Source organism: Perna viridis, chromosome 8, assembly GCF_037379345.1.
Source record: "Perna viridis isolate PV_CMFRI_1.1 ecotype Kerala chromosome 8, ASM3737934v1, whole genome shotgun sequence".
Taxonomy (NCBI): Eukaryota; Metazoa; Mollusca; class Bivalvia; order Mytilida; family Mytilidae; genus Perna; species Perna viridis.
Genome location: NC_142452.1, coordinates 6502065 through 6608744, shown reverse-complemented (window position 1 = coordinate 6608744; position 106680 = coordinate 6502065). Strand labels below are relative to the sequence as shown.

At 33.0% G+C, this 106680-nt stretch overlaps 4 protein-coding genes and 3 long non-coding RNA genes across 17 annotated transcripts; 6 read left to right on the top strand and 1 right to left on the bottom strand.

Moving 5' to 3' along the window:
* Positions 1–4123: 4123 nt before the first annotated feature.
* LOC148609119 (uncharacterized) lies at positions 4124–5973 on the top strand. Its single transcript, XR_015914478.1, has 3 exons — positions 4124–4259; positions 4886–4989; positions 5576–5973. It is a non-coding gene; the product is annotated as an uncharacterized LOC148609119 (long non-coding RNA).
* Positions 5974–12419: 6446 nt separating this feature from the next.
* Positions 12420–14324, top strand: LOC148609118 (uncharacterized). Its single transcript, XM_088542750.1, has 2 exons — positions 12420–12626; positions 14071–14324. The coding sequence occupies exons 1-2, from the start codon at positions 12560–12562 to the stop codon at positions 14322–14324; spliced, it is 321 nt and encodes a 106-aa protein (XP_088398876.1). The 5' UTR covers positions 12420–12559.
* A 13679-nt stretch (positions 14325–28003) lies between these two features.
* LOC148609116 (uncharacterized) lies at positions 28004–39629 on the top strand. 6 transcript variants are annotated; one of them, XR_015914466.1, is made up of 5 exons: positions 32455–32821; positions 34829–35017; positions 35619–35968; positions 37168–37237; positions 38850–39629. It is a non-coding gene; the product is annotated as an uncharacterized LOC148609116 (long non-coding RNA). The 6 variants fall into 6 exon arrangements; XR_015914464.1 differs by lacking the exons at positions 32455–32821; positions 34829–35017; positions 35619–35968 and adding an exon at positions 28004–28134; XR_015914463.1 differs by lacking the exons at positions 34829–35017; positions 35619–35968 and having other exon boundaries at positions 32699–32821.
* On the bottom strand, positions 28132–33097 carry LOC148609117 (uncharacterized). The gene is made up of 3 exons (XR_015914467.1): positions 32885–33097; positions 30606–30801; positions 28132–28434 (listed from the first exon to the last, which is right to left on the bottom strand). It is a non-coding gene; the product is annotated as an uncharacterized LOC148609117 (long non-coding RNA).
* Positions 39630–44595: 4966 nt separating the features above from the next.
* Positions 44596–70334, top strand: LOC148609115 (hemocyanin A-type, units Ode to Odg-like). 4 transcript variants are annotated; one of them, XM_088541137.1, is made up of 6 exons: positions 44596–44744; positions 49456–49507; positions 50337–50407; positions 63689–64012; positions 68371–68483; positions 69050–70334. In XM_088541137.1, the coding sequence occupies exons 4-6, from the start codon at positions 63695–63697 to the stop codon at positions 70305–70307; spliced, it is 1689 nt and encodes a 562-aa protein (XP_088397263.1). In that variant the 5' UTR covers positions 44596–44744; positions 49456–49507; positions 50337–50407; positions 63689–63694; the 3' UTR covers positions 70308–70334. The 4 variants fall into 4 exon arrangements, with proteins under 4 accessions (XP_088397263.1, XP_088397262.1, XP_088397261.1 ...); XM_088541136.1 differs by lacking the exon at positions 50337–50407 and adding an exon at positions 50120–50230; XM_088541138.1 differs by lacking the exons at positions 49456–49507; positions 50337–50407 and adding an exon at positions 63113–63184 and having other exon boundaries at positions 44726–44744.
* A 4569-nt stretch (positions 70335–74903) lies between these two features.
* LOC148609114 (lewis-type alpha-(1,3)-fucosyltransferase-like) lies at positions 74904–83086 on the top strand. 3 transcript variants are annotated; one of them, XM_088542045.1, is made up of 2 exons: positions 74904–74976; positions 81977–83086. In XM_088542045.1, the coding sequence occupies exons 1-2, from the start codon at positions 74943–74945 to the stop codon at positions 83044–83046; spliced, it is 1104 nt and encodes a 367-aa protein (XP_088398171.1). In that variant the 5' UTR covers positions 74904–74942; the 3' UTR covers positions 83047–83086. The 3 variants fall into 3 exon arrangements, with proteins under 3 accessions (XP_088398171.1, XP_088398172.1, XP_088398170.1); XM_088542046.1 differs by having other exon boundaries at positions 74912–75088; XM_088542044.1 differs by lacking the exon at positions 74904–74976 and adding an exon at positions 75516–75745.
* Positions 83087–94504: 11418 nt separating this feature from the next.
* On the top strand, positions 94505–99769 carry LOC148609113 (tyrosinase-like protein). Its single transcript, XM_088541771.1, has 4 exons — positions 94505–94587; positions 95213–95514; positions 95758–95870; positions 98493–99769. Exons 2-4 carry the CDS (start codon positions 95230–95232, stop codon positions 99739–99741), a joined length of 1647 nt encoding a protein of 548 aa, XP_088397897.1. The 5' UTR covers positions 94505–94587; positions 95213–95229; the 3' UTR covers positions 99742–99769.
* The last annotated feature ends 6911 nt before the right edge of the window (positions 99770–106680 follow it).

Here is a 106680-nt window from a genome sequence, read left to right as displayed (position 1 = left end):
TTAAATTCGATGTTAAGACGTCTTTTTTCATATGTATATTTATATGTACATCCAAAAAAAAGAGGAGGGTTGCAGGGTCAGAAGAAATTTGGACCAGATATACCATCTTCGAATTATAAAGGAGAAGGGTTTCAGATTCAGAGTAAGTTCTGACTACATAAAGTTGAATTTGACCATTCAATGCCTCTGTTGTTGTATTGAATAATTGTTGTTCAAGATAATTCTTTTACAATGGAAATAATAATTTCTATTTCTGCTCTTTGTCTTCCCTTCATTATCTATACTTATTGTTTTATGATCGTGTATTAAAATTTTGTAGGTACTGTCAAGTGTTAATTCTTTTATTATTCTGGAACATCAGTATTGATTTCTAATCTCTGAAAGCCTATCAACACATGATAAACATACATTTATCAATAACATTATATTATAAATTACTATTGTTACAATATAATTATTAAGACGGTGTAAAACACATTATTATTTTTTTATTTCCCCAAAACCGACAGGTATTGAAACATTTAATAAAGTACATGTAATAGTACAATTATTAATACATAATAGAATTTTAACGCACTCCTATGTTACAAAGACGAATTTGATTTCATGAATATTTGATTATTTATCACCAAAAAGGATTAATCCAAGGATTGCAAGAACTTGTAAAAATTGTAGGTAATTCCTCTCTTGGTATAATGAATAAAATGATATTATATAAAAAATGCAGCTGGTAATAATTTCAGGACCAAATTACATGACAAAATAAAAAGTTCGAAATCTTGTGTGTAATATTGGCATCATTATTACTTTAAGTGGCTCTCTAATCGAAAGTAGATATCATGAATTAAATACTTAAACAATGAAAATGAAGGGCCTTAAATGAAATACATGGTTGAAAAAAAAATATTGATAGATTGATGTCTACAGTCAACTGATATTAGTTATTAATGCGTCTTTGTGTCGTTATTTCATTTTTAAAAATCAATTTGAAGAAGTGTCATTGATTTTCATTACTTTTGTTGATGGGGCCCTTCAGAGCTTAATCAAACTGTGTTCTCGTTAAGGATTACAAGGCATATGATTGCACTTTACTTTAGCTATTTTTTTTATTACACAACTATAAAATCAATTTCAAGATCATCTTCAATTTATAAATCAATATTATCGGTATTTTATGAAAGAAGGTGGACTGAGGTTTCCATGATAACATTGCCTTTATAATGATACAAACAGATGGTAACATACAAAGAATGTTTTGATTTGTGTATTCATTAGTATTGCGAAAAGTAGTTTAAGTTTGATTGGAGTTTTGGATTCAGAAGAACTCAGTTAAAAAATATAAATAAAACTCTCTGTTTATGTCTATACATCAATTAATTATCCACCATGGTAATTGACCCATTGGGTCCCTTATTGATGGGTAGACCATGATGGAGTAGTATTTTATAAATGTGTCTGTGTAGATGTGTACTATTGTCTTGTATATCTCAATTAAACCAAAAACCGGAAATCAAAAGAATGTAACCAAGACCATACATAGAAAACAGACACACTACAAAGAACATAGAAGAACAAAAATAATACGTACAAATCAACAAAAGCTCTTCAAACTGGGAACATGGACAAGGTGCACCGGTAAGGTAAGCGTCCTCTGATTTTATAGATTACCCGCCGAGCTGCTCATAAAAAGTCAAGTCCGGGGTCAACGGAAGAGAAAAGGAAACCTATGACACTTTGATCGGTTCTCATAGTGCAGATGAATACACTGTGACGATCCATGAGTTCAGTTTGCCAAACAAAAAACTTCGCTTACACTACCGGTGCACCTAGTCCATGCTCCCAGTTTATAGTGAAGTCCGAGTTGCTCATTTGCTTTTGTTACTTTGTATGTATGATTTTAGTTACTTTATGGTCTTTGTTGTATATGTCTGTTTTCCATGTCTGGTCTTTGTCCCTGGATTACATTCTTTTGAATACCGCTATAACCTTGGTTCCCTTGATTACTCTTACATTATTTTCCCTGTATCAATTTGATCCGATGGTGCAGTGTAGCGAATAGAGTCGTCACATTCTGAGACTTTTGTATAATACTGATTTGTTGTGACATGCATCATTAATTTGATCCTCTATTCTACATAGCAACACCTGGATGAGCTGTCCCGTACTACCATGCATCATGTTACACTCCTAGATTAATCATACGAGGAGGAATGACCCTGTCAGCGAAAGATATATTTTTATAGCCTAGCTGGCCGAGTGATCTAGGGCGTTGGACTTTGTGCAGGCGGTGTTGCTATAAGAGTCATCAGGAGGGAAAGACATAAATGTGCACACAAATACATATTATGAAAGTCTTTACAATAAATGTTTCATCCTAGGCAACCTAGTACGCTTATATGTCTAATTGGATTTCCCCATTCGGTTTAAATGGCACGTTTGAGTTGCCACAATCAATTGCCAAGCTATCTTAGCTAAACAGTTAACAATTTGATGGCTTGTATATGACCCTTAAGTTATCTACTGTATAAGGGTTCTACACAGTGACACGTGGTTTCAGAAGAGTTGGTATTTGAAAATTTAGATAACCGCGGGTGGCCATTTCATTTATTTCGTCTTCCTCAGACGTGACATTTTTAGAGCAACTCGGCGGTTGTTTCTATAAAAGAAGAATCTGACCATTACTGCACCTAGTCCATACTCCCAAGTTTTTGTGGAGTACGGGTTGCTCAATTACTTTAGTTTCTTTGTTCGTCTTATTTTCGTTATTTCACGTCCTTTGTTGTGTGTGTCCGTTTTCCAAGTCTATGTTTTATATATATATTTTTAATTTATGTTCGAATCTTGTTTCCCTTTATTACTATGTCAAGGGAAAAGAAAATTAAAACCATGAAAAATGTATAAATTGGTTTTCAGTTTGATTTGTCCATGTGTATTACTGATCGCATGGCACTGAACCAAAACATTTTAAAGCTTGATTGGTTGACCCATCATGTTTTTCGGTCATTGGAACAGCTAAATATATACTATTATTCCTTTAGGAGTCATCATTTTACGATCTTGTATAAGTGAGTACAAATGTTAATTTAGAAATATTATGATGTTTTATCATTTCGAGAAATGCGACTGATTACAATATTAAAAAGTAGCATTATTAAATATTTAACCGAATTGATGATACGTTTTTCTACATATTGATTTGTTCAGCCTTCATTGATGTTATCGCTACAGACGATTTTTGGACGTCATCACAATTTGACTGACCGATATGATGGTTGAGTTGTTATTGCCAAGGCTTTAGTTCTTTATGTGATGTCATGTTTTTCTTATCTACATTTGTATATGCTATTCTGTTTCACTCTGTTCTTAATTTTTTTTATGTAAATCGTCCTAGTTTCTTTTCTGTGTTTTGACCATATCTTTAGGTTGTCATATCCTCTGAATTATCCTTCTGTTTTGATCCTTCGGGTACTTTGTCGATATAAAGCTGAAGGTTGAAGTGATTCATTTAAGTCAGAAACTAGATTTCCTACAAAAAGAAGCTACAGTAATAAATATGTGCAGATAGATACAGTCCTTTCTGTAATTAATAAAAGTACTTACCGACTATATGATGTTGTGATATATCTATGATAGTTCATATTATTGATTTTTGTACAAGAATTATTTCGTTTAAGATTAAGATGGCATAAGTATCAAGGCTGCAGAAATATAATATAAAATTTATATAAATTGACATAATGGTAAAAAACTTCCTTTATTCCTTTACTTTGAAAATGTAAAAGCAAACAACAATCAAAGTAAAAGAATGCAATCCTCGCACTCCTGCAAAGTGAAAGCATGGTCATTGATCTTCAACCAATGAAGCATAAAATGAGCAGATCAAAAGCAGAAAATGTCTTATTAATTGAATCAAATATACATTTACCAATAATTTTCAATTCCCGAATGTCCGAAAAATTTTCACTTGAATGCGTACATAGAACATAAGACAGTTTTTACACATACACCTGTTTCTAATTACATGTGTAGAAAGGACAGGCTTTAATAGTCAAACATATTTAAAAAAACAGCCTTTTTTATACGAAAGTAAGTCTGTCGAAATATCAAAATAGACTTTTTTAATACAACAGATGAACACATTATTTGCACCAGTTCGTTTCGCTTGAAGATCACGTATGTGATGTGTTTTATAAATAAGAGGACCCAAGCCAATGAGGGAATTAGTTTTCCTTAATATACACACCAGAAACACCATAAAGGTAAGAATAATAACCATAATTATATGTGGGTGAGTTAATAAATAAAATCCAAATTAGATCTCGTCACCAAAGGTTCAAAAGTTACAATACAACGGTAAAAGGTATACATATAACCATTACAATCTTAACCTTTTTGAGATGAAATTTAGGAAAATAGTTGATTTAACATTAATTTTTCAAATATTTTTCCATGTTACATTAAACTGATCTATTCCTAATCAGTGTGAAAGAACATCGTTAATGTTTTACATATTACAAATATTTTTCGCTTAACGTTAAAACGTGTCATTACTGCAAATACATATTGAGTACAATGTTTTTAGTGCTTTATTTTATAAAATAAATATTTCATCTTATATTGATGGTTATATTGTTATAGCTAGAGTGTAAAACATTGACTGATATTTCATATTTATCCTTAGCTAAGCGAAAGTAAATTCACTGTTAAAAATCTGTTTGGAATTTAGGGAAAATCATACATGGCAGAGATTAAAATACCCAAGATTTTCTTTGTCAATATTCAGTTACATGTACATCAAACCTACACCCTCCCAAAAAAACCAAAATAAAAAGAAAAACATAAAACAAAAACAGTTTTATCATATCTGTATCCATGTCTATTGCAGAATGTTTGTGTTTATGATAGTAAGCAGTTTTCTGCTATCTCATCACATTGCGATGAGAAAACGTACCTATGATGGCCTTGTTATTGGTTTACTTGTTGGACTAGGCAAGTATTTGGAACATAAATGTGGAATTCAACTGGCCATAATTTATGTTTTAATGGTATATAATCATGAGGTATATTATGATGACTTCGTTATATATTTCGTACTTACTTGTAGTTTCATCGAAGGAAATGAGAACTAAGCTATATTTCACGGGGGTTATACTGAATGTGTAATCAAGGGAACCAAGATTCTAGCGGAAATCAAAAGAATGTTATCCGCGGACATAGTCAGAACATGGAAAACAGACACACACAACAACAAAAAAAAAAAACATAAAAAAGCAAAATAATACTTACAATGTAACAAAAATAAATGAGCAACTCGGACTCAGCTATGCGATACAGGTCTAATTATTCGATACAGGTTTAGCTATGCAATATGAAGTATGCGATACAGGATTAATGATATGGGTCGTGATACAGACAAACGAAAAGAACCTATATTGGGATACACAAAATACTTGTATTTAGTACTAGATATGTAATTATATTTATGAAATGTTTAATAAAGTTGTTTCGTTTTTGATGAAATAATTATAAAAATTCTTAACGGTTTCTTTTTTCAATACTTCTACAATAATTATAGGTTCTGGATTACCTGCCTGTTCTACGTCAACATGCCCACCATGTCCTCTAGATCTTCAATCGCAAGTTAATTTGGTCAGACATCAATTGAACGAATGTACAACTCTTGCAGAAACGTTACAAGAACAACTTAACTTATGTAGCAATGTTACCTGTTCCACCTGTCAAAGTTGTGTGCCATGTGAAACAAAGGTTACTACCTATACAAAAGAAGTAACAAACTTAATTCGTTGTGTAAGACAGGAGTGCTTTTCATGCTTAAACACATGTCTAAAAGAGTCATTTGTGAACTTCATTTTGAAAAATAGTAAAAGGTGGTGATCCACCTCTTTCCATCCAAACTATAATTATTATAACACAAAGCAAAAACATTAAAAGACATGTTGTCGTTGCATTGTATTTGTTTATGACATTTTATTGTTTTAATCTAGTTCCTAACCTGAGTAGTTCCACATCTTAGCCTTTTGATACCGTGAAAGAACCCTACTGTAGTATTCTCCCGGAGTAGGAACCATAGGGCTCCGCCACAGGAGGCTAAATTACCCGACCCTACCCACCTCTCCCTATTTCCAGTGGCAATCAAAATTTGTCGACCCCATTGTCTTTGTGTCCTATCCCTTTTTCATCGTCATTTCATGTTCATTTAATCATCAATTTCATGTTCATTGTCTGAATATAGCTGAAATATTGCTGCTCGGACGTTAAACCCCAACAAACAAACAAACATAAAGAATTTAAACCATGTTTTGTTTTCAATAATAATCATGATACAAAAACGATACATGTCATCATTGAACTTCTTGGTAAAGACATAAGAAACAGTCACTGCGAAAACAAACATCACAGAAGTGAAATACGATGAAGTTCGGCGTCTCATGTTCGTTTATTGCCTTAAAATGACTTATTATGTCTGTTCCATTGTCGATGTTATTAAATAAATGTCGTAATCACCTTTTATTTTCTTCCATTATATTTTTTTCAATTTAATTAAATTTATTTTTTTTCGTTGTATCTGTGTTTTTTACTCGATATAGACTGTTTTTGGTAATTTCATAGTTTTTGGAGGAACCAGTAATTTTCCGTCAAAAATTTCAATAAATCAGAGCGTGGCATGCTTATGGCCACTACAATTAAGGCAAACCAAATTCTCATGTTCACTATATAACCTGTATGAACTAGGTTATGAATTATAGCTATAACTAGGTTATAAAACGTGACAAAAATATACCTTAGTTTTCTCGTTTGAAATTTATGTAAGATTATTTAGGACTTAATTATCATTGGGAAACACAACCTTTCTGATCGGGTGTAAAAATCGTTATAAAATCCAATTATTGACCAATTCTGTAAAAGATGTACAATGATATGGACGTTTTTCAGAAGACAATTTTTATATTAGTCCGAATATGAAATAGTAATTTTAATCATATTTACTAATATTTTATAATATCTTTAGAATACTTATCTGTGAGCTAAGAAGTTTGAATGTAAATATCTCAGTCGAGGCTAGTTCGGGGTTCTCAGGGATTAAAGTTTTTTGTCATTTGTGCTCAGAAAAAAAATAGTAAAAACTTATCTTTGTTTTCTCATTAAAGAGACAAGATTATTCCTATTTTTGCCGTGTGAGATTTAACACGTGGGGTTTGTGATGTCACCATAAAATGTTTCATGACTTCTTGTAAATTCGATAGAATTTATGCATTTAGGGCTTATGAAATGTGATACTAATCACATTATCAGTTTTAATGTTGCATTATACAGATGCGAATGAGGTGCATTGTTTCGTACACAAAGTTATGCCTCCATAAATGGTCTACTTCCTTTTATCTAAAAACCTCATCACATTCGAACTAAACCCTATTCTATACCTTTCACTCTTTTACAAAACAAGTCTTGAAACTTCTGTTCCTGAATCTACCTCATTATTATAAAGATTTTTTGCCATCATTTGGAATACTGGTTTCCACAGAATCTTTAAACCAGTTTGCCTAAAAGGTCAAGATGAAGGAAAACGATTACTTCTTCCACTACCGTTTGTCAATAAAGGTATAGATGCATTTCATTTGGCTAACATCCTCCATCACAAACAGAATTCCCCCATATTTTAAATACAAATCAATACCAATTATTTCCTATTCTTCATCTATTGCATCCAAAATTTCAATTATAAAAGCCTATTGCAGAACCTCGAGATTGAGGACTTCAAGGCTAAACCACTTGACTCTTTTTCAAAAACTCTCCATTCAAATATGATCCTTTACGGTCACGTCATTACGGGAGATTTAAGCATCATCGAATCTCCTTTTTAAATGTCCCAAGTACCATGAACAGCGCTCCATAAATTGGAGTTATAACTTTTAAGTTCTTATGGATGCTGTGGAGGACTAGGCAAGAGTAATCAAGGGAATCAAGGTTATAGCGGTAATCAACAGAATGTAATCCAGGGACAAAGAGCAGACATGGAAAACAGACATACACAACAAAGAACATAAAGTAACTAAAACCATACATACAAAATAACAAAAGCAAATGAGCAACTCGCACTCCACTAAAAACTGGGAGCATTGACAAGGTGCACCGGTAGTGTAAGCGTCCTCTGCTTTTCAAGAATATGGATAAAACGAGAACAAGAAGACATTGATTCTCTGTGAGAGTGGATAAAGGACGTAGTTTTGACACAAATGAAAGTTTTATATAGATCAATGAATGTCAATGCTACATCAGTTTTCAAAGACCCCGATGTAGCAAAAACAAGTGTTTTTGTCTGCAAACGTATTGCATCGAATGCTTAATATCAGAGGTAGACGTAGAAAATAATAGCAGTGGTAAGACCTATACTGCCACTACACTCTCAAAAGAGGAGATAATGGATAACCATAAATCTGTGCTATCCTCTTTTGGTCTGTCTACCAAAGACGATTTACTATCTATGTACAGGGTTCCTAAACTCCACAAGAATCAATACAAACAACGCTACATAGCTGGGTCTACAAAATATACCACCAAACCTCTTTCAAAACTTTCAACTTATATACTCACACCTGTCAAAGAGGGTCTCTAGTCTTACCACAACCCTTTTTACTCCCGTTGCTGTATTCATTCAATGTGTATCATGAAAAATTCGAAAGATCTTTTGGAGACTATCTATTCAATATTATCAAAATATAATAGCATTAAAACCTATGATTTCAACACTGTCTTCATCTATTCCTCATACTCAGTTAAAATCCCCACTCAAAAGCATTTTACATCGTTCTTCTCCAAACAAAGATGGTAAACCTAGATACAAATATACAGTTCTTGGTAGAGATTCCTCATACTTTGTAAAAAAAATTCATAAACATCTTCCAAATATACTGAAGGTGTTTTCAAGATGCCAGATGTGGTGGACGCCTTTTTTTTCTCAACAAATGGTCGGCATTCCAATGGGAGCATTGCTGACCTATTCCTTCACTCTTGAAGCTGACTGAGGCTGACTTTATAGCAAATCTGATCCAAAAGAAAGAACATCGTTTAACTAGATCATTAATGCCAGTTTCCACTATATAGGTGACGTATTATCGTTAAACAATCCTAGTTTCGAGGATACATCGCTTCTACCCCGAGGTACATGAGATAAAGGATACTACAGACATTGCGAAGTCAGCCTCATATCTGGATCTTCACTTAGAGATCGATAGTAAAGGAAAATTATTGACAAACGTGATGACTTTTCATTCAGAATTGTCAACATGGCTTTCTTCTGTGGCAATATCCCTTCAGCCCCTGCGTATGCAGTTTTCATATAAAAACTCATACATTATGTTACGTTGTATATATTATTTTAATTGTCGTGTTTGTCTGTTTTCCATGTCTTGTATTTGTCCCTGGATTACATTCTTTTAATTTCCCCTAAAATCTTAGTTCCCCTGATTACTCTTTAAGCTATCCGGAAAGAATATGGTCATCCCCGAATCCTCTGCACCAAAATTTCACCGAATTTTAAAAATTAAAATCATGAACAAATTAGAGTAAAAGTACAGTAATTGTTTTTTTTTTAACAATAATGAAATACCTGCTCACTTTTTCTGGAGTTTTAAAGAGTCCGATATTTTAGAAAATCTGTTTTTGATAGTTAATTTGTGGAAGGCACCTACATTTGTTATGAAAACCGATACATTTTTATAATATGTTACTCTGGTACAGATTTTCATGACAACATATAAAATAATATCTATCTTTTTTCACGGATCTCCATAATGTAAGATTTTGAAAAAATATATGTTTCCCCAAAGTAAAAATGGGTTTGCTTGTTTTAGTGTCTCAATATCGTTTTTTTCTTTATATTATTATAAAGTTATCTGTCATGACCTATCTGCAGAGTGGAACCTTATGGCAGATTTTAAGCACACTACAGTAAGCACTGGATATCATTTTTAACAAAGGAACCAAAGTTTTTTAAGAATTTTATAGTAAAACTTGTGTTTATATGTTTCTTTAATCAGTGTGAGGAAGTCAATAGCAGCCAAATATGCTACGATTTGATCACGTAAAATGCAACGTCATGAAAAATGTCTTAGTGTGAACTGGTATTTTAGCTGCACATGTAGTGTCAAATTAAAAAAGTCACCAGTTTACCTTCACTTATACATAATTAAGACAACCGAATAACCTTTCAATGTACAATTTAGAAATATTAAACCGCAAGGAAAACAGAATCAGCCTTTTAAGGATGAAGACTTTGGCTTATGATAAAATCCAGCATTTTTCTAATTTTAGCCTTAATTTTTTTTTCAGGTACTAGCTGTTAGGCTACAATTCAACATAAATAATAATTTTCAGTGTTCATATAATGCCACTTTCATGTTTTGGAATGGTCTTTTTATTATTATTTGTTATTTTTAATTAAAACAGTCTAATTTCATGAAATACATGCATACAGCTAAGTGTAAGGTAGAAATGCACTGAATCTGATGGAGGTGGGCTAGTATTAGATTGTCTCTAGAATCAATATCTGTTCTCCAATTAAGAGTGCAAACTATTTTAAATCTAAAAACAAATCCTTTTGCTTAAGGTTGCACAATACAGATGCGACTGAGGTGCATTGTTTCGTACACAAAATTGACCCGGTCTAATTGTGTAAAACTTCAAAATAAAAGGTGGAATTTGATGGAAGTATTGATTGTTGGTAGTGCAGCATTCGTACATAAATAGATACTACAATACTTGTAGAGGTAGGGGAGATGTAACATGCATGCTTTAATCTATATGGAAAGATTCTGGTCATCTCCGCACCAACATGCTATTTTCCAAAAATGCTAAATTTTGTACGAAAGTGCAATCATGAACATATGAGCAGAAAAAGGGTACATTTATTTATTTTTATTACAATAATATCATGCCTGCTTACTTTTAAAAACCTTTTAGAAAGCCTGTTTTTGAAAAAGAATATATTTTTTCACGAATGTTCATGATATAAGGTTTTGAAAAATATATACTTTATGCAGAAAACAATTGTTGGATTTATATTATCTGTTATATCCACTATAAACGACTTCTCATATTTACTTCAATTCAATAAAATTTGCATCTTGCTGCACTATTTAAAAAAGTGAGTTGGATAAAAAATATATGGACAAACATAACGAATGTTTGAACTGCTTGTAAGGCCAACAAATTACGTGCTCCCTAAGTTAAGCAAAATATATTCCCTATGATAAACATATCATTAAGAGTCATATCTTCCGATCAATACAAAAACAATGGTTTCGTCATCTAATGAACAAAAATGACAAGTATTAGTTTAATTTACTTGACTTACACTTTATATCACATATACAAAAGTAATTAAATATGATTAAGACAACATGATGTTACTTTACAAAGTAGATTTTCAGTATAACTAACTCAAGAAAATATGAAATGATGTTAAACTTACAAAACCATATTATATTTTACAAATAGGAAAGAATAAGATTGTTTCACATTGTATACATTTAAATCATGTTGATAATGTCTTCATTTTGTGCCATTTCTGATTTGCTAGAAACAAACACATGTTTTTAATTTTATTGTATATTTATATAAACATTCAAGTTTTAAAAAAGTCTAAAATCGAAATTCAACACACAGGGTATATAGATAAGTCTCAGCAAAAAGAAGCCGAATATTGCGTTTATTTTTATCAAAACCTTTAATTTGGACTTCGGGGATAATAAATTTGAAAATTGGGTTCAAATTAAAAAAAAAATTAACAAAATTAACACTCATTTTCGATTTATAAATATAATCCGAATACGTACCCATGGCTCACACACAATCATGATCAGTGAAAAAAAAGTTATAAATTACTACGCTTTCATATAAAAGGGTATTTTAAAGCACCTTTTATTACATTAACAAGATAATCTTTAATAAAAGGACATTAAAAGCAACCCCATACAAAATAGTTTAGCAAGTAAGAAGTTGTCTAACAAAAATGACAATGAATACGACATCGCCAAAAGCTTTTGCGCCGGTAAATAATCTGTGTTCGTTGTTAAAATGTCTGTTTTACTAATGATATTGGCATTTGAGGACTTAATCAAACTATCTTCATAAATTGATAATGATGCAAAATGATACATTACAAACTGGATGATGATAGTATCTCTACATGTGCTGCATCGTATATATTGTTGTTACAGCTTGACACTAATGGTTTATGATGATACTATCAAGTAGGTTCTTTGAAGTTTGATTATTGCTTCATGTTCAGGTAAAACTTTATTTGAAGAAATGTCAAAAAAGTAAATATATTTAAGATATATACTCCAGAAACAGAATTTTGTCGACGTACTCAACACAGACTTGAAAAGATAGGATAATTGAACATATTGAAATAGTTTTTGAATTTGAAATTTGTTGTCTTATGTACCATTATACCACAACTTTGTAGTGTTAAAGCAGCAATTGAAAAGATAGAATTCTAACTTAATCGTTTTCTTTAATCAGAACCCATTGCAAGATGAACTTAGGATATGTCTTGTGTGTTGTCATCACCAGAGCTATTCTTCTACATGTTACAGCAGAAGGTGAGTTTTTATAATAAAGGTAGATACACATAGTACTATTGCTTTCGCTCTTTTGTTGAATATTTGAAAGTTTATTTGTATGACATATACTTTCAATTTTTTCCCTCACCTATTCCATGTTAATCGTTTTGTTGAACACAGGTTTTAGTTCCACAGGACGTAAGTTCGTGTTACACAGAAATCATACTCTCAGTTTTCCAAAGCTATTTCGCATCGAATACCGTTATGAGGACTTCGTCATATATTATTAGGGTACAAATGTAGATAATACGCAATACATAGAACAACTTTTTCTGTATCATATTGGAAAATCATACAGAAATCAAGTATGTATTTTAATGAACAGATATACAGATATCGTTTTAAATGTTGTGAGAATTCTAACAAATAGGCTTCTGGAACAGGGTTATGATGCTACAAGATTGAAGTCATCACTACAGAAGTTTTATGCTTGTCATCATGAACTCGTGGATCGCTACGGTGTATCCATCTGCGCCATGAAAATTGATTTGTTCAACGTGTCATAGTTTTCCTTTCCTCTTTCGTCTACCCCGGTTATGACGTTTGTGAGCAACTCGGCGGGAGTTTTCAGAAAGGCACAGGACGCCTACCCTACCGGTGCACCTGGTCCATGCTCCCAGTTTTTACTGGAGTCCGAGTTGCTCATTTGCTTTTGTTACTTTTTGTATGTATGATTTTAGTTACTTTATGTTCTTTGTTGTGTATGTCTGTTTTCCATGTCTGGTCTTTGTCCCTGGATTACATTCTTTTGATTACCGCTATATTCAGCACCTATGGATTTTTCATATCACTCATGTTATGTCAGAACATATCGGAACTACGAGGACCTTTTTGTACCGCGCTACATCCTTTGTAATTAGGATTCTGCAACAAAATTATGCTGCCACAAGGTTAAAGTCAACACTACTCAAATTGTATGATCTAGGATCGTTATGGTTATTCAATATGCACCATGAAAACCAATTTGTTTTTTGTTTCACAGTTACTTTTTTCCTGCTTCGCCTATCCCGGACGTGACATTTTATGGGTCACTCGGTTTTTTTAAGAAAAGCAGAGGACGCTTACCCTACCGGTGCACCTGGCCCATGCTTCCTGCTTTTAAGTTTTTAGTGGAATCCGGGTCGCTCATTTACTTTTTCTATGCACGTGTAACTTTCATGATATCGGTGGTGTGTGTCTTTTTTACCCTTATCTTGTTGTTATCCTTGGATTATTTTCCTTTTTATTACGTATCAAATTATGGTTCTACTAATTTCCTTCTTACATCCTTGTCAAATTAATTAGGTAGCTTAATCTTCTTCAATCAAATATGTGTCAATTTTTAAATAAAAACACTGTATTTTGTATCTTTCATTCAATAACTATAGTTGTCTACCGTGATTACGTTAAGATAAGTTTGATTGTATTGATGTTTAATTTTTAGGTGCTGAAAATACTGCTCATCCTAAGGAGATGTGTCTACCGTGTCAATCAGAGGTTGATATGCTTCGAAATCAGTTAGATGCCTGTAATACCCATATTGAGTCCTCCAAGAAGCAGCTGGAAACATTTACAACACAAAACATTAAAATGATTCAGTGTCTGCGACCTACATGTTCAAAATGGTTGAATGAATGTCTCCCTGAATGGTTTGTCAAATTTATCATGAAGGTAAACACATATATTAAAGATTCATAAAATGAGTAGAAAAAATACAAGTCTGTGTCGTCTTGATTATTGTTACTCGCGTCTTTTTTTCAAAACGCACAAAAGTACAATATAACCAAATATATCTACAGAAACTTCATTATGAAACTTCATTATAAATGAACAGAAACTTCATTATAAATGTATATAAAAATGATAAACATTTACAGTGCAACATATTAATGTACAGAGTAACCAATGGAACCATGATTCGAGCGGAAACCAAAAGAATATAATCCAAGGTTAAAATCTGGGCAGGGAAAACAGTTAATTGGTTTTAATGCTATTGAAAAGAAATTACTCATTGAAACACGTTTACAGCATACCACAGAATTGATATTAATATTAATGGTATTCTTGTATTTCATCATCTTTTCATCTTTTTTCTACAATGTTTAATAAAAAGCATATGCATACCTTGAATAAAAATATTAAATTTCTAGAATAATACCTAGACCTTAACATGTTCATAAGAGATACAGGACGTTTGAAATCGAAATTTTATGACAACGTGATAGCTTTCTAATTGTAAGCATCCCTCCCTTTGTAACAATTTACCAACATCTCTAGCCACTAAAGTATTAATTTTACAGTCGATTCATTACTGTCGTGTATGTGATGTATACATTGACTTCTGCGTAGAGTGAAAAGGCTGTAAAATAAGCGTCTAAGGCAGGTATATGTCCTGTCATTGTTGCAATCATCACTTCGGAAGCTTAATTCAAATAATCGGTATGAGGTTTCCCACTTACTAATAAGACAAGGCACCTTCAATTAAGTTTTACGTGACACTTATAGAATTTTACTCACCCCCTAAGGAAGCAAGAGTAATCAAGGGAACCAAGATTCTAGCGGTAATCAAAATAATGTAATCTATGGGAAATACCAGACATGGAAAACAGATACACACATCAAAGAACATAAAATAACCAAAATAATACAAAGTAACATAAGAGCTGGGAGTGTGGACCAGGTGCACCGATGGGGTAAGTGTCCTCTGCTTTTCTAAAAACACATGAGTTGCTCATAAAAAGTCAAGTGAAGGGTAGACAAATCATTTTCATTGTGCAGATGGATACACCAAAACTTTATGACAACGTCATGATGGATACATCATAACATGCTCACCCTTTCGCAGCACCTGATGTTACCACCAGGGATGGGGTAATGATGATTTGTAATTGTAATTGAGTGTTATTTCTTACAAATTTTGATATTTTTAATTGTCAAAACGTTGAATTACATCTAATTTTGATTTTAATATTTCCAAAAAAAGCATGGAATTAAATTTCATTCTAACATATAATGGTAGACAAGTCTACAAGCTGCATTCTTCAATTAACTACTCATAAGAGGAGGGGGTAATAATTCTAGAAGACTAGTTGAAGGGGAGACAACAAGCTAATAGGAATACAAAGGCGTCTGACATGTATATATCTGTATTACACAATATATTATTGGTACTTCTCGATAATGTGACGTTACACAGATGGCAGCCGCGGGAACGTCGCGTACAGGTACATGCATCGCTTCCAACATACTGGGGGTCGAGAATAAATCAAATAGCAATAAAATGAAAGTTATCGTAAAATGAATAAAATATTCTCGAAAATAAGATTAAACTTCGCACATATCAATATTCAACAGTCCATGATCGAAAATGATTGAATGTCCATGAGATACTATCGCGCATTGTGAAATCTGAATATTGACCAATTAAATTAACATTTAACATGCGTCAGTCTATGTCTTTATTTACTTCCTTGCTGCTCCGGTGTCGACTGCATCTAGGGAAATGACTTCTATGGTATTTAGCTGCAGATTGGCCCAGATATCACTAAATTGTTCAATCGAATAATGACTGATCTTACGAGCCCATCTAGATCTTTACCGTACACTAATTAATCAATTAGTCCAATTTGCTCGAGAAACATTGTTGTGGATTTGGACGACATCTCCGACATTTATATTTTGTTTGTTTTGTCCTGCGTATCGGTAATGTTTTCTTAGTGATGTGAGACATCCCTGCCTCCACCGTTGAACTACATACTTCAAAATTTGTGATACAAATTTCGACTGTCTTATCACAGATTAACGTGTTATGTCACTGGTTCCATGTTGTTGATCAGTATTTTCGTATCCGGTGTACAGTATTGTCCGAATTCTTCTCTAATACAGTAAATGTGACGTGTGATGGGTTCGTCTTCTTTCAGATCTGAGGAAACGTACGTTAGTGGACGGTCATTGAGTATGCTTTTGACTTCCGTAACGATTGTGGTGAGTTGCTCGTTGTTTATTAGTGCTCGTCCAAGTACTTTACTAATACAATATTTGGTTAATCTAACTAATCTCGACTACCACCCACCGAACCTGGGTGCCCTCTCTGGAAAAGCCATATAGTCATACAAGAGTTGACCTTTTCTGTCTAATGTTCGGAATGCGTATAATATTCTATCTCCTTTGCTCTTGCAAAAAATGTTGAGGCGTTGTCCGAGATCATTATTTTCGGAAGAGATTTTCTGCTGGTGAAACGCCGCAACGCTAAAATGAATGATTCCTGTGATTAGTCCTGTAAGATTTCCAGATGGACGGACCTTGTACAAGCACAGGTAAACAGACATATATAGACTTTTCGGTTTTGTCCCACTTTTGTTCGAATTTGTAGGGGTCCCGCAAAATCTACTTCTGTGACGGTAAATGGGTTATCTCGAAGTCTATCGGCTGGGAGGGTTGATGGGTCCGGATGTGGATATGGTGTACCTGTAACTTTACGCCAAGTTATACAATTGCGTAGTAATGCTTTTTGAATGCTTTCTAATGGTTGGAATCCAATAATGTTGCCGTAGAACTGTAACAGTGCTTTCTAAACCACAATTATAACAGAATAAAAAGTCTGTTATAGCTATCTTTCATGGCCGTGATCAATAAGCAGACATATGACAGGTAATTTTATTATTAAGGGATCACAATGCAAACAATAAGAGAGAAAGAGCCAGAAGACTCCCATCTTGAGGGCGAACCCTCTTGAACTTGAATCTCTATCTCCGTCTTAGTTCTGCGTTCTTCGTCTAAGTTCTTTTTAAACAAAGCCCTATCTCCCTATATAGACTAACGATTATGTAAAACAACTATGTATTGATCAAACCCCCTGTTCATGTCTATGTTATGATTAATTTATTGTATTTATTTCCCCCTTTTAATTTGTCGTTTATTATAAGTAGTACCCTCTTAATTGTATAATTTCTTCATGTACCCTTGTCATCGTAATGGATATATACTTGTTTATGCATACAGGTATCTCACATGTACATTTAACACCATTTTGATTTTGTGGTTATAATTTGTTTTATTATCTGTTGTCCACATAGGAATTTGATTATGTATTGGTGGTTATTTTATACCTGTTCTGATGTTTTTTATAGTTGTTTTACCCCTTATATATATTAATGTAATCAATAGTTCACATGATATATCACTTATAAAGTCTCAATGTCCCTACACCTTCCTCCCTTTCTGAAAGACTAACATTATTTAATCAAAAATGTCAAACCACCGTCCTATCACAAAATGAAGGTGGTTTCTGATGTGTGCATCCAGTATTATAAGATCGGTCAACTTGTCCCATGCGGATTTTAGCGTGTTTGCGCTGTTAATTCTTCATCCATCACAACCATTTTGGTCATCATGATCAATGTATAAATTTAACGTTTTCACAAGACTGTGTTTGTTCATCCCGCATTTCTCTGTCAATTCTCAATTATGCATTATGGATCTATTCCTTTGAATTTCGGACACGGTTAACGGTCCAGTTTGCTTGTCCATTCTACAATATCGTATAAATTTGGAAACGTTGGCGCTCACTATAAGTATTTGACTGTTGCCTCGCGCGCCTCGTTTTCCGTGTCGTCTGTATTGACGGTAAATAACTGTTGATTTGTAGTAGTCCATGTTGGCAAATTTTCTGAGTCGATAATCTATGCTTGGCCATTCATCCACAAGACACTGTTCCAGACTTTTCCCGGCTAATATTCCTTTCGATAGTAAGTCGGTCGGATTTGAATTTATTTGACAGTAGCGTCATTCAAACTTACTCCTGATATCCTTTATTTCCCCAATTCTATTTCTTACAAAGGCTGGTAGTTGTTTTTTTTTCTGATTTCGACCAATTTAGCACGATTTTACTATCGCTCCATAGTGTGGCTTGTTCTACGTATACATTCCATTCACTATTTTAAAAGCCTCTCTCCTTTTACGAATGCCATAAGTTCAAGCTTCGGAATTGTTGAAATCTTCAGTGGCGCTACCTTGTTCTTTGCCATTATCAACTTACTTTATTTTGTCTCCTCGTCTACGATGTATCCAAATGAGCCATAGGCTTTCAATCTAGCATCAAAGAATATGTGAACGTGTAAATTGTGTCCATCGAATGTTCCATTCAAGTAATATCGCGGAATTTCAAGTTTTATACATTCATCCGTGTCGTGTTGATTGTATCTCGACTGCGATATCACCTCTCCAGTTAAAGGCTCGTCCCATTCAACTTTCAACTCCCAAATGTGTTGCATCAACATTTAACTCCTAACGGTTACGTAGCTAATACTTCTTAGCGGATGACAGACCTTTGATGACTAACGGAGCATCTCACATTTTGTAATTAAGATATCCTTGACTAAAGTAGGTTCTCCGTGTGCAAAAAGAAGTGTGTCATTCTCCGTGTTCCAACGTAAATTGAGTATCTTTATTAGCTTGTCTTCGTCGAATACGTTCTCGATTGCTGCTAGATTTCTTAATTCTTCGTCGTTTGAGACCCATCAAATTTAAACCTGCCTTCTTGAATGAGCGTGATGTGTTAAATAGTCAATCAAATCGCTCTGTTTAGTGAAGCTGAAGTTTATGTTGTCCACATATAAGTTTCGTTTGAATACTGACGTCCATTTATTTGGTACTCGGTCAAGTGTGTAATACGGCATTCAGAATGAGAGACGAACAAATCGCTCCAAATAATACGGCTTTAAAGCTGTATGTGATGAACAGACTATTGGGATCGCGAGGGTTACTTAGCCAGAAAACCTTGTTACATCTCCATCCTCCATATCAAGACCAATATTGAGAAGAGAAAAGCCTTTTCAATATCCGTCGCTACAGTGTATCTATGCATTCTAAATCTGAGAAGAATTCCCGTCTATTCGATCAAGTTATGGACAAATCAATCAGACACTCCTTTGTAGGTTTAGGTTCCACTATATAGATAGGTCACTGTAGATAACTTTATGACAATTTGTTGAAAAAAAGAAATATTGAGACACTTGAACAAGCAAATCCAACATTTTTTTCTTGTAAAAAGTATATATTTTTCAAAACCTTATATTATAGAGATCTATGAAAAAGAGATATTCTTTTTTATTTTGTCATAAAAATCTGTAACCATGGTGACATAATAAAAATATATAGCATTTTCATAACAAATCAAATTTTGGGTGCCTTCCCACAATTAATTGTCAAAAAACAGGTTTTCTAAAATATCAGGCAAGTTAAAACTGACAAAAATACTAAGCGGGCATGGTATTATTGTAAAAAAAAACAAATGAAAAGTTGTACCTTTTCCTGCTCATTTGTTCACGATTTTAATTCTAAAAGTTATTGCTAAATTTTGCATTTTAAAAAACAGCCAGTTGGTGCAGGGAAGATAACCCAATCCGGTGAGGACCTGAATCTTTCTGGCGTACTAATTCGTTCATCATAGACGTGCGTGCTTTTGGGTTGTACATCCCTCGACTAGACCTGACAAAAGATACCCGATTTTGGGCTTGACTGCTTTCTCCTCCGACTACTTTATCGTCCACAATGGACCAATAGTAATTTGCTACGACTAACAGTGAGTGCGAATGTCGGGTCATGATTGACTGGGTGCGCTAAATTCAAGCCAGATACTTGATAATAGATAGATAGATAATTGTTTGGTCGTGGGCACATATGTTCAATGGAGTTCAATCTCCGGTACAATAAGAACGTTCATGTGTAGTTCTCCGTCATCTGTGAATAAGTTTTATCTTTCCGGTGCTTAGATTTCGTACTTTTGTGCTCTCCTGTGTGTCTTCAAATCCTGACAATTTGACGGTTTCATTTCCGCTGACGGATAAGTTAAGTTCTATGGCTAGTTTCTCCATGATAAGAGACCTCTGTGTGCCTGCTTCAAATAGTATGTTTGCGTCAGTTTGTTGGAATCCTGAACTTACTTGCGATACGACAGTTGTCAGCAATACGTTAGTGGGTATGTGTAAGTGTAGAACTGTGCTTGTGTCCTTCGCGTTGTGCTGAACGTTCTGAATTTACATTAGAATTGTTTCATTTTCATCTCCTGGCACGATGTCCTTGCATACCATTGCTTGGTGTCGCTTCTTACACTTCCTGCAAATTTGACATGATTTACACTCGGCTATGTTCCAAGATAGTTAAAACAAGGACGATCACGTTTTACGATTGTCATACTAGCCTTATGATCTGTTATTTTCGTGTAGTAAATGGGAAATTAGGAACTTGTGACGGAAATTTGGATAATCTCTTCATTTAATGTCATCATAAAATCCTGTTTCCGTTTCAAAGTGTCAATAATGTTTGATGGTTTTGCGGTGTTTACATCGTCTATTCCGTTCTCCCGAATTTCGTCAAATTTCCAAAGAAATCTGGAAAGATACTACACTTCTATGTCCCTGCGCATTGCGATTTCAGGTTCGTAGTCATCCTTAAAGACACTGGTCACGGCGCCAATCTAGAAGACTAGGTGGAGCGAACGATTACAGGCTAATAGAAATACGAAGTCGTCTGACTCGCATAGATCTCTATTCAAGATTCCAGATTCAAGATGCAAAAAAAAAAAAAAAATAATAATAAATAAATCAATAGATTTAAATATTTATATACATAGCAGTTATCGAAACAAAATAGCAACTTTCTTAATAAAAATTGCAAGTCCTTTATAAACCTCCACATTGCAAACTGACAAGTGACCTTGCATTTTAAACAAACCTGGATATTTTATATAAGAATTTGATAATACCTTATTTCGATAATTTACGACGACTTCATGCTGACAAACAAATAGCAAATGAAATTCGTCACCAATACCGTTTCCACAAAAGGGACAGATAATTTCCACCTTCCTTTTTTCATAGGTATACGTAAATTGGAAATTCTAAATTTGGTTAACCATATCATATTATTAAAATTTGATTAGAGTAAATATTTTTCCACACCGAATTCCGTTTTAAATGTTCCATAAAATTGTCCCCTAGAGGAATCAGATATAGAGCTGTTCCAATTTGAAATAAACTGATCTGATAAATGATAAAACTCGTTTCAAATATCTTTCTTATGGATCATATATGTTTGGTTAAAAAAATAAGTACTTAAGACCAGTATTGTTCAATAAAGATTTGATACTGTTGAGCCATTCAAACTTGAATCGATCATTTAACATAAACATAAGTCTATACAATAAGGTAGTGACTTTTGGATCATCATTCAAGAGTCTATTCCAATATGACATCATTAACATTTTCATTTGAATTTCGAGAAGAACTCTACCAAGCTCCCCGTAAACAATAAAATTAGATGTGGTATTCCTTACATTCAATATTCTCTTATAAAATTTCATATGAACTTGGTCAATTAATTTTAAATATTTTTCATATCCCCATACTTCATATCCATATAATAAAATGGGTTCTGCCATTGAATCAAAAAGCTTAAGTTGTATTTCTATTCGGATTTCTTCATTTTTTATACATTTATAAATGAAATGCAACGATTTTTGTGATTGATTAGTAATCTTTTTCGGTGAATCAACAAATGTATTTGATAATAACACCTGAACATGAAAATAAATCAAAATTATCCAAGGTTTTACCTGTATCATTAAAACAAAGTTGTCTTTACATGTTCTCTTACTAAAAAGAATGACCTTTGTTTTTTTCTACGTTGACTGTTTACTTCTATTGGTCACAATATAACTGAAAAATAAGACTTTGCATGTCATCTTTAGACTCTGATATAATGACAGTGTCTTCAGCATACAACAAAACAAATAACTCAAAATAGATATAAAGTCTACCGTGAAATATGCTTTGAATCGTCTCTAAACATTTCCCACCTAAATGTTTGATAAAGTTCTCCAATCATAAAAAAATATTGTAAAAAGAAAAGGTGACAGATTTTCACCGCGTTCCACACCTGTTAAACATGGAAAATTTTTTAGATGCACCACCATTATATCTTTCGCATGATTTTATACCTTGGTACAAATAATATATAACTTTGAGGCATTTTTTTTTCTCATAGACAAGATCTTGATACAGAATCAAAAGTCTTCTTGAAATCAATAAAAATACCAACAAACGTTTCTTCTTAAATGAAGACTATTATAATTCAACTAACGAATGGAATGTAATACAAAAATATTATCAACTTTAGAATACTCCTTTCGAAAGTTTGATTTTCTTATATCGGTGTCATTAAAAACTCTGTTGGAGTACGTCAAGCTAATGTGACGTTACATAGATAGTAGCCAACAATAATAGTTCGAAAAACATTTTCTTATGACTGATGTGTCAAATGTGAAATAAATTACAGTTTTCTTTTTCATATCAATGTATCATGAATAATGATATCTGTTTTTGATTAAAAACAATTTAAAACATAATTTATTCAATAAATTGTTACAGAAAGCAGAAATATTATTAATGGATATGCATGAAGCCATGTTTATATTATCTTTTTTTCCCATGTTCACAACTTGCATTTATGTTTGATTGTATGCCATTATTCTACTTTTGTTCTGTACCTCAAAATTATTAAATAAAATCTATCTAGAATACACATTATTTTAACAAAAACTATATAAAAAATCCACAAAAAAATAATAATTTGAAGACAAGAAATCAAGAAATAAGTATCGTGGTAAGACTAAACACACTCATTATTCAACGGATCAAAGTTTTCCTTTCCTCGTTTGTCTCCTCCGGGCTTGACTTTTTATGAGCAACTCGGCGAGTGTTTCTAGAAAAGCAGAGGACGCTTACCCAACCGGTGCACCTGGTCCATGCTCCCAGTTTTTAGTGGAGTCCGAGTTGGTCATTTGCTTTTGTTACTTTGTATGTATGATTTTAGTTACTTTATGTTCTTTGTTGTGTATGTCTGTTTTCCATGTCTGGTCTTTGTCCCTGAATTACATTCTTTTGATTACCGCTATAACCTTGGTTCCCTTGATTAGTTCCGAAAGAGGCTCGGTAGTACATTTTGCATAACCAGCCATAGAAAAACCAAAAGGAGGATAGAACAGAATTATGGTTCTCAACTATCTCTTCTTTGGAGAAGAATAAGTCTTTATACTAGTATCTATGTCAACTTCTGATTATAAACATTGGTTGTGATGTATCTTGCAAAAATGATAATAATAATAATAATAATAATTAAAAAAAAAGAAAAAAAACAAAGTTGTTCTGGACTTTGTCTGCTGGTACAAAAACATACTTGTCATGTAAAGATGAAAATACTTTTGCAATATCGGGATCTTTACAAAAAAAACCTGATGTTGCTACGATACTCATGGACATACTTGGAACTATAAAACGTTTTAAGATTAAAGACATATTATAATATGAGGCCCTTAACAGGCTTTGAAACCACAACTGTGGTCGATTTTCGATTGCTATATGAGCAGCATTCGACTTATTAGGCCAGGCTTGTGTGTGTGTAAATTACTGCCTACCTTAATCATGTAAACAGACACTCATAACATTCCGATGTGTATCATCTGTTTTCATTGTTCTACTTATTTAATTCGCCTGGATTCCTTCATTGTAATAAAACACAAAGCAAGTTTCACTAGTGACTATTTCAACTGACAATTCTAGCGTAAAGTGTACAGCCAAAAATGGCGGTCTAAGGTTATCTCGATATCGGGGCAAAATAACGCGGCATAAATGGTCAGCCCGTGGTAAAACAATGATAAAAAGGAGTTTCCGTGATTTATTTCTTAAACATTTTTTATCTACTTTGAAAGCGAATCAAGGTCTTGTTCTCTTTAATTTTCTAGCATAGTACTCCACGGCATCCACGAGAGTTTAATGATAAAAATGAAAATAATATCCTTAATTAAAACAGGATGACATGTTTAGTTACATAACTAGTTTACAATATCAAGATGGTCCTGCGATATATACATATTTACAACATTTATTTTAAAACTGACATTAAACAAAATAAAATTACATGATAATGTTACTAAAAATGATACAGGTGATATGCACTTCAATCAAACAAGGTGCTCTTCTAAATAGGACTTTTTAAAAGATTCTACAGTTGTACAGTTTTTGAAATGTTCACTCAGCTCGTTCCAGAGATAGCTATCAGATATAATGAAAGAGTGTTTACTATTACATTTTGAACATACAATAAATTTTGATTGCTCTGTCTCACACTAAAATCTACTGTAAATACATTTAAATATTCTAGAACCAATATATTTATAAAAATTGCCTTTCTATATATATAATAATCAGGTATAGCGTCCATTTAAGTTTGTTGAAGAGTACAATAGATGGAGTCATAACATTTTGCTCATTTAAAATTATCCGAGCTGCTCTCTTTGGATGTTAAATAATCTTATCAATGTAAGCAACATTTTTGCACCAAACATTACAATAGTAATCAAAATGAGGAAAAACTACAGGGTTGTAAACCTTAGCATTGCTAGACATAAAACTACAGGGTTGTAAACCTTAGCATTGCTAGACATAAAACGTTTTAATTTACATAACACACCAAGTTTTCGATATCATCTTAGTTAAAACACGTATATGATAAGACCATGTCAAAGTACATTCTATATTAACTCCTAGGAGTTAATCAACAGTTTCAAGAATAAAATCATGAATTTCAATACGTATTTTTCTCCATTTTAACAACGTTTGTTTAATTCTAAATAACAAACATTGTGTTTTCTCTAAATTCATTGTTGATTTATTTCTTTTCATTCATTTCGTAGAATTAACCAGATCTGCTTTAAATTTGTATTCAATGATATCAATTGTAGCATGTGAATATTTCAAACATTTTGGATAATTATTTACATATGACATAAAAGTAAAGGTCCAAGTTTAAAACCTTGTGGGACACATATATGTATATTTTTATGGTGTATCAAAATACCATTCAAAGCAACACAATGCTGTCTATTACAAAGATAGGATTTGAACCATAAAAGTGATTTATCACAAATACAAATGTACCAACAGATTTCAACTTATATAATAATTTTATCATTTTAAAGCTACAATTCCAATTCATGGAGCGCAGTTCACGGTATTTTGGAACCTTAGGAAGGATTTTACGAAAGGGTTCGTTTTCCTTCGAAGCCCGTAATGACGTGAACGTAGAATCCATATTTGAATGGAGTGTTTTTACATATTTGTCATGTATAGGTCGTTTTGGTCGTTTAAAAAAAATCCCTGAAGTCCTCAATATCGAGGTCCTACAATACTTTATATTGTAGTTGAAAAGTTATTGTGAATTGTTTACTATAAATGATATGGGAACCCTCTCCCCCCGCCTGATAAAGTGTTGTTGATGTGAAATGTAATTGATAATTTGATTAATTACTGTCATATTATCAAGCGTAATGTATGGTTGCGAGTTGTGGAACAATTTCAAGTCCGTGGACATATCATCTCTGAACTGTTTCCAGCATTTTATAGTTAAAAGCATATATGACTGAAAAACTGCCACCAGATCAGATATGTGTGAAAGTATTTCACCAATAGTGAGTTACATACATAAAAAACTATTTTTCACCAGAAAGTGTGTTCTCTTAACAGTACGTACTTGACAAAACAAATTTTCCTATTGAGATTTTTTCCTGTCTTATGGATAACAACAGAAACCTATACAATTTTATTCCAGATATTGTGAGTATCTTGTGTGCCTACGAACTAACTGAATATCTCTCAGAATATGTCAGTGAAGGAGTTACTACCTCAAATTCACGATGGAAATCAATTGTACACAAAGCAAAAGATGACATGCAACTCAATGACTGGAGAAACCGCATTTCAGGCGATCCCAATTTCAATCATTTTGCGAGCATGCATAAAACTGTGTCAATTGCGAGTTTCTGGAAAAAATACAAAGTCATTTAAAGGCATTAGAAATGCATCCATTAATATCAAACTCATAACTGAAATTCCTTATTCAATTGGTCATATAGTCTGCAATGTTTTTACAGCAATTATACCGATGCCAAGGTTCACACGTGCTGTGCTTGCTCTTCCACAAAGAAATAGCATGAAATATGGAATGAGGTTATGGTAGAGAATTTTGATTTGCCACTGTGTCTTTAACTATTTTCTTATACGACAACGAAATATTAGTTCAAATTCTTCTCGGACGTGAACCTTCATTTAGTTTCAAAAGCGATGATTATTCATACTTTGTTCAACTGATTCTTTGGTAATGCACGACATGTCATTAGCAAATCATTTATTTGATTAAATTTTATAACTTCTTTTTGAGATCGCATTTTATATAGTATGTGTGATATATACATATATATTTAGTCATTGATTGTGTTATGTTCTTCTCTCCTTTAGTTTACTGTTGCTTTAATTTAATGTATCATTGTATAATCTCATTTATAAGGAAACAAATATATAAATGAATGAATAAATGCTTAATTGAAATTATTTGTCATGTAATTGTACTTCAATAATTACTTTTCAAAAGTAATTGACACAACTCTGGACTCACGGAGTACAAATAATCGTGTACAGTATACATAGTTTAATATCCAAAACTAGAATCATACTTACCACTGGCATCCCGGCATTACGTTTTCTTTAAGTACCACGGTACACAAGCGGCAGGTGTAACACTTGCAATGTCAACTTTTTTATGTATTTTTGGTTGTTTTATAGTTTCCAAATTAATTATCAAAATTTTCAAAACGTCCAACCTCCCAAAAAATGAAGTAAATTTTACTTGTACTCTTTCAGTATACGAACAAACCTATTTTAAATGGTTAATGCTACGCGTGCAAGTGGTCCATGCACTCAGTTTTAGTGGAGTCCGAGTGGCTCATTCAGTGTGTTACTTTATATATATTGTTTTGGTTATTTTATGTTCTTTGTTGTTTGTGTGTCTGTTTGCCATGTCTGGTCTTTGTCCCTGGATTCCATTCTTATGATTTACGCTAGAATCTTGGTGGCCTTGATTTCTCTTTGATAACCACACAGTCACAATTGTCAGTTAATGGCCTCTCTTTTCGTAATGTAAAAAACGCGCATGGAAATATCATCGATTTATAAACTCTAATTTATAGGCACGGTAATATTTTCTGATCATTTCACTATTAAAGTCATATTTGGAAACTTTTCATTGTGTAAAAAACTCGCATGGAAATATCATCGATTTATAAACTCTAATTTATAGGCACGGTGATATTTTCTGATCATTTCACTATTAAAGACATATTTGGAAAATGTCAAAACTATGTTATCAAATACATATTACTAAAATACTTATTTTGTTCCCATTGTACTTTTATCCAGAAAATCTATTATTGGACCTCTTATATACGTATAGTTAACATATGATCATTTGTAAAATTTTCTACATCTGTTGCTAAGATGTATATATAATTGGTGAATATAGTGAATGAAATATAAAATGAATAGAGGCAATGTCTTAAAAACGAAATGAAAATAATCATAATGGCGATACGGTAAAGAAGAACCAAACATATTCAAAAGTAAGTTAAATTCTATTGATTTAGCAGTTTGTTGTTTGTTAATATTTCATCCGTGTAATTAGTTAATGGAATATGCCAGTTTTTTTTAAGAACCTGCAGAGTTTCGTCTGTTCCTCCTACATGCGTGTTCTTTTTGTAATGGTACATGTATATGTATATATAAGTAGTGCAGTACATATGTGTTTGGAATGCCAATAAGGCAACCCCTTTACTTGAATAAGACTTGTATACCGATAAAACAAACAACAAGAGTATACCTTCTTATCTTCATGGAATACTACTCCATATCATCAGTAACATCTGGTCGGAAGTTGTAAAAAGAAGTGAAAAACGACTAACAATGCATGAGTATCTTCACACGAAGTTTACTTTTCTATAAAGCGATGGTAAGATTATTTTAACACGGTCAAGATCAGTTTTATATATTGCTAATCTTTGCTTGTCCGTCCAATCGTCCAACAACTTTTCGCACGATAGCTTTTACCAGTTAGTAATACTTACTTCGATTAGTTGATAAATTCCAATTTAAAGTTTTCGGGTTACGGAAAGTTATTCATAAGAAAGGGGTTCGTATTTTGCACAATATTTTCTTGCAACAATAAAAATGAAACCTTTGAAAGTGTATAAATCCATTATGGTACATGTAATCTTACTTTAATTCTTTAAAATTTTCATTTTTCGTTTGAAAATACTTAATATGTTAGAGATTTTGTAGATCTATCTAGCAGCCGTTAGCAAATCAGTGAAAAATTGCTTATTTATCAATTATGGTCTTTTAACGAAGTCAATATGTTATATGTGGACCTGTTCATATCAAATTGACCAAGAGGAAGTCCGAGGTCAATATAATCTAACAGATCCATATATAAAGTATTGACTGAATGAAAATCCTTAATTTATATATAACATATATTATAGATAATGTATTTTCTTTTTTTTTTTTTTTTGTCTACTTCATCTGCAGTGCTTCTGCCATGATTGTCTGAGAGTAATTACGGAACGGAACGGTTTATATCCGGATCTAAATGTAGAAGTACAGCGTCAATATACATATAATTAGAAACATAGCGTCAGTATATTTAAGGTTCTGCTAAAGTCAATATCTAGCACATTCCTTAATGAAATGTTTTCATTCATAGTTTTGATAATACATTAAATTAAAAACTGAAACATTGCTAAATGGATCTTTATATGTATATAACACAGAAGCACAAGTCAAACTTAGGAACAAAGGTTTTATAACTTCTATATAACATTAACAACAAAAATATAAACAACATATTTTAGAATAAATCTACAGCTGTCAAAAACAAGATTTGAAGTCTGAAATTCATATATTTTTGTTCCTCAATGTATAATGCAGTGCAAGCTAGCATTAATTTGCTTGAAAAAAATTCAATTTCTTTAAATTTAGATGAATTGAGATATTTTATACCATGATACAGCTAAATACCAATACCAATAAACATGAAATATTAAAGTTTTCGTCCAGATTTGTCACAAATAATTGCTAGCTTGCACTGCATTATTCATTTAGGAATAGAACTATATGAATTTCAGATGTCAAATCCTGGTTTTTGACAGCTGTAGATTTATTCTAAAGTATGTTGTTTACATTTTTGTTGTCAATGTTATATAGAAGTTATAAAACATTTGTTTCTAAGTTTGACTTGTGCGTGTGTGTCATATACATATAAAGATGCATTAAGCAATGTTTCAGTGCTAAATTTAATGCATTATTAAAACTATGAATGAAAACATTTCATTAAGGAATGTCCTAAATATTGACTTTAGCTGAACCTTAATAATAGAAACAAGGCTTCATGGACGTGAAATATCCTTTGCATCACGTGATCATAATAACCAATGAACAAAGAAGACTTATACACAATATGTATTATTATTCAATGTACATTGTGTTGTTAAAGTGTCAATAGGCAATTCTTTCATTTGCGGGGGCATTATCTGTGTCTCCTGAACACAGAGATGTATGTAGGGCAGTCCTACTTTGAGTGTTTTCGCTAACTACTTGTATCAAAATGGAGTGCGAGGACATCACTTTGTCTACGTGTAAAATTGAGTGTCAAAATTTCAAAAAGTTCTGAGACCCACTGAAAATCGGAGGTTTTACGGACTTTCCAAAAAGCTGTCAAAACTCTCTTCTACAAATAAAAACAATTAGGGTTTAAGTAATTAAAAAATGACTATTTTCTTCACCCCAGTTGACCCTGCTGTTGAACTTGCAAAACCTAAATTAACAAGTACAAGACAACATCTTCTCTACTGGTACCTTTGAAAGAGAGTTTATCTTGATTTCTGGGGGAGAGGTGAAGTTGTTTGAAACTACAGTGTAGCTTCTAACTTGTCTTTTTTTTATGTTTTGTCTAGTACTGGTATTTTGCACGTAACTATACATTTGTATTTCGGATTAAAGTAATGTTTATTTGCATAAGTTACTATTTAGCCTATACCTTCGCATCAGGTATTGTCATCCTCGTCACGTCATGTATTGTTATCTTCGTCACATCAGGCGTTGTAATCTACGTCACATCATGTCGTGTTATCTCCGTCAGATCATGTTCTGTCATCTCTGTCACATCAGGTATTGTCGTCTTCGTTACATCATGTATTGTCATCTCCGTCTCAAAGACTTGGGATTTGTCCTACCTTTTAGATAAGTACTGATATATCGAACTGTGTCTTCACACCACTGGGGCTCCACGATTAATGTAACAAATATTTCAGTAAAAATAGCAAGAGGCTCCCAGGGGTCTGAATCGCTCATCTGGTTAAATGTTTACCTTTCAAGGGCATAAACTCTAACATGGAGTCGTTCGAAAACTTTGATCCCACAAGCGTTTGTAGGCTTATCATGAGGATCATTTTAGCAACAGAAAGTTTCATTCTATCTATAATATTTTTCAAGATAAAGGCTGAAAACTGTAAGTTTTAAACACCATGCTTCACTTTTCAAGGGCAATAACTCTTACATGGAGTCGTCAGACAACTTTGATCCCTTGGAGACTTTTGGGGCCTTATAATAGTAGTTTTTAAGATATTGACTGAAAACTGCTAAAGACATATTTTATTTCCTTTCAAGGGCAATAACTCTTACAAGGAGCCTTCCGAAAATTTTGATCCCCATAAGCGTTTGTAGGCCTTATCATATGGATCGTTTCAGCATCAGAAAGTTTCGTTCTATCTATCATAGTGGCTGAAAACTAAATAAGCATCATTTTTCACCTTTCAAGGACAATAATTCTTACATTGAGTCGTCAGACAATTTTGGTTCCTTGAAAACATTTTGGGCCTTATAATAAAGATCATTTCAGCAATTGAAAGAATTTGGCTCAGCCTAAAGGTTTGTTTTGAAGATATATGCAAAACAAAAATAAAGTCTGACATCTATGCTCTGTTTTAGTGACAGCGGCTATGTTTTATAATGGATCAAAAATCCCCACATCAGTTATATGCAGGATACCCCAAGGAAAATCCTTACCAAGTTTGGTTTCAATTGGTCAAGTAGTGTCAAAGGAGAAGATTTTTGAAAGAAATAATATTAAAAAATAACAAAAAAAGCATAGAAAAAGGCAATAACTCCAACTCAGCTTCACAGATTAATACGAAAATTCGCCACAGGGATATCTCATTACGCTGAACACTTTTACCTAGTGAGAATTTGGCTAAACCTAAAGGTTTTGGAGGCATATGCGAAAGAGTACTGTCTGACCCCTTTGTTAAATTTTAGTGATGACGGCCATTTTTTTGACTAATCAAAAATCCCCATATCAGTTCTATGTAGGATACCCCAAGGAATATTCATAGCAAGATTGGTTCTAATTTGTCAAGTAGTGTCAGAGGAGAAGAGTCTTAAAAGCTGTATGCCTTGTTTCCATGCCCGGTTTAAAGTTCAAAGTTAAAATACTATTAAATCGACTTATTTTTCTGTTATTCATATTTGACTGACATAAATGTACATGTACTATTCCACTGTCTCACCGATTTTACCTACAACATTAATGTGTGATGCAGAAACATTTATTCTAATTCAAAGTTATTTTGATGTTTGGTGAGGAAAAAAAGGAGTGCAATCTCAATAAAATGATTGTGGCTGTATTCGCGGATTTCAAACGTATTGGAATTGATGGTTATATTTTGTTGGAGATTGCAGTTAATTCCATCGGGGTACCAGATAGTACATGTACGCGTATTTGTATGATATAATTACGTTCCTGATGACCTACGATCTACAAGGCGACCTTGGACAAGTGACGAGACATGTAAACATGGTAAACACATCCCATTTATCATTCAACATAAAAACTTAAAACACTCGTTTGTTAATAGATCTAGTAAATTTCGGAATTGTCTGAACATTTTTGTTCATATTTATTCGGATTGTTCATAATATCCTTAACGATTTTATCTACTCCATTTGTGACAACACACATTCTTTTCACACAGCAACATATAGAGGTCCACCAAAAGTTTATTATAACCAGTATATATATATGTACTTAGAATCCGGGTCGCTTCTGAGAATTTTTTGTTGTCTCCAACAAAAATACCGGAATTAATGGTGCGTGATATTGTTTTACGTTGTAAATAATGAATCTTAACACAGTTTATGTAAAGGAATATATTTTTACATTCTTATGATTTTATAATGACAAAATGTACTGTTAAGGTAGGTGTAACTTCTAATTTTTCAAACGTATTTTGCATTTTAAATGTTTAATAGTTTACTTACTGAAGGTACTTTATCAAATAAAATGATAGAGCTGATTTTGTTAATCACACTGATGTTCCAGGATTAACTATCCAGAAATTGGTACAACAAACTGTTTCACCTATACATGTATACAAAAGGTGAAAACGAAACAAGACATACAGAGGCCAGAAATTCCTGGTTAGGGATAGGCGCAAAAAATGCGGCGGGGATAAAGAACTTTGGTGTGATCACAACCACCCCCCCCCCCCGTTTTAAAATCTTGTCACTGTGGAAAAGTACTACACAATTAAATACACGTCAAATCAGTTCAAAAAGGTCGGAGTCCCTTGTTACAACGGAAATAAAGAAACTGAATATAAATTACACCAATGCACTAAGAAGTAAAGTCCCCATCTTATGTAAAATCAATCCCAGTTCTTCCATTGCAGGGTTGAGAACCACGGTACATCATGAAGCATTAAAATAGGACACAACTCATGTCATGCCAAAGACTGATTTTCAAAATATTGTGTTAATTTCTATGGAAAGACTCTATGTACCCAAAAAATGTTATCATGTCACTAACTAATGGATCTATTCAGCGGTTTAGTTAACTTACTATTATCGAACTTTCCGTGCATTGTGTAGAATATTAACATAAAACATGGGTGAGAGATACCCACACATATTATTCATGTACTGAAGAGTGAGTTCCTTGTATCGGTTAAAAAAATTTGTGAAAGTTTTTACGATATCGAAAACCTTGATGTAGTAATTTCTCGGTTAAACACATGTATAAAGATTCTTTTCTTTAAAATCCGAAACATTGATACAAATAAGAAACTACATGTATATCGAAAATGTTGATCGACCGAATCTGTTCTTGAGATGTTTCCAATTTCCATAAAATTGTTGTTGTGACCGAAAGGGTAAACTGTTGGTAACTGCCTTATCTTTATCGATAGAAGTATACCGACGACTTTTGTTACTGCAAGTATTTGCAACAGTAGTGTTTTCGAATATTGAGTCTTCAGGGTACATTATATGAAAGATTAGTAAATTGAATTTTCAACTGTTACTTAATTTTATTTTTGTTACACGTTAAAGCAAAACACGGCGGCTAGAAAATTGGTCTTGAAGCGAAAACTGATTGACTGTACTGTGTTAAATATAGAGCGCTATCATCACGAATTTCCCGACTGAATACATAAAGTAAAAAACAACAATGGACAAAGCAAAAAGACAGGGTATATCCGGTTAGCACTCTATTCTATATTTGACTATATAATAGTATGGGGCTCAAAGATGGAATGGAAAATCAGTAAGGTCTAAAAAACGGAACATAAGGAAGTTCTCCCTCGGACTTGCACTCCAAGAACTGAAATGATATAAGAGCATAAGGGAATATTGTATACCCTTGTCCCTTGTTTGTGTACAAGTATTGACATGTTTGTCCGTCAGTAGGTACACTGTCAGAGAAACTATATAACTACATATAAATGTCGGAGTTCATGTTTTCACGAAATAAGATGATATTGTTATCTGCCTGTTAACGGAAATAAATAGGTTTTTCTGAATGAAGCTGGCGTATGTATCTCCCTTCGATTGCATGGTAACAAACATTCTAAATGATCATGGTTTGTTCGGTCGAACATTCCCCCTAGATATGCACCTCTATAAAGACATGAATAAAGTAATAGATTAAATTTCTGTTTATCAAATGTTGTGTTCTTCATACATGTACTTGTAATAGTGGTTAACCACAGTATAGTGCAATCTTTGTCATGGACACTTTCTAAGTTTAATCAACTCTCACTTTACATTTATTTCAATGTTAAAAAATCTAGGATTTTGGGTTAAACTTAGGGGGGGACATTACTAACAACAGTGTGTCAAAGAACCTTTCCTAAATAATACTACACTTATTGTGATTCTATGAGAAGAAATATTTCAATAAATAACCTAATTATTTGTTTCTCGTAGATTGTAGGAATACGAATAGCCACGGTTGGTACAAATGTTGGAACCGGACACCTTTCTACAGGAAATCTGTTTGGAATATTGTTAATTAGATTTCTGATTCGTTGGTCTATTTGGGTTATTTGATATTAACCAATTTGGAACTGTAAACTGTAACGTCATAGACTTTAACTCAGATATTCTATTAATAAGGTCTGTAACCGACATGAAGTAAAATTATAAAGACTTACTGATTAATTCATGTGTGCTTTGCGTAAACTGCATCAACTGCAAATACTCGTTTTTATATCGAAACATTTGTCACTATGTAACATACTGAAGACGATTTTCTGGTAACAAAAGTCCGAGAGCATTTACCCCTTAATCATATCTCTACTTTTGAACATTGATGAAAAAAAAACATATTTATTTAACAAGTAAAATGAACTTTTTTAATACAAAAAATTAGTGCGTAAAACACTTGTTTGGGTGGCATAAGAACTTCGGTTGGATATTAAATACAGAATTTTACTATGAATATCAATACAAATATTGACAGTTATGAGAAAAAGACAGATACATGTATACATTGGATCATAATTATTCATATATTTTTAAACGGACAATTACAAATGTGTACACTTACACTTTTTTGAACATTCTGCATTTTCCGTACCTCTGTATGATTAACACAAGTTGTAGGTTAATGTCACTATATCTGTAAGTTGTCATTCAGTTGTCCATTTACTTTTATTTTTTTGTGTGCATTATTTTAGTTACTTTATGTTCTTTGTTGTGTGTGTCTGTTTTTCAGGTCTCGTCTTTGTCCCTGGATTACATTTTTTTGATTTCCGCTAGAATCTTGGTTCCCTTGATTTCTTTTTTGCAATACAGTATACCGAAGAGAGATGAATATCTCAATATTATGAGGCCATGAACAACAAACAATCCTGATTATCTCGCCATTGTATCGTGACAAAGTTTGGACAGGTTTTTAGGTTTTACTGAATTATAGATATACTTTACCAGAGATAAAAGGTCACAGAATGAACTACCAAAACACTCTACAGTTATCTATGACAATAATAAGTTTGACGTTGTAGAATTATCAGTTGGATTGCAATGGAAGGTTCCTTTGACATTGGCGTTGGTGGTCCATTAGAAGTAAGCGTATTTTGATGGTATCACAAAGTTGTACATTGTATTATGTAATAATGAATTGATTATAAATGAGGTATATTCATTATAAAAGTATTTACTATTTCGTTATGGTGTATAGAACTACTATCTAATGAATTTAGAAAACAACTTCACCATGCTGTTATTATTACCTTGTCTTATAATCGTCGTTTTTCAATGCAATAATTACGTTGGACAATGTCTATTGAATGTATTTTTGCGATGTCGTTATTATGTTGAACTTTTTCTGATGAACCTAGGTTTTATGTCATTACTATGAGTTGGATTCCATTTTCTAATTTTTTTTTCATATTCCGCCAAGATTTATCATGCAAGGGCAAAAATGGAACTTACTGTCCTACACGTTAAAAAAAATTCTGTATACAGAATCTCGATCTGTAGTCAATATCATGTCGAAAAGATTCTATTTGTCGTTGTGTACGAACTGTTCATTCATTGCATATTCGCTTGATAAAAGGGAGATAATCAGGATATAGCTTTTAGATTGATTCTTGTGCACCAAGACTTAATTTATTCCCAACCCAGTACCATGGCTCGGAAGCTACATGTAACGTATAGTTATTTTATATATGTTGTTAAGAATGTTTCAGAGTTTTTCATATAGAGTATCGTTAGTGACAGGAATAGTTCATTACTTTGTTTTAGGGAGTAATATTGATCTTGTACACTTATTCTATTTTAACTTTCACTTACAATATCTTTGGTTTGAAAAAAAAATACAAATAAAATACCATTTATCTACCTTACATTAAAGATAAAAATGTAATATTTTGTGCAAAAGAATCATTTAACGTTAATCTTAGGCAGACACTTAATGGAATATTATCAGCCGGACAGCTACTGGAATATTCTGAGGTGGACAGCTTATGGATTTTTCTCAAGTTGTCCATTATTTCAATTTATATAGGCACGAGGGCTGTCGAGCACATGTTTTTGTTTAGCGTATTATTTGAAACCTAATTTACATAAACAGTTATAAACGAACGTCATTGGAAATAATACTTATACTTTTACAACTATATTTATTCAGATTGACGACCAACCTGTTGCCCTTTTTATCAATCATTACAAAAAATTTCTCTAAACGAACATGATTTAAGTAAATCAATTGTATAAGTAAACAGGTGCATCTGATACTGTAACGGCTTGTGTTATTTATTCAGTTAATAAAGATACAGAAAATAATAAATGGAAACTGAACATATAGAGCTCACAGAATTTAAAGAAGTCGAGGTACCGTACTTTTTTAAATTTATTACCCCAGAAAGTGCTTTGTAACCCCTGTTTATATGCTTTAGCTAAATTATTTTGCTTTTTTTCTAATCCCCATATTAATGCATGATCATGAGCGATAGACCTATCCCAAGTGACCCATATAAGTATTTCTGAGAAGGAATAAATGGGTGGTGTACGTTTCTGATGTGGTTCATAAAAGCCACAAGTAAAAGTGTAATTTGTTCTCTGCATTATTGTACTGCGTTTATTTGAGAACAGGTGTAAAATATCTACCAATACATAATAAATTCCAATGGGGACAACAGATAGTAAAACAAATTATAACCACACACTTGTAAAAAAAATCAAAAAAGCTGTTACATGTACAAATGAGATACATGTACCTATGTACATAAACAAGAATACAACCATTAAGATGACAAGTGTACATGAAGAAAATGTTAGTTGTACAGGTTCATATACAATTAAGAAGGTACTACATGTATAAAAAAATAAATGACAAATTAAAAGGGGGAAATAAACATAATTAATCAATAATACACATGTAACACACATTGTAGACTTGAATATGGGGTTTGACTAATATTTATTTGTTTTACAGAAAAAAAATAGTATATATAGGGATATATGGCATTGTTTAAAAAGAATTTAGACGAAGAACCCAGTTCAAGAGAGTTCGCCCTCAAGAAGGGAGTCTTCTGACTCTTTCTTCTTATTGTTTGTACGTTGCTATTGTATTGCGATTGCTGAATAATAAAAGTACCAGTCGTACGTCTGCTAGCAGTAACAGATGCTTTCTGATATATACTTCTGTGTGTTTGCAGACTTCTTTTGATTCTGGTACAATTACCTTAATTTCCCACAAGAAGTTAGGGTGGACAACTACAGAATTGATGTCATATTAAACGTTGATAAAATATCGAAAAAAAAAAATCAGCAAAATGCAATTCCTTAATGACTTTTAAATTTCCGACTTAAATGAGAAGCCTCATACAGTGAGAAGTGTGATGATTGGATGAACATGGAGTAAGGGAAATTGAAGTGATAAACTAAACTCCTAATAGTCTATTTAAAGACTGCACATCTGTTTAGTGCAGACTTCCTTGTCTATGTATGGGAAGATGCAATGTTTTATACTTTCTCAAACATGTATGAAAATCAATCTCTGTATTATTATGCTGTTGAAAGAGAAAATTAATCATTACTACATTATTATGTTATTATAATCTTACGAAATTACTTTAAGAAATCAATGTGATTCAATAACTACATCTAGGTCACATAAAATATAACAATAAATATTATACCCCCCGCCATATGAGGAGTTGGTTGGTTGGTTTGTTTGTTTGTTTGTTTGTTTGTTTTTTTTTGTCCGTTTTTTTATTTTTATTCTTCCCTGCCCTTTTTTAATATCTGCAAGCTTTTTTTCAATTATTGAATTGCTGAAGAGCGTCGACATTTGATTGGTTTACATTACACTGAACCAAGATCCACGTTACCCTATAATTATGCTAGTTTTTAAATTAAGACATAACTTAAACGAACCTCCGTCCCGGGGTAAAAAATGATTTTCATAAATCCTGCATGCATTATTGACTTTATGTTTCAGGTACAAGAAGAGGATATTTTCGCAACAGAGAAACATGAACCGTCCAAAAGGAAGATGAGTTTACTATGGAGGGCGGCGGAGGTGATCACGATCACTGCAGTTGTCCTCCTTATCAGCTTTATCATTAGAAAAGCCATAGGCAGCAAATACCTTCAACCAGATCATCACTGAAATCACCGGAAGTCGTCACTTGGAGTCATTTTCTTCGACGTAGTCTTACCTCCATGATCAAGTCGTGTTGAAATATGTAATAAAATTATTTCATGAATTGGAAAGATTCCAATAGAAGATACTTTAGGCAAATTTCTGACCATTTGCGGATATGAGGAATTCGGCCAGTTTGGAAGTTTGTCATGTACTTTACCAGTACTTCTGGTTAACACTTCCAGATCTTAGTCTTTTGGCCCGCAATTTATGTTGTCACTATTTCTTCTACACTTGATTCGATTTTATTTTTAATGTTCTTTTTTCGTTTTTCGTTATAAATAGAAATGCTTACATTTAACGAACGACCATAAGTTTTATTCAGAAACTAATTCGATAATTATATTCATGAGCAAATCAGGATTTACAACATCGACATAAAAAGGACGTCGTAGACGCTCCGCTTCTACATTTAGCAGCTGTATAGCAGCTGTAGGACTTTTTAGTGAAGTGGTTGACAATTTTTAAATGGTTTATACGTATACATGTATGTTATTCTTTAACCAATATTAATTCGGCATAATATTTTTATTTTTTCTTGTTTAAAATTAATCGCAATAAAATTTACATTTATTATATAGTGTTTGGTTCCATCTGCATAGATTAATGATATGGCCAGGACTGTTAATGGATTCATGATATATTTGGTGTTGTCACTTCGAAGATTTATTGACCTTAATTCAACAAAATTAGTAATGAACATTCAGAAAAATGTATACACACTTAGGATATGGATTCAGTAGAATTTCTTTGATTAACTTTCTTTTTCCCCATATTTGTTTTTTTTTCTTCTTCTGTGTGGTAGAAACTGAATTGTCAATTTGTGGGTCTAGCAATAGGTTTGGTCTACAAACACCACAAACACAAACAAAAACCAGCTGAAAAAAATGGAACATAGATTCTAGGGGTAAACAAAAGAATTCAATCCAGGGACAAAGCCAAGATAGGGAAAATAGACACACACAATAAAGAGTAATTAAGGGATCCAAGATTAAAGAGGTAATCAAAAGAAAGTAGGCCAGGAAGAAAGACCAGACAGGAAAAACAAACACAGACAACAAAGACCACGTAATAACTAATATAACACGTATAAAGAAATAAAAGGAAATGAGCAACTCGGACTTAACTAGAATCCGAGACCATTGATCCGATGCACCGGTAGGTTAAGCGTCCTCTGATTTTCTAGGGACACCTGCCGTGTTGCCCTTAAAAGGCAAAGTCAGGGGTAGAAGAAAGAGGAAAGGAAAACTATGACACGGTGAACAAATCGGTTCTCATGGTTCAGATAATACACGGTAACAATCTACGAGTTCATGATGACGAACATAAAACTTCTGTAGTGATGACTTCAATCTTGTAGCAACATAACCCTGTTCCAGAAGCCTAACTGTAAGTTTTGCGTGGTTAAAAATATCTGTGTAGTTACGGCAAGCTCTGGTACAGCATAAGATTTGAGATATGAAAACTCCATACGCAGGTGCTAAAGGTGTGCTGTCACAAATGAAAAGAGAGTTGACAATATTGAATGAAAAGTCATCGCGTTTATCGTATAGTTTAATCATCAGCAGTTTTCCTTTTCCATCGATCTCTAAGTGTAGGCGGAGAATATGAAGTGATGAAAATATCACGTACAAAGAAACAGAAGTAAATGAGGAAATTGGACTCAACCAAAAACATTGAGCATAGCCCAGGTGATCCGGTAGGGTAATTATCCTCTGCTTTTTAAGAAACAAGTGACTAATTAAATGTCAAGTACGGGGTAGACGAAAGAGGTAATTAAAGTATGATAAATCAGTTCTCATGGTGCAGATGGAAAATTTGCACTAAATGTCAAAATGAAATACCAGGTCTCTGAAAACACAAACAAAAGTAAAATAAAAAAAATAAAAAAAACAAGAAAAAAAAAAAACAAACAAAACAAAACAAAACAAAACAAAACAAAAAACAAACAAAAAAAGAACAACAACAAAAAAAGAACAACAAAAAAAAAAAAAAAAACAATAAAAAAAAACAGTCAAGTACCTTCTTAAACCTCCAAACCTTTCATGTACATGTTTTATTTACAGAAAAGTTAATGAAGAATACAACATGAACATTTCAGTAAAAATAACTATGAAAATATGAAATGAAACCTTCTCTAAAACAAAGTAACAAATCCAAACGGATAACGATTTACCCATAACACAAAGGATTGTAAAAGTATGTTAAGAAATGTTAAGGAATGGGCAATACGAAATAATTTTTTGAATCGTTTGAATTACAACAGAGAAACCCATGAGCTGCTTATATGTTTTGTTTGTTTGTTGGGGTTTAACGTCCGAGCAGCAATATTTCAGCTATATTCAGACGATGATCATGAAGTGGATGATAAAATGAACATGAAATGAAAAAGGGATGGGACACAAGGACAATGGGGTCAAAAAATTTTGATTGCCACTGGAAATAGGGAGAGGTGGGTAGGGTCGGGCAATCTAGCCTCCTGTGGCGGAGCCCCATGGTTCCCACTCTGGGAGAATACCACAGCAGGGTTCTTTAACGTGCGAGGAACGTGGCATCTTTCCCAACACGGTGTACCACGGTTCTGGTCGCTATAGATTTGAAATGTTCGCGCTCACACGATTTCTAAACGTAAATCATTTTGGAAAATTTATACTGAGATAATATTGTGTCGGAGACACTCGTTTGATTTTTATATTGACAAATTAAACACATTGAGCAAGAATAACAAGATCATTTAAAAAATAAAATGCTGATTTCTTTTTAATTGGCAGAAATATTTCATTCGTCGCAACCTAGAAAAAGGATAATAATACTGCCATTTTTTAAAATATTTCATATACAAGAATTTTAGACCATTATTGAAATTAAAACTATTCGCATCCTTAGAATCTGCACAAATATATCATTTTTGAGTAATTGAACTGAAATCAATACGTCACAGCCAAACATAAGATACTTTTTTGACAATTTTAATATTTTAAACAATAATATTAGACCATTAATGATATTTTGAGTATTCGCACACATTTAATTTGCAAACAATATCTCATTTTCAAGAATTTGGTCTGAAATATATGCATCACAGCCATCAACATAATAATGATATAGACAATTTTAACATTTTTACAACAATTTTAGACCAAATAGGTATATTAAAAGTATTTGAACACATACACTTTGCAAAAATATGTCATTTTGAAGAATCTTGACTGAAATATGAGTGTCGCAACCACCAACGGGATACAAATACTGCCAGTTTTAATACTTTTAACAATACTTTGGTGGGTATGTCAAGTGATCGTTGAAACGAAAGTATCATGGTGGGTCTGCAAAGTGTTCTTTGAAACAGAGGTATCGTGATGGGTCTGCTAGGTTTCTTTGAAACAGAGGTACTATGATCGATCCGCCAAGTGTTCTTTGAAACCGAGATAAAATGTTGATTCTGCCAAGTGATCTTTGAAACAGAACTATAATGGTAGGTCTGCAAAGTGTTCTTTGAAACAGAGGCACCATGATGGATCTGCCAATTGTTCTTTGAAACAGAGGTAAAATGATCGGTCTGCCAAGTGTTCTTTGAAACAGAGGTAAAATGATGGGTTTACCAGAGTTCTTTGAAACAGAGGAACCATTGATCAGTCTGCCAAGTGTTCTTTGAAACAGAGGTAAAATGATGGGTCTGCCAAGTGTTTTTTGGAACAGAGGTAAAAAGATCCGTCTGCCAATTGTTCTTAGAAATAGAGGTAAAATGATTGCTCTGTCAAGTGTTCGTAGAAATAGAGGTAAAATGATCGCTCTGTCAATTGTTCTTAGAAATAGGGGTAAAATGATCGCTCTGTCAATTGTTCTTAGAAATAGAGGTAAAATGATCGTTCTGTCAATTGTTCTTAGAAATAGAGGTAAAATGATCGCTCTGTCAATTGTTCGTAGAAACAGAGGTAAAATGATAGGTCTTCCAAGTGCTCTTTGAAACAAGTTTTCATGGTGGGTCTGCAAAGTGTTCTTTGAAACAAGGTATTATGGTGGGTCTGCAAAGTGTTCTTTGAAATAGAGGTAAAATGATCGGTTTGCCAACCCTGTCAAAATATCATGTTTAATTACTCACACCCATAATTATGGACGCCAACGATATACTGTCAAAGGTTTACTCTACAACTGACGAGAACCACATGTTCAAGACCCACATGGGTGTTTCTTATTTGGTTATACTCTTATCTATTGTAATAGTTGATTTTGGTACAATGTACACCAAACGTCCACATGACAAGCAAAAAAAAAAAAAAATCGTGCGTGACCCTCTTCACTACAATTATGTCTATAGTAATGTATACGGACGGGGTATACTTTAACAAGATGTACAAACAATACCGACCGACTATTTTATGATGGCAACATTAAAAGAGTAACCAAGAACATAAAGTAACTAAAATCATACATACAAAGTAACAAAAGCAAATGAGCAACTCGAACTCCATTAAAAACTGGGAGCATGGAAAAAATGTGCGACATTGCCGTTCTGTTTGCTGACCATAGGCTTTAAAAAAATGGACGCTATAAATGATTGAAACCATCAAACGCCTGGGAAATCTGACTGTAAAGAGTAATAACAACATTAGATAACGTATAGGCAAAATCTATGCAACAGGCAAAAAGGAATAGTTTAGTTAAAAAAATGGAAAGTTCATATATCAAATAGCACTAACAAGACAAAGTTCAAAAAGTAGAAAATAACTAAAATTATAATTTTTGGTACAATTATTTCCGAAAGAAATATTGGGTTAAACCAGGATTTAGCGTTAAGCCTCCAGCTTCCATTACGGATTTATGTTTCAGGTATATTATAGTAGTAACTGACAGCACAAAATTGCCATCAGGCAAAAATTGTAGTATAGCCAAAACAGTACAAATATATTTATTTTGATGATGTGAATATCCATGGTCTAGTCTACAGCGTAAACGCACACCCTGTATCTATTTATGGTCTAACAAATAGACTTCCCCTGGTCGATGTGAATATGTTTTTTCAACAAGTTCTTCAACGTATATCTTCTTTAATATACACACATATTATTTTGAAAAAAAAATGAGAAAAAAGATTATGCAGGAGAATAAATCAAATCAACTTCCTCTAATTTTCATTTAATTATTGTTCATAATTTCTGTACTATTTTGACTACTGATTTTACCGATTTTGACTAGTGACAATTTTATGCTGTTCATATGTGCTTTAATATACTGGAAATAATGAACCGTAATGATAGTGGGAGGTTTAGTGGGCCTCCAGACCAGGGTTAACTCACCTTTTATTTGATTAATTGCACGCGTGTGTGGTTCAAAAGACAATATACAACATTAATCCATTGAAAGCAAAAAGATTTAAAAAATCGACGTGTTCCCATAAAAACACACGGAAGAAGGGGAAGAAGGAGGAATGTCACTTTCTTGATAAGCATCCCACATAAATTCCAACAGTCACGTACTACACGTTAAGCAAATTGATTTTCCAGTATTTCTTTCCAACAAATGTTGGATTACATTAAATCAGTTGTAATGTGAAAAATACCTTGTATACTTTTATTGCAGCGATTAAGTCCTTTCTTCTTAGATCAAAGACTTTCACATTTAACGCCATAAACAGAAGTCTTAACTATAATAACACAATTAGACACTATGGTAGAGTTTTCAGCCTTTATGGTAAGTACAGTTATGTTTTCCTAAGTACCGCTCATCGAATTTCTTTCAAGAATAACATGTTTTCCAGAGAATGTTGAAAGTTTGAAAAGGTCTTTTGTTTGTGCAATAAAATTCAAGATTCTGGTTTATTACACAACACAATGATATGTACAATGACAACATAGCAACATTCGTGAGTTCTTTAGATTTTGTTAACCAAGGTTTAAATGTAAGGCGGCAAAACACCAATGAATCATAATATTGTGTTTGGCCATAATTTTATTGAATGTGTAATTAAACTGAAACCTTTGCTTAAGATTACATTTTATATCGCAAACGCAAATTGGTTCGTGTTCTTCGTAACAAACGCGAATTTAACATTTATTTATCTTGAGTGAAGTTGTACATAGTTTAATTGACGTAAACAGATGACATGAGCAACATTTGTTTTTGTAAAAGAATTTCCATCATGTACCACGTTGTAAGACTTACATTGCGAGCAAAAATAAATAAATAAATAAATAAAAAATAAAAAATAAAAAAGGCCCAAGACTAAAGACACAAATGAAAACAAAAATACATATTATTCATTGTTTCCATTTTACGACACATCTTTTGTACTGGCTCATTAGAAAACTCATACTGTTAAACTTATCGAAACATTGAAATGGCTGTTATGAAATCGAAAATGCAAGAATGATATTTTAAGGAGAAAAACGACTGACTGAGAATCTGATTCAAAACACTGATATAAAGTTGTGTTAAAAATGAGACACCTTGAGGTAGTCTTTGAAATAATGGATAATCACATAAAATCCATATAACATTTTGTTATATCAAGGGAAAAAGCTTCAATGGTTCAGACTGTGTTCAGGTATTCCGATGAAAATTGTGGATCACACAAGGTGTTTTTTTTTTTTTTATAGTATCCTTAACTTCCATCACAGTTGACTGTTTCCGGTATATTGCAATTCAAACAGTCAGCACAAAAACACCACCAGGAAAAATCAGTAGTCAAAACAGTACAGAAGATTTATTGATGATATGTCTATTAAAATAGTCTTTTTTGTCAAAACCAGAATATTTCTCAACCAGATGTAATGTAAGATGACTACTGTTATCAAATTACAGATAAAGATATAGAAATGGCACAGAAGAAGCTGTGCCGGTAGTCGATTCATTTCTTGTTCAGGTGGCCATTTGCAAAATTTAGAATTTTTAATCACGATGTCTCATTAATATGTCGATATTTGAAATTAAAGGACCTAGGTTATATTACATACTTTTTATTCACAAGATTTTGAAGTAATTCCATTTATCTTATTTTCTTCCAGAGAACACTAGGTTTTATCAAACATAGCAATAAAATAGAATTTATAAGTTACTCATCATCGTTTCATCTTTTCTTATAATTTGTTTAAAATTTATGTAGATTCCAACGAAGGGCAACAATTGAATGCTTGATTCGCCAATTACATTTCGATTTGTGAATATTCATGACATTGCATAGCTTGATACCTAGAAAAGAAAAACAATGTCAAATACGTTACAAAGGAAGTTTTGCATTTAATATAACATTTTATGTTTCTGTTGTTTGATGTTGTCAAATTAGCCATTACATACACGGAATGCTTCTCTGGTCATAAACCTGCTCACTTTACATTCGAAATATCTTACTTATAACTTTTAAATCAATTATATTGGTTAAGATAAAAATAAAACTACTTTGATGTTCCTGTAAATGTATTACTTATATTGATATTTAAACAGCCGTTGCATATTTCAACCCTTAATCTTTAAAAATATGTACAATATTTTACGATATATTTTTGATAGGTATAATATATTTCTGTTACGGGAAAAAGTCGAGAGTGGTATTTTTGTAACACAAAAATACAATATTGACACAAATAATCAATATTCTTTAATTGTTTTTGAAGTATGCATTGCATAGGTAAAGATTCAGTCGAAATATTCATAAGCTACTATCACCTTCAAGGTGTAGGGGCATTAAGCTGTAAATATTGTCTAAAAATATCAACTTTTTTGTAGTAACACGAAAAACATAACATAATATATAAATATAAGGAAAAATACAAATTTGTGACCTTAGTTCATTGTCATAATGGTGCCTTATTTTTTAAGTCATTTAGCAAAACCTGCTGAGAATTGTAAATTTTCGGACATATTTTCATCCGGAAAACTATGTACACACCAAAGAAACAACTTAATATTGTCACATATGATTAACAATGTAACAATGAATGCATTTACTAAGTAAAAAGTTGTTTCTTTTGTGTAGACATCATTTCCTTGACAAAAATATGAGCAGAAAGTGACCAAAAAGTACAAAATTTGACCAGAATATCTGAATATTGGCAAACTTCGAGCATTTTTTATGTCCTTTCAATGCAAGAAATATCAGAAATATTTTTGTTTCTCATTTGCGATGGATTCAAGTCTCCAAATTCACAATTCAATTATTTCACACATTAATTTTCAGTTGAATTTTAGGTCAATAAGACCAATTATCACCCCTTCACCATTGATTTTCTTACAATGTCAACAACAACTATGTCAATTGTACATGTAAACAATGTATTTATCTATCATATTAGAACAGATGTAGCCCCAAGTTGTTATAACTATTACCATTATCATTATTCATAAGCAGTTAAGTAATTTATCATTCAATGCAGTCATGACATAGGGTTAGTGTATGGTTTTTTGATACAGGAAATAGTATCTCAATTCATCCTGAAACTTAAATATCGACTTACCAGGCTGATTGAAATAAAACGATTTGAAAGAAGAGAGAGAAAAAAGCGTTTACGACTTACGATAAAGAGAAATCTGTCAAAATCACATATGGCACTCTTACAATATATATTGTTTAAAGTTTATTTAGGTATCAGCAGGTTTAAGAAAAGTTGTCTTGCCATTTGTATGTTCTGTCAAAATTCACTTCTAATGAACACTGTATAGACAGATTCATAGGTCTGCTTAACCCTTTCTTGGACGGAAATGCACTTACCACTTCTGTATATTTCACATTTGTGTTCCATTGGACATACGCAAATATTACATATATGACAAGTCTACTGCATTACCGTCATATAAGATAATGAGGAATTATATAATGAAGATATCTATTGAAATTGTTAATTAAACTTTCAACTTGTCTATTCCAGACACTTTTTGAAGTCCCTTCGTATCAATTTAAATGAAATTTTAAACTGGATATCCTGAATACCTGTTTAAACCAATCCATTTTAAAGTCCAAAAGGTGTTCGGTTTAGACAGGTTTCACTGTATATTACATTAACAAAGACAGCGTATCTTAAATAATGAATGTAAGTAAAGATGAACATTAACTCTCAATACACTGCTGTCATATTTAAAAAAAATGAACCTTTTTTCTGCAGCTTAATTCAGCCATCTTCAAATCCTTACAATCAGCCGTCGGGTGTAGTCATTTTATTAAAATGTTACAGCGTGTGGAATATTTTGTGGTTGTTGGCGAACTATATGTATTTGAAATAATAACCAAATATCAGAAACTTCGTTGAAAGTTTGACCCATGTACCCAGAATGATTGTAAATTGATTTTCGTTCGGGCGGATAAAATAATAAAAATGTCCTCTTTCTTATATTTTTGACACTGTGAAGTCAGTCTCATATCTATATCTTGACCTACACTTAGAGATCGATGGTAAAGGAAAACTATTGACCATACTTTACGTCAAACTTGATGACTTTTCATTCAAAATTGTCAACTTTCCTTCCATCTGTGGCAACATTCCTTCAGCACCTGCGTATGGAGTTTTCATATCACAGCTCATACGTTATGCCAGGGCTTGCCGTAACTAAACAGACTTTTTTTTATCACGCTAGACTTCTTACAATTAGGCTACTTGAACCGGGTTATCTTGCTACAAATTTGAAGTCGTCACTACAGAAGTTTTATGGTCGCACCATGAACTCGTGGATCGTTACGGTCTATCCATCTGCACCATGAAAACTGATTTGTTCATTGTGTCATAGTTTTCCTTTCCTCTTTCGTCTACCCCGGACTTGACGTTTTATGAGCAACTCGGCGGGTGTTTCTAGAAAAGCAGAGGACGCTTACCCTACCGGTGCAACAGGTCCATGCTCCCAGTTTTTAGTGGAGTCCGAGCTGCTCATTTGCTTTTGTGACTTTGTATGCATTATTTTATTTACTTAATGTTCTTTGTTGTGTGTGTCTGTTTTCCATGTCTGGTCTTCGTCCCTGAATTACATTCTTTTGATTTCCGCTAGAACCTTCGTTCCTTTGATTACTCTTTGACTATTTGTTTAACCGGTGTAGAAATTATTCTACCTACAAGGATATTTATCATTTTTATCATATTTTGGATTTCTTGTTGCCCATAGATAGCTGTCCCATTTTAGGATACAGGGCTCTGTACATGTTGTAAACTTGCTCGTAGCAGATGTTTATTTACAAGATATAAAGATTGTCTGCATATATATATATATATATATATATATATATATATATACACACGTATGTATTTATGCAAATGAGTATTTATATAGAAATGAACAAATCATTAAAAAAACGAATTTTTTAATTGAATAAAAAAACAAAAGCTATACAACAAATAAATGAGAACAAACAATAAAAATAAAGAAATAAACAGTAAAGATGAGTAAGAAGAAAACTGTCAACATCAATTTATCAATTTTATAGACAGAGGCGCAGATGTTTAGCAAAAACTTATACAGAAGATGTTAAATACAATGTGAGTATTTACGTCTTTCTAAATTTACTTTGCACGTATGACGTTACTGTGTCTGTATGGCCATTTATATATTTATATAAACCTATATAAATCGTCAAATATCGATATGAAATATCAGAATACCGAGGCGTGAAAAAACCAAATATAACGAGAATAGATATGGTGTATATGTCAAAGAGACAACAAACGCCACTGGGATGAGAATGTCGGCCTAATTCCACCCATTGGTCTTCAATGAATGAAGCCTCAATACATCAAGATACACATGAACAGCGAATTGTATACAATGTACATGACCTGAGCGTGAAGCAAAGGAACAAATAAGATCTACATACATGATAAAGTGAACCGAATAAAATACATTACAAATACAAAACTGAATATGAATATGGGAAAACATGACGTAACACAATAAATTAAAGAAATTGTAATAGAAGATTTAGTTCATATTGTTTTTGAGTCATTTATTCAAGGAATGCTTAATCAAAGATTACACATTTTAGGTAGGTGTAGTTCTTGAATACGGTATGAACATGTATGGAAAAATATGTTAAAGCAACCAAAAATACGTATTTGTATGTTTTCTGCTAGAATAAATTTAACTTTACATAGGGCATAGAGTAGAAACAAGACGTAACATCTGATATGTATCGATCCTTTTTCCACATCATACAGATTGTAATGAAACGTATTAAACACACATAAAGCACCTGATTTACAGTTGTAAGTACCTGTTATTTATCCTTTAAAATGTAATTTGGTGGATTAAAGGAAAAATATAATCAAATGATACAATTCAATTTTGTCTATTTAAACGTTTGAATTTTAGAATAACTACCAATGTCAAACCTGATGTGATCAGAGAGTTATAAAGGACTTATCAAGTACTAAAATATCTAAGTAATGTATCATTTAGTAACTTAAAGAGACAGTGTGTATAATATGAATGTATTACTCTTAATGGGACAAGAACATTTATTTCTGTTTAAAACAGTGCTTTAGCTTCTTTTTTATTGTGTTATGTCTTGTTTTCTGAATCTTTAATATTTACATGTAATTTTTTGTATTCCGTTTTCAAATTGTTTAAGTAGATCGTCTTTGTTTTCTCGTTCAGGCCATATACTTTTGTTTTTTGGTGTATCTGAAAGGCACCATTTTTCACACTTAGGTATTTCTTTGCCTATATTCCTGATGGTTTGTGTTTTAACTCGTCCTCAATTTGCTGAAGTGTTTTAGATTTCATAAATCTAAATCGCCCTTTTTACTTTGAAGATAATTTTTAATTTTTACACAAAACTAGTTACTAAGTAGCTCATCTAATTAAAGCTTTCTTATTCAATCTTATTGTTCTAAGTCTTGTACAGAATGCAATTTTAATATAACGCGATACTTTGAAACTCATAACTAATTTCTATCACAAATATCAAAATAAAGACTTGTTGACCCAAATTTTACTATTTATCCTATTGTAAATATTTAGCCCATTGTTTGTGAATCCACTATTCCACTATTCGTAAGATAACAAAAGGGAATAATATCCGCAGCAGTCCATAGTTTTGGTCGCATGACACAAATTATTCCACATTATTCTTTCTGAATACCAATAAATTAATTATCATCCTATTAAAATAAAAGATTATCTAAACAATGACAGTAAAAAGGAAATTAGGCGATACACACACTTGAAACATGAGTTCATAAATCTATTTAACAAATATTCAGTGATCACTATTCAAAAGAATATAAGGGAAAACAGAACTAAATCACTGGCAGCGTAATATTGGACAATTAACATATGGCAAAGTCTTCATGTTACAGTTAAGAAATAAATAATCGGAGATTTCATAAATGTAGATTGCACTTACTTGTTCTTCTTATTTCGATTTTACCTCTTCACAACTAATTGTGAGTAAAGTTTCATATCATATGTCATAACCATTACTTCATTTTTCATTATATGGTAGTAATCACCCAAAAGAAATATAAATATATTCTCTAATCACTATACTATTACATGTTTTTTTTTTATTGCTTTTCATGCTAAAATTTCAGTCATTACACTTATATTTCTAAGTAATATTTTATATCAAATTTAAGAGATACTGACACGTTGATTCAATACAGATGTCATATTAGTTGCGTATGGCTTACATTTGAAACATATGAACATGTATATTATGTGTTTAAACTCTTTCTTATTAAAATTTGCAATTCAAATTTTTGCAAATCCCCAAAATTGCCATTTTTAGAGTTAACATATTATATTATACACCAAACTATGCGGATTTAAAGTGGAAAAACAAATATAATTCCGGGTGTTCAAAGAATAGGCATGCAGCAGCGCTAAGCTTGTCGTAAAAAGCTACTAAATAGTGCTCAGAAACCTAGCCGGGGGCTAGGCGCTCTGCCCACAGAGCAACCGGGATGTGTGACCCAGGTGGTGGAATGGGGTACCCCTGGCATGTTACATGCTGGGGTTGTCAGGCTATTATACGGAAAACCTGACCGCAAACCATAGTGATGCACCGTGTTGGGAAAAATGCCACGTTCCTCGCACGTTTAAGAACCCTGCTGTGGTATTCGATAGGAGTAGGGACCTTTGCGCTCCGCCGCAGGAGGCTAAATTGCCCGACCTTACCCATCCCCCCTTTTTCCAGTGGCAATCAAAGTTTGTCGACCCTATTGTCCTTGTGTCCCATCCTTTTTTTTTAAAGTTCATTTTATCATCCATTTCATTTTCATCGTCTGAATATAGCTGAAATATTGCTGCTCGGACGTTAAACCCCAACAAACAAACAAACAAACAAACAAATATAATAATTTCATTGTGAAGATAGTAAACATATTCTTTAAATTTTGAAAAAAAGAAAAATGGGAAAATTTATTCCGTGATTCATTGATTGATTGTTGGGGTTTAACGCCCGAGCAGCAAAATTTCACTATATTTAACCGATGAACATGAAATGATGACGATGGTGATTAAATGAAAAGAATGGGACACAGGGATAATAGGGAGGACAAATTTGGATTGCCACTAAAAAAGGGAAGGATGGGTAGAGTCGGGCAATTTAGCCTACTGTGGCGGATCGCAAAGGTTCCTACTCCTATCGAATACCACAGCAGGGTTCTTTAATGAGCGAGGTACGTGGCATCTTTCCCAACACGGTGCACCACTATGGTTTGCGGTCAGGTTTTCCATATTATAGCCTGACAACCCCAGCATGTAACACGCCAGGGGTACACCATTCCACCACCTGGGGCACACATCCCAATTGCCCTGTGGGCAGAGCACCTAGCCCCCGGCTAGGTTTCTGAGCACTATTTAGTCGCCTTTTACGACAAGCTTAGTGCTGCTGCAGGCCTATTCTTTTGAGACCCGAACCTGCACGGGGCAGAAAATTTATTCCAATAGGAAAACTTGATTTCCAATTGGAATATTGACTTTCCAATGAGAAAACCAGTTTTCCTGTTGGAAATTCACTTTTTCCAATTGGAAAACAAATTTCCAGTTGGAAAGTTTCGTTCCATTGGAGCGATAAAATTATTATATTTGTTTTTCCAATTTAATTCCGCACAGTTTGGTGTATAATATAATACGTTAACTCTAACAATGGCGATTTGGGGATTTGCAAAAGTTAAATTAGAAAGTGTTTGGACTTCAACATTGCCAAATTTGTTGCGTTTGTCTATGTCCGTCCTTTGTTTGTTATTCATTAATTATAAATGTTTATAAAAGGTTAACAAAGCATATGTTTAAAAAGATTGCATTATAGAACACATTGAGAAATTACTGCAATCATAGTCATATCTGTTACATACTATGTATTTAAAATTTAAAATAAAACAAAATAAAGAAGTTATATATGGGCTAAAAACCTGTCAAAAAAGAAGTCCTTGTCCTGTCCCTCTTCGTGGTGTTTTTTGTAACATAAACTCTATTATGCCCATACAAATATTGATACTTAAAAATTAGATTTTTACAGAAAATGTTCGTGTCGGTAGCTCACGTAAGTAAATGTTAAGAAAAATGTAATTGATTTGGCGAGAAATTGTTAACGAAAGAAATACTATGGAAAGCTGTCATGCATAAAAAATATAAAAAAAATAATACCTATGAAGTTGAGAATATGATATATGTGTCTTGGCAAAGATCAATACATAGGTAATCATTAATAAAACACAACACATACAGGAAACTGTCTGTTGATTACTGAATTTACCAGTTTTGACTGATGGCAATTTATGCTGCCCATTTGTGTTGAAATATACCGGAAATAATGAACTTTAACAGAAGCGGGAGGTTAAGCTCAATACAATACTTAGTATAACCCACTTTTCATATCTGAAATACCTGTACTTACTCATGACCATGAGGTGGTTTCTGACCTTTCTGGTTTTTACCCATATATTGCCATCTGTTATACGGATGTTCCTTTTGACTACTCCTTTTGTCTATCGACAAGATTTTATCAGTTCTGTAAATTTATTGTTGAGTTTGCTTATGCATGGTTTTAAAACATGAAGACAATGAAATAATTACCGAATCCATAATATAAAATCGGAGGGACATTAAATAATACATGAACTGGCAGAGCCATGAAACTTTCCCAGTTTTTAGTGGAGTCCCAGTTGCTCATTTGGTTTTGTTACTTTGTATGTTTGACTTTATTTACTTTATATTCTTTGTTATATATGTCTGTTTTCCATGTCCTGTTTTTGTCCCTGGATTACATTCTTTTGATTACCGCTATAACCTTGGTTCCCTTGATTACTCTCTAAAATGTAAACACAACATATTGGATCTTAATCATTTTTGCCAATTTGTTTGAAACAAAAACATTCAGCACAAACAATCTAGGATAATATACATGTACTTTTTGTTTTAATAAATGTCCATTTTAAATATCAATTGGTACAAAAAAAAAACACACATTTACATTCAAATAAAATAATTGTCCATTCGGAAATCGAAAATTGCAGTGGAATTAATCTATCAGGTGACGCACTTGAAGCGATCATACTTTGAAGGTGACCTCATTTCCCCCTAATATTTCAATAATATCGTAGATCATACTATATTATAATGAGCATGAGCAACGACATATTGTATGTGTGTCTTTGGTAAATCAGAATTATTTAGAACAGTGGCGTATGCAATAAATTAACCATTAAATTATGTTGTTTGTTCATTGAATAAGAAATGAACTTTTATTCCCCTATGGATGAATATATAATTTTTATGTTTATAAATATAAATGTCCATTTTAAGGATATCATATATAAAATCTTCTTCCTTACTTACCATTCATCTCTAATCAATTGATTCGTTTATCAATTGAAATCTAAATGATGGATTTTAGGAAATGGTCCCAAAAAGTATCTTACCTAATTCTTTTCAGATATCAGTCCTTGGTTGAAAAAAATACTCAATTTCTTAATATGAGTAATAAAAGCTTTTTGTGAATTACTCTTTGAACTGATATGACCACTAACTTACCAATTATGACACTAAAGCATGCAAATGCTATTTAATCACCACCGGCATATTTACGCCGCAATGGAAGAGACAGGTTTGGCGCGCTGCGAAACCTCGATTTAACCCACCCTTTCGTTTGAAACGCCTGTACTAAGTCATGACCATTGCGGTACCAGCTATTCCGGTTATGTAATATCCAGTTTGTCGGATTTGTTTTTGACCTGACTTGATGATGGATCAGATTACTGTTTGGTAATTTTATTGCTACCCTTATTCTCAGCAGAACTTAGGAGCGAAAAATAAAACTACACATAAACGATTCCTTTCAATTTGCAACGTTCCCTAATGCTGAAAACAATCATGCAATATCAAATGGTATTTAAATAAAGCAAATTCAAGATTGTGTGCATCTTCTTCTAATATTTTGAATCTTAGTATCTTTGAGAATGAAGGATGATGGTCGAACATGAAATTGCAAAACTTAACAATCAATTTAAAAAAAGGTCCTGAGTACACAAAAAAGGTTACACGAGGGCAAAATTGTGTGGGTATTTACTTGGTAATCCCTTATTCAAAGTTTAATTGTTAATATTTAACAAGGTAAATAAATTAACCTTGTTTTTAATAAAAGTATATGTAATGTTTATTTGAAAGGCATCAACAGCTTGTTTAGATGTGGTATATCGGGTTGACACAAAGTTACCGGTATTATTGTTTTGTATTCCTAGCGTTTAGGTAAACATTGTACTTACAGTTGCCAGGTTTAAGCTTTATTATTTTGTTGCAGTATCTAGCTCTTTAATTCTTATCTTTCTATAATCAGTTCTTTACCTTTATTATATTGTTTGTATAAAAATGATAATTCTATGTTTATTCTTAGATCGGGATGCAAGATTTGCATTACGCAATGAATACCCTCTGTACTATTACGAAACTATTGATAGGACGTAGTAGTATTTTTGTTCTTTATTTAAGTTAATTTTGTTTCTACATAATACAACAAAAAGGCTGCACAATATCTATAGTCCTGTTTTAGTTCCAATAAGTGGTTTGTAAAGTACAGCGATGACTAGAAAAGTAAAACAGACAAATTGAAACTTGCTCATGTACCGTCATAAAAATTTGCACTGTTTTGTGGGTGTTTAATACCGTATTTCAGGAAAAAACGGTTCAATACATGCATATCACAGTACAAAAGAACTGTTTTAGCAAGATTATATTTTACATATTTAACGTTAAATTGTCCATAATCATATTTGTGCATTGTGCAGTTGTCTATTAACTATGTAATATTGTTGCTTAATCCAGTCCTGCATACGTGCTCCACTCGTCCAAATGATATCATTATTGTAGGTATTACTTTGTCTCGACCAGATGATTTACCTATAAAATGTCATGCGTAAAGAATATAAAGGAAATCTGATTGCGTAATAAAGATATTTATAAAATATTTATTCAAGATCAAAATGAAAACTATTCAGAGTTAAAACAAAATCGGAAACAATAACGATAGACGCGAAAGACGAGGTTTATTTAGCTAAGCGAATATTAATTCCCAACATACTGTAACAGCAACGAAAAAAAAAAGACCCAAACAATTCTACCTTATTTCTGTTTTCAAAATTAAGCATTGAACAATTAACCCTTTCATCCCAAAAATATATATTGGATCTTTTCGTAAAGTGAAGATAAGAGTTATTAGTTATTGGGAAAACTACACATAGACTGCACTGAATTACAATAAAGACTTTTGTTTAAAACGAACAACCAGTTGTACGACTGATTACTTTTAGCATGAAGATTTAAAAAAAATGACATTTTTAAATTATTATATATATAAAAACAAGCAATGAGATTTTACAAAAATCTCGAAAACCGAGACATTTGTTTTAAATTGTTTTAGCAAAATTCAATTTTACTTATCATCATGCCTATATCAGTTCTCTCATGATGGAAATCCTAGCTTTCCAACATGTCGACATGCATATTTATAGGTTTCCATACATGGAATCTGAAATTAACTTATTATTAATGCATGACCAACTCGATGCAGCCTGTTTTTTTGTTTATTTTAATGTACATTTCCCGAAACCTATGCTGAAAATTTATTGTTAAGAATTTTATCATGAAGTTATCGTACACAGTGATTATATTAAAGAGTTAAGTTCGACTTATATACTGACCTGTTATGCGAGTATTATATCAACTCATTTGAAAAATATAGCTCTTTAAGCTTAATAATTTGTATGTTCATTTCGGTTATTTTATATTCTTTGGTGTGTGTGTGTGTGTGTGTGTGTGTGTGTGTGTGTTCCATGTCTGTTTTTGTCCTTGGATTACATTATTTGATTTCCGCCAGAATCTTGGTTTCCTTGACTACTCTTTTAATCTATTATAACACATAGTCCTAACTACAGGATCTTGTAGGTTTGTAGTTTACTAGTTCGTACCTTTTCATTATATTCAATCGTTTTTTTTCTAAATTTATCAGTGGAACCGGATTAAACGAAAATATTGTCATTGTATCCTAAAAATCAACTTTTAATAGTCATTTAAGTCACTTACAATGTAAGTGCGTTTAAAACTATTTGGTACAACTTAAACTTTTTAATTGAAGAATCATAAAATAGGATAATCGGCCCTGTAAAACAGAATTTATTTAAACGGTTAGTTATGTTAGTGGTTACTAAATACAAAATTTCAAATCATACATATAATGCAAATGTCGGCCGGTTTTACACGTGTAAACTTATATTAGCACCATGAAAATACTTTCCGTTCTTTTTTTGTTTTTATTTCAAGCATTCAATATGATTAAGTAATTTTGTCACTGACGATGTTAAATATTTGGAAGCATTCGCTCACATAAAAGTATTTATGAGTATAAGTTGCAGGTATTACATGTAATTGTCTAATAAGCTGCATGTAACTTATTCAACTATGGAACTGTCCCTTTATAATTATTTCGAACTTGATCATGAAGTTTTCAATTAACTGCAGAACACCCTATTGAATCTATGGGACACTATTGAGTCGATAAACAATAAAACCAAATGTATGTGCGATCTAGTATTTAATTAACAAAAATAAATTATTCTATTTAAGTTTTCTTATTACATGACTTCCCGTGTAAGGTAAAATGCAAATTTTATCACAAAGCAAAAATGTTTCTAAAGTCTTGTTTTACTTACTGCGAAAATAATGTCTTTTCCTAGAATATAATAATTTATATCAAATTATATTCTAAATGATCCAGAAACAAAATAAATTCCTCTAAATGTTTACATTTTACAGTAGAATACACAGTCAGTAACCATCCGTGAAGACAGGAGACATTGCAATTATATGTTCATTTGTTTCGATAAACACCTAAAACATATTCGTCATATACTTTTATATGTTATATTACCATAAAAAAAATAAAAACATATGCAAATGACTTAAGAATGAACATTTCAATAAAATACAATTTGGTACTTACAATTCATGTTTTAATCAGTATGCGAGAATTTTACTTGACAATATATGTAACTTTTGCAGAGACACATTTACAACAGATAATCGGCATTCCTATGGGCACTCGTAGTGCCATCTCCAAGCCGATCGATCTATTTTTTTATTCATATGAATCGGAATACCCTTGAAAGCAAGTCAAAGACAAGAAGGTTGAAGACGCACGATCCTTAAATTTTACATATTGACCACACTCCGTTCTTCAATAATCATAATTTTAAAAACTGGCTTCCGTTTTTTATACACCAGAACTAGAAATTAAAGACATGAATGATTTCTCAGCGTCATTTTCGGACCTTCACCTCGAATTTGACGACAGTAGTGTTCTCAGTGCAAACATATGACAATCGAGTTGATTATTTATTTCAAATTATATTAAATTACCATTTAATTTGCCGTAATATACCCTGCACATGATTTTTTTTTATAAAAAAAACATCCTTTGTTAAGGAATGTCAAATCTGGTAGCTACTATTCCGACTTTCAATGCATCATCATTACTTGAGAGACAGGCTTTTCATCTCATATGCTGCGTAGAAAGTTTTTTTCCACATCTAATTCTAATTGAGAACTACTATTTCTGACAAACATATTTTATGTGACTGTTCTCCATAAATTAAAAAAAAGTAGTAAAATTTCCTTTAATGTTAACATGTAAATGTTATTATTTTTATCTTAAATTTGACTCGACTTCCCCATATAGTTTAAAACTGATTTTAGTCTAAATATATATATGTAAATAGGTACAACATAACAATGACATTCATAATCTGTAAATGACAAGGATTTGGTAACAAATTTGGTCGAGTTTGCCAAAAAATACTAACGATTACGTTACAGTTCGATTATGAAAAGTGACAAAAAATTAAGAATAAGAGTATCGTGAATGCAAATGAATTTTAAAAGCGTGTACTTTTCAAAATGCATTGTTCGACAATCAAAAAACAATAATAATTTTCTTGCAGTTGTCACTGGAAGAGAATTTTTTTTTAATCCTTTTTTTCGTCGTTCAAAGAACGTGTCAAAATGTTACAAAATGAAGTTATGTGTTTTAGGTTCAGTAGGTAAGAATAGATATCCAACCAAGTCTTCAATGAAAAATTGTCCAAGTCGGGACACTGTATAATGATAAACTGGACATTCATTATTTTGGGTTCTTATTTTTTTTACGCGCTTAAGGAACTGGAGTTCTTATTTTGAAGTCCTTGTCTTCTTTGATTGACTTTACATCAATTATACTATTTAAAGTTTCTTGTTTTTTCATCTTTTATTATTGATGTTTTCTGTACATTTTTACTAGATTTTATCGATTGCGATCGCTGTTAATGTTATGCTGCCCGTTTCCATTGAAATATATCTGTAATAATTAAATAACAACCAAGTCATGACCAATGTGGTAGTATCCAATGTTCCAGTTTATATCTTGATATTGCCATTTGGTACATGGACTTTCCTATTTGACTTTTCATTTCTACTTTTGATTAGCTTGAGTGAATGAGTTCGCTAATTTTGTTCTTACCCTTCATTGTTTATAGAACTTCATATATGAAAAGATTATGGCATTTATAACAGTTTTGTAATTATATGATTTAATGTGTTCTTATATAAAAAACCGTATATTTGCAGAATGATCTTGAACTTATATTTCAATATGTTCAAAATATGAAAATATATGTTGCAGCTTTTCTTGCGTAATAATAAAATGTTTTTAAGCATTATGTTTTGTTTTAATAAGATTTGAAAAAAAAAGTACGTTAGAGAGGTTTCAAATCATCTTTTGGCATTCTGATGTTGTTTCCTTGTATTTGTATATATATAATAAAGTTAATTGATTGAAGTTTCATTAAGTTTTAACACTAACAAACAATACTTTAATGATTAGATACAGAACAACCTTTGTCAAAAATTATGGTATTCATACAAACAATCTTTGTAAAAGATTATGGTATTGATACAAAACAACCTTTGTAAAAATATGATATTCGTTTCAAATGAATTAACACAATGAAACAGAAGACAGATTGAGGACGCGACATATGGACAGTAATCTGTTTCATTTATGATTAGTGGTCGTTTTAATAATTGAATATTCTCACTTATGTTCATAACTTTAACAGTTAATGGTGATGTTTTGTTATTTATCACTTTAGTTCTTTTTAATAACAAAGGTTTAAACCCCTTTTAATTGTTTCTTTGCCACACTTTCTAATGGTAACAATATGTTACTAAATGAGTTTATCGTCTATTCATGTTGGTTATATATGACATGATAACTGAACTGGAATAATACTTTAATATGGTTCTATAAATTAGTGGTTTTTCGATAAAATGTGTCAGACAACAAGGAAACTTGTTTAGGAATGCCACTACAGGGTAAACAATTCAGAAAGTTTTTTTTAAGACAGATAATATATGTACCTATTACAAAGACCATTTTTTCTGCCATATTGCAAAATGATAAAGATATATATAATTTAATTTAACTTTGAGTGATTAAACGATGTAAAAAATATTTGTTTCAATAATTTTTTATGAATTTTTGACATAACAATTTGTATGGTAAAATTATATACATCAATTTAAAATGCCTTTTGTTTGTTTGTTTGTTTGTTGGGGTTTAACGTCCGAGCAGCATTATTTCAGCTATATTCAGACGATGAACATGAAATTGATGATAAAATGAACATGAAATGATAATGAAATGAAAAAAGGGATGGAACACAAGGATAATGGGGTCGACAAATTTTGATTGCCACTAGAAATAGGGAGAGGTGGGTAGGGTCGGGCAATTTAGCCTCCTGTGGCGGAGCCCTATGGTTCCTACTCCGAGAGAATACCACAGTAGGGGTTTTTAACGTGCGAGGAACGTGGCATCTTTCCCAACACGGTGCACCACTATGGTTTGCGGTCAGGTTTTCCGTATTATAGCCTGACAACCCCAGCATGTAACACACCAGGGGTATTCCATTCCACCACCTGAGGCACACAACCCAGTTGCTCTGTGGGCAGAACGCCCTAGCCCCCGGTTCTGAGCACTATTTAGTCGCCTTTTACGACAAGCTTAGGGCTGCTGCAGGCGGCCTATTCTTTTAACACCCGGACCTGCACGGGGCAAAATGCCTTTTCAAGGGGAAGCTAAATGGAGATGTTTTATAGAAATTTAAGGCGAATTTTAATTAGTATAGCTCTACAAAAACAAAAAGAGTTCCGTGATCCCCAATTTTCTTTTAAAATATTGAAGAATGTCAGTTAATTATTCTATAAATAAATCGAACGTGTAAATGGGGTAAATCCCTGGATATAATTATTAAAAAAATTACCGAGCGTGCAAATGAGGGGAAATCCTTGGACATCATCGATAACAAAATTACCGAACCTGCAAAAAGGTAGTAACCTAGGCATCACCGGTAACAAAATTACCAAACGTGCAAATGACTGTAAATCGCTGGATATCTTTGGTAACAAAATAACCGAAAGAACTAAAGAGAGTAAATCCCTGGACATCTCTGGTAATAAAATTATCGGAAGAGCTGACAAGGGGGAATCCTTGGACATCACTGGTAACAAAATTACCGAAACAGCTGAAGAGGTAAGTCCCTGGATTTCATTACCAAACGGGCAAACGAGGATCATCACCTGTTGAACAAATCCCGGAAGAACTAACGACAGTAATATATAGGTACTGCCGGAAACAGAATGATCGAATATGCAAACGAGAGTAAATCACTGTCCATCATCGGTTACTATATTACTCAAGAGCTAACGAGGCAAAAACCCTGGACATCACCGGCATCAAATTTATCAATAAAAGCTAACGAGGCCAAAACCCTGGATATCACCGTTATCAAAATTACCCAAAGAGCTAACAAGGGTAATACCTGGAAATCAACAGTAAACAAAATACTGTAAGATCTAACGAAGGTTAATTTCTGGATATGACTGGTAACACAATTACCAAGCGCGCAAAGGAGAGGAAATCCCTGGACATTACCGGTAACAAATTTATCCAAAATGCAAGCGAAGGTTATTTCATGGACATCAAACGTAAAAAAATACCAAACTTGCAAACGAAAGGAAATCCCTGAACAAGACATCACCAGAAAAAAACATACCTTGAACCCAAACAAAAACTGTATTTGCCAAAGGAAAATACTATATTTGAAAGTTTTACAGAAAGGGCACATTTCTTTTGCGTCGTCAGCTTATATCAAAACTTGTCAATAGCTTCCGTTGCTATGCCAATTCGTCTGAATATAGCTGAAATATTGCTGCTCGGACGTTAAACCCCAATAAACAAACAAACCAATTGTCAAAACATACAGAGGCATTCTATTGGCTACTTAAAAGTCATTTAACTGTATATATCTATACATTTCAGATAATATTCGCTTAATCGTGTAAAATGTAAATGCACTGTACTAGTGTATTTAATAAGTAGTGAACTCCTTAAGCCGCCCGTCAGGCTGTTATAATTGTTTAAGTCACTTGCAATTTGAAAAAAAACTATACCCATCTGCACCTGTGGTTTTGACCCACATTGTTAATATATGACATTCACGCATGTTTATAAGGATTACATATGTAACATTCTTTAATCTTACTATTTTACTTTGAAGGGCAACATGACTCCTATACCCTGAGATTTCCCATAATAAAATATCTGCTTTTCAAATAGAACAAACTACTGGGTATGTTTTTCTTGATATCATTAACACCCTCCATTTGCCCAGTGAATCCGTTTGTCATTCCTCCTCCAAGTTTTTTTCCAGATGGTAACTTCAGAACATAACAAAGGAAATATTTTAAATCTGGATTTTATCATTTAATACTTCTACAAAATAGAGGTTAAGTGACATTTCCCTTATTATGTGATTACCACATGCTAATATGAGAAATCATTAAAGGATTTCATTCAAATTTGACACAAAATGGCCCCATTATAGAGGTAAAATATATGTTTGTACTCAGCCTTATAACAAATAAACTATTAGCACGATCCTTATTCCGATTCTCATTTTTTCTATAGAAAGTACTTGAAACTATTCCAATAGAAAATCTACTTTAATTTTGCCTCATTTGAATTTCCGAATAAAAAAATCACTACTAAGAATTTAGAAACCCTGCATTATTTAATGATGAAATAAATAAAAATTCTGATATATTTGAGCTGCATTTTAATTTACACATTTCAGCCGGATATGAATCATGTATTACCTTTACTGGTAATACTACTTTACCACCAATATGACGTCACCATGTCAAAGGTTATATCAGAGGGATTCCCTGGTGAAATAGCAGATTGTCAGTATGTAGAAAGATCAGAATTATACACATGTATACGGTCTAAATTCGATAACCCGGATTGGATTCCGGATTCTGGTCCTAAATTACAGTTGCGACTAAGACAGGATTTTTACTGGCATCCCACGAAACGTATCCGGCGTGAATGTCGAGCAATCCCAAGAGATGAATGGCACGCTCTGTGTGATGCCATAAACAAGCTGAAGAAGGATAAAGTGAGTGTGATGGTATAAACTTATAGGGCGTAACTGTTGCTAAAAGTTTGAAAAGACGTTAAAACATTTTTAGGTATTTTAATTTTTTTCAAAAATAGCTCTTTGAAAACAAGTCATATGATAGGTGAAAACAAGGAGAACTTTGTCGACAAAACAATGCACGTGATAATAGACGTGCAACACAAGAAACTTTCAGCATGCATATACACGCATTAGCTATCAAATGAATTTGTAGTGACCAACATGGCAATAGGCGTGTATGAAATCACCTTAGTCAAATTGGCTTTTGAAATTAAATTTCAGCCCAGTATTGCGGGAGTTAACAAAACGTAGTTTACTCTCACTGTAATATTTTGTCATCTAAGAATTTCAAAATTTTTCAAGAGTTTCAATGTAGCAATCTATTGTATATATATTTTTAAAAAATGTTCCATACCAATATGTGACGAATAGGCGGACGTACAAACAAAGTCACGGATCCGTATGTGTCACATCAGAGAACAAATAAAAATATACTACTTAAATTACATTATAAAATGAACTTTGTTCTGTAACAAAAACACAATAAAATGTGATGATGAAATGTTTTTTGCAGATTTAACCTGAAGATAACAATTAAGTTACATAATAACAAAAAGAAACCAAAGAAAAAGAAACAAACAAACAAAAACGAAAACAAAACAAAAACAAAAACAAAAGCTAAACAAACAAAACAAACAAGAAGAACAAAAACAAAACAAAACAAAAACAAAAGCTAAACGAACAAAACAAACAAGAAGAACAAAAACAAAACAAAACAATAACAACAACAAAAACAAACAAACCAAAAAAAAAGTATGCAAAGAGTAATCAAGGGAACCAAGGTTATAGCGGTAATCAAAATAATATAATCCAGGGACAGAGACCAGACATGGAAAACAGACAAACACAACAAAGAAAATAAAGTAACTAAAATCATATAAAGTAACAAAAGTAAATAAGCAACACAGACTCACTAAAATATGGGAGCATGGACCAGGTGCACCGGTAGGGTAAGCGTCCTCTGCAAAAATATTAATCAATATTGGCAATAGAAGTATCAGAAAAAAGTGCGTTTTTCTAATATTGTTCTGTAAGGATGTTTGAAAAACAAAGAAATTAATTTTATAAAAATCCGACATGCACATGTTTAACAATGTTCCCGATATTGCCCTTTTCTCTATTCATAGTAAGGTCTTTCACTTAGAAATTTCAATACATTGACGTAATATAGCATCTATATGAGTTGTTTATAACGGCCAGTAAATGAAGGGAGCAACAGTTAGAGTATTAGCTTAGCATATGGCGGTAAGAAAGAGAAAATAAAATCACGGGGCAATAACCATAACAGATAAACTATAAAACAACAGAAGACAAAACAAATAACAGAAATACAGAAATATAGGCATGACAGTGTTTACAGCTATTTAATCAGGAACCCTTTTCACGTAAGAAAAATCGTAAGAGTAAAATTAGTCGTAAGTTACAATCCCTGTATGGGAAAAACTTCCCACTTGCCCCATACCCCATTCCCCATATCCCCACCCCCCATTCCCCATATCCTATTCCCTATAGCCCCATTCCCCATTGCTGCAACCGACATTGCATCAACTTATTTCCCGTTGTTCAATGCCTTTTGCCATTCCGAAAAGAAATCAAGTAAAGTAAAATGTTTTATCAAACACATATAATGCATTAGGATTTAGAACATTTTGTGCAATCAATATTGATTTTAGAATCTCGTCGACGAGTTCGAGAATTACAGAAATTACACGATATTTGCATTGTTTACATGTATTATCGCCACTCCGGGCTGCATGAGAAATAATCATGCAAAATATTCTGAAACTATAGATATATATATAAATTGTGAATGAATTTGATTTCTAAAATTATTCTTAAAAATGTTAAAATTGTCAGGATAAGATTTTTGTTGATGGCTGTGATACATATATTTCAAACCAAATTCTTGAAAATTAGATATTTTTGGAAATTAAATGAGTGCGAACTCATAAATTTACCTTAATGGTCTTAATCAATCTGTAAAGTGTTAAAATTGTGAAACCAAACATCATATATGTGGATGTGATACATTTATTTCAATCAAATTTCTCAAAAATGACATATTTCCTCAGATTGTAAGGATGCGAACAATTTTAATTTCTATAATGGTCCAACATTATTGTTAAAACTATTAAAGCTGGCAATATTTGTATCCCGTTGGTGGTTGCGACACTCATATTTCTTTCAAAAATCTTCAAAATGACATATTTTTGCAAAGTGTATGTGTTCGAACACTTTTAATATACCTATTGGTCTAAAATTGTTGTAAAAATGTTAAATTTGTCGATATCATTATTATGTTGATGGATGTGATGCATATATTTCAGACCAAATTCTTGAAAATGAGATATTTTTTGCAAATTAAATGTCTGCGAACACTTAAAATATCCTTAATGGTCTTATATTATTGTTTAAAATGTTAAAATTGTCAAAAAAAAGTATCTTATGTTTGGCTGTGACATATTGATTTCAGTTAAATTACTCAAAAATGACATATTTGTGCAGATTGTAAGGATGCGAACAGTTTTAATTTCAATAATATAAAAAGGTATAAAATTCTTGTAAATGAAATATTAAAACAATTGCAATAGTATTATCCTTTTCGAGGTTGCAACGAATAAAATATTTCTGCCAATTGAAACAAATCAGCATTTTATTTTTTTTAAATGATCTTGTTATTCTTGCTCAATGTGTTTAATTGGTCAATATTAAAATCATACGAGTGTCTCCGACACAAAATTATCTCAGTATAAATTTTCCAAAATGATTTACGTTTAGAAATCGTGTGAGCGGTGAATATTTCGAATCTATAACAACCAGAAATTAAATATTGTACAAATGTACTTCCGGTTAATATAAAAAGAAATGTCAATGAATAATGAACTGCGACATCTGTAATAATTAAAAAATACTTTAAAACAAGTTTGTTTAAAAAAATATTTTAATTACTGCCATAGAATTATGATAGGTACGTTGTTAGCGGAAAAAGACAGAACAATTTGTTTGATTGACCAATCAAAATTATTCCCTCGCCCCGTCCCCATTACCCTATTCATTTACCCCATTCCCTATACCACATTCCCCATTGCCCCATCCCCCATTCCCTATTGCCCCATCCCCCTTTGCCCCATTGCCCCATACCCCATAAAATGGGAAGTTTATCCCATACAGGTACTTTGATTTACTATGACGTCATAACTTACGACTAATTCAACACACTTACAATTTTTGGAGAAAAGGACCATAGAATCTCAAAGACTAATTACACTAGAATTGAATTTTATGATGTAAACATTTTATATGTGTGTATGTATAAATAAAGGGAACTTTACCGAAAAATGATATTGAGTGTACTCGGTGGAATTTCAATTTGGTCATATTAACATTACAAGTGTAAAAAGAGGTTGGATCAAAATATGTCAAATAATACAAGATTTTCAATCAACACAGAGAAAAGTAAGGTACCTCTATCGAATTCGAATCTGGTTTGAAGCCTATCAAAAAAACATAATCAGTATACGTTTATTGGATGTTGTCTCATAAATAAAAATTACAAAATCGAAGTTTCATTACATTTTGACAATGAAAACGGCACTTAGGCCTCATATTTTACTACAGATAAAAGTCGTTGATTATGTTTGATACTGCAAAACCTAAAAAGTACAGAATTAATTAAATGATCACTATCTAAGGCATCGACTATTTCGTAACCCGAAAGAGGAAGGCATTGGATGTCGGATAAAACTATATATTAGCAGCAACCAAAATAAATGTTTTCATTTGAAAATCTGCATTGTTAAGTAATTGGACAAATATAGAATCACGATTTTAATTTTTAATTTTTTTCAATGGATGAGTTAATGTTTTCCACAATATGGAACATTTATTTTTGTTCCAAAGATTCCCCCCCCAATAAGATTTTTCGGCATCACAATGTTTATGCATATGACGTTCTTCTCGTTACCTCTAATAAAACATACTTATAATGACTTGCATTGTTACGTACTTCTAAACAACTACGTGATATTTCATATTGCTAAAAGTTCAAAATACTAAAAACTGTAACACACACACACACACACACACACACACACACACACACACACACACACACACACACACACACACACACACACACACACACACACAAACTTATATAGCAAAATTAAACAAAAACCAAATCCAATAAAACAAGTTTAGATATTACCTTGTGTCAATGTTTATATATATAATTCCGTTCCTTTAAATCTAAAAACCTAACTTTATTTCAATTTCAGACCTTTGCCCCTAATGTGTATGACAACTTTGCTGATTACCACACAAACGAAGCTGTCAATTCCATACATTTTGGTCCAAACTTCTTCGGGTGGCACAGAATATTTATTCTCGTGTAAGATGACTAAAAGCTTGTCTTCTGTTTTATCTTTGCATTTTTAAAATATTTTCTTTGTCTCAAAGCTTTTTCTTTATTTCACCTTTACGCCCGTTGCACGTACATATATAATAAAACTAGACGAAAGCCTTAATTCATGTTTTAGTCAGTGAAAATATAGTAAATGTTTTTTTTTGTCACATTCATAAGAATCTTTGTTTACTTTCACTTGCTACAGTGTCATTATACATGGTGATTCCAATATAGGAAAGAAAGTTAAAGGCGTGATTTGACATTAATTGTAAAATCTGATATATTTAGGTCGATATAACTTACGATTGTTAACATTGGAGTAGTCTTAGTCTTTAAGAACATCTAGGATTCTGAAAATTATATTGTTACAAGATTTACACTGTGTAAGTTAAAATCAATTTGGTGGAATCGCTACTGACTTTCAAGTGCATTTTACGATACTTGTCAACATACTAGTAATTGATTATCATTGATGATATAATAATACAAATATGAATTTTCATAAATAGGTTCTTGCTTTCAATAAAATATAGCTAATTGTTTGTCTACAGCTTCGAAGAATTGCTGAGGAAGGTAAACCCTAATGTAACATTGTGTTACTGGGATTCTAGATTGGACCATAACATGAAACACCCTGAAAAATCAATAATGTTTACAAAGGAGTTCTTCGGAAACACGAAAGGACCAGTGGTGACAGGTCCATTCGCTGGTTGGAAAACAATCAGAAATATTCCTCTTCGTAGAAACAGCGCACAGGAAGGTGAATTAATAAGTACTGCTGCCTTTGATAAGGTATTATCCAAACATTATCATGTACAAATCACTACCCCAACCGCTGACGACGATAGTAATGTTGAATCTCTCCATAATGGCGTTCATGCATATATTGGAGGCCAAATGAACGATTTTAACACAAGTTCCCAAGACATATGCTTCTGGTTCCATCATGCTTTTATTGACTCTGTATGGGAGAAGTTTTGCAGCAAACTAAGGAATAAAGGTCTAGATCCACAAGAAGACTACGTCATCATCGATGAAAGGTTGCATAGACCCAGACGGTTAATGGATCATTTCTTCCCGTTCAAAAATATTGATGGATATAGCGATTACTTCCCTAGAAACATTTACAAATATGAGGAATACGCAACATGTCCGGATTGTCTAAATTCTCCATATTTGAAATGCAATAATGTAACAAACAAATGTTACTCAATTCAAGAAAACGAACCCAAGCGACTTGTTTTCAAGCCTCTCAAAAAAATAGAGACGAATCATTTATCGGCTCCTAAGGACGAATTTAAGATAATTTCAGGTAAAGAAAATCTCGAATCTATGGTGTTTGTACCTGTCAAAGTCGTCTTCCGCGACGCCGTTCACAAGTCAATTCGCAAACAGTATATAGCTGGATGTGAATACCAGAAAAAAGATATTGATGTTTGTAAGAAATCAGTTGCAATCGTAGAATCACATGGTATGTCATACCACGGTAAATACCGGAACTACGTAATCAACGACGCATGCGTTCCACAGTGGGTATATGCATTTGTTGGAGTTCGTGATCCAGCTCTTGGAGACAGCATGTCATTTATAAGCGTAACAGACAAGCTTGGAAACCACTGTTTTGCATACTGCTTAGACCTTGAAGCCAAAAAGTACAGATCATGTTCTGGGGTCATCAAACTCACAAGAGATACACCCCGGATGTACTCTAAAAGTCTGGATGATGCAAAGGCCAGTGGATTTCCATTCTCTCCACTCGAGGCAGATACGCTTGATCCAAGAATACAGTTGTCTTTTTTGTGTTATTAAAACATATCTGGTTTCGGGTCTGTTAAATCATTGATTTTTCTTATGCCAAAGTTTTAGCCTATCTTTCTTGTGCATTGCCACATCGGATAAGAAGACCAAAGGTTACTAGTAACAGATCATAAAAAATAAGAAAATATGAAGACAAAGATAAATCCAAAGAAATATTCAATAAAAGTCTGAAGAACTAATCAGTAAAAATCCGAAATTAATTAATGATAGCTGACACGAACCAGCTTTTATAACTTCACCCTCTTTCTTGGATTTATATCGTGCACAAAGTAAATAAAAAGCAGTTCTAAAGTTTACTTAACAGGTATAAATGAAAACAAAATTATAGTATAAAAGAAAAATAACTTCCATAACACATGTGACTGCTATTTTACCAAACGTTAATCTACCTGTGATATATAACACATGTGACTGCTATTTTACCAAACGTTAATCTAACTGTGATATATAACACATGTGACTGCTATTTTACCAAACGTTAATCTAACTGTGATATATAACACATGTGACTGCTATTTTACCAAACGTTAATCTAACTGTGATATATAACACATGTGACTGCTATTTTACCAAACGTTAATATAACACATGTGCAATTTACCGTCCAATTAACTGTTGATTTTTGTTGTTTGTATTGTATTATTTACTGATGAAGGGAAGCAACACAATTACCGAACATTAACTTGATCCATCGTCAGGTACTGGGAAATCTCTGTTATTTCAGACTGTGTACATTTTAGGTATCTGTGGCTATTGCTAGCTAAATAAAAACAAAAATACGTACTTGCTCAATTGGTCCTTCATATTAAAGGAATCCATCATCTCTATATCTTGATCAGATTAAAATATTATCTCTGTTTTCAAATTTTGTCTAGAATGAATGGCTAGTTCTGCTGAATCAGCGCCACCCAAAGGTTCAATTACTTTATGTAAGCTCTTTCATTAAAGGCGACTACATTGTCAAGAGGCTCTCTAGTCCTACCACAACACTTGTTACTCCCGTAGTGGTATTAACTCAATGTGGATCCGGAAAAACTTGAAAGGTCTTCTGGAATCCCTCAATTCAAGGATATTACCAGAATATTATAGCATTAAAACCTATGATTTTTCAACACTTTATACTTCTGTTCATCATACTCAGATAAAATCCCGACTTAAAAACATTATACATCAATGTTTCTCCAAAATAATTGTACACCTAGATACAAATATGCATGACTTTTCATTTAGAATTGTCAACTCACTCTCCTTTCATCTGTGTCAATATCCCTTCAGCACCTGCGTATGGAGTTTCATATCACAACTCATACGTAATGTCAGAACTTGCCATAAATATGCAGACTTTCTTTTATCGTGCTAGACTACTTACAATAAGAGTTCTGGAACAGGGTTATGTTGCTGCAAGATTGACGTCATCACTACAGAAGTTTTATGGTCGCCATCATGAACCCTTGGATCATTACTGTGTATCCATCTGCACCATGAAAACTGATTTGTTCAACGGATCATAGTTTTCCTTTCTTCTCTCTTTCGTCTACACCGGACTTGACTTTTTATGAGCAAATCGGCAGGTGTTTCTAAACAAGAAGAGGACGTTTACCCTAACGGTGCACCTGGTCCATGCTCCCAGTTTTTAGTGGAGTCCGAGTTGCTCATTTGCTTTTGATACTCTGTATGTATTATTTTAGTTACTTTATGTTCTTTGTTGTGAATGGCTGTTTACCATATCTGGTCTTTGTCCCTGGATTACATTCTTTTGATCACCAATAGAACCTTTGTTCCCTTGATTACTCTTAAATAAAATGTTTGGTATCCTTTGTAAATGTATATTGAGATACAACTTGATCAAGTACAATGTAATCTATTAAATGCTTTATATCGTGCATTATTATAGAAACAGTATGTCTCCCTGGTATCAATAGATCTCTTCTTATTTGTTCATTTCCCCTCATTTCGTCCAAGAAATTTTAGGTACTTAGTGAGTTTTGATGATCATGGATATTTTTCCGAGATTTGTTTCATTTAAACGTTTCTTCAGAAAGTGGCGTGTTATTTGATCTTATTGTCCCCCTTTGAATGTTTGCATAATAATAAGAAGTTGTGTTAGTGAAATCTTTGATATAAAAAAAATCTGTTCGTAATTTGTTGTATTTCCTAATCGTCTCAGGCCCTCAGTTATGTAGTTTTTACAAACGATATAATTTTTAATTACGAATACATATTCTAGCATAGTCTATGTGCACCGCTATATACAAACGTATACAAAATCATTTAGCTGTTCAAATTGATATTACACACTCTCTAAAGGACGTGTACCCTTCAGATGGCCAATTATAATTCTGAATAACATATTATCCCCAACATGTTTGAATTATACTAACTACCTACTTCCATATACGATTCGTGTCCGATGACAAATGAGATTTAGTCCATCATCAATCAACAATAGTATACATGTAGTATAATACACAAACCGCTTTAACATCCCTATAAGATAATGTCACTATATTTCAGCAGTGCTAGAGGTTGTCTGGCAAGCTATTTACTGACTTGGTGCCATCCTTACATCTAGCATCTGACATGTTGAAAGCCACCACAAATGTGAATATGTGTTTTTGAATATATAATTATTTACATAAAAGAAGTGGCATCCACCGGAAATCAAGCGAAAAAAAAATCCTACTAATTTTTTGTTAAATATCTAGAAATATGTAATGAAGACAGTTATCAAGAGTCTAGCCATTTTGAATAATTTTACGGAATACAATTTAATTTTGACAAAACGAACTTGGAGTTGGTAACGGCAATTCGTTGGTTAATTTAATATTTTCGTTTCGCAAATTAAAGTCCGTAATTTTATCCACGGGATGCACCCGTTCAAATTGATGAAAACCAAATGTGAAGTTCATTTAAACTGTTTTACAAAGGATTTCCAGAATTGCTGGATTTTCTCATCAGGTAGGTCATTTGTTTTTCTTTAGTTTAGTTAGCTTCTTCCGTGCTAGTGTAAATACAACTGTATAAAATGTTTTAATTAGTGGACATTTTTATATGCCGATTTCAAAGTTCGTCGGAACGAGCGGTATGCAATATGGCGCTCGGAAGTAAGAGGTTGGGATAAAGAGGAATGGAATTCCAACCTCTAACGTTGTAGGAGTAATGCCTCTAGTACTCTGTACTATGATAAAGCAAGGCATTCGTGACATCCAACTGACGACATTCCAGAAAATAGAACACATTCGGCTATTTATCGTCTAGTCAAACTTGTAGTATATCCAAACACTATATCATCATTTGGTTATGTTTCCAATATTTATGAACACCCTTAAATGTGCCTATTTCTTTCTCATGGAATCAGAAAAAATCAAATTAGTTTTATTCGTTTCCATTGCACTATTTAAGCTTATTTTACTAGTATTATATTTATGCATTAGTTTAGTCACTAGTGCATGAACATTAATAAGGAATTCAATAAGGTCTCCTTTAGTCCGCATTTCCTGTGACCCTGCAACCCTCCTCTTTTTTATTTGGATATTGATATGTTGGGTTGGGGTCAGAACGACGTACCATACAAAAAGTTGGAGATTTAGCAGTACCGCGGAGTACCGCCCTTCAACCGTTTGTAACGACTTTCAAGTTGAAATTGTGCATGTCACACCTACCTAGTTCGATTTCGGAATCATTTTCCTGTATGCTGATACCAAATCTGCTACAAAAATTACATTTATTATTGAAATGTCGATAATTTTCCACGAGAGACCCTGTTTTGTTGACATTATGAACCGTAATAGAGAGTAGGCGGAGCTTGTTACTTTTGGAACGGAAGGGTAGCGGAGACGCAATTTTTCAGCGGAATTTTGAAATATTCTGTTAGATTCCGGTTTTAAAAATTGTTTCTGCTCCGTTCCGTTCCAAAGGTAACAAGCTCATTTATGCATGATACTTGTATGAAAAAGAAGTTGTACCGAAGGATTCATCCCGGAAAAACACACACACACACACCAAATAATTATACACGTAAACATAAAAAACACGAGGAAATCTACGGTAGTTGTAAGCCAATGATTGTATTGAGAACGGACATTCGATATTGTATAACTTATATAAAAAATTAGTATGTTTTTGTTTGGTAAGAATAATAATTTATTTATCCGTTTCATTGAAATTGAGTGAGCTCCAACTTTATACAAACTAAAGTATAACCGATGTCAAAAACGTACTTTGATACATCTGAACAGCTTAATTAACGTAACTTCCCTTTGCAGTGATACACCAGTCCCTAGGCTGACAACTAACAAATGTAATTATGCTTACATATTTAACGATAGCAAATTTTTAAGTAAGAAGGGCATATTTGTACGCTTGTTTTTAAATTGTTGTCCGAAAAGAACAAACAAAAACAAAAATCTTCAACGTTTATTGTTAAACTTAAAACAAATAAATAAAAAAGGCCTTTAAAACAATACATTATCATAAAGCACGTTTCTTTTCAACACCGGATTGATTGATAATTGACAAGTTGTAATTTAAGCTACATACCAATACCAAATTTGTGCCATCTGGTTTCGATTATTTAAATAAGTGATTCTTTGGAAGTAACATACAGATTCAATTTATTGACCAAATATGGCAACATCTAAACTCAGCTCACTTAAAAATTGTGAGTATAAAATTAGTACCCAAAAGAACAAAAGGAAGGATGTATACATAACATCAGATCTGTTTGGAACAAGGAATTAAGACGTTCACAAGGATGACTTATTCAGCTACAGGTTAGACGTTACCAAAATCAATTATCAATTACAGTAAAAAAATGAATCGTATTAAATTGATAAGTAATTAAATGCAATTCATATCATAAAACAATTAAATACAAGAATAATTGTACACAGGCAGCATCTGGTGTCATCGGTTCTCGATAGCATAACAATGTTTTTTATCTACTGTTTATTGAACTGCTTATTCAATGGTTACAACTTTAAAGTCATATGAATTGATCTTTGTTTTAATTTTCCCAGAAGATTGGCGAGATTGCATGTTTACATTGTGAGAAATACACATATTCCGACTGCGCATGACTGCTGAATATATGAGCTACCACTTTCAATAATTTTTTTACATTCAAAAAGTGTGTTGCGAAAGGTGAGCGTTTAAAGTATGAACTTTTTTGGGTTGAAAGTTAATTTAAAAGAAATAGGCAATAAATTTTATTGATATTATACATACCATTATACATAACGTGGCGAAATCAAAGCCCAATAGAAGCGAGGAAGTGTGCAATAGGTAAATTCCTGGTGAATAGTCGACACGTGTGATTTCGCATTTTATGTCAAATTGCCTTTGCGCATCGCTAATGAGAACCCATGACAATAATAGAGAAGAGATGAATGCACTATATATGAAGATTTCTCATAGGGAGTATATGAAAGGTACTTGTTTTTCATAGCTGAAGTCATATTTCTAAAAAAAAGAATGTTTGGATTTATAAGTCATATACATATACATATCAGTGATTCTTTCCTGAAGGTGTACTTGCATAGATGTGTTGAGCATTGATATGTCATGTTATGGATGGAGCTTTTCACTTTATGTACGGTAGCTTGGTACAATGAGTTGCTCTGAACATGGACTCTCAGATTTTGCTTGTGTTTAACAGAAACCAACAGTGTGGTATCAATCAGTTACATGGAAAATGATATTTCTGTACTGAATTTTTTTAAGTCCCACAACTCTGAAAGGAAGCTTCATAGTTGAAGTTACATGTATTAGAACTTTTCTTACATTTCTGTGTAAACATTCAAAACAATAAAGTTGGTGTCAATTCCCTACATCTCATTAGAATACTAAGAAACTTAATGCAAGCAACAATCCTGTGCATTTTGTCAGTATTGGCACTTCAGAGACTGCAAAATAAATCATAAAATCATTGCAAGATGATATATTGTTCCATTACAAATGAATGTGAAAATTGTGGGACCATCAATGGGTCAGCACAAACAATTTCAGTATGTTATAGTACCCATACACTTAGGGCTAATTGGACTAGTAATATTATGCATGGAATAAACTAAAAATATTTTGAAATTAATACGATATATAGTTAGAATATAATGTGGATTATATGGTTAAATTAATTTCAAAATGTACTTCAATTTAATTATTCGAAAATATGAAACTGTCCTGGTATAATAAGAAACATACCGCTCTGTAGGGCTCTGTGTTAGAATTAATATCCACTTAAATAACTTGGTAAAACACTGTAATTACTTGCAAAATAACACATCTACACAGTGTATATCATGTAGTATTTTTTGTACTTAAAATAAAAGGATGTAAAATTCCATAACCCAGTAAAATGTGTCGCCTGTGACAGCGTTTTATGACTGCAGGGTTGAACCATGAAAAAGAAGGGGCAGATGTGGACACACTGTTGATACATCTTTTAATTTTAATTGCATTCACACAGGATTAGAATTTCACCAGAATTAATGAACCCCGTTTTGGCTCTCGTTTGGTTTAACTCAGTCTGAACTTTCCTTTTGAGAACAGGCACATTGTAGTACAATCTCAAAAAGATCAATGTACTTGTAATAGATACTTTCAGAAATCAGGAAAATCCTTGTGTCTGGCTCTTTTTGGCCCATCATACCTTAACGGTTCAAATCTTAACCATCAATACCAACCAGCCTAACCTTAGTGGTATAGAAAATTGTAGAGCAATATCATACATTTATTTGCTTTTACATAAGTTTCATTTATACAATTCTATGAAATGCTTGCTTTTGACCCTTAATTCCCTTAAGGTTGAGGACATATATCCAAAATCAATACCAAAAACTACCATTCTTTTTTATTTGAAAACTGAAGCAACCATTAAATATTTATATTACACGCGATTATCGCTAAGTGTCTATTGACGATAGAGACGACAGTGTCAAATCATTACAAGACAGCAAATTGTTCCAAGTCCAGTTAACTTCACAATTGACCTAAATTCTAAGGAACAATCATGCCAAGTTTACATACTGTCAGTCTAGTAGTTTCAGAGGATAAGATTTTCGAAAATTTATCCACGACGATCGATGACACCGGATGCCAAGTGATGGCATAAGCTCACCTAAGGCCAAGAAAATGTCTTGATAGTGCAGATTTATATTAGATAGAATTATAGTGACTTAACTAACACATTGCCTTGTGGAACCATACAACACCTTAAGCTTTTATTTATCAAGTAAGAAATATGTCTCTATTTGGTTCTGTGTAAAGAATGATTTTTTTAAACAAACAAGCAACATAACAACAATTTATTTCTTGCAAAGATGATTCGTACATATACGCACAATAAATTTATATATGTGCATACGAGTTTAACTTGTACTGATTAAGGTCAGAATGGTCAACATGTATATGTAAATAGAATTGCACGTGCTATACGTATATGTCAATTATGTAAACTCAATTATAAGATAATTGAAAATGTACTCAAACAATTTTCAGGTCATTTCCAGTATTAAAAACAAACAAACAAAAACAAACAAACAAACAAATAAAAACAAACAAATAAAACCTTGGTAGAGTACAAAGCTTGGAAGACAATATTTGTTAAGCTATTGATAGTAGTGTTCTGAAAGAACATTGTCAAAAGTCTATATATGACATTCAGTGAGACAGCCCATTCGAATGAAATTTTGTCAAGTGAATAATTTTATAAATATTTATGCAATCAAATGAAAACCAAATATCTACATATAACGAAACGGATGCCAAAGACAGGGCTATACCGTTAAATTTGTGGTTACATAAGACAAACCTATGATAAATGAGTCAACTATTTTTATTTAAATATTTTAATTTCATATTAGTGTGTGATTTTCTTAAAATCCACATTTATACGGTCTTCGTTTTTACTCTATTCCTAATTAAACAGTTCTCCAGCAAAAAAGAGTTTTACTACATAAATTCTACATACCTATAATATTTCCAACATTCAAAGTTCATGTAGTCAACAGAATGCACTTAAAATTCACATGAAACACATTTACAATATATGGATGACTTTGATGGTAAATCCATTGATACTAGCAGACAGTTTACACTTCAAAATCAATATTTCAAATTAACTTATATCATATAATTTTATCGCTATTTTGTGTAAAATCCCTTTGTTCTTGCTATACGATAATTTTCAATCTCACGCCAGTCGAGTAAGAATGAAAATTATCACTAGTTTCCATGTCCTCGTGTGACGTACAAGCAACAACGTAGGAATATTTGACGACCCAAATAACCGTCTCTTTGTTTACTGCGTATGAAATAATGGCTAATTTGTTGCAATATTGTCTAGTCTGCAATGGAAAATGATTAAATACAGTAACTTACCCGATTTGAATGAATAAATCCCAAAGTTATTTCACAAATTTTTAACGCGACCGTCATAGTTAACCGATTTTTTTTCAAATGATATGTATCACATCTGCACAACATATGTGTCGTCACGTAGCACGTCACCGAAAAATAGTCTCGAAAGGAAATTTTGCAGCGCTTATAAAACTTACATATTTAGGTCAGGACTATTGAAAATAAAAGAAAACTAACACCTTACAATTCAGCAAAAGAGCGATAAACAGATTATTTAATATTTTTCAACTCGCGGGAATTTCTCATGCCCATCTCGTGTCGCGGCAAAGCCGCTCGAAAAGATAAGCATGAGAAACTCCCTCTCGTTGAAAAAATAAATATTAAATAACCTGATATTATCAACGTCTAAGTAGTTATATACATTTATTGCGTGAAAAATGTTTCCTTGGATAAAATTTTTTTACTACAGTACTTGTTTTGCAGCTGTACAAAAATAAAGCCAGAGGCATCGACAATATCATTCGGTTTCAGAACCAACAGAAAGTAGATGCACATTCAGCACCTTCACAACACTGTCAACAATTTTCTTTATAATCTCTGTATCATTAAATTCGTAAACCTTCACTACAATTTAAAAAAACTTTTTTTTTTCATTTTTGTGTAGTATTGATGTCTGAATACTTGATAAAACTTTCATCCTTTGAACAGAAAAGATATTCATCCATATCTGTTTAACAGCAAAAAAAAAGAGAAAAAGATCATACACTATTTTTTTTTAATATTGAACAACAGTTCTTATAGAATGTGTTGCATTCCAATGGGAACAAATTGTGCTCCTCTACTTTCTGACCTATTACTTCACTCTTATGAGGCTGACTTTATAGTTGATCTGTACTTAAGGGAAAACTTTTGTTTAGCTATATCCTTTAATCTCAGTTTTCGCTATATAGATGACGTATTATTGTTAAGCTATTATAGTTTCGGGGATTTGATGCATCACATCTACCCAAAAGAACTTGAGATAAAGGATACTACAGACACTTTAACGTCGCCTCATATATTGACCTACACTTATAGATCGATGGTAAAGGAAAACTGTTGACCAAACTATACGACAAATGTGATGACTTTTCATTCAGTATTGTCAACTTTCCTTTCAACTGTGGCAGCGTCCATACAGCACCTGTGTATGGAGTTTTCATATCACAACTCATACGTTTTCTTTTTCTCTTTTGTCTACACCGGCCTTAAATTCTTATGAGCAACTCGGTTGGTGTTTCTGGACAAGCAGAGGATGTTAACCTACCAACACACCTGGTCCATACTCCCAGTGTTTAGTGGAGTCGGAGTTGCTCATTTACTTTTGTTAATTCGTACGTAATTAATTTGTTATTTTATGTTCTCTGTCTGTGTTCATTGTCTGGTCTTTGTCTCTGGATTACATTCTTTTGATTTCCTCTAGAATTTTGGTACCCTTGATTACTCTTGTATATCAATTTCTACATGTATTTGATAGAAATTGTTGACTGAATGTATGTACTTACTCATACATTGTATATTTTTAAGCATACGGGGAATCTTACTGCATAATTCAAAATCAATATTCAATGTTCTACCGAAAGTATCTTGTATCTTCACAATGGCTAAACATTGTTTAAGAACCTTGCATGTTCAATGTATTCTAACTTACATGCACTTGTGTATAATGTCATAATAACAATGGTCAGAAATGTAGATTGAAACCATATCCATTCTATTTATAATATTTACATGTACAATGTATATGTACGTGGGTGGCTATTTGCTATATACATGTATAAACTTTACCGTATTGGCACGAATTCACCAATGAAAAAAATGTTAAATTTAGAATTATATAAAGAATTGTCTATGCTTGAATTCTGGCATATGTACATATACAATGTAGTAAAACTATGACTCTTTGGAGCTCCTCAGTAATGTACATTACCTGTATATGTAGACGTAATACTATTCGGATGAAATCTTATTCTGTGGATATTATTTCACATTGATGTTTTTTCAGATGATATTATTTGACTATGAAATATTTTCAATACCTATTAAATTGTTTCCACTTTTTGACTTATGATATAAATGTTGTTGGTTGGACGTATCATTGTACTTTTATTGGGGTTCGTGATGCTCGTCTCTTTGTACTTTTATTGGGGTGCTTGATGCTCGTCTCTTTGTACTTTTATTGGGGTTTGTGATACTCGTATCATTGTACTTTTTATTTGGTTTCGTGATGCTCGTCTCTTTGTTCTTTTGTTGGGGTTCGTAATGCTCGTCTCTTTGTACATTCATTTGGGTATGTGATGCTCGTCTCTTTGTACATTTATTGGGGTTCGTAATGCTCGTCTCTTTGTACTTTTATTGGGGTTCGTGATGCTCGTCTCTTTGTACATTTATTGGGGTTCGTGATGCTCGTCTCTTTGTACTTTTATTGAAGTTCGTGATGCTCGTCTCTTTGTACTTTTTATTTGGGTTCGTGATGCTCGTCTCTTTGTACTTTTATTGAAGTTCGTGATGCTCGTCTCTTTGTACATTTATTGGGGTTCGTGATGCTCGTCTCTTTGTACTTTTATTGAAGTTCGTGATGCTCGTCTCTTTGTACATTTATTGGGGTTCAGGATGCTCGTATTATTGTACTTTTTTTGTTTTTCTTGTTGTTTGTTGTTTTTACTTCATTTGTTCTCGAACACGTGTTCACCCATGGATACCACCTTTTTCATTGTCACTTCAGTATTATCGGCTTCCTTTTATTAGTATTGTGAGTTTTGTTTGAGTTTTTAGAGTAAGAACTAACTGTACAATAATTCCACTACCTATGATCTCGTTTATAATACTACATGACACATGATTTAATCTTGTAATTTGTAGGACTTCCTTTTTAAGGTTCTCGACCGTATTACCTTCTGGCAAATACACTTTCATATGGTATAGTATATGTTAAGTATTCACAAGATATTAGTCTCGGGATGAATTTAGGCCTTATTCCAATTTATGTTTTGGTAGATAAGAGTAATGAAGCGACCTGAATCAACAAAACGTAAGGATAAAGAAGATAAGAATGAAAACTTAATGAGACGACCCAACATTAATCGAGCGAACGGGTCTGGATTTGAATCTTAGTGAAACTTAATGGGATGAAATACATAACATACCTACATGTGCATAAACAAAATAATAGCATGCAAGTACTTTAGTACTTTTTTTGCATTTGTTTTATTGTTATGTTTTAAAATATTTGAACGTTTTTTTTTATTTCGTTTATTTTTCAGCCAACAATCAGAGTCAACGTGTATTTAAATTGAACATTTTTTTGGTGGCTTTAATAGTTATTGGAGGATTGTGCATTATAAATGTTCTACTTGGCCGGCAACTGATCAAAAAGAATTCAAGTAGTTTTCAACTTCAGCGTACATTTTTCATATTATGGTATGGAAAACCAGACTGGTTGTCAAGCTCAGCATCACAACACGGAATTAGCAGTGATTGTGAATTTAGAAATTGTTTAGTGTTACTGAATATTACCAAATTTAATGTTAGTGATGCTATTCTGTTTTACCACAAAAATTTAGCTATCAATCCCCCAAATAAGCTATCTAATCAGACGTGGGTTTTCGTGTCTTTTGAATCCCCTGTGCACACGAGTAAATTCTTTGAAGACTTTAAATGGCATAATAAATTTGATTGGACATTAACGTACAGAACTGACTCTGAAGCTGTTGCTCCTTATTCAAGAATATCTCATATTGACAAGGAAATTTGGAAAAACTACTCTGCAATTTATCAAAGGAAGACAAAAGATATAGCATGGGTGGTAAGTAACTGTGAGACACCTTCTAAAAGAGAACTTTATGTAAAGAAATTGAAGGAGTTTGTTAGTGTTGATATATTCGGAAAGTGTGGAACTCCTTGTAATTCGTCTTATTGCCTAAAAGATATAAGTAGGCAATATAAATTTTATTTGTCGTTCGAAAATTCTCTTTGTGAAGATTATGTTACAGAAAAGTTCTATCAGTTGTATTCAGATGGTTTTGATATAGTTCCTGTAGTAAGAGGTGCTCCGAACATACAAGAAATTATGCCAACAAATACATTTGTATCATCGAGTGACTTTAAATCCCCGGCCGATTTGGCGTACTTTCTTAAAACAGTAGGTAGTAATGAGTCCATGTATACGAAGTTTTTGATTGCTAAAGACAGGTATAGAAGGAAGGGAGATATTTATGGTATTGGAATGTGCGAAATATGCAAAAATATCAACTTGGGCATAAAAAGTAAACACTACTCTGATATTGGGCAATGGTTGTCAAAGAAAAAATGTCTAACTCCTACTGATATATAGGATCGACACAATTTATTATAATAATAAAAATCAAATTTTACTGTTTGGTTGACTTGTTTAGAGATCGTTTGAAAAAAATACTTTGAAACCTAACCCAGGATACACTTAAATTTATCATTTAGATTCAAAGTATATGTAAACAAATTTAAGCCACAACCTATACCAAGAACAAACAGAAACAACGCCAGATGCCTGATGCGCGCAAAAGAAGACAAAATTCAAACACACATTTGTTCTGTATATTCAGTTAGACAAATATCAATGTCATATACTCACACGAAGAGGTAAGCGGAGTGGTTCAATCAGATATATTTATTTAATCAAATTCAATATTTTTTAAATAAGAAAAAAATGGCAGACATTTTTATTTTACATTTGCGCTGAACAGAAAAATGACATTTTATTTTATTTACAATCTCTCTGGTTTTAATTGTAATATTGTGTTATATAAGAACAAGTACAACTTCGATATGATGATATTTATTAGTAAAAAGATTGTGAAAATCAATTCTAAAAATACATGATTTTTCACTACAGTTTGTAACTCTTTCTAAAATTTATTTTGAGGACTGACATATCAATATACATAAACTATAGTTCATTAATTTTCAAATTAATCAGATCAATGTTTACCTCATAAAAAATAAAATGACCTTATTCATGAAAATATACATGGAATAAACATGTAACAGTTGTTTTAGGAAAATTTAGGAAAACTCTCAAGTATCTTAAATTTCCTAGTTATTTGGTTCCTACAGGGCAGGGGAGAGGTCATTCTTTGAATCACGTGTACAGCATTCCAAAATGTGGTATGTGGCGGAATTTGGCGTCTATTGGTTGTATATTAGGTTATGAATACCTTCATACATTTGTTGGAAATGAAGTTTAGTTTCGTAGAAATTAGCTATATTTGATATTTCTTACCGTTTCTTTCCCCTCTTCTTAAATTTCTCTTTTGTTATTATAGACGTAAGCAGTAGTCTACATGGTAAATAAATAGTGTATCTTCATGTCTCCAGGACTATGTTCTTTTGTTAAGTTAGATGGCTTCCATTTTCACAAAGTTTCTGAGCATACTATAGCGCAAAGAAAACGAAATCTTATATGTTTAATGTCATAAAAAGGGGACACCAATATTTGTGGAAATATAAAGTGTCTTACAAGTAAAAGGGTACTAGTATATAAGTATTGTCGATAACAAAACCATAATAAATAAATACAGAAAATGTCAAAAACATACTACATTAGAGTTAAATGAAATTACATTTTAAGGTATAAAAACATTAAATACAGTTACATTTATAATCATTAGTACTTTTTTTTACACTTCCCACCATGAAATTATATTATATTATATTATATATATTTATCCTGCAATGAGGTTATTTGTTAAACGAATAAAGGTATACGGTTATTTTTTTGCTGTATCCGTACATTAGCGGTTATCGACTTTGATTTTTTTTTGTATTTTTTTTTCACCGTCATATATATGGCAAATCCCTAATCTCGTTCAGATTTGATTCATTATCAGTTTGCAGACGACTTCCCCTGTCATTTCAGTCATGTCGGACTCGGAGCCAGGGTGTCCGTCACAATTTAACATAAACTGGTCCCCACTTAAAGAAATAGTAACATTACAATATGATAAAACTTGAAGAGACAAATGACCAGGAAACTGTTATGGTCTTGGATTTATTACTAACTAAACCCTAAGATAGTGAATCATAGGAACACTGCATTATAGATCTGCCCATACAACTACCTCCTCTTCTTAAAAATTCTCAAACTAATATTTCAAATCCAAAAGAAACTAGTGCACAAATTTCACCCCTGAACTCTACTGCCATATACCAAACAGAAACAAGTCAGCTTCCAGCTTCCTCGCGAAATTCAAAACTTTAATGTTCTTAAAATCGACTTTACAACATTCAAAATATTTGTATTTATTGTTTATTTTACTTATTTGTCTCTTGGAATTGAATAAATTTTGATACATTGCTTATTTTCTTCGAACAGCTTTGACGGATTATATGGTGCGGATTGCATTTCAATGTTTACTGAGTCATGCGCCGTGCGTATTAATTTTTTTACTTCCGTTTTAACTATCGGGGCTTCTCAGGGGATGTGCATTTTAAAATGTTATTTTAAAAATGTACACACGCACAAAACTATTAATATAACAGGATAAAACAATATAGGTACATTGTCGAAAAATATTGAAGATATGTGTATTCGGCTTGGAACGGGGGAAATAGCTCGGCGGAGCCTCGCATTTTCTACCCGTTCCGTCGCCTCATCACATACCTTCAATAATTTTCGACAATGTACCTATATTGTATATATATTATCACAGTTTTGTCGTCAACCATGATACCTTGTGATTCTAATCGGTGTTTGGTTCTTTATTAAATAGTCGGTACGTATACATGAAGCTATTGCCTCCAGAATACATCAGTCAAGTACTGATTTTTTTTCCACCAACGTTTTGCATAATTAAGTATTTTGTTAGTTGTTGGTTATCATTCTTGCCCCGTGCAGGTCCGGGTGTTAAAAGAATAGGCCTGCAGCAGCGCTAAGCTTGTCGTGTAAGGCGACTAAATAGTGCTCAGAAACCTAGCCGGGGGCTAGGCGCTCTGCCCACAGAGCATCTGGGATGTGTGCCCCAGGTGGTGGAATGGGGTACCCCTGGCGTGTTACATGCTGGGGTTGTCAGGCTATAATACGGAAAACCTGACCGCAAACCATAGTGGTGCACCGTGTTTGGAAAGATGCCACGTTCCTCGCACGTTAAAGAACTCTGCTGTGGTATTCGATAGGAGTAGGAACCTTTGCGCTCCGCCACAGGAGGCTAAATTGCCTGACCTTACCCATCCCTCCTTTGTCCATTGGCAATCAAAATTTGTCGACCCTATTACCTTGTGACCCATCCTTTTTTTTTCATTTCATGTTCATTTTATCATCTATTTCATGTTCATTGTCTGAATATAGCTGAAATATTGCTGCTCGGACGTTAAACCTCAACAAACAAACAAACAAACAAACAAACAAGTTATCATTCTTGAACACGAGCCATTGCTGTTCATTAGATGTAATATATTTGGGTAAGTATTTGTAGATTTTTTTGGTCGTCGCTAATTTTTGTAATAGGAATATTATTCCTTATTCTCATAGCTTCAACCATTAATGACGATAAAAGCATATTGTTCAAGATGTATTCATTGGCCAAAGATTTAAAAAAAAATTCTGATGTTACATATCATTATTTCCCATAATCCACCACGTTGACTTGCGTAATGGGGATTGAATTCCATCGTTCGTTTCGCAGTTCTAAATCCCCACTTAAATGATTTATTCCGTTGTCTATAAAACCTTTTCTGGGAAAAGTTTAAAGGCGGCATTGAAGAATCAAAGTATAGGGAGTTAATATCTGAACAGTTCTGGTAGTTAAAGATGTAATTAAGCAACAATATCTCTTTACAACTGATCGATTTCCTTTAATGTTTAAAGTACCAAAGTAATCGAATCCGACAAAGGCAAATGTTGGTTTGTCCGGTGTTTCTCCTAGAAGTTATTCGAATGTCTTAGTAAACTAACTCGTATGTTTAAAAATTTCCTCTGCAAAATATATCTTCTTAAATACTATCGTTTAGCATTCTGCATTTCGAGTAAGGTCAGATCAAGTCAAGGTCATTAAGGCGTTTTTAAGCGAAAGCATGGACACCTCTTGATGCAACTTCATCTGGTTTTGATTAAGTATTCTTTTAGATGTTAAATTATGACTCTGTTTCCACCAAATACTTTCAATTATTTCACCCCATTTCTCATTTTAACGAGAACAATCATAGAATCGGTACAAAAGAGTAATCAAGGGAACCAAGGTTATAGTGGTAATCAAAAGAATGTAATCCAGGGACAAAGACCAGACATGGAAAACAGACATACACAACAAAGAACATAAAGTGACTAAAATCATACATACAAAGTAACAAAAGTAAATGAGCAACTCGGACTCCACTAAAAACTGGGAGCATGGACCAGGTGCACCGGTAGGGTAAGCGTCCTCTGCTTTTCTAGAAACACCCGCCGAGTTGCTCATAAAAAGTCAAGTCCGGGGTAGACAAACGAGGGAAGGAAAACTATGACCCGTTGAATAAATCAGTTCTCATGGTGCTGATGGATATACCATAACGATCCATTATGGTGACGACCATAAAACTTCTGTAGTGATGACTTCAATCTTGTAGCAACTTAACCCTGCTCCAGAAGCCTATTTGTTCTAGCGCGATACAAAAAGTCTGCGTAGTTTCGGCAAGCTCTGGCATAACGTATGAATTGTGATATGAACACTCCATACGCAGGAGCCGAAGGAATGTTTCCACAGATGAAAGGAAAGTTGACAATTCTGAATGAAAAGTCATCACGTTTATCGTAAAGTTTGGTCAATAGTTTTTCTTTACCATCGTTTTCTAAGTGTAGGTCAAGATATGAGGCTGACTTCACAGTGTCTGTAGTATCCTTTATCTCAAGTTCTTTTGGGTAGATGCGATGTATCAAATCCCCGAAATTAGGATTGTTTAAAGATAATACGTCATCTATATAGCGGAAACTGAGATTGAAGGGTCTAGCCAAACGATATTCGTTCTTTCTGATCAGATCAGCTATAAAGTCAGCCTCATAAGAGTGAAGGAATAGGTCAGCAAGTAGAGGAGCACAATTTGTTCCCATTGGAATGCCGACCGTTTGTTGAAAGACACGTCCACCACACTGGACAAATATGTTGTCGATTAAAAATTCCAGCATTTTGTAAACATCTTCCTCTGTATATTTGGAAGATGATTTGGAATAATTTCTTACAAAGTATGAGGAATCTCTACCAAGAACTATATATTTGTATCTAGGTGTACCATCTTTTTTGGAAAAACAACGATGTATAATGTTTTTAAGTGTTTTACAAAACACCACATCATTCAAATCAATCTCAAGTTTTTATATGAGCGACAAGCAATGTACAGCTCCAGAAAGGAACACACACCTCGATGTTGCGTCGGTATTTCATCATCTACTTTATTTACATGCAACCTAGCTTGCTACGACACAAGTCTTGAATGATGAATTTTTCTTTCAATGTTACAAGTCACACAAATTGAAGACGCTCAAAAATCGAGCTTCGTATTAATACAATTCTACGTCTTGTCAAACGTGTCTCTAAAACTAATACAACATTTTGTTCCACATCCAACTCCAAATGCACGTTCAGCCGGTGGCTAAATCCTTTTTTTTTCTGTTTTTTTAATACTCTGCAATACGAACTTACTGTTGCATAACCATTTGGTCAACCTAAATCCCCTCTTTTCATTGTCATCAAGCAATTCTGCAATGTGTAGAAACTTTTTTGGCTTCTTCTTCCGAATGTTCGGATTTAATATATCATCAACATTTTTCTGGAAAGATTTAACAGTTTCAGCATTGAACTGATTGACGCTATAAGAATTGCAACTAGGCGAAGACTTCCCGCCAAGTATGTTAATCTCCATCTTGGCCATCATAGAAACCAAAGAGCATTACAGTCCTCACACCTGATGAAACAGGGCCTCGATATCTGGAGTAAACGCTATGCGAAATCCACTTAGAACTTCAACTTAACTATCCATGAAGTCCGGCCGATACAGGAATTGGTCGTTCAGAGACATTAAGCCTTTAAAATTTTGCTGCGGAATCAAATACTACTCGAACCTTACCTGGTGTATTTACCTTAATGACCGGGTGATGATGAAAGTACCAAATGACACACGATTCCTGATCGACATAAGACTTCATGTTCATTACCCTTCTTTATGTAGTCATTGACGGTTGCGATGTGCATTTCATGTAATTTCAGGTCTCCGCAGAGTCGTTGATGTAAGTACTGAAAGCGTGTTTGAGTTAGACCTTAATTATTCGGGTTCGAAACGTCACTATACATTGCGATATGACAACCCTAACTTGATGTGCACATCTTTTAGCTTAATTGTACATTCCATTATACCTTTAGCGCGTTTGTCTTCTAGAGAATACATGGATTTCATAGACCATAATTTCCCTTAAATGTGTGTTCCACATGCGTTCCACATGCGTTCCAACTGCAAACAAATTGCTCATTACTAGTTGTTTGGAATGTTTGTCGATACCCTCTGTAGAACTAACGGTTTTTATGGGACCTCTTAAAATCCACCCTTAATTGTCCTTACCGCATATGGATCCTCCTTAGATCCTGTTAAACAAGTGGTACATGTATGTTCTACAGGAACCGCCGTTCAATCAGTAGCAAGACTTCATTTTTATTTTCATCGAATTTGGGAATATGTAAATCGGACAAATGTGAAAACATAGAAAATTCCTCATTTTTCCCAGCTGAACCCATAGAAATTGGTAATGACTTAACAGACAATAAAACTCTTAGATCGACAATGTTCTCATCGCCAACAGCATGGAGGTTTAAATCTACTTCCCTACTTTCTTGGTGTATTTTTGTAGGCGTCAAGGTCGTCATTTGCCATGTAAATGGTGGTCTCTTAGGTTTTAACTTTTGAATAAATCGTTCGACACAATACGTTTTACCCGCACCGTCATCACTTAAAATCTTACGTATTTACCGTATTTTACCGTTATTACCCTTTACAACCACAGGTATAACACAAAGACGAAGTTTTTTAATGCATTACGAGTAACAAAACAGTGAACATCTACATTTATGGCGATGTTGAAAGTATTTAAAATGCGTTCACGGATACCCTGTGTCTAGGCTAAAAACCATTAATTCCACTTCCCATAGGCTTCTATGCTAATTTCACAATATTCAATGGCTTCTCTGGACTTTACCTTAACTTTAACCTGCAGAGGACTATATATCAGCATGATTCTACATATGTCAGCTCACAATCCTCAGAATGGCATGTGGGGTTAGCAGACTTGCAGTTCAGTACTGGTCACCGGAAGTGAAGGGTCTATAAATAGCATGGGAAATCCCAGTGTTTTCACAAGATAGGGGTATATTTAAAAATCATTATGGAGATTAGGCTTCACATCACAAGAAGCAAAATGCACCTATAAAATGTACATAAATGTTTTTCCTTTCAGAAACTGTTAAAATTTTTAAAATAAGATGAGAACTTTTTTCACAGCACTATGAGGAACAGGGGTAATTTCTGCGTAGGACTATTTTTGCGTACGTTCCAAATGCTCATTGGTTGAATTGGTGGTCTGTAACCTCTAGCTGTGTGGTTATCACTGTACTTAACCCGATTTTGTAATACCTCTAACAGTACAACCTTTAAACTTTCTCCAAACCTAAGGAAACTACTTACCTTTTAATCAGTTAAACATAGCTTACCTTTTCTTACATTGCTCTCTCTCTCTGTCATTGATTTGAATTGTTAATCCCTGGATTACATTCTTTTGATTTTCGCTAAAATCTTGGTTCCCTTGATTACTCTTCCATTTGTTTAAACGTACCTATATTTACCATCATAACACATTAATTTGTGTTTATATTCAACCATACTCTCTGTATTTATTATTAGTTAGAAATGTGGAAATTCTGTCATTGGTCATTGAGATGTTGATCATATTTGCATGTATGAGGCACTCTGCCCTCGGGCTTCCCTTTAGACAGTAATATCAAGACCAAACATTGACGCAGCAACGTAAGATGTCTGATTAGTAAGATCAGAGAAACGATGTTCTCTTCAACAATGGTATGAGCAACATCTGCCCACTTGACCATTACGTGCATAGACAGCATCTTTACAATCTTTCTTAAATTGCCTGAATTATCAATATCAGAAATAAACTCTTACTTAGAGTAATTTCACTTGTTTGCATGTCCAGCGCAAATTTCGATAAACATTATACATAACTGGCATTAATCTGAGCACTATATACCAATTTGTCTATGTACGAACTAAAACTGATGTGTGCTCTACCAAAGCGGGAGTGTAATATAGATTTTTCAGTCGTATAATTCTTTGATGATTCTTATAATACTCATTCAAAATTCCTAAGAATTTGCAATAGTATTTTGATTTACCACTAAATGCTAACAGTTCTGGCTTTGGTAGACTGAACCCCTCTTATCATGTAGAAGCTAGTCCTTGAAAAGCTGTATCGATACTGCTGATATAAGACTCGGAACCAACGATGACGTCGTGCTTCGCCTTTGAGTCTTTTCACTTCTATGTTCTCGCTTAAGTGATACCTTGATTACCAATGTCACTATAAATCACGGTTGTGCTCCTGCTTGACCAATTAATCACTTTAAAAATAGTTTTGTTTAGTGTCTGTAGTGTCATTGTCTTCTTCGCAAGCTTTCAGTCAATCTTATTCTTCTAGTTTGCTTCCTCCAATTCATTGCGTTTCTCTAACAATTCTTCTGTCATTTGTTCACACGCTTTTTATTCTACTGATATTTCGCTTTCAGTCGGTTTCCTTATGCTCTTCTGTGTTTAGGCTTTGTTTAATCTATGGACAGTGGAACTACTCTGAATTTACTGTGTACAACATTTGCAGAGCCAAAAGGTCAAGTCCGGGGTAGACAAACGAGGAAAGGAAAACTATGATCCGTTGAATAAATTAGTTTTCATGGTGCAGATGGATACACCATAACGATTCACGAGTTCATGGTGACGACCATAAAACTTCTGTAGTGATGACTTCAATCTTGTAGCATCATAACCCTGTTCCAGAAGCCTATTTGTTAGAGTTCTAGCGCGATACAAAAAGTCTGCGTAGTTTCGGCAAGCTCTGGCATAACGTATGAGTTGTGATATGAACACTCCATATGCAGGTGCCGAAGGGATGTTGCCACAGATGAAAGGAAAGTTGACAATTCTGAATGAAAAGTCATCACGTTTGTCGTAAAGGATCTAGCCAAACGATATTCTTTCTTTCTGATCAGATCAGCTATAAAGTCAGCATCATAAGAGTGAAGGAATAGGTCAGCAAGTAAAGGAGCAAAATTTGTTCCCATTGGGATGCCGACCGTTTGTTGAAAAACACGTCCACCACACTGGACAAAATTGTTGTCGATTAAAAATTCAAGATTCAAGATCATTAAATCAATATTCACTCCTTCCATTGACCAAGCAAAATAATCAACGCATTGCATTTACTTTGATATATCCAGGCAGTATAAATTCCCTGACATATCGAATACATGAGTCAACTAACTTGATGCTAGTCATTTGTTATCAAATCTGATTTTTTTTTTCGAATCCTTGACAAAGTCAAAACAGTTACTAAGAGTGAAATGTACTTGACTAATATACATGCATGTGTAGTGTAGGTAATTTCTGCGAATTGTTCTGACAACGTATGACTTCAAGAAACCCCTGTTGGAGTAGTCCCATTAGCTGCCAATGACTGTAACATGGCGTCCCCAATTTCAAATAGTTTATGGCGATATACATATACAGGCAATTTATTGTTGATGAATTATTGCCTGAAAGTAAAGTTCATACATGACAATGTACATGGAAATATGATTAAGCCACCTCATACATTTAGATCGGACATGAATGTAAATCTGTAACCGCCATTTCAAGTTTGTTTTGTCATATAAAAGCAAGCCATTATTATGGTATTCTAAATTTGCTTAATTTATCATTTTATTAACTCCATGTACATGTAATTGTTTGTAAATAATTACTAACTCTTTTATAGGAAATGCATCATGCAGCCCTTTTCACAAAAAAAAAAAAAAAAAAATCATAAGAGTGTAATTGGTTTCGACACCAAAATACTTTGAGCTGGTCTTTGAATTTCTTTATTGCGATATTTTTCACTCGCTGTCCCTACATGTACAAATATGTACATTTATACTGTATATAGGATGTTCAAAGTAACCAAATGACCACTACTTGGAGAAAGGAGGTACGTGTATATTGTGTTCTTACGTTGCAGTCCTTTAAACACTCCGGTGATTTATGTAAACAAATACCAATGCTAAAAAAAAAACAATTTATATGCAGAACGAACTATCGTCCCAAGAAAATATCTCATATGTACGATAGCGCGCTTTATTGGTATTTGTAGATGACATTAATGTCCAGAAACAGTCAGTCATTGTTCCCCAGAAGATAAAGCTACATAACAATTTGCTATTAACCTGAGTGTATGTTTTAGTGCTGTTGATTTAGGATAAACTGTGCATGTACAAGTCTATATTTGTAAAATCAGGTACATGTAATATGAAATATACCAGTACTGTATCATAAAGTGTTTACTGGCCTTTTGAATTGAAACTTAAAAGACTTAATTACATGTACAAATCATGAATATACAAAATATTAACTCAAGACAAACCTGTTGATTCTTTTACACTTTCAGTATACATGTATGTGTAATTGTATCACATAAAACTATTCAATATAAATTTTGCTTCAGTAATGATTGGTTTATTGTGATATAAAATGTATAAATGAAAATAATAATATTCAGAAAAAAAACATTTAAGCTTCATGATGTTCAGTTACTGTGCATATTGATTTAAATAAAAGACTCAAAATTATTACAAAATAACGTTTCTGAGTGCCTATGTTATTTGTGACCTTTCATGTAATGTCTATATTTCTAAAATATATAATGCAGACTTGCAAATGTGTAGGTTCGCTAACACTTGTTCCTGGTATATCATCATAGCGAAATCTTTATGTTACTTTCTTTAATTTGGCATATTTTGAAATTGCAATTATATTAGACTCTTACATGTAGCATAAAACATTAAAAAATTGTCGTCTATAAGTCTAGTCATAATGACCAAATACTGACTTCACGTAATTATCTTTTACAAAATGTTTGAAAATGGAGTTTGTCGGGGGTAGATCGTACAATGAAATTGAAAGAGATTGAGACATGCGCTCTATGTTTCCTACATTAATATTTCTCGTGTGATAAGCTGTTTTTCATAGTATATTCTAATTTTACTGAATTGTTCTCTCCATTCTTTGCGGAACATATTTATGAACAACCAAAAAATTCTTAGTTTTCAATAAAGACTCATATTTAACAAATGATTATGAAATCTTCAAATTCATCTATTAAGAACACATAGATTTTGGGGCTGATTTTAGAATTATGTGTTTTCGTGTATTTTATTGATGTATTGTGAATGTGTACATGTGTCCATGTTTTTTGTCAGTTTCTTTGTCAGAGAACACAATCTTTAAACCACATGATGAGTTTGTAATTATCGTAAGCTACAAAAAAGCACTGTCAAGTACATGTATGGAATTTACCATTATTCTATCTTTAATAAAACATGTCGCACGTATATTTATTTTGATCAATAATGTAATGCAATACTTATGCCATATATATTAGTATAAGATGGCCTTTTGTAATGATTTATCAATTCCCAGAAATACATCAATCTTATTAATTAGTCCTATAATAGAACAAAGATATATTAAATAAAATGAAAAATCGTCTTATGACTACTACGCACATTCATACTCATTTTCTTGTTTTCAGATAAACACTGAAGACACCGTTTTGAAGCTGAAAGAGGTAATATGTCTATGGTATTTTGAGCCAAACGTGAATTCCTTAAACCTGCGATAACTCAATACGGTTGTTGTATTGTCTTAAAAAAACAATTGAATTTGCTTTGCCTGAATGTACTTTTTGAAAATGGGCATTTTCATATGTTGTGCCATGCGTCAGTTTTGTCGATTATTTTCAAACGTTATTTCTTAACAAAATGTTATAAACCGAGAAATGATGGTTTTAAAATGCGTATTTAAATTTTAAATTGCGGTAGTAGATTTTTTAAAGAGGTTTAACTAGTAACTACATTATTATGTTTATTTTTCAAATCATTGGGCTTTTTTGTAAATTTGAAGCCATCATTCATATGGTACGATTTAATCAACATAGAAAAAGTAAATTCAGAACATTGAGTTCAAGAAGTAATGAATTCTGAATCTTACTAGGACGATTCTGATACATATTAGTTTAAACATAGCAGCATATATGACATCTACATGAATAATTTATTCGACACAATTTTCCTTTGTCTCTTATCCAAATAACAAACAAGCAATTGTTTGAAATTCAACGAAAACATTTTTGTGACTCGGTAAGCGATTTATCTATTGCAAAAATGCCAAATTAAATTACGGTATACTTTTAGACAAGTGTTGGGTGGATATGCAAGTAAAAACGTTCGTTTACTTTTACATATGTCTAACTGTGCATCTTGCTAATGGAAATATATCGCCAGACATAGAACAACAATGCAAGGATGTACAAGATTCCCACATGTGCTTTTTCAACTTACTCAAAAACAACACTGAAATCAATAGAACCACACTGATTATACAGGAAGAGTACTTCTGGCACCCTGTTAAAAGAAAGAGAAAAGACTGTAGAGCCCTCTCTGAAAAGGAAAGAAATGACCTGTTTTCTGCAATAAATGCATTACGGAAGGATAAGGTAAGTATGTCACGTTTTTTTTTGTAGCAATATATGTATTGAATTTAATCCCTTAAGCTTTTTTATAAGATAATATAAAATATCAAAATATATATAAAAAAAAAAGTAGAATTCTAATTTGTCAAATTATTTTCGAGTGGCAATGTTTAAACTCAATATTTTTAACTGAATTGAAGCTGACCATAACATATTCCTTGAAATAATAATTGATATTTCAATATATTCTACTTCTTTCTTTTTCAGAGTAAGACACCAAATGTTTACGACAATTATGCTGCTTTTCATACACAGCGAACTCTTAAGTCAGTACATCATGGCCCAAATTTCTTTGGCTGGCATCGAATATATCTTTTAAGGTAGGTTTTTGGATATTTTGTCCAGTCAGATCATTTGGACATCGTCAGGATCTACTGAGGTACGTCATTGGACCAGTCTCAAAATCCATTGGATATTTATCCTCGGGTAGGTTTGGTTATCAGAGTTTCTTCATTGGCCCAGGATATCTTTTGATGAAACTATTTCACAATGCCACAGAAGTCCCGATAAGGAAGCAACTGTCCATCTGTACTCTAAACATTTTAAAGTGAATTATGATTTATTTCGAAATAATTATTTGGTCGACTTTTGTAGAAACATTCATACTAAACCTCTATTGTTCATCTAAAAATTATGAAGTTTAACTGCAAGAGACACACTGCAGTTTGCTCATATTTATACATTTTACTTTTCGGTGATGATACCCTGATGATAGACGAATTTTGCATGCACATCAAATGATAATAATAATAATAATAATAATAATGATAAAGACGAGGTCCTCACAACAACAACAACAACAACAACAACAACAATAATAATAATGATAAATAATAATAATAATAATAATAATAATAATAATGATAAAGACGAGGTCCTCACAACTAAATGTTATGCCAATTAAAGTCATACCTTGGAAGAACTAGCAGCCTAATTTCAGTCTGACAGAAACTCACGTCTTTCGGAGCTCCCTATAAACTCCCTATACAAAGTTTGGTACTATCATCGTATCTTCTTCACTAAAAATAGTTTAAAATATGGTCATCAATAATTATTTAAACTCAGATGCTTTTTGCGTTTCCAGAATACAATAAGGGTAAGTCTTTCTGCGTCTAGCCAGAAAGTCCGATTACGATCACTCAGTAACACAGGTCTCCCTAATTTGCGACAAGAAGTATCAAAAAGCGTCAAGAAATGACAAGACCCATCAAGATGTCTAGAAAAAGAGGCAAATGGGAGGGGGGGGGAGATAGCAACAAGAAGATCTTGAAATAAATCTAGGTATTTAACTTCGTCCTCTTACTGGTTACAACTGCCTCTTATTAATTGTAATAATAATAATGTCCTTTATATCAACAGTATACATATCTTTATTTAAGTATTCAGATTTAAAATATGATTAAAAATGTAAAATAGCGCAATTCACTCCTGGTAGGATAACCAGAGGATCGCTTTTACATGTTAAATAGATATGGCAATAAACATATTAATCACGCTTTCTGAATGAGTTCAAAAACAAAGGTCATTGTATAAAATTTGCAGGCCTGAAAACCACCAAGATACTTGTCCGACAGAAAATCATATTTTATGTGTCATATCATATTAAGTATCTGAATTCATCTTTCTATACATACAGTTAGGCTAGTAAAGTGTGGTGGCGAATCTAAAAAAAAACAATAATGTTAAAAATAAAATAACGAATGACTTTAACAGATTACTAAATAGTCTACAATAAATACAGTAATACAGTATAGTAGTTTGTCTTAAACTTTGAGACCACACACACCCACACACACACACACTAATGATCAACATTATTACAATATTAATATATGGCCTGCGTTGTTGGATTGAAAAGTGTTGGTCTGAAAATATCAATAATCAACTCTACGTCTAAAATCTAAAATAGACTGTTTAAGACTACGACAAAAATTTGTGTGCTTATTATAAAAACTGAAAGTGCTCTCATCACAACAATTATACTTTTTCTAGTTTTCATGTTGATATTAAGATAATTTTTATGTATGCATGTATGCAAGGAGAATATAAATGTATGTATGGTGTATTTGTCAACCAGATAACCCCACCGGGATTAAAATTTCAGCCCAAGGCCGCCTATTGGTCTTCAATGAAGACAAGGAAACCTTCATACCACAGGGCAGGCTGTAGCTGGCCCGCCCCAAAACATCATTATTCACAGAAACAGCGAAAGAGTTGCCCTATATACTAAAGTAACATCAGAATAAACTAAAGGAGAAAACGAAGCAAGACATACATAGACCAGAAACCCCTGCCTTGGGACAGGTGCAAAAAATGCGACGGGGTTAAAGTACCCTGACGTGATCACACCACCCCCTTTGAAATATGGCCACCACTGCGGAAAAATATTACACGATTAAATACACCTAAAAATTAGTTCAAAAGGCTCTGAGACTTCTTTGTTACAACGGATATAAACAAACTGTACACAAGTGTAATAAAAAAACTACTTGCAATTAACTGACATGCGAGCTCCAGATAATTTTAAACCTACAGAAAGCTATGTTCCCATCGTATGTAAAATAAATCCCTATTCTTCCTATGCGGGGTTGAGTATCAAGGTACAGAAGTACACAACCCAAGTGATGCTAAGAACTGCTTTTAATTATAGTGTTGTGATTTCTATGTATAGACCCTAGGGGCGAATTAATGTTAATGCCAAAAAATGCTATCCTTAATGATTTGACAATTGTGTCAAAACATATCCCATACGAATGAGCCTATGATTTAGTTTTTCCGTGCTTTGTTTAAAATATTCTCTTAAAACAAAGAGTGAGAGATACACTCGTGTATTAATCCTTCACAGGTACATCTGCATTTGAAAGTGAATTCCGTATATCGGTTGAAATAATTTTTTGAATGATTTTACATGTATATGTTTTATATTTCATTTCTATTTGAAGATTTGAAGAACTTTTAAGGAAGGTTAATCCCAGTGTGACGCTATGCTTCTGGGAATCTCCACTTAATTACTACATGAAGAATCCATTAGACTTTGTTATGTTTACCGATGACTTTCTCGGTAATGGTCGCGGTACAGTTACTACGGGACCCTTTGCTAATTGGACTACAATGGATAATAGACCACTACGACGACGGTTAGGGAAACACCGTGATGGTCGTCTACTGGCGCCGTTTGAAATAAAATATGTTTTGTCTAAAAACAGACATTCTCAAATAACGCACCCTAATGCCGATTTCGGAAGTGACCTAGAAATGATGCATAATGTTGTTCACATTCTAGTCGGGGGGCAAATGGGAGACCTTAAAACAAGCACACAAGACCCGTTCTTCTGGTTTCATCATGCATATCTTGATTCTGTTTGGGAACAGTTCTGTGCTAAAATTCGACAGAATGGAATTGACCCTAAAGACGATTACGTCAAGGTAAAAAATAAACTGCATCACCCAAAACGACGCATGGATCGTCTTTTTCCGTTTAGAAACGAAGATGGTTATAGTGATTACTTTACTAAATATGTATATGAATATGATGAACATGCTAAATGTCCATATTGTTCATATTCACCCTATTTAGATTGCAACAAGAAAAAGAACGTATGTTATGCTCTATCTTCTAGAGATAAGACAAGAAACATTACTATGCCTTTTCATGATTTTGCACCAACTGGACCCGGACACAAAATATCAATATTATCTGGTCAGGAAAACGCGAAACGGCTTATTTTTCTTCCCATAAAAATCATCTTTGAAGATGCCTTGAAAAAGAATTTACATATGAAAAAAATTGCTGGTTGCCAATTTGAACAAAGATCCCCAGCACTATGTCACCAAACAAGTGCAATAATATCAACTGTTGGATTGTCAAACAATGTCACATTCAAAAACTACATTGTAAATGACGTTGGTATACCACATTGGATATATGCTTTTGTTGGCATTAGTGACATAAACAATAGTTCATCAGACACTCTTGTTTCAATCTCCGATAAAATGGGACGCTCTTGTAAACCATTCCTGTTATCTGAGGATGAGACTCAGTACCTCCCGTGGTCGGGACTTATCGCGAAAGAACATATCGGGATGTTCTTTAAAACATTGGAAAACGTTAATGACGGCGATTTCCAGTATGATCCACTGAGCGAGGATTCAATTGATCCTAGGATAAAAATGGTATTCCGTTGCACTTAATAGTAGACAATAAATCGAAATCAAAATACTCATGTTTGATTTTTTACGCCTAAAATTATCGTTAAATTGCAAAAAAGGATTCACCATTTTGAATACGAATGACATAAGTTATATTTATAATATCACAAATTATTCACGTGGCGTTATAGCATGCAGTGCGCGAGTTTGCGTAATATTCAGGTTCGTTGTCGGTTTACATGTAACGCCAAGATCAATGAACACAGAACTATCCGACATCATGCGCAATTAAAATTGCAAATTAAAAGTAGGCCTTTTCCAGTTTTTTTTTTGTTTTTTTTTTTTTCAAAATTCAACTAAGTGAACTCTCTCTCTCAAATAATTAAAACCTGAGTTACAACTGACAAACTATAGCTCAAGTGCTACAAAATGTCGCTTGTGTGTCCTGTATAAGCGCTTAGTTTCTGGTCACCGAATTTTAGAGACACGTATATTAAAAGCCGAAGTTATATAGTATGGCGTCTGGTAACGGAAACAATAGCCATATGCATGCACACTTCAGTCCCCTGAACATCTACAGATCTATTTATGCATATAATCCAAGACACATCTAGTTTGGAAATAAATTAGTTTTCGTAGCACGTGGCCAAATAGCCATACAAACTGATTATTGAAAGTAACAATAACAACAGACCGTAGACTGACACCATTCCTGGGAAAACTGCGTTGTCAATATTACTTTGCCACAGGCACTGTCGAAGCAAATTTCTTTGTTTATCTGTCATCTCCTTCCCATGTCACAAAGCAATAACAGTACTAAAATATGTTAAGAATAACATCAGTACGCAATTGTTTTTTCAATCTAGCTTTCAGTTTTTAGTTCGTTTGATTCAATGTTTTGTTTGTTTGTTATTGTTCAGAAAGATATGGAATATGACATATATAAAAGAATGCTACATTGTATAAATGCTGCTGTTCTGAAATGCACGAAACCGTGACGAATACACCAGAATGGTTTCGGGATTGGGTCTTCTTTTATTTTTAAATTTAAGTAGAAGTTTTTGCTACAAATGAGCAAATAACGGACTAGAAGATTAGCTTTCGATTGGTAATCCGCATCGATCTTTTTATTTTCCTATATCTCGGATTGATGCATGACTATAATCTCAAAGGAGTTTCCTTCCCAGGTAATGCGTCTAACAGTTAACGACTGCTTTATTATGGTAAATGCATAGAAATGAACAAAAAGTACTGATAAAGGATTCAAGGAAACCAAGATTTTAGCGGAAATCAAAAGAAAGTAATCAAGGGACAAAGACCATACAGGGAAAACAGACAAACACAACAAAGAACATAAAATAACTAAAATAATACATACAAAGTAACGAGTTGAAAAAAAGTCAAGCCCGGGGTAGACGAAAGAGGAAAGGAAAACTATGACACGTTGAACAAATCAGCTTTCGCGGTACAGATGGATACACTGTAACGATCCACGAGTTCATGATGACGACCATAAAATTTCTGTAGTGATGACTTCAATCTTGAAGCAGTATAACCCTGTTCTAAAAGCCTATTGTAAGAAATCTAGCGCGATAGAAAAATTCTGCGTAGTTACGGCAAGCTCTCGTTTAACGTATGAGTTGTGATATGAAAACTTCATACGCAGGTGCTAAAGAGATGTTTCCACTGATGAAAACAAAGTTGACAATTCTGAATGAAAAGTTATCACGTTTGTCGTTAAGTTTGGTAAATTGTCCTTCTTTACCATTGACCTCTATGTGTAGGTCAAGATATAAGACTGACTACACAGTGTCTGTAGTATCCTTTATCTCTATGGGGTAGGTGCTATGTATCAAGTCCTCGAAACTAGGATTGTTTAATGATAATAAGTCATCTACATAACGGAAACTGAGATTAAAGGATTTAGCTAAACGATGTTCTTTTATTCGGATCAGATCAGCTAGAAAATTAGCATCATAAGAGTGAAGGAATAGGTCAACATGTAGGGAGCACAATTCGTCCCTATTGAAATGCCGACCGTTTGTTGAAAAACGCGTCCAAAACATTGGACATATTTCATGCATTTTGAAAACATCTTCTGTATATTTGGAAGATGATTTGGAATTATTTCATACAAGGCACGAGGAATCTCTACCAAGAACGATATATTTGTTTTTAGAAACAACGATTTATATTTTTGAGTCGGGATTTTAACTGAGTATGGGGAATAGTAGTATACAGTTTTGAATAAAAAACCATATGTTTTAATGCTATTATATTTTGATAATAATCTTGAATTGGGGTCTTCAAAGACCTTTCGAAATATTCAGGATCCACATTTAATAAATACCACTACGGGAATAACAAGAGTTGTGGTAAGACGGGACACCCTCTTTGACAGCTTTGAGTGTAAGGGTTAAAAGTTTGAAAGAGGTTTGGTGGCAAATTTTGCTGATTCAGCTATGTAACGTTGTTTGTATGGATTCTTGTGTAGTTAAGGAATCCAGTAGAAAGATCATCGTCATTGGTAGAGAGACCATAAGAGGATAGCACATATTTATGGTTAATCACTATCTCTTCTTTGGAGATTGTAGTGGCAGTATAGGTCTTATCACTGCTATTATATTCTACGTCTACCTCTGATAACAAACACCGGGTGTAAGACATAAACAATGTTGTTTTGGGCATTGTCTACTAGTACGACAACATATTTTTTCATGCATAGTAGACAATGTTTCATCTACATCTGGGTCTTAGAAAACCGGTGTAGCATTGACACTCATTGGTCTACTTAAAACTTGCATTCGTTTCCAAATTAAAGACCACATGGCCTTTACCCACACTGACAGAATCAATGTATTGTTCTCGTTTTATCTATTTTCTTGCGTAGTCCTCCACGGCATCCATAACAACTTAAAAGTTATAATTCTAATTCATGGAGCGTGGTTCACAGTACTTAGGACCTTTATAAAGGACCTTACACAGAGAGTCGTTTTCGATGATGCTTAAATCTCCCGTAATAACGTGACCGGAAGGACCATAATTGAATGGAGAGTTTTTTTGCAAGAACAGTCAGGTGGTTTAGTCTTGAAGTCCTCAATCTCGAGGTTCTGCAACAGTCTTTTATAATTGAAAATTATGGATGCAATAGGTTAAGTATAGGAATATGAAATAATCCGTATTGATTTGTCCTTGAAATATGGAGGAATTTTGTTGGTTACGTTTATGTGATGGAGGATGTTAGCCAAATTATTTGCATTTATACCTTTGCCGACAAAAGGTAGTGGAAGAAATTATCGTTTTTCTTCATCTTGACCTTTTACACAAACTGGTTTAAAGAGTCTGTGGAAACCAATATCCAAAATGATGGCAATAAGTCTGTGTAATGATGAGGTAGGTTCAGAAACAGGAGTGTCAAGACTTATAGTATAGTGAGATTTATAGAATAGCGTTTAGTTCGAATGCGATGAAGTCCAAGAGGTTTTTGTATGAAAGGAAGGAGACCATCTAAGGAGACATCATGTAACTTAGGTGACGTATATCGGCGATGGTCATGACTCCTTTTCCGTCTTGGATTTTTCCCAAATAAATTCATCGCATTTATGCTATTGTTATATTGGTTTGAAAGTGTTCCTACACTTTTGATGTTGTCGTATTGCAGTACCTAGTCTGCGTATCCAGTATTCCTCTCTTTCCCTACGATATTTTTATTTAAGACGGGACTGTTCGTTGGATGGTAAGTATTTTTCAAGAATACGAACTTTCATTGAGAGTATTGAATGATCTTTTGATTAAAATGTTGAATTAATGAATTTAGTGGTATCAATTCCCAAACGATGACCGCACATTCTTTTGTTTAATCGTTCTTGTGTTTCACCGACATATACTAGACCGCATAAGTTGCATTCAAATCCATATATTAGGGTAGTCGATTTGCATGTTGCATGTTTTACTATTTTTAATACCACATTTTGATATAGTACAATGTCGTTCGTTATCGTTGTAGTCAAATATGTCATTCAAAGTGATTGGACATGGTTTGATTTCTATGAAATAGTCAGAATTTTTGTACTGGATTGATGGTCTGCAGATTGAACGTGTGATTGGGTACTTTTTGTTGGAATTGTCGGGTTACTATTCTTACAAGATGTGTGCGTGCTAGGATTCCCATCGGGTTGACACCACAGTCTTACAAGACAACAGTGTGTCAGGTCTGTTGTCAGGTTTGAACATTTTTATACTGATAAAAGGTCAGAGGTCAACTATATTTAATTGGATCCTTATTAATTCAAACCAATCAATCAGCATATTTAGATCGGCGTATAAGTAGCGTTTATATAGGTTTTTAATTGGCCTAATCAACATGGAACTAAACTTGATATTTTAGAAATAACTGTCAAGGGGTCATAAGTGTTTGCATTTGACTTTAACAGGGTATGTCAATGGACCTATTTCGTATGGCGGTGTTATACATTATGTAAAGTTGCAGGCGGTAACATGCTTTACAAATCTATAGGCTCTTGTGACTGCTGTATGATTTCTGATCGTCGATTTGAATTGATCCAAATATTTTATGAAATTTTTAACAGTTACTAGTACTTATTAAAGCTTTAGAATGTACAGCCTCTATACAGAAAAGAAATTTTCTCGGCAAACACAGTATTATTAACCTATAAAAAATAATGTGCTGGAGCAATTGAAGCTTTAAATCAGTTTTATTTACTGAAAACAAGTATTAATTGATACAGTCATAAGGGCACATGGCTGTTAAAAAGTAAGTTCATCTGTCTTAAAACAAAGAAAAAACAAGCAATTAATATTTTTACCTCATATTTTAAGTGTTCGATACAGTTTCTATGAACGATGTGCGCCTCATAGTAGTCAGTTTTAGAGGATACCAGTTATACTCTTATGACTTCAAATTATCAAATGTAACTGTGTTTCAAAGAAGATGAATCAGGCACTTAAAATACTATCATAAAAAGTAAGCTGACATGGTATTATCGTAAAATACTAAAAAATGCGTGTACAGTTTTCTTAATTGTCATGTTTTCATGATTCTTTTTTTTTTAAGTTCATGCGAAAGTATAATTATTCATTTCTAAGAAACATGTAACTTTTACGGAAGAGGCGAGGAACTGAATCTTTTTGAATATTTTAAAGCATGCTATAACCTTGGTTCCCTTGATTACTCTTTTACACCTCTTATCTTCACTAGTAATGCATCTGTATGTCTGAATGCTCTATCACCCACACTCAATATTTCCGCATGTATATTGTAGAGGTGTGTATCGCGAGCTTCAGAATCTTGGCGTACATTCTTTTCATGTGATTTGAACTTTGAAAATTCGAAATTTGAGCGTCACAATTCCCTCATAAATTAAGCTGTTTTTTCAATAAATACATGTTTTCACAATGAGTGCTGCAGTGGAAACACTTTCAAATTTAATATGCAATTGATTACAAACATTAGGGTAGCTGCTTCTATACAGAAATCAAAACCCCAAATTGTTGGAACAGAGATGGCATAAAGATCAATAAGAAAGTCACAGCTAACAATAAACATACCAAATAAAAATCCGAGTGACAAAATAATCAAGTATCATATGCACTATACAGATGAGTTATGGTACCTCTTACAAATTGTCATAGAAATGATACATGCAAAAAATGACTTTTAACGCAATATTACGCATATCATGAAACTGCTAAAACTAGGTTTTCGAAAGTATTTGCAGTCACACAAGACATGCTATTTTCCTTGTTTTCTTTCATATCTTAAAGATTTTAAAATAACTGTATCACTATGTTATGGAAAATTTAAAATACTACACATATATGTTTAAGTTAAGAAACTGTAGTATTTGTTAGTATGAACGCATTCCAGTTTTTGGTTGAATTTTAGTAAAGGAAAATACAGAAACCATTGCATTACGCCCAATAAAAACGATGAACAATACGATTGTGTGTCCCACAATTTCCGTGTAAATGTAAGATATAAACTCACAGGTGGAGTAGGTTCCGATAATATCGATTTGTTTTTTTTATAATATAATAGGAATTAAAGTTTGTACCAATTCCAGATTTACGAGATTTGCACTAAGAGACGATATCTGCTAACCGTTTTAGCAGAGCTGGTTTTTCTGACAATTCTAGCGTAATCGGCACACATAGAACATTTCTGGCGGAGCCGAATTTACGAGAACATTTAAATAGTCGGCTCTAATACAACTGTCAGTAGAGCCATAAAACTGTTCTATAACACTTTTTGAACTGTCCAAATGTGTGCTTGTCTGACAGTTTGGCTAAAAATCTCATCTGTAAAATGTATGCAATGATAAACAATTCTCACGTAAAAGATTGACACATCTTACCAATCGACAAGATTATAATTTTGAGTGTATAACATTTGAGTGATGAATTTAATATTGAGGTAATATAACCCCGTCCGTAAAACTTTTCAGGTAAACGTTGTACATAGAACAAAGGTCAGTCCTTTAGAGAAACGGATTGATTGAATGTCACAACAGACTAATGAATAATATGTAACGATAGAGAAGGGAAAAAAAGTGATTTATCTAAAAAATGTTCTTACCAGTCAATTAACAAGAATTGGGCAAATTACTCAGCTGTGGTATTACATATCTCAAAATTTACTGCTACTGATAACCACTGATTTGGTTATCCAAATAAGAAACTAATTAATACGTCGCCGATTGTTTTCAAATCAATTCTCAATTATACACCGGTACAGCGAATAAAATTTGTATGGCTTGGGTCATCGTCGATTTTGAATCAATTTATCTTCAATTAAACAAAATAAGTGACTACAAGAGACGTTTTTATGATATATTTTAGGTGTAATAAATCAAATAAACCAAAAATAACAAAAAATTTTGTGTAACGTCTCCTTTAAGAACAAGAAGTTGAATACGGCCAATATTTTTTTCACATTTTGGTAGAGAAAAAAGCTGGGTCCAA

What these genes read in the sequence shown, in the direction of transcription:
- LOC148609118 (XM_088542750.1), top strand. Translation starts at nt 12,560, where the DNA reads ATGAACTTAGGATATGTCTTGTGTGTTGTCATCACCAGAGCTATTCTT. An exon ending in TCTACATGTTACAGCAGAAG is followed by an intron (nt 12,627 to 14,070) that starts GTGAGTTTTTAT and finishes TTTAATTTTTAG; the next exon opens with GTGCTGAAAATACTGCTCAT.
- LOC148609115 (XM_088541135.1), top strand. Translation starts at nt 44,721, where the DNA reads ATGGTAGAGTTTTCAGCCTTTATG. An exon ending in ACAAGCTGAAGAAGGATAAA is followed by an intron (nt 64,013 to 68,370) that starts GTGAGTGTGATG and finishes TTTCAATTTCAG; the next exon opens with ACCTTTGCCCCTAATGTGTA. An exon ending in CACAGAATATTTATTCTCGT is followed by an intron (nt 68,484 to 69,049) that starts GTAAGATGACTA and finishes GTTTGTCTACAG; the next exon opens with CTTCGAAGAATTGCTGAGGA.
- LOC148609114 (XM_088542044.1), top strand. Translation starts at nt 75,643, where the DNA reads ATGTCAAATTGCCTTTGCGCATCGCTAATGAGAACCCATGACAATAAT. An exon ending in TCATAGGGAGTATATGAAAG is followed by an intron (nt 75,746 to 81,976) that starts GTACTTGTTTTT and finishes TTTATTTTTCAG; the next exon opens with CCAACAATCAGAGTCAACGT.
- LOC148609113 (XM_088541771.1), top strand. Translation starts at nt 95,230, where the DNA reads ATGCAAGTAAAAACGTTCGTTTACTTTTACATATGTCTAACTGTGCAT. An exon ending in ATGCATTACGGAAGGATAAG is followed by an intron (nt 95,515 to 95,757) that starts GTAAGTATGTCA and finishes TTTCTTTTTCAG; the next exon opens with AGTAAGACACCAAATGTTTA. An exon ending in CATCGAATATATCTTTTAAG is followed by an intron (nt 95,871 to 98,492) that starts GTAGGTTTTTGG and finishes TTCTATTTGAAG; the next exon opens with ATTTGAAGAACTTTTAAGGA.